Source organism: Myripristis murdjan, chromosome 15 (assembly GCF_902150065.1).
Source record: "Myripristis murdjan chromosome 15, fMyrMur1.1, whole genome shotgun sequence".
Lineage (NCBI taxonomy): Eukaryota > Metazoa > Chordata > Actinopteri > Holocentriformes > Holocentridae > Myripristis > Myripristis murdjan.
Window position 1 is genome coordinate 9,434,618 of NC_043994.1, and position 144,179 is coordinate 9,578,796.

The 144,179-nt window shown below is 42.6% G+C and overlaps 1 protein-coding gene across 1 annotated transcript; it reads left to right on the forward strand.

Moving 5' to 3' along the window:
• The first annotated feature begins 5,673 nt into the window (after nt 1–5,673).
• cdh11 (cadherin 11, type 2, OB-cadherin (osteoblast)) lies at nt 5,674–111,888 on the forward strand. The gene is made up of 16 exons (XM_030070858.1): nt 5,674–6,152; nt 52,623–52,682; nt 75,219–75,617; nt 76,334–76,473; nt 77,232–77,526; nt 79,605–79,724; nt 81,999–82,166; nt 88,201–88,388; nt 97,191–97,304; nt 97,567–97,706; nt 98,382–98,518; nt 101,903–102,024; nt 102,282–102,399; nt 106,867–107,118; nt 108,389–108,540; nt 109,258–111,888. The coding sequence occupies exons 3-16, from the start codon at nt 75,473–75,475 to the stop codon at nt 109,621–109,623; spliced, it is 2,457 nt and encodes an 818-aa protein (XP_029926718.1). The 5' UTR covers nt 5,674–6,152; nt 52,623–52,682; nt 75,219–75,472; the 3' UTR covers nt 109,624–111,888.
• The last annotated feature ends 32,291 nt before the right edge of the window (nt 111,889–144,179 follow it).

Consider the following 144,179-nt stretch of genomic DNA (forward strand, 5'->3'; position numbering starts at 1 on the left):
GGCCTCTCTCTGTTCTCTCTCTCCACATCTCTCGATGTCTCTTTAATTCTCTATCTTTGTGCCTTTCCCTCACTTAATTCTCCCGATCTCTCTTTCTCCCTATTTCCCTTTATTTCTCACCCCCCGCCACCATCTCCTCGCCCTAAATCTGTCTCTCTCTCTCTCTCTCTCCCTGCCTGCCCTCTCTATCTGCTTGAATTTTCCATTTGCCCCGAACCCATCACTTTTTTTCATCTCTCTCCTTTTCTCCTTCTCCCTCTTTCACCGCCTTCCACCTTCAGTGTCTGGCCCTGTCTCAATTTCTTTCGCCTTTCTCTGCTTCCCTGTCCGTCTCTCTCTGCCTGTACCACTCGCCAAATGAAACACCATCCCTCGCTGTCTCTTCGTCCTACCAGACGGGCCCGGCTCTTTCAGTGTCCCTCGCTGTTATTGTGCCCACAGCCCAAATTCAATTACTGCAAACAGTGATAATCCAAGGCCATTGATTGGTCGCTGCAGTCCCCTGTTAAAAGAACACAGCAGGGAGGACACAGGGAGGAAGAGGGAGAAAGATAAACAGGGAGCGAGGGATAATTCACTGAAAATGTTAGCATTGTAAAAAGCTTTGCAAAAGATCGGAGGAAGGAAGGAAGGAAGGAAGAAAGGAAGGAAAGAAGGAAGGAATGAAGGGGAAAGTCAAGATTTAGGTTAAAGAAATGGGGGAGGGGTTGGACTGTCCCACTGTTTTTATCTCCATAAGGCCCCTGGTATCCTCCAGGCTCAAGCTAAAACAAACAGCATTGCCCTTAAAAGCCCGGTCTGTAATCCCAATGTAATCACTTGGGTAGCCCCACCACCGATAACCAAAACAAGAGGCTGAAGACAGATAGATATGTTTTTGTTATTTTTTTAAATTAATTGCCTGGATTCCACAACAAAGAGCAACCTGTACATGAAGCTGAACATTAGTCATAAGTGTAGTTGCTTCTAAATCTTCTAAAGATGTATATGTGAAGAATTTGGAAAAAAATAAAGGAAAGCAGATCTGTTTTTTGAGTCATGGTAACTTAAGATGATTTCAAAATAGCATATTTCCCATCTCCTAGTCATACAGCTCAAATGTATTTGATAAAAACTCACTAAACTGGAGCTTCAAATGTGTTTTGTCAGTAAGTACACCTCAATGTCACCAGTGTCCTGCAGGAAATAGATGAAGCTGTGCATGGGAGAAATATTTAAGGCAGATTAATAAAGACATGAGTTGTGAGCTGACAGATTTTTATCACACAAACTGGAAAAATGGACAGACATCAAGAAATGAATCTGAAGAACCTATGCCACTTTATGCCACTAAACACCTTATAATATAAATGTCAGTTTCCATAAGTTGATGATGTAATGGTTATTCACAGTTCATACCATCAACTTTTTTGGCTTATGAAATTCTATTAGCCTCTTAGCTTAATATTTGTCTAAGATATACTTTGTTTTTCTTTCCTTGTATCCATTATTCATCACTTATGTAAATAAAGTGAAGTAAAACTACAGCAGCGCGTTCACATGATATTTCCGGCCTGCACAGAAACTTTTTTTTTTTTTTTGGAAGCCCTTAAATCACCGTCTCAAAGGGCTTCACAACACCCACATTATGAAAACAATAAATAAAAAGACCCCCAACCATAGACTCTCACGGGAATGAGGAAAACTCCCACCAAGAAAGAAAAAAAAAAGGAAAAAGAAGGACATTGCATCATTTCTGCTCCTCTCTGCACATCAAGTAACTCCAACCTCAGACCACAATGACAAAGGACGGTCTGTGGGACTTGAGGAAAAAAGGCTTTTTCAGCTGGTGATCTAATTGACACGCACAAATATAAATCCGCAACTGGGCGCCGTTATTGAACATGTAGGCCATCCATCAATTGTATTCCAATGACGCTCTCAATCAGCATCCATCATTTTCACGGGTCAATAGGTTACAAAGACCGCAGGATTTATGTCAGCGCTGCAATCCTGGAGTCATTCAAGGTTGCCTGCCAGTTCAACTAAAAGTCATTTGAGTATCTTCATATTTGCTTGTGCAAAGTTACATTCACCTGGGATTATTCATATGCTTACCTTCAGTCAGTTTAGAGGAGGTTTATAGAAAATCAAGCCATTTACAGCTTGACAATGTACATGATTTTTTTTTTTTTTTTTTTTTTTTTTTTTTTTTGGCATATACTGTCAGTCCATATGTGGATAAAAGACGGGAGTGGAAAAATACTTCCTCATTTTGGTCCTTGTCTGTGTCTGGCACCTTTTTTTTTTCTTTTGCGAATCAGCCTATGTGTGCTTTTCTCTCTGATCTCCAATGAATCACACTGTAAGATGGACAGAAACAGCCAAACTGAGGCTTAAATATCCCCTTAGTCATAATTTGTACCATATCCAAAATAGCTCTGCACACTAACAGGCACGAACACACGACAAATGTAGTTATGTGCACACACACATGCACTGACGCACGCACATGCATGCAAGCAAACGTTCACTTGCTTCATCTCGCTCATACAAACACATAGTTACACACACACTTGTCTAAAATAGTGCAGTATGCAGCATTCGTTGCCTTTGTGCCTGCAGTACAGGGTGTTAATAGTTTATAACTGAGCAGTGACATGACTGAGGCAGAGAGGAGGAAAGATCTCCCTCTCTCATTCTGTCACTTTCTTTGTATTCATGTCTTTCCAAAAAAAAAAAAATCGGTTAAGATTGATTCTAAGCTTGCTCTGTTTTTGTTGTTTTAAGTCTGCGTCCGTGTGTGTCTATAGCCAAATGTCTACAAAGGGATCCTTGTGTGGGTGTTTGAGTGCATGCATGTGTGTGTGTATGTGTGGCCAAGCAGACGGCGAATATTGCCTTACTGTTTGGGGTTTGTGGGTCAGGCTGTACAGCAAACCAGAATCATCTTTCGACTCTGTGCTACTTAGAACTGCTGCCTCAGCTGAACGGTTAAACATGAAGCTGCAGATTTTCACAGCGAGCACCAAGCACAGCTTCGCTTCTCCATCACATATTCTACAAACAGATAAACAGCGTTTCAACTTGGATGGGTCTTCATAACTTAGGCTTATGTAATCACCAAACCACCTGAGGGATGATGATCAACTGAAAGTTAAAAATGAATGAAGCTTCTTGAATCAGTCCTGTCAATCATTACAAATGGTTGAACTTTATTTTGAAGTGGAGATCCCAAGATTTCCAAAGATAACAAACAAGTCCTGCTATATTACAGAGAAATGTGTATGAAATGATGCACAAGGCATCTACATATTTTGTATACAATCTAATGGTGCAGCTATACAACAACAGCATCTTGGGTTTGAATATTTCACTCGGTATAAGTGTGAGTGTTGCAACCAGCAGATACAGAATACTGATGTGGCACTGTTGTGCAATATGAAAAAAAGCAAAAGCAAACAAACAAACAAACAAAAACAACTTTGAATCTACTTCAATGAAACTTTGCACCCAGCAGATACAGAACGTGTAAGTGACATTGCTGACATTCTCTATAATCAGAGTTCAACAGGTTAAAACATAAGCGACCATTTTTAACCTGGACTCTATTTTCCCATTATTTTCCATCATACCAATTGGTTTTGACTCATACCTCGTCAATTGCATTCAATATACTGCTTACTTCTTGCTTGCTCGGATGTACAACTCTTCAATACAGTGCTATAGTGCCAAAAATCCTCAAAGCACCAAAGTCCTGTCTCTTATAACATGTTGGTAAATGAAAATTATCAGAGACATTTATTAAACTGCTCCTTGGTATGTGTGAATGTAAAGGAAAATTTTACTGTAAAAGAGTCTGAATCATTATCAAAACCTCCCCAGATAAATAAAGGTTAAACAACTGAACGCTTCTGGTCCAAACTTTGTGCGAAGTAAAACATTTTGTGGAGCAGTTTTATCCCTTCCCAGCACCAGTGAGAAAGGTGAATGTTCTTATAAGCTTTAAAAAACCATGAAACTCTTCTGTCTTTGAAGAAGAAGGGGGAAAAGAATCAATTCCTCGATCCTCTTTTAGTTCTCAGCATTGCTTCGTTGTCCCTTGCACCTGCAGGCTTCCTGCAGCCCCGGAGTCTGGCAGGAAAGATAATCTTACCGCAAGATATACACAGCCTGGTGATGTTTAGGGCTTGTACACATCTGTACATCAGTGTACTCTGAGAATTTTAACCGTATGCAAAGAATGGCTCAGGCACTGAATTTCACTTTAATCTACAGAGCCTGAAAGGTGGCTGTGTACAAAGACGGCTGTGTGGCAAATGATATGGCCACGAATGCCCTCTAATTAAATGAGACAACCTTCATCTTAATGTAATTATATAATTTCACATCTAAAGCAACAAAAGCAACGTTAAATGTATCTGTTTAATGCCCTGCATTGTGGAGGTCCTGGATGTAGTATTATTCTTATTCTTACTGTTGCTATTATTATTATAATGTTAATATTATCCATATATGTCCACACTATACCATCCAATATGTATATGTATATGTATATGTATATATATATATATAGAGAGAGAGAGAGAGAGAGAGAGAGAGAGAAATATTTGTGTGCAAAAGGTGATTGAGGGTTCTGATTCACAGCATAGATCCAGTAAATAAATTAACAAAGTCTTTGTTTTGCTCCTCAGATGTGTTTTTCACTCAGAGTGGTGATGGTGAGATTTTTTTCCTCCTTTTTTTCATTGGCTGGGACCTATGGGACATATTTTAAATTGTGACTTTCATTCAGCCAATCCGCTTTTGGAAGGAAGGGTCTTCCAGGCCCAGCATCCGCCTCTTCTCCTCCTATTGGCTGGTGAGGAGACTCTAAATCTGCTCTGGCAGCGGTTGGAAGCTGCTCTCAGCCAATGAGAGGAGAGCAACTGTTGCATTGGTTTTTTCCTCTCCTGGGCTCCTTGTGCACAGAGGCTCTCAGACTGGTTTTCACTCTCAAACAGTGTGTGACACTCAACAAATCAAACACCTTTTTGCAAGAGGAAATATGTTTTTTTCTTGCCTCTCTTCCATAATTACAGATCATACTGGTGATATTACTCACCAGAAATTATTTTAAAGAGAACTAACATTTATGAATTCATAAAAACCTACTGGAAAATCACTATAATACTCCTATAGGGCCTTATAGCATCTGTAGCAGTCAACAGTGAACTTTGCATTGACCTTATAACCTTTAAGATGGGCTGTGTCTTATCTCCTGGTGTCACTATAGCCTCGAATATTCCAGTAGTGACTTTATAAATTCCTAGTGACATTTGTGTAGCGTCCTAACAAAAAAAAAGTGTTATATTGAATTCAAATAATTATTTTTGTAAGGTTATAGTCTGGTCGGATATAAATAAAATGAACATCTTGGTATGGTGGGAGAGGGAAAGAGAGAGAGAGAGAGAGAGAGAGAGAGAGAGAGAGAGAGAGAGAGAGAGAGAGAGAGAGTTACTCTAGTTTCCAACGCCCTCCATCGGCAGCGACATCACACACACACACACACACACACACACACACACACACACACGCTCTCTCTCTCTCTCCCTCTCTCTCTCTCTCTCTCTCTCTCACTGTCTCTCTCTCGCGCGCACTGCTGCCGCTGTGCGCTCGCTCCGGCTCCCTCACACCGCTTCCGAGGCTCTTGGAGGGAGGACGGATAAGCGACACAGACGGTCCCGGATTTCATACCTGGAGGAGGGAGGGATGCTACGGTGATTTCCCCTCTCCTTTCTCTCTCCTTTCCTCCCTCTACTCTTCATCACTCCATCTCGGAACCTTACCAAGGCGCACGATTCCTCTATCTTTCTTTTTTCTGTCTTTTCCCCCTCTTCTTTTTAACCAGCTTGGTTGGCCGCTTGGTTTCCCTCTGCGCTCCAACGGATAAAAAAGAGGAGAAAGAACATTTTGGGGATTGAGGGAGGACCGAATTGGCTCCGCTTTGCCTTTTTTTTCTCTTTGCCCCAACAGACAGAGAAAAACTGGGGTCCAAATCAGTGGATGTGTTGGCCATCTGAAAAATAAAAGAAATACTCATTACCAGAAGTCACCGTTTTCCGCTGGCTTGTATGTATTGGGGAAATTTCCTTGGAGAGAAAGGCTGCGCACGGAGTCTCTCGGGTTCCAAGGTAAGGACCATTTTGAGTTCTGTCTCGGATATCACGTTATCATCTCAGTAGATTCTCATTTATCCCGTTTAGCGCATTTCCTCAGCCCCTCTGTGCAGTTGTCTTGTGTGTTTTGCCCCTCTGTCCGTGCGTCTCTCTCTCTCTGCAGTGGGCTCACTGAGCGTAAAAAGGCGACAGCAGGGAAATGTTTCCGTAGCTACCTGGGACACTGCAGTCAGAAATTACAAAAAGAGGCATTTCTGAGGAAATTTTACACTCCGTTTTAATTCAGCGCGCAAGGAATAGGCTTGCAACATCCCATACAGCTTCAACGCATCAGCGGCGGTGACTAAATGTGAGGACACGGCTGTTATTTGTTGTGCTGGTGACTGTAACAGTGCCGACTTTCTTCCATCCTCTCTGACGGTTGGATTTACGCGGTTTACACATGACAGGCAGTATTTTTTCACGTTTCCAAAGCTGTGCGGCTTTATATGTGTGTGCGCGGCGTGCGCGTGTGCGTGCGCGCGTGTCTGGCCACGTATAGCGGCTAATCTCGTTGTATCGCTCGCTGCCTCCCGGCAGCTCCGCGCAACGGCGACGCACAACTTACTTTGGATCACCAGCAAGCCCTAGTGTGTGTGTGTGTGTGTGTGTGTGTGTATGTGTGTCGTGGTCAAAGTATATCATGCAATAACAAAATAAAATCGCGATGATCGCAGAGGGATGCACTGCCTTGCGAATATTTTTCAGTACTTTTTGGAGTCATAGAAAATTCCTATTTACTTGCATTTCTTCCAGAATTATGCTCCGTTTCCTCTCTCTGTCATCTTCCATTCCGTCTACTTTCAGGTTTATTCATCATTTTTTCTTGTATTTTTTTTTAATTTCTTTCTTTCGCCCCCCCACCCCGGTCATAACTACGTGTCTGCTCGGTCTCTGCCCGTTTTCCCAGAGCCGGGGCTTTTCTTTCCAGGCACTAACCCTTCATTATAAGCTTTTGGAATAAAGATCTTGGACCGTGAATCCCAGAGACTTTACAGGGTTTCATCATTATAAAACCTTTTGGATCCTAAAACCCAGAGATGCGTCGCCCCCCCCCCCCCCCCCCCTCTCCGTGTGCGCCAGGCGCTGAAACTGCATAAAAAATACATACGGATCAGTCGCCTTAGGGCTGATTCTACACTCAGTTATGTCCCCGCGTTCGACTTTTCGCTTCTCTAGGTCCAGATTGGATGTTTACTTATTCGTTTATTTATTTATCTTTTGCATCTCCATCCCACTGAAGCCGATTAGGCGTCCTTGCTGTTTGCGTCTGTTGGCGTTTTTTTTTTTTTTTTCTATAATGAATAATTCTGGACGAGTGAAGTGTAATTGCTGCTGTGTCGATGATTTGGAGAGAGAGTGAGATATCGGTAAAATTTGGGCAGCTGCAATTCCGCTGCGTTTTCAATGGGGAGAGAGAGAGAGAGAGAGAGAGAGAGAGAGAGAGAGAGAGAGAGAGAGAGGGACGCGTTGACTGTAGGCTATTCAGTCTTTGGTATTCATGGCACAGCACAAGATTGCTGCTTTCAAGCAGGCAATAATCTCTCTCCCTCTCCATCTCTCTCTCTCCTCTCTCTCTCCTTCTCCTCTCTCTCTCTCTCCCCCCCTCACACTGTTGCGCTATGAAAGGTTTCCCCCCCCTCTCTCCATTTTTCCTCCTTTTTTTCTTTTCACTCTCCATCTGCTCCTCTCTTCCTCTTCCTCACCTCCATCGCCCACCCTCTCCCTCTCCCTCTCTCTCTCTCTCTCTCTCTTTCCCTCTCTCTGTCTCTATATGTACTTCAGTCTTGTGGGAGCCATTGAGAAAATCATTTGCTGTTGTTGTGTTTTATCGAATAAGGGCCTCTACCAGCTGGGCTTTGGCTGCCTTGCCGGTTAGAGTTTCTTGCGCTGGCTAACACTTCAAAAAAAAAAGTCTATGGCCATCAAGGCAGAGAGGGAGACGGAGAGAATATCTTTTTAGATGCATCGTCTCCAAGTTTGCTCAGTGGAAATGGTCTCTACCTTGATGTGTTTCAGTCACAGGGGCAAAAAGTGATTCGGACACAAGTGTCGCATGTGCTCGTCCTCCACACTGCCCCGTTATGTGGCTGCTTTTCACACAGCCAAACCCCCTGATCCTGTCGTGGCACTTAGCCGTTTATTTTTTGCCCCTCGCATTTTGCTAATTAGCCCACAGAGCCGTCAGCATTGCAGAGAAGAGAAGTAAAATTTCCCCGTTCTATTCTGGTTGCAAGCATTTAATCGCCAGGCCACTTGCTCCCTAAGAAGAGAAACAAAACACATCGCAAGAAAGAAAAAAAAAAAATCCCCATTTATTCTTGCTTTTGCTGTTGTGTTGTTGCCTGTTGTGTTTGCTTTAAGATCAGAGTCTTGTCACAGCTTCTCCCCGCACGCTGTTTGATAATGGCTCCTCAGTATTCTGCGATTTATGTGTTTGGATCTTTGTTGAACTGGCTAATCCATTTTTCTAGTTATTTTGGTGGAGGTTTGTTGTTTAGTTTGTGTAGCACAGGAGAGGAGAGGAGCCAAGATTCTATCAGGCTCCTATCAGAAAAGGAGAGGCAGGAGCAGAGGAAATGAGGAGGGGTGGGGGGTGCGGAGAAAGAAGGAGAGGTGGAATAACAGAGGACAGGGGATCAGAGGAGCAGTGCGGAGGAGAAAAGGAGCATGACTCCCATCAGGAGACGGGAAGACGGCGGGGGAGGAGAGGAGGGCAGCGTGACTCCTATCAGCAGAGCATTTCGCCTCACTCCTTCACGAGAGCCGCTGCTGTGTCTGAGCCGACGGCTGAAACGAGACCCGCAGCCACAGAGTGCCCGACTTCACCGAGCCATCACAGGAGCAAACACAGCTGACTGCCTGCACACCACAAAACGACGCTTTTCCGTCTGGTCGTGCACGTTACAAGCAGAGCTCCCTTGCATCCACATCAGACGCTCCTGTTCTTTATCCTATAGGGTGTGAGCGATATAGGAACCAGGTTTGGATGACAGACGGAAGTGTGGGCGGACGAGGTGTCAGATTTTCCACTGATGTTCAGCCAAGAAATCACACAGACACTGACACACAACTCTCGTCAGATCCGGCGAATTCACTTCAGGGATTTCAGCCTCAGGGGGGGATGGAAACGTCCCGCTCCAAGGTTGACTTCCTTTTTTTGTATGTAAAGATGATTTAACCCATGAACGTGCAAACGCAGGCATAAAGATGCATGTGGGCCCGTGAGCGCTTCACGTGCTTGTGTAAAAGTCCAGCAGTAAGCAAGCCGCGAGCAAGGTTACAGACAAAGTTACATCTATCTCCACTTAACAAGTGCCCTTTTTTTTTTCTTTGAGTATGCAACAACAGCGCCACCTGCTCATGGCGTGGAATAGACAGACCAGCTGAATCCAGGTCAAAGCCATAATCCCTTATTGATTCCACCTTTTAAATCTACTTCACTCACACTCCCTCTTCGTCTCACTTTCTCTTCCTGCTCGTCTTTTGCTCCATTTTTTTTTTTTTTTTGGTCTCTCTCTCATTTATTTGGGTGCGTGCAGGCTCAAGGATTTTTAAGCCTCGAGGCAGTTTAGACCCAAACTGTACAAAAACAAGATGCAAAACAATACTGAAAGTCTGCCTCAGCACTCTTTACCCAACTTATATTTACCAGCCATAGAAGGACGAGTGTAATTGTATACACGGAGCCACTAATTCTGGTCTGGTGCCCGTGCACTTAAAGGGTCAAGCCGCTTTCAAGATTTTAGAGCAATTTTTTTTGTTTTTCTGTATATTTGAGATGTTCAGGAAATCTGTGTTTTGAACACTGAAGGAGACCATCTCGCCAACTGGAATGAGTTTAAAGGGAACTGAGTGCAAACACTGCTGATGTAGCTCACCAGGGGGAGAGAGAGAGAGTGAGAGAGAAAGACAGAGAGAGAGAGGGAGAGAGAGAGGGATTAATTTATTACACTGTAATCATTATATTTATATTTAATTAGGTGCCAGCTGCTCGTTCTCATATGGCCTGGCATTGTAAACTCCTTTCTTTGAAACTGCAAGAAAGAGTGTAAGAGGGAAGGAGAGAGAGAGAGAGGAATAGAAAGAGATGTAAGAGGAGATGAAGGGAGACAGAGTTCAATAGAAAGACGGAGAGAGAAAGAGGGAAATAGAGGAAAAAACAGAGAGAGAGGGGCACTGGAGCTTTTCTAGGTAACGATAGAGGGAGCTGTTGGGCTTTGCTGCAACAAAGACTGCTCTGTTCTACACCGCTCTCTCTCTCTCTCTCTCTCTTTTCCTCTCTCTCTTTCTCTCTCTCTCCCTCCCTCCCTCAGAGGGCCACTCAGAGAGATGGAGAGGTAGTCAGGCTCCTCAGGGACACGGGATTCAATCTACACACACCACACACACACACATGGAGAGCTATAGTCTGTGTGGATAAGCATGTCCACCATGACTGGCTTCTGTTACCTTCAGATTCACATTACCTCCCAGAGAAGGAGCGAGTGGGGAGAAGGGGGGCAAATGAGTTGCTTTCTCTTTTCTGCCCCCTTCCTCTGCACAGTTTTGTTTTTCTTTCCCCCCAGTCCGTCGTTCCAGTGGTTCCACAACAACAGAATTAGTCAGAGGGACTTTGTGTTCTCTTTCTGCCTCTTTTTTTTTGTTATTCCCCTCTTACAATCATAATCACAGTGGCCACATTACAGGGCCGGGTGATATTATTGTCTGGGATTTGGATATCATAATATAGTGTTATGACCTAAGTGTTGTCTTTTCCTGGCTACATTACAGTAAAGGCATGCAATTTCCTGACCTTAATAGGCCGCTGAAGCTGTTCTTTTATTTGCCTCTACCTGCTTGGTCATCATATCTACATTATTAATGATTGCTTATCAGAAATGTCTTGTATGTAGATATGAAAGTCAACAGTCATCCCACGGTATCACCACAACGAGAATATGAAGGCATTTGCTCAAAAATAGCATGATATTTGTATTTGTCCATGTGTTAGTAATACATGCGTGCCTGTGTTGCATAAGCACAAATATCAAGAGTGGACATGATGTATACAGTAATCACATGTGTAACTTAAGTATTTATATGCATACTTCATAACACAAAATAGCACACATAGGTTCAGTCCACATAATGTTTGTCTTATACACTTTTGGGTCAGAGATTATGACACTAATTTACAAGTTTTGCTCAGATTTTCTGCCCAGTACAGCTGAGAAATCCTCAAGTTGGGGGTATATACATCTCAGATGAAAGATACTTATACCAGCATAAAATTAGGCTCATCTTGACTTTCGTGAGTTTTTATGCTGACCATTTCAGTGGTGAAGTCATAGTATCTAGTTCAACATTGTGATGAGTACTTTCTTTTAAAATCCTCAACTATAACAAGCTGTTCAGCTGGGCCATGTGTTTCTTCAAGCCAAGTGTTTTGTTGTTTTCTGCATGGATATTGTTGGATAGACTTTTCCAGTCTAATCAGCCTTCGTTGGCAGTACCTCTTTGAATGTGCGGAGGAGCCACCGCTGGTGGCAGCGGGCACACTGGGCTATGTAGGTTAACTTGGCCTGTTATGTCTCTCCAGAATGTTATTTTGTGCCTCCTGCTTTGTTTTTCTTCCCTGTGTTTGCGTTTCATCATTTTGTTCTGTGATTGATTGTTGACGAGTAAGATCTACGTGGGCTCGTTCTCAGTAAAGTCTTTTGAGTCGAGCTCGTGATAAAGGGCTGTAGAAATAAATGAACTTCTTCCACACTCCAGTGTTTTTCTTTTTCCCGTTCCTCTTTATTTTTCTGCAGCCCTCTCCCTATCTGTTCAAGCCAAAAGTGTTAAGACAACATTATGGGAAGCTAGGTAGATGTTACACTGATGTATTATTTCCCGTGTCAGTAGGATTAGAGATCTAATCTCCGGCATCAAACAGATTACATGACAAAGGAAATAATTAGTGTGTTTGACCTCAAATCCTCTCATTTGCCCTGTAGAGGGAAAAGACAGAGGCTTTGTCCACATTTAACAAGGAGCAGGATTTGAAATATCAAGTATTTGAAAAGCACCAGGAGAGCGCAGGTGACTCAGTGGTTGATACTGTCAGCTCCCGAAACAAAATCCTGGCTGCAGCTCCTGTTCTTTGCATTTTCTGGGTGAAATGTGCACGTATGCTTTGGGTTTTCTTCGGCCTTGCAATATATTGGCAAGCTATCTAGGGTGTTTTCCAGCATCTAATGCATGCTGGGATAGCTCAGACTCAGAGAAGAGCTGGGAGGCCAGAGAAAATTATCGAATGTAAAAGATTGGTCAACAGACTGTAAAATGGAAAGATTCAGACCTTCTGTAATGGCAGCAGGCATAGAAACACACTCGTGGCAGGATGAGCCATGTGACGCTCTCATATGTGCTGTTCTCTCTTTTTATGGCTGACAATGTCCAGCAAACTCCATCATTTGGCAGTTCAGCACTGCCTCACTTATGGCAAACACTACCTGCATGTCATAAGACCTTTTCCTTTTTTTCCCTACTCCTCAGTATACATGCAGTCCACCATGCTGCACTTTTTTTTTTCATCCTTTATTGAAAGAGACAGTAAAGTAGCACAGCCATAAATTGGATGAACACACAAATGGGCTTGGAGACAGCAAACAGAATAACAAATAGCAGCAGCGACAACTGCTGAAAGCAGCTGAAACATAAATTTAGAAAATAAAACATACAGCAGCACAACAACACATCAATATCAATCAGGTTTCAATGTTTAAAGCTGATTTGCTCTGCCTGGTGTTGCCTTCCATGATGTATTTTTGTGGGGGGAAAAAAAGACCGGAGAGGAGCAGGTAAAGCAGGTGATCATAGATGTTGAGGACACATACAATCCAAAACCTCTAGGAGGGAAAGTGGAGCTGAAATGTATTTTTTTTTTTTTTTTTTCCATATCGGAGCTCTCCAGGAGCAGCTGAGTATTTTCATTCTGTTAGCATGACCTTTTCCTCCAAACACGTCGAGAACAGAGGCAGGCGGCGTGAATTTATTGCCGAGCGATGATTAGTGTTAGACGCCGTGGTGTAATTGTGATAACAGTGGAGCATGGATCAATGTTAATCCAGGATTAACGGGCGATTTCATTGATCCACCTATTGATGATCAGAACCCAGCCGTGACAGAATATCGATCAGATCGCAATGAGAATTGATCACTCCAAATAGAGATGGATTATCGATCACTGCACGTTGCATGTATGTTGTGTATGTGTATGTGTATGTGTGTGTGTGTGTGTGTGTGTGTGTGTGTGTGTGAGTGTGTGAGTGTGTGCCTGCCTGGGTTTTTTCAGCCATTTACACATGCCTGAAGGTATGTGCAAACTGGCAACGGTAATGTGAATGCATTAGTACATATGTTAAAGTTGTATATGCACGTTAATGTGTGTCAGGGTAGATATGTTTACTTGTGTGTGTGTGTGTGTGTGTGTGTGTGTGTGTGTGTGTGTGTGTGTATGAGCATGTCTGTGCAATTGAATGGGATTTGTTGTCTGTGACAGTCATTAAGACACAGTCAGGTGGTTTTTTTTTTGGTCTCAAGGTCTTATGACGCCGTCACATGATGGCCACAGATAGAGAGAAAAGCAATATTGTTTTTTTTCTCTTTTTTTACAGCCGATCTTAATGGCATTTCAGCTTTATTAGACAGTATTCAGCCGGGAGAGAAGGGAAGTATGGAGGGGGAGTGAGCAAGCGAAGCAGTGTGATATGTGATGAAGGTTGCGACCAAAGTGGAGTGAGTGGGAGAAAGAAAGAAAGGAAGAAAGATGTAAAGAGAGGCTAGTTACTGCGTATGGGTCAAGGAGAGATTTAATGAGTCGTTTGCTTCTCATTATTCAGAATAATAATTAACCGTGTGTCTGTGTGTATATGTGTGTGTGCTCTTTGTAGCTACCACCGACGCAGTCATTCGTTGCTGTCTGCCCTCGCTGTCTGTCTCTTTCTATTGTCTTTCTCCTGTCTGCCTCTTCCCGGTCTCTCTCCTCCTGCCTCTGTCTCTCTCATCTATTCCTGATTCTCTCCCGTTGTCTCCCTGTTTCTGTCTCTGTCTTTTCACTGCTATGCAACGCTCAGTCGCACACACACACACACACACACACACACACACACAAACGTGCGCACACAGATGCGTGCATGTTTGCAGACAGTGTGTTGATTACCATAATTAACACGGTTATGTTAATTGTAGTGAGTTAATTTTGCTGATGGAACACATTTGTAAAGGTGAACTCTATGGACAGACGGCTGGGGCCTGAAGGTACAGTGTGTTTATGTGTGTGTGCGTGTGTGTGTGTACGACTGTGTGTTCCTGTGCATGTTCTGTGTACGAGAGCGGGTGCGGTGTGTGAACGCGCGCTCATTTCTTGTGTTTTTCAGTCAGCGGTAGCGGCTGTCAGATCGGCCTCCGAGCATGGGTGTATAGCCTGTAAACAGAAGCCGTATCGCACAGCACGTGCTGATGACCCACACACACACACTCATGCTCAAACCAGAGGCTTAGCACCCGGTCATGAGGCCAAAATACAAACACACACACACACACACACACACGTACATGCATGCATGCACAGATAGCTGTAGCGGTCAGCCAAAACAGCAAATGCTGCATTGGGCTTATCTGATTATGAGCAGGGTTAGATAGAGGACTCTGCGCTGGATGGCTGGCAAGACGAGCGAATAAACGGACGCTTAGTTACAGAGCGGCTGACGAGAAAGACAGATGAAAGGAAGAGGGAGATGGAGGGTGGAAGTAGATCGCTGCATAGATACAAGTTGTTTTCCTGTGTTTAGAGTAAGAGAAGCCCTAAAAACATCAACATCAAAATTTTTTTTGCCTCAGAGTTTCCATTTCATTCCATTTGTCTTCTCCACGCTCAGATAGCTACAAGAAGCTGCTACCTGTAGCCCATCGTCAAGTGAAAAAGATTTCTTTAATCGGGTTCATAAATGCAGCATATCATACAGCGTTTATCAGCCGTCTTTGGAGGAGTATGAGGAGATGCTGCTTAGCCACACATATCCTCCTGTTTCAAAGTGTGTGTGTGTGTGTGTGTGTGTGTGTGTGTGTGTGTGTGTGTGTAGTGGTTTCCAGTCAGCAGCATTGGCAAGGCCTGTTCTTGATGTCAGCGTAACACTTTGATCACACGGGGACTTAACCAGCGCTGCTCGCCCTCCTCTCTCCTCCTCTCCTCCATTCTCTCTCTCCTCTCCTCAGTATCCCTCTCTTCTCCCTTCATGCCTCCTCTTCTCTTTTCCTTTATCCTCTCCTCTTCCTCTTTTCTTTTCCTCGATCCCGCTTCTCTTCTCTCAGCTTCTGGAGGCTGTTTTCAAAATTCACTGAGAAGTATCTCCACCTTCTTAAATATCTGAATGTGGCCTTTTTGGCGCTGTGTAGATCTGTATAGATATGACCCATGATCAGTTCATGGACAGATGTAGACGTAGGCCTACATGTTCTTGGTTTTGGTTGATATCAAGATACACAAGGTTGCAAGTGAGTTACAACCAAACTTGTGTAGTGCTGCAACTGCACTTGGCAATCAATATAAAAATACACCGATGAGCATAAATCACAAAGTTGGGCTGCAACATAAAGAGCGAGAGACTGATGAGAGTATAGACACCAAAACCATCCATGTGTCCTGGTAGATCATTCACTCTGGATGCTTCATGCTAACACGTTTACATACAGTACATGGTGTAGGCAGCTCACATTGTCTACAAAAGGAGAAACTTTCCACAGTTATAATGATAATTGCCAGATAATCTTTAATTATGCAGCTAAGTATTGTCGTCAGTATAGGAAACTGGTAGCAATTATATGAAATATGATACAAAAGCAGCATACTGTTTTGACATAGCAAGGACTATTTTTCCAGTTTTCTTACAAAATTAACTCGATGGGTGATTGTCAGCCCGGTTGCCAGGAAAAAAATGTTGCCGTTTTTTCCGTCGAAATGTCACATTTTCAAGTTTTGTGATGCAGTGTAAAGCGACTGAAAAGGGTTGGGTTAGGAAGTCGGGCACAAATGCAGGATTTTGCTTCTGCAGGCCGGAGTTTGAGTCCCATGACAAGCGAGAGCCGTGTTCGTTTTTTAGCAACTTCAGGAAAAGTGGCTTTTCTCCAGACCTTAACCAAGTGGATTTGGTGGCTAATGAAGCAAACAAAAGTGGTTTGTGATTATGGCATCTGTGCAGCTAAAAATACCTGTGTGCAGGATGTAGTTGCACACCTAAAATAACTCTCAAGTAACCCGCTCTACTTCAGCTTTATTGACTTTGGATTGACTTTGACATTGGATTTTATCGTTAAAAATTATAAATCAAGGCGGCATGTCATAACAAACACTATCAACTTGGCGTGCCATCTCACTTTGGTTAATGCTGGTTGCCCGGTATCACTCAACACAGTGATCATGGACATAGTGTCTACATGGAGGACTGGAGTGAGGAACACGGTGTTAACGAGTAAGTTTAACTAACGAGACACTTTTCCCAGATCTCCGTGTATTCCTTTAAGAAGGCAGCCTCCTTTGATTCACCGCTGCAGCTACGAATGTGCACTCTAAAAGATAATACCGTGTCTGCCCTCTGTGTCCGTTCACACTCTGTGTTGTCAGGAAAGAAGCCTTGAGGTTATATAACTGTCTTAGAGCTGCACACAATGCGTTTACACACACCAAAATACACACACACACGCAGAGTAAGAGTTTATAGGCTCTGATGTGGTAGCGTAATGGCAGATGATGCCTTACTCACATACACGCTCGCACACAGTGGCAAAGTCACACACACACACACACACACACACACAGCCTGTTCTTCTGTCTCTTTCTAAGAGACAGAGCATTACTGCAAGCTTGACCTCTTTACCATAATATCCTCTCACTCTCCATTCTCCTCTCTCTCCCCCCCCGACTCTCTGTGTCTCTCTGTGTTTGTTTCTCTGTTTTGGTGTGCATTTGGCCTCTCCGTCTCTCTCTCTCTCTCTCTCCTCTCTTGTATCACTCTCACTGCCCCTCTCGCTCCACCTGCCTTTCTTCCTCCCTTTCTTCTCTCTCTTTCATTGTCTCTCTCTCTCTCTTTCCCACCGCCTCTCTCCCCTTCTGCCTCCCCTCTCCCCTCCCTCTCCCTCTCTCTTTCCATGCTTCATTGACCGTGACACTTATATTCCCTCAATAACAGTGTAATGTGATTGAATACGACTGCTGCTTCTTCATCGGACAGTATTAATTTCACTTATTTCCATGTGAACGGTTTGACTCCATGATTTTTTTTTTTTTTTTACTCGCTCTGTGCCTTAATCCCTGACCAAGACCGAGACCCAGAGATTTATATAGGGGCACTGATATGAAGCGACCTCTATCTCACAGTGTCCATCTCTTTTTTCTCTTTAATTCACAGTTTTCCTTGTCTCTGCTTTCTTCTCTCTCTTTCTTCTGCCCCTCGTTTCTGGCTCCGTCCCGGATTTCTTTCCGTCTTCCTCCCTCTTCCCCTCGCTCGCTCTCCCTCTTATGCTGTCTTTTTAGGTTTCAGTTGCAGCCTTGACTGCGTTGACCTTTGCAGTGAAAGGGGATGCAGTGAACGACAGAGATAGCCTCCTCCAAGACGGGCTAATTGTTATTTTGCTATAGAAGGTTTCAGCTATATATAGGGAGGTGGAGGGATGGGGTATGGGAGCCGGATACAGATCCCACATATACTGTCCCAACACTGCAACTTGTATGTTGGGGCTTCTATTTGCCATGAACCCATTTTTTTTGAGAGAAAATTGCCACTTGAAATCAGCCAGCTGGTATTTCAAAAACACAGTACTTAAAGATCTTAAGATAGTGGCTCCTAACTTCAAAATAAAGCTATGATGTGCTGCCAGCAATCATTTTTTTAAGAACTGGTGTCAATTCTGGTGAATATCTCACTTTGGACTGAAGCTGCTGTCATAAATAAAGCATGCTGAATTGAGCCCAGTTGAACTGCCAGCTTGTATTTTTAATCAAAACCGACTCTGCTAAGCCACTTCTGTACAATGCTTACCATCATGCACTGGGAATTTACAGTGTACAAACGTGTTGCTGATTGTCTTGTGGCGCACCAGTGCTTGCCATCGCAATGCATTCGGCGATATATAGAGATAATCCTATCAGAGTTATTTTTGAATCCAGTGATTTAACAGTGGCTTTGAGCTATTTTCATATAGCCGAGTATATGTGTTTTGAGTGTTTATATGCAGTGACATCAGATTCGCCATGGTGATATTTATTGTTATTGTGATGTTATGAAAGCATGTGCCATCAACATTGTATATATTCAACTGGCAAGGTTGGACAAGCAAGGTCACTGCATGCATGTGTGTGTTTGTGTGTGTATGTGTGTGTGTGTGTGTGTGTGTGTACATGCTTGGGGTTAGGGTGAACAAGCAATGTCACTGTCTATGTGTGTTTGTGTTCAAGTGTGTGTGCGTGTGTGTGTGTATCCATGCCCATGCACACATGCATGCGGATGTGTTTACATGCTTAGTTTAAAGGCTGAACAAACACGGTCAGTGTGTGGGTGTGTGTTTGCGCGTGCACGCACCTACACATAGGTGTGTGTCCCTCGCTATACCAACAGAACAAGGTCATTTCAGGCTGTGTGTGTGTGTGTGTTTGTCTGTGTGTGTCACCTCATGGTTGCTTATGCAAGGTCACCCCGGGCTGTGTGAGAAGGATGAGCTCAAGTGGAAGACAAATCTTCCAAAATGAGAAGAAGATGCTCGTTTGATTGTCTAATTCTTAATATTAGAGTTAGAAATAGGATTCAGCTGAGTTTAGGTTTGGTGGTAAAGGTTAACCTTGGAAACAAAGGTAGTGAATGGTAAGTCCACACAAATATAGTAATACATGCATGTGTGTTTGTGTGTGTGTGTATGTACAGGCAAGCATGCTCAGGTAAATAGATCACCACTTGTCTAGACAGCTGTTTTGACCTTTTTATATAAGAAAATAGTCCTGATGTTTTATTCACTGAGCATGCTAATATTTTATTCAACAAGGCAATGCAGCAACCTTTAAGAGTGGTTTAGAGCAATGAGGGCTGTGTGTCGCCAGGTTTTAGTCACAGAGTAAAGAAGAAATCATCCACCAAACAAAATATATTGCTGTGACATGACAAAATTTGGAGGCGGGAGAGGCTCTCCCTGTCTCTCATTTCCATCTGTTTCCACTTTCCATTTTTAGTTTATACCTTAGAAATTTATCATGTGTTCTTATCTGAGGCGACTTCCAGTGAGTGAGCAGGAACATTCTTGGTGTCTCGCTCAAGGATGTTTCCACAACACTCTGCTGTTGGGTACCAAGCTGAAAAATATTAACTCTCACCGCAAACTTTAGTTTAATGTGATTTTGGAGAAAGACTCTACACCAGGAATGCATGACACCACTTTTTCAGCGTATGCAAAATGAGTACGAAACTTTAAGCGTTAACCATTGCCGATCTGGTCCATTACGTTTCTGCAACAGTGTAGGCTCGGGCCATTAGTGTGGGATCACTGGACACCATAATTGATAGGAAATGCTTCTTTTTACACAATTTCAGAGACACAGGCACCGGTGAGCCAAAAATGGAGAAAGTCGAGACAGTTTGCTTTCATGTATTTCTGATATGTTGCACATGTCTTTTGGTATTTGGTATAGGTCATGAATAAAATCTCAGACACCAGTACAAAATTTTAGCCCAGGATTGGTGCATCAGCATTCTGCTCCAGTGATCCTCACATATTTTCTTGTACCAGACCGCTCCAGTTATCCCCATTTTACAAGGTTCAGTCCCACTATGCGATGATTATTGTCGCTGTTGATTGAGGTTTGAATTATGGGTGTCCACACTCGTGTAGAGATAATAACGGTGAGAGTGAAAACTATGATTAGAATAGTCATAGTCCAGTCTCATCCTGTAATTGGGATAATTTCTTTTGAATTAAATAATTCTGGGGCTAAACTGCTCCTCGTTTTGCCGGGGACCCCTTGGAACACCCCTTGGATTCACTTTGCCCGACTTTGAGAGCCACCGCTCTGTACCACGGCCCCTCAAAGTGAAGCCTCAAGGGTACCAGCCGGCTTCCAAATAATATGACGGATGCCTTTCCTTTTCAGGCTGTTTCCCTCGCACATTGAAAATGGGCTTTGTGATCTCAGATGTCACTCTGCCCACTGTTGTGGCCCTAACTCTTGGCACTAACAAAGCATTCTGTGATCAATCAAATCTTACAGAAAAAAAAAAAAAAAAAAAAAATCATTTTTCCAGATGGCTGTCCTCAGTCGAACACACATCTATCTGGGAGGTCTTTGGCATGAGGAACAGTTTGGGGAGCCATTTTTGGAGGCTTGTTGAGTTATGTGACATATTTGGGGGGTTTTGGCAAAGAGGAACGTTCGGGAACCAACTTTGCAGGCTTGTTGAGATATTTGATCGTCGGCTTGGCCAAGAACAACAAGGAGCTCTCTGTGTCGACCTGGAGAGGGGAGGGAGATAGGAGGGAGGGGTTTGGCTTTAACAACCATGCAAGAGGGAGGAAGAGGGGGGCGCTATCAAGCACTCAGCATGTCCACGTATTGGATTGGACCAAGATGGAGGAGGAAAGGGGGAGGGAGATGAGAACTGAGGGGGAGAGCAGAGGAAGAGGAGGGGGCAGAGGAGATCATCTTGCACGGAGGATGTTTTCGCACAATGACCCTTGTGTCCTCCAGTTTGTCATTGAGCTGACTGTTTGTTGGGCTGGTTTAGGGGGTTGTAGGGTTAGTTGGAGGGGATAATTAGGGTCATTACACATGCATGGTTGATGTAATGGTCCGCAACATTGCTGATCAATTCCTCCATCCCACCTCCTCCTGCCTCCTCTCCTCCCACATCCCCATGGGCTCTATAACTTTTTCATCTTAAAAGTGCCATTTCACAATGCGATATCGACCATTTGAAAATGAGAACCAAAAAACTTTTTAAAAAAATGGTGAAATGGTACTCATTAGGGTACACTGTTCAAGTCACTGGCCATGAAGAAAATCACATGAATGATAGCAAAGTGCTGGATTGTGTGGAATGTGAGGTCATTTGTATTTTTTTTTTTTCAAGTTGTGCACCACAAGAGCCCAACTTTCCCATGTGGATCAATAACATTTTAAACTGAACACCTTCCAGCATTCATCTGGAGAAACGGGTTGGTCACGGTTATTAGAAACAGGACCAGAGGTCAAATCAATCAGGGTTGCAAGCATGGACTCTGCTGCAAAATTTGTATTTGTGGTTGACACTTAAATGGATAATGGAAATAAAACTTTGATTTTTTTTTTTTTCTTTTGTTTGATTTTGTTTTTGTTTCCAAAGATGTCCACCGAGGATAAAAACATTAATGAAATGATTGGCTATCTTGAGGATATAACTTGTGTTTGGGAACCAGATGTATGTGGATGTCATTGTTGTGTCAACAGAAAAAATGGCCCAAGTGTCAAACAAACTAATAACTTGTAGGTGAATAGATCATGACCTGCCTTTAAGGTGAAATGTTCAGCCCGTAAGGTCTCCATGGGCTAATCTGGTAGTAAAGTGTGTGTGTGTGTGTGTGTGTGTGTGTGTGTGTGTAGTAGGGAAGAGGGGCGCTGGCACATCCCGCAGTGAAGAGTGGTCTTAAAAGGCTTAGTAGCATCCAGTAAGACCTTGTGTTCTGCCCCTTGCTTCCTCAATAGAGCAAAACTAATCTGGGTGTGCTTAGGGCTTTTTACTTTCGTCTCTAGGGCTGTTGTCTCTCTCTCTCTCTCTCTCTCTCTCTCTCTCTCTCTCTCTCTCTCTCTCTCTCTCCCTCTGTATCGTAACTAGAGCGACTCACTGTCTCGCTCAAGGACACTTTGACTGGACACATGGTCGTGGATGCATACATATTGCAGGGCTATTGTGGTGGAAAGAACTGTTGACCTTTCGGCTGCACGTCAGTCTGTCTCACCACTTGGCCACTCTGCTGCCAGTCGCATTGTTCTCTGTCTCTCGCTGTCTCTCGGTCGCATTTTTGTCTGTCTCTCGGTCACGCTCTCTCCCCCTCCATCTTTATCTCATTACCAAATGGCCGGCTTTGCTCCCCCGTTTAAGGACTATGCAGGGTTTCTGGGATTGGCAGCTAAACGTCTTAAGTGACGAGGACACAGACACCAAAATCATCTATGCATCCCTGATCATTCACTCATTTAGTCTCATATTCAGTCTTAAAATCGGGTTTTTCATGAGACAAATGAAAAAATCTGCCAGTGGGATGAGATAATCCCACTTGTTTCCAGTGTTTCAGGATTTTCTCTGGGAACAAGTATAAATATGTTGAAACAAGACAGAATAAAGCAGATCAGCCCACTAGGATAAAAAAAAAAAAAAAAAAAAAAAAATGACAAGAAAATTCTGGACATAAGTTGACTAGCACTGGAAACAAGTGGTATTATCTCATCTAACTGGTGTTTTTTTTTTTTTCACTTATTTTAAGAAAAATATGATTTGAAGACACAATATGAGACTAAGTGTTAAAATGAAGATTTCTGTAGTGGAGAATTTGCCACATTGCACAGCGATACATAGCAAAGTGTTATCATGGATGGTCTAAGCAAAAGATCTACCGGTGACACTTGGATCATTTACCCTCTCATCACTTAAAAGCTCAACAGACCAAACTCAAAAAAGTATAAAGAGTGTATTCCTTTACCATGACATGTTGAGGTGAAACATTCGGAGCAAAGCCAGGATGTGCTTTTCTAATGAAAATGATGGACAGCAAAGGGCTTGTGTTGGAAAAGCTCAGGTAAATAGATGCAGTCCCCCTCTCCGTCTCTCTATCTCTTATTTCTCTCTCCCCTCTGTGGCTCCCGAGGGTCGTGGTGTCAGCTGTTGGACAATAGGACAGCTGTATCCAGATCAGCCAAAGAGCTACAAGCCCCCGGGGGTGGGATTAAGCCAATTAGTAGCTGTCAATCACCGTGACATATCACGGACAGCTAGATCAATACCGGGATGAATGGAGGGAGGGCGGGAGGGACGCACGAGCAGATGAGCGGGTGGAGGCAGGGAGTGAGGGAAGGCTTCATGCATGGCAGGCTGGGTGGAGGGATGGAGAGAGTGAAGCGGAAGGCAGGGAGGGTTGGGATGGATGGATCGGGGAAGGGACGGAGGACAGGAGGAGGGAAGGATGCAAATGTATGTCAAACGAGTGCAGATTTCTCCCCTCAGCGTGTCTTTCACCGGCGAATGAAATCGAAAAAGAGGCCGAGAGTCTGTCGGCATGCGTTGAGAGAGCGAGCGGGCCAGGCTCAAGGAAGACAAGAGACGTATTGTTTTATGCCAAACAAGTAACCGGATTGATTAAAGCAGCACAGTGAGGTGTAGATACGGGAGGGAGTGATGAGAAAGCAAGAGAAGTGCAAGAAGGACAAATAGAGAGAGAGAGAGAGAGACAAAGATAGATCCACAGAGATAAAGACCGGTGCCATAAAGAAGCATAGCCTCAGCTTGCAACCCGAGAGACATTAAAATGAATAGGTGTGCAAATCATCATCTCTCTCTTTCCTTTTTTCTCCCCCCATCCGTCTCTCCTGATCATCTCTCCCCTCCCTCTTCTGCATTTGTGTGTGTGTGTGTGTGTGTGTGTGTGTGTGTGTGTGTGTGTGTTGCATTCCGAGGCGTTTTGTGTGATTGATAGGATTTGCTTATCAGGTTTTGCGGACATCAGAAGTTCTCGTCTCGTCCTGACAGCTGAAAGGGAAGGAAGCCTCGATGTGAATCAATAGGTCTCAGAGAGAGAGAGAGAGAGAGAGAGAGAGAGAGAGGGAGGGAAGGGAGGGGGGTGAACGAAGAGAGAATGAAAGAGAGATAGAGAAGGGAGGGAGAGGATGAAAGGAAATAAATGACGCAAGAAACGATGAAGGGATGAGAGGGAATTGGGGAAAGGGTTGTAGATGGTTAAAGTAAAAATGTGCCTGTGTGAAATAAAAAAAGAAAGACGCAAAGAAAGAAAGAAAGAAAGAAAGAAATGGGGAGCAAATAAGGAGATGGTAAAGATGCGGAGGAGGCTGCATGTATACAGTCACAAGTCAGTGAATTTGAACATCTGAATGGGGGAAGGCCTGAAGAATGAAAATGAATGGGTAGAATTGTGGAAAGAGCAAGAGAAATAGGGTGGGAAGGAAGGAAGGATGAAGGGCTTATACACCAGGCTTGGCTTATAAATTCACCCTCAATTCCATCGAATCAAATCAGGAAATGGATTTCCTTCAAAACTCCCCACCTCCCAGAAAAAAACTTTGGCACATCTGTCGTATCCAGCCTATTAGGAAATAATCGCAACTGAAAGCGCCGTCATTAGCAAATAAGCCTCTGTTCCCTTTAAGTGTTCTGAGCTGATTGAACTAGAAGTGAATGGACTATAGATCTGCGGAGTATAGAACCACATAGAGAGCAAAGGGATGAGGAGGAAGGGAGCAAAGAATGGGACAGGAAATGAGGGGAGAGGAGACCGTTCGGAGAAGAAGGTTCGGGAAAAAAGAAAGGACGGGAAGAGGAGATGGTGCACGATTTGTTGCCATGCCAAAGAACGAAAGATGGAGGAGAAGGGAGAGGAGGAAGAGAGGGAGAGGACAGAAAGGGAGGAGTCGGAGAATGCCATCGGGAATGAAAAGAAAGGGAAGAAGAGCAAAATGGGAAAGGAGAGGAGAGAAAAATGAGACGGTATGAAAGCTGGGGAGATGAATGAAGGGGTGCAAGGGGAAACAGGGCGAAGGGAGAGGAAATAAGGAGAAAGGAGGCTCTGTGCGCTATGGATGTGAGAGGGGAAAAATGAATCAAAACGGATGAAAGAGGCAGGGATGGATGAGGAGAATGGAGGGGTGAGGAGACAAGGAGCACGAAGGGAGCTGTGCGAGGGCTCTTGGACCACCTGGAACATCTGGAGTCCCAAAGTTGACCTTTTGAATTGGGTGTGTTTGGGGTCGGGCTTGGATATGGGGGTACGGATCCTAATCACACACACACACACACACACACACACACACACACAGAGGGGCGGGTCAAAGGCAGTGATGCGCAAAGACGCACCAAACAGACCTGCCACAGTCACTTATATGCGCGTGGATGGAGAAAGAAAGGGAGACGGGTTGAGGGATTTGGGGAGAGGGATGGAGGGAGGAAAAGAGGGGGAGACTGATGGAGAGAGGGATGGAGGGAGGAAAAGAGGGGGAGACTGATGGAGAGAGGGATGGAGGGAGGAAAAGAGGGGGAGACTGATGGAGAGAGGGAAAGATAGAAGGAGGAGGAGGACAGATGGATTGATTCCCCTCACTTTCCTAGTCTGCTGAGTCATGTTATCATCACCATGAACCATGATTTTTTGCTGCATCACTTACGGAGGCATGTCTCCATAAGTGGCTTTGATCAATAATTATTACTACTACTAATAATAATGATAATGATAATAAATGTGAATATGCCTTGTGTATGCATGCTTACACTAATTTTGTTGTGTAACGCGTCTCTCTGAGTTCTGCGTCGCTTCATTTCACACAGTCACGCAGATTGTGAAACCCTAAATGACCCTTAGAAAATGAAAATAGTTGAGACTATATTATTATAACCTGTCCTGGATATTAGTTTGTGTCATAATTTATACACATCCAAATCATGGCCGCGGAAAATGCACACCTAAGTGTCAACCAGTGCGACGTCTTTGTTTCCAGTTTAGCACACACACATTGTTACTGTTCAGAAGGCGTTGACTAAATCATTTTCCTTGTCGATTTTTCTTTATTATTTTCTATTTTGAGCAAATTTTATTCTTCTTGATTTTGTTTTATCATCTCAGAATCTATGGAAATGTATTTTGTTCCCTGTTTTGTCTTTTTTGAACTCTTAACAAGTGTATTTCTTGCCTGTTTCAACTCATAAAGAGGCTTTGAATAATTCATGAGGTTTTGCGGCAACATGTTTTAAGTTTCGAAGGAAAAATATTTTCATTTTCATCTCTCTTCGAAACTACAAAAGTGTATTTTTTTTTGTTTTTTTCACTCTTGGCAAATGGGTTTTTCATTTTTAAAACTGTAATATTTGTATATTAGATCAATATTTTCAGAACCCCGAACAAGCAGTCTTTCTCTCACTCTTTTGCTTTGTCTTTCCTCTTGTACTTTGTCTCTTTTTAACTCTTTAAAAGTGTATTCTGTCTGTCCTTTGAGATCTTAACAAGCATATTTTCCGCCTGTTTTAACCCTTAAGGAGGTGCTGAATTATTCATCAGATTGTGCTCCCTCTAGCTTTGCTAATGGGCCAGTCACAAAGCCATACATTTGTAAATGAGGGTAATCCACCTTTATGGGTCCCTGTGCATTTGGGCATGACTGTGTGTGTGTGTGTGTGTGAGTGTGTGTGTGTGTGTGTTTCTGTGTGTGTTTAGGCGGGTCAGGGCCTCAGGTTTTAAGACAAGGAGCGTTTTGTCCAACAGGAATTCTGTTTTGTGTGTGAGTGTGTGTGTGTGTGTGTGTGTGTGTGTGTGTGTGTGTGTGTGTGTGTGTGTGTTTTAGCTGTCGAGAGCGGAGTGCTGCCAGGATTTGTAGCTGTGCTACCACAATGACCCTTTCATCCAAGACCCATCTGAGTGTGTGTGTGTGTGTGTGTGTGTGTGTGTGTGTGTGTGTGTACACGTATGTGCATGTATGCATGTGTGTGTGTGTGATTGTGTCCAGCCTCTTTTCAATGCGTCCAATCTCTTTATCTATCCACAACAATAAAAGATTGAAGCCTGGAGGCACAGACGCAACCACAGGGACAACAGACACAGAGAGACAGACAGGCAGGCTGATAAGAAGACAGACAGTGAGGCAGACAGACAGACAGAAACAGACAGAGCTGTATGATTCAGGTCACTGGCACTGCCCCAACACACACACACACACACACACACAATCCTCAATCACAATCGGTCAATACAAACCCAGCCCCAGTACCTGTCTGTCTGTCGTAGCAGTAAGACAGGCTCCTTGCCCTGTAAACACCAGAGTAAAGGGCTAATCCCACTAACATTTGAAGCCTCCGCTCTCCACTAGTTGGACCGCGCGTCTTGTTGAATGTCCTGAAGACAATTTGTTGGCCAAAGCGTGTGCTGCACTCTGCACCTTTTCACTGAAGAATTCAAACAACGGATCGATTGATGTTCAGATCTGTGTTTTACTCTTTAGGCATTGAGCTGTTGCTCACAGCAACTAGTAAGATTAAACTCCCACATGAGCAACATCACCACAGAGAAATACGGTAAGGGAACGGAGGTGTCTGAGCCACAGTGCCCTGACAAGGAAAGATGGAAGAAAAAAAAAAGAAGGGGGAGGAGAGAAATAAGAGGTAGAAGGGTTTTCTCAGCTTCAAGATAAGAGCGTATTAAAGGTGGGAGAAGAGAGGGGGGGGGGGGCTGAGTCACTTTATTACTTCTTGATGAGATGAGTTTTCAGCGCACAACAATAAATGGGTAATGGCTGCAGTTGTGGCTGGAGAGGAAAGGTCAGTCCACCACACTGCAAAGCCGGGGGGGGGAGGAGGAGGGAGGAGTTCAGGTGGAGAGACGATCAGGTCACCTGAGGGGAGGCGCAGGGACGCAAACTGTCCCATCTTCTGCATGCCCAAGTTGACTTTCATGAAGCTGCTGACCGCCATTTGTAGAGGATCTTTCCCTAAAGACACGAAAAGACATGAAAAGAAATATATATATGTGTGTGTGTGTGTGTGTACATATACATACATACATATCAAGTTCTACTGAATTAAATTATAGTGAAATATTATGAGGCTCTCTATGAAGATTTTGTTCTAAAGGTTAACCCTTAACGGACTCTTCTGACCCTTTAGGAGCTTGGTGGCCTGATCACTTCACACAACATGCAGTGAGAAGATCGACACCAAAATCTCCTCTGAGTCGACCACAAATAGACTGAAGCCTCTTCTTTTAGGGAAATGGCAACTTTAGGTCAAGATTTTTTTTATAACAGTCGTGAGTCAACATCCTGTTCATTGAACAGTTTTAAAAATGATGGAAAGATCGAAGGGAAGAAGGAGAAGAAGTGCAGAATAGTAACAAAAAGAGGAAGAAGAAGAAGAAAAAGAAGAAGGAGAAGTCGAAGAAGTTGGAAAGGGGGAAGGAAATGGGATAAAGAGAAGAAATGAGGCAAAGAGAGAAAAAAAAGAATGGAAAAACTAGTAGTGTTGGCCCTGCATGTTTGCTGTGGTCATGGGTTCCTACGTGTGTGTGTGTGTGTGTGTGTGTGTGTGTGTGTGTGTGTGGGGTGCCAATTCCTCAGCCGTGAATAGCTCTGTTGAGACAAACCTAGTCTGACAGCCAGTCCACCCCATGCGCACACACACACACACACACACGCACGCACACGCACACAATCACGCACTCTACTCCTTTCTATAGGGGATACTATTTTTTACTCTCTTTTTCTTTCTTTCTTTCTTTCTTTCTTTCTCCCTCTCCCCCCAGACTTGTTTTTTTTTTCCTTCTCAGACTCCAATTTGATGAGTTTTCCATAGCTGGGGCCCCCTGCTTCTGTGTGTGTGTGTGTGTGTGTGTGTGTGTGTGTGTGTGTGTGTGTGTATGTGTGTGTGCGTGCGTGCGTGTGGTTTTGGCCAAAGTATCAAACTATTTCTGGCATTCTTGATTGTTGGTGCATGCTATGCAAAGTCTGAGTTGGTTCCCCACCTCTCTCTTTCTCATATTGCACATTTTCTCTCCCTCTCTCCTTCTCCATCTCCCCAGTTTCCTTTCCAATACCTTCCTCCCTTCTTTCTTTCACTTTACTTATTTCTCTCTCTCTACCCATTTCTCTCTACTTTAAGCTTATGACAGTCCATAGCTCACTTTGATGCTATACTTTCTTCCCGGGTTGCTGTTCACTGTATGTAGTATAACAGTGTTTCTACCATTTTTTTTTTTTTTTAAATGACGCATTCTTTATTTGGCGCCACCAAATTGAAATAAATTATGTTATCTCATGTTTTGAATGATGATAACTCAATGTCTGCCCTTAGTTCAAAGAATACGATTATAAACTGGATTAGTGATATTTTAAAAGGTACTGACTGACACCAGATAAAGATTTTCCTCCCATAACAGATGGAAAGTGGAACCGAAATTACACTTTGTATGGTGATCTGGGAGCAAAATCGTTAAATCATCGATCACAGTCGCACTGACCCCCTTTTCTGTTGTACTGCATTCCTGTATTTAGCCGGGTTTATTTTCCCCGTCCGCTCAATAATATTTCCCATGCAGCGTTCACGCTCTGCATTCACCTCGGTTCCTCCGAGAATCACCTGTTTATCAAGAGCCGAGCCCGCGTGTCTCCCAGAAGCCTCGCTTTCGAGCACCGGCTTCTTTTTCAAGTTGTTATCAGTGGAAAGGTCACGCTGTTGTGCATTCACAGCAGGGAGAGAGGCGATGCATGTGCTCCAGCATTTAGAGCGAGCAACCAGAACCTCAAAATATTTAAGGTTTTAGCTGCAGGGCTGCACTTCAGTCTGATTGCCTTTGTTTTTTTCCCCCCTAAATAGCATAGCCTGATGTGTAAAAATGACACAGGATTAATTTAATGTACATAAATGTAGTTTATCTACATTGAATTAAAGATTAAAGATTAAATTTAAGGGCCATTGTAAAAAGGATATTAGTGTATGCTGTGAATTTTCTAGGGACGCACAGATGATTCTGGTGTCTGTGTCTCATCACTTTGCCAGGTAAGCAGACCCAGAGGCCAGTCTCCCAAAACCTGAGTGTCAACAAGAGGGGGAACAACTTTCTGGGAAGTGAAAGGTCACAGAGTCAGTAACCAGTGACAGTAGAGTGTGTGTGGTCCTGCGGAGGGTGGGACTATCGTTATGGAAACAGCAGTTGCCTCTTTACCATTTCATGGCAGTGGATGGGTGGATGTCAGGAACGCAACGATAGGGCTAGTAAAAAGTGTGCTGTGAGTGTGTGTGTGTGTGTGTGAGAGAGAGTGTGTGTGTGGTGGTGGGGGGTAGCTGTAATGTCACTCATTTACATAACACAACAGTCAACTGCTGTAAAAGGGACAATTATTTTAATGGTGTGTGTGTGTGTGTGTGTGTGTGTGTGTGTGTGTAGCTTCGTGCAGGACCCGCAAGGGAGGAACAGCAGGAAGTTAGACAATACATAACACACTCACTCACACTCACACACACACACACATTGTATATGGCTCACAAACGACTTGTGTGTGATGTAAATGGTGTTTGTTCCTGTCTGTCAGTGACGTTCCCACTGCTCTCGCTGCCAGTCAACCTTTTCACTCCAAACCTGAGGCCTTTCTAATGCATCAGGACACACAGGCACGTCCATCTAAATACAAATGGTTCCTTCTGTCTATTCTAATTCTGTGCTTGGAGTTTATGGAAAGGACACTTCCTGGTGAATTGCAGTACACACAGTGATGGCAGGTGCCGATCAATATCATCATAAACCAAGTTGGGATAATCCATTCCATCTATGCAAATTTTGCCTTGCCATAAATCAAAGAAACATTCAGTGGAATAGAGAGAAAAACTAGTGGTACTGGTGTTGGAACTCAAATGCAAATAAAGCACATAACTTAGCATTAATTATAAAAGGTTGCATACACAGTTAGAAAGATCAACAGATGCAATTTTGAATGGCCAGGCATTGCATATGGATGTCATCATGCTCACTTCACAGGTAATGACGCCTGTGTCTTTATCTTTGTCTGTGCGTGTGTGTGTGTGTGTGTGTGTGTGTGTGTAAGAGAGAGAGTGAAGCTCACACGCACACACACACACACACACAGGCAGCCACAGTAGCCTTTCGCTACTCATAAAATACATTTCAAAGAGTGTCTGCACACTCAACACAGAGGGGGAGGCTACAGGGAGGAGGGGCGGTGTGTGTGTGTGTGTGTGTGTGTGTGTGTGATGGGGAAGGAATGTGTGTGGGGGGATGTAGGGATATGGAAGGGGGGGCAAAGACAGAGACTTGGAGAGTTGAGTCATAACAAAACGCTGACATCTGTCATTACCGTGTCCTTGGAGAAGCCACTCTTTTGTCAGTCTTCCTTGCTGTTTCCTTTTATGTCTCTCTCTCTCTCTCTCTCTGTCTCTCTCTCTCTCAATGAATGCCTCACTCTCACTGAGGTAGTTTTAAACAGTAAACGGTTACATCCAAGCTATTGTGATCAGAATGATGCCACCACCAGTAGTAAAATCAGAAAAAAAAAGAAAAAAAAAAACATTGCTTTATGCTTTTTCCTCTTTAAATGTATAGGCTCACATCAGTTTGATATTATTTAAATTTAAGTTATAAAGATCTACAGTATATATCAGCCAAAAATGGAAAGTAAACTCTTTTCATCAAATTAAAGAGACAGGAAAAGTGAGTTTACAGGGAATTTCTTTCCACTAGATCCTGGATCTCACTCCGGCTCCCTGTCTGTCTCTCTCTCTCTCTCTCTCTCTCTCTCTCTTTCTCTCTCCCTACATGCTGGAAAACAAAGTCTCAACACAGGGCATTAGCTCCAGTTGTTGGCTATTATAGAGCTTACAAGCTGTCCGCTTGCTGGACTGATTAAACCGAAAGTGAGTTGCCCTCAGCTTTGGTCTACAAACTGTTCCTCGATGCAGCGAGCAAAAAGCAAAAACTGCTTCAGGGACTCAGACGCCGAGTTACTACCAACACCGAAATTGTTTAAAAAGAAAAAACGGAAAAGGTGCACTTGCCTGGGAAATTGTGTGGGCTTGTTCATTTTCATTCGTGAAAGTTTTCAGCGGCTATAAGATGAAAACTCATCTCCTGAAGAAATCCTTCGCCTCTCCCCTCTGAATCACATCCCCCTCTCGACAGGCTAGCGTGCTCTCGCCTGAAGATTGTAAATCTTTTCTCTCCCTCTCCTTTGCCTTTAATGGCTCATTTCATTTCTAAGCATCTTTCCGGCATTTCTCGATCTTTCATGACCAGGAGAATTGTAGAGTCACTGAATATTTTGTTGCATTTTTTTTTTTCAGGCACTATCTGCTATCCTGATCTAGCCTGATCGAGTGAATTTTTGAGAAATTTCTGAAATATGCAGATAGCGGGCCCCTGTGCATGAGAAGTGGGAGAAATATGTTTCCTCATTATGAAAGGGCACAGGCGGTAGTTTGACGCTGAAAAACTGCAGCATAAAGTACATTATAGTGCACAGAGGCTGCCATAACTTATGTGCACCATCTCCAAAAATGCCATCACATGCTCTGATGGGAGAACCTCCAACGCACCACTATAAAACACTCACGCCGTCAGCCTTAAGGGTGTGCAGATCAGGGTGGAAGACGGGTGCCGCCTATTTCTCAGCTTCCAAATCCATGTTCAGTGTGAAGGAGGTGATGTCACCGCCCATGGAGAACAACAGGTGGTGACATCACCTGCCACCAAAGACCAGGCACTCAGGGTTCAGTTGAGCTTTAAATGTTTGCTAATGCTGTCATGTAATTGTCCAAAAAAATCATGTTCCTGCTATTGTTACAGATATTAGGATTGTGATATGATACATGATTATTTTTGCATGTCAATTCTCATTTTCACTGGAAGAAAAAAAACAATTAATGTGATGTGATGTGATTTTTGATGGGATCTGCATACCAAGCAACCATGTTTTCTATAATTTGTAGGCCAGTGCATCTCTGTAACACCGCAATATTTTATTTATCATGACATTTTTTCACACATTTTCTCCTTACCAAGAAATTGCAGCTCCTGCGATTTGGATGTTGTGCTTGGACATGCGGCGATTTCGATGATATTTCAGCTGATTGCTCAGCGCCAAATGATTCCATTGTCATGTAATCCTAGAAATAATCTCCACATAATTTGCACTCTCAACATGTAATCTGAGAGTTTGTGCTCATTTCACAAAATGTGCTCATACTGTGCTGTAGCACTGGTTGCCTGCAGTGCCGGTGATGCAGCAGCTGAAGCTTATTTTACTTGGACTAAGTCGCTGTGGATAAGATCATAAGTTAAATGCCTAGGATGTGAAGTAAATAAATAAATAAATAAACACTTTGTAGCGTTGTACTCTGCAGTTTGTCCTTCACATGGGACTGAAAGGCCGACCATGTGCTCAAAGCCACCGATCGCCTCCCGATCTGGAGTTGCCAGGCCCCGTCCTCGTAGACTGAGATTAGCGGGGATGACAAATAAATCAAAGCATTATTTCCACTGTGCTCCTTCAACACGTCAGCCTGTGTCTTGCAGCTGACTGAGTCTGCGGCTGGAGTCTTCAGCTAGATTGCTTTGACCTCTGGTCATGTCTCTAATCAACCTCAAACACTTTGCCTCAATCGATGGCTGGAAGAGCTTCATTTCAAAAGGCTATAGATCGGCGCGGGCCGTCGGGGAGCTGGTGGGGTTCAGCTAACAGCCATAACCACGGCTACGGTGTCGCCGCAGAGTCTTAAGGCCTGGTGGCTTTACAAAGTTATTAGACCCTGCCAGTGAGCGTCACACCGGGCGAGCGGAAAGACAGAACAGCCTTTGAGATTTGATTTAGTGACACACTAAAAATAGGCGCTTTGCATGGAGACCTATAAGCGGGGGAACAGGTGTTTACCCTCCTAGTGTGTTTTGTCCTGCTTTTCTCTGTTCTCATCTGTAGCGCAAGACACACCCAGCATCACCCCCTCCGCCCACAACACCCCCCCCGACACACACACACAGACACACACACACTTTCCTGTCTCCCTCTCTCTCTCTCTCCCTTCATTTGATCCCCCGCGGCTGTTTAGAGGGGATCTGTGACAGATTCTGCTCCGTGTGTGTGTGGGCGTGTGTGTGGCGGTGGCAGTGTTAGGCAGATGGGGTTATTCATCACCGGCCAAGTCTCTGCAAGCATAGCAGCCACCCTCCCTCTCCAACTATTTGTCTATCTATCTAAATGATCTATCTGAATGATGGATAGACAGATAGATAATAGAAAACCCCTTGTACTTTGCTCCTAAGCGCAAAGAATTCATTTCTCTCTCTTCCTCCCTACATGATTTTCCTCAGGTCTCATCCGGCATGATGGCCCTGACCCTTGCTCTTCTTTCTGTTGCTTGCTAGTCATGTTGCTGATGCGGGGAGTGGAGCTCTCTCTGCCGTTGGAGGAGAGGAGAGGAAACTGTCAGCCACAGTCCCAAAATGTGAAAATGTAAATTGATTAGTCCATATGTGAAACCCATATGGGAAAAGATTAAAACCAATTACAGGCTCATTCGGGAGCTCACATATTGTATCCGTGCACATGCAAATTACCATTTTCTGCTTCACAGAAACACACGCACACACACACGCACGCACACACACACTCATGCACATGAACATACACACAGACAACGGTCTTATCAAATGGGTCAACTCTCTTTGACCGCTGCTATTCAGAGATCCATTTACACTTAGCTCCCTGAAGACTTAAGTGAGCCACACACACACACACACACACACACACACACACACACAGAGTGTGCGCACACATACATGCCCGGGGCTGCCAGGGCTCCATTATTTTTCTGAAGTGGCTTTGCAATTCCATGGCTGATGCTTGAGGGTTTGTGTGTGTGTGTGTGTGTGTGTGTGTGTGTTGTGTGATTTCATGGTATTGGATGGGTGGGGGGTACTTGACAAAGATTGGGACATAAACCATTTATAGTGCTGCCTTAGTGTGTGTGTGTGTGTGTGTGTGTGTGTGTGTGTGTGTGTGTGTGACTCTGATTGCTGTTGACTCTAAATGCTCTGTCCAGGCTCGTTTGGGTGCTCGACGTAGATAAACACACACACAACAATGAGCAGAATAAAGGAGAGGAGGAGCACACGGGGAGGAAGGAGAGGACAGAGAGGCAGGAGAACAGCAGCAAAGGGAGCAGTGGAAACTGTGATGAGCGTCGGGGGGGTGTGGGGGGGTTTGGGATGGGAATCCATTTCCCAGAAGTCTCCGCGGTTGGAAATATGTGCTTTTCCATGAATGCACACTTCTGTCTGCAGCTCACTTTCGGCCTCACCTGCCAAGCCCCGCTACACTAAAATAATTACCTGCCAAGAACAATCTTTAACAGCCAAAACAAGTCATACCCACTTTTCATAGTCCTCTTTAAAACGCTATCACTTTAGCAGAATCGGGCTGCTGTGTGCAAATATTAAATAAAGAAACAAGAGCTTCATTTAAAACGTGCTCACTCATTCATGAAAAGCCTCGCACCTGCTGTGATGCCACATGGGAGCAGCATTACGTCGCGGCTCGCACGAGGCTAGATAACCACGCAGGAGAAAAGTGCAGAGAGAGAAGTTGCGAGATTGCACGGCTTTGGCAGACGTGTCCGATGCATTTTCCGCTTGGAGGATGTTCATTTTGGACCCCGCTTCTAACCCCTACGTCTAGACGAAACGCAGAACAAGGGAATGCATGGAAAGTCAGTGGAAAGATGGGAGCGGAGGAGCGGCAAATGCATGCAGCCTTGCTCTGTATGGCACGTCAGCTGAGGCAAAGAGACGGAACAAAAGATGGAAAAAAGAATATTATTTTTTTACCAGTAGTACTAATCAGTAACATCTACACAAAAAAATCAAAGAAACAATCAAAATTCGTGAAGGATTATTCAGATGAGGATCATTTATACTCAAATGACACAAAGTTAAAGGAGTAGTTCCCCCAAATTGAAAAAAAAAAAATACCCTTTTCCTGGCAGACAGCATCTATCTGCTCCCAATTAATATGAACTTGCACTAGATAGATACATTTTAAAGTTGTTCTTCGGCAGTAAACAGTTCTTATTGGAACTCTTTGGAAATACCTGTATCTGTCAAGTTTTCCACATGTACATTTTTGACAGTTTGAGCCCCACAAAACAAAACAACACCCATCCAGCCTCATTAGCTCGGGGTGAAGGGAGACAGACTAAAAATGCCAAGAAATCACACAGAAATCATTTGGATAGGGAGATTCCACTCTATGGGTAAAGTGGGGGAAAAGTGTGTTTTGGGTGAACCGCTCCTTTAATGGTTGAGTTTATGGCCGGCCTTACTTGCGCCCAAATTGCGTGCGCATCCAGGGGGTGTTTATGTTTATGTGCCGAGTGTAAATGCTTCTTGTTTTCTCCGATTTCGATTATTGCAGCTTTACGAAAAGCCAGACCCTCTTTTCCTGTCTGGTTGGGTGGTGAGAGCGACGCGGACCTCATGGAGAGACTGAGAGGGAAAAGAGGCCGATGAGTTCAGGGGCTCAACGGTAACAGAGGACGCTTGACAGAGTGGGAAAAAGGTTGAAAAACAGGCGGCGAAAGAGTGAGACAGGAACGTGGGGAGAGTGAGAGGCGGCGGCAGACAACGGGCTTCTCCTGCAGCCGCTGTTGTTTTACCTCTCCAGCAGCGGTTAAGTGTCTAATTGATTGCAGTGACCCCTATTTTCTAAGTCCAGTCTCTTCATTGATCCAGTTACTGCTCCGCTGTCTCCAAGTGCCTCTCCTAGTCATTACTGGCTTTGCTAAGAAGAGGAGCAATTTTTCGAAAAACAACTTTAATGCAACACCTCTGGCAAGTAAAACAAGCCTGTGTATGGAATACCTTGAGTTAAAAGGATCTGCAGAAAGAGGTCTCTGGGTTGTTTTGAAGTCTAGAGTTAATGCAAAGTGGCTTTGTCACAAAATTAAAGTCATTTTGGAAGTTGCATCGAATTGATATATTTTTACCAACATACTTTTTTTTTTTTTTTTTTTTTTTAGCAAATAAGTAATAGGTATTAAATGGAGTGAGCAGCAAAAGACAGGTCTTCCTTTCATGAGGCCTGATTGTTTTGTAACCTAATTTTTAAGAGGTGGTTCTCCATCTTCTTCTTCTTCTTCTTATTCATCGACATCACAGAGTCAAATGCCCCTTGAAGTGCAGGAACTGCTTTGTAATGAGAGTGGCATAGCTGAAAAGATCACTGGAGTTTAGTGGTAATTATCTCAGTGAGGTTTGCCCACTGTGCCATAATGGAGTGAAACTGCAATTTGAAATGTTCTGTGGGCCTTTGACCTGATTTTTTCTGATTTCCTTCCTGACTCTCATTATCTATAATTACATCCAGGGAAATATAATTTTTGAAAATTATACAAAAAAAAAGGCATGAGGGCTTCTCCTTCCACTGTGGCAGCCCTGTTGCTTTGAAATGAGTTTCGCACCAGCGAAAGTGACAGACTGGGGACTCGGTTCTTTGTATGTGCATGTGTGTGTGTGTGTGTGCGCGGTGTGCACGTGTGTTTGTGCACGTGTGTCCTCCAGCAGAGGTCGTAACCTTTACCTGCTGACTGTGTCTCCTTTCCTAAATTAAATGACTGCATCGCATTACACACACACATACATACAAGGTACAGACACACACCAGGCACAGATACACACACACACACACACACACACCACATCGTATTACCTATATAAGGACAAAGCCATCGCAGCTCGTACAGAGAAACCCAATAGGCTTTTAACATTCATTTAGCCTGGACAGCAAGGCTGACTATAGCTATACCAACTAGATCTGATAGCACAGAGAGAGAGAGAGAGAGAGCAGAGATGGATGGAGGCTGACTTTAACATTGCCGCCTTGTGATAGCACTATAAGGGAGAGAGGGAGAGAAAGTGCTGAGAGGGGTTAAGAGAGATATAAAGCTGGGCAGAGAGGCAGAGGGAGAGAAAGAAGGAACGACAGAGAGAGAGATTAGATTGCCATTCATTTGGCTTCAGCGGTGTGGCTGACATTAGCATACTACCTGTGTCTGATACAAAACACTAGGAGAGAACGGGAGAGAGAGATGGCTGTGCAAATAATGGCTAAATATATAACAGCTGGGCAGGAACACGAGATACAGCCAGCTGAAAAAAGATAGTTGTGGGAGTGTAAGAGTAAAAGAGAAGTGTTCAATCTATCAAATATGATAGATTGTCTCTAAATTAGGGTCACTGTGACACTGGGCTATCTCGTCCTGAGGCTGGTTTATACCTCTCCTATGAACTGTAGCTACACAGTTTGCCCATGATGATGAGAGTATGCATAGAGTACTGCAACACTCAACAGCAGGGCCAAGGTTTTATGAATTTTGTACTCATGAAACACAATTAAAAACAGAGGCAAGTGTATTATCTGAAAGACCAGTCTGGGACATGATGGTGGCAGCATCCAAAATGGTCTTTTGGGGATATTTTTCCCTATAAATTTAGTCACACGTGCCAGTCTGAATAATTTGAGAATGAGGTGTTGAAAAATGAACATGTATGTAACCTCCTTCATATTGTATTTATTATCTGTAGAGCTAAATGTGTGAAGAAGTGGGTACCAAGCAGCCTAGTGGACCAATATTTGCAGTCTTGCATCGCCCCACTCGGACCTATATTTTTAAAGAGGTGCATGTGATTACGATGGAACCACAATTCCCAGTCATAAACAGCACAAATACACAAATGTACAAATGCAATCCATAGTTTACAGTTGCCAAAGTACACAGCCCTCGAGATGTCAGAGATTTTTTTTTTTTTTTTTTACCTTGTAATTTGTGCGCACCATTTACGCATTTCAAGCTCTCAATTTGCTCTCAGGAGCTCTCAAGTTTATGAAATTGTGCACACGTTTTGCATAATTTGCAATTTCACCTGAAGAATGCATGTGCGTCCTGGGAGGTGACAGGGCATACATGCACAGATTCGGAATAAATTACATGTTTTATTGAGAGCGCAAAAAAATGTCAATCATGTGCATGAATCAGGACTTTGTGGCTTCAATTTAGTATTTCATGGGCACAATTTAGGATTTTGTGCACGCAAAATAAAAATAAAAAGTTTCTATGGGCTTTCCGGGGCTCCATACCACAGGGCTGTTGCCCTCCAATATGGCTGCCAGTGGCTGTATTGCATCACCTCTATGAAAAGGGAGAGAGAAGGAAGAAAGAGTGAAGAAGATGAAAAAGTGAGAAGGAGAAGGAAAGGACAATGGGAGGAAGAGAAAGTGAGGCAAAAGATTGAAAGAAATAAAGTGGAAAAAAAAGGGAGAGTAATAGCCAGGGAGATAAATGACATCTATAAACACCCCCGCTCATCTGTGCAGCAGGGAGGGGCTGGATGATAAAACAAACATCCTCCTATTTAATGCCCCGCTCTCATTTCAGCTCCTGCACCAGATTAGGGGTGAACATAACTCAGAAATAGTGGTGTGTGTATGTGTGCGTGCATGTGTGTGTGTGTGTGTGTGTGTGTAGCATCTACTCTAGCTTGTCTTTAAATGGAAACTTAGTGAGTTTGAAGAGAGGAGATTAGAGGAGAGTGTCAGGAAATATTATAAACTGGAGCTGGAATGTTACAAACTGCATCTACTCTGCGGATGTAAGTCTGTGTGTGTGTGTGTGTGTGTGTAAGGCTGCAGCTGCGTCTTACAAAATGATATGTTATACGAATAGGCAGCAAATAGCTATGCACACACACACACACACACACACACATACATGCATACACACATACAAACACACATGCACATAATGGACAGCTATGTAAGCAGGGTAGAGGACGGGTGAAGAACGAATGGAGTGCGTGTAGAGTATAAATAGCCTTGAAGACCACGATGCCCGGCAACATTCAAATATAACATCATCTGTAGGGGGGGATCATGACTGATGTTTTGCCTGAAGAACATGTATATATATAAATGTATGTATGCAGTCATCACTGATGGAAAAATTACACATTCTCATGTTGCCTGCCTATCAAGTCACATTAGCAGCATTTTGTGAGTTTCCTGCTTCCTCAATTTGACTCATATCCTGTTGAAACAGGGCTTTTTCACAGCCGCCATTTTGACTTGAAATAGCAGGGTAAACAAAACTGTCGCCAATCACATTTATTAAGGTGGATGGAATGGAATGATGCCTTAATTAATGCCATCAGTAACGTCTGCGTTTACCTATGATTTAATTTCACAATTAAAACTGGCTGAAATACATTCTTGGTATCCCTGGATGCAGAAGAAACATAGTCATTTATATTAAAAAAAAATGCAAAACATTCAAAATGTATTAAACTCTTGACATTTATAGTTAAATAGAGTCCTTTTTCATTTCATTGTGACTTTAAAATGAAATACCCCACATCCAGACACTTCCAGGTTACAGTGAAGACGAGGCTGAGCTCCACTCTTGGTGTTAAAACGCCCGCGTCATTGTTTTTGACATACAGCATGGGGACTAATCCCTTCTTGCATTGATAAGAGTTAATACCTCCCACTGTTGCTCAGCTTTGCTATCCATTACCGAGACGTGCGGTGGATATTTTCTGCTGATTTATCATTGCTACAGGCCTCCAGTGCATCTTAAAATACGCCGTTAAGTCCCTGTAAGCTTAGAAAGTCACCACATGTACAGTAACTTTCATATCAAGCTGCTTATTAGGTATCCGTGTTTTTTCACTGTACCAATTTAGAACAGAAATCCTTTTCCTCCTTTGCCGCCGCTCTCCTCTCCTCTCCCTCTCACGCCTCCTGTCCTCTGCTTCCTCCCCTCTCCCTCGATGCCTTTTAGAGTTGTCATTGGAGAGTGACCTGTATTATCTATCTCTGAGTCTCTCTCCCCAGCTCTGTGTCTCTTTCCCTCTCTGAATGGAGATTTAGATAAGGGAGTCTGAGCTGCAAGAGAGCAGCCTCTGAATACCAAGAGACAGTCAGGAGGAAAGAAAGAAAGAGAGAGAGAGAGAGAGCGAGAGAGAGAGAGAATAGAGTGAAGAGTCAGTAAGAGCCAAGAGAAGAGAGAAGACAGGTCTTTCTATCACTGTGGCCTTTTCCATTGGAAGAGGTATTACTTTGTGGCATGAAAACAAGAGGTGGCTCACCCTGTGTGTGTGTGTGTGTGTGTGTGTGTGTGTGTGTGACAGAGAGAGAGAAATGGGAGATGTGCATGTGACAATATGTGTCAATCTCAAATGTTCTTGTCTTCTTCTGTTTGTGCATTCTTATTGCACACCTGCATTCCTGTGTGTGTGTGTGTGTATGTGTGCATAACAGCTAAATAGCACTGATTTCATCTGCCTGATGGTGCATTTCATACACACACACACACACACACACACACATCCACCATATAAAATGTCCTCGAGGTGATCGATGAGGCGGTGATGGAAATGTCATGTGGTGCTAACACATTTATCATCCCTCATCCAGAGCCATGAATCTCTCATTTTGGTTTTCAATCATTTTTGCTCTTTTACCATGAGCGCGTTTGAATGCGGTGACGCACACAGGACTGGCCGCGGCTTCCTCAGAGGTGGCAGATTGAGCGTGGAGGCATCCAAGCACTCCGACTGGACTCATTAATTTGCGGGCAGGACACCGTTGGCCTGTGTTTACATGTGGCCGTGTGATGTCGTGGTAAATTAAAATGTGGGCAAAGCCAGGATCCCCAGTCAGTCAGGCTGAGTCCAGTCCAGATCTATTTATACAGCACATTTCATACTGCGAGTATCACAGTGGGCTTTATTAAGAGGAGAATGAAAAGGAGACATGCTCTGCACAGTATATACAGACAAACCGTACATTATACATAAACATAAACACAGTACATATACAGTGTACCTTAAAATGTAATAAGTTACATTTCCAGAAAAAAAAGCCCATTAAAAGAGTGAATCCTCAAATTACTGACATCAGTTTAATACTACTTGTATATGAATTTATGTCATACAAATTTAAAGGATTCCTCTGGTGTTGGTGAAACACATTTTTAGGAATTTTCTATGGATATATTCCCTTCTATATAGAAGCTATTCAATCCCATTCATGATATTGCTCATTGTTTACTTTATCAAACCCAATGTGTGAAGTAACATATTCCATGAGGGAGATTTATGAATCAAAGATGAGAGCATAAAATAGGTGTATCAAAGCATACAATATACATTTTGTGAATGAAAAGTAGTTCCAAATAGCTTTTTCAAATCGTCGCAGGTAATCAGAGTTCTGGCCCTCAAACCTTTTACCTAAGAATTTGGCGTTTGTTCAGACTGAATTGCCATCGTAAAGTGATAGATTAGGCTTAGATTAGGGTGTCCTGACCCGAAACATTTTTTCAGCTTTGCATCGCTGCTCAAAATCGTGCCATTTTTCCCCCTCTGTGTCTGCTTCATTCATTTTGGAGCAGAGCACTCCTACAGGCCAAAGCTAGTAGGAGGTAGACAAATCAAACAACAGTTTCATCGGAGAGATATTGTAATAAAGGAAATGTTTAGGAATGCGGGTAAACTGCTTATAACTTATTGCTGCCGTGAGAAACAATCCTGATCCAGCCCACACAGCACCACTTACACAGAGCCACCACTGTATATCACTTGCTGCACTTTTTCTGGCCCAAATCTCTAAAAATAATCTCTTTCGCTGTTAAGTCGATGAGGAAGGCATGGCGGAGCAAGAATGTGACACTTTATTGATCCCTGTAGGGAAGTTCTCCGCTTTCTTGCCACGCTCCAAGGAGGCTGTTATGTGCTGCATCAGCTGGTCGGGCTTCACTGTTCGAGTCACACCCACCTACTCTAACGCAAAACCACCGCCAGCAGAGAGTGAAAACAAATGAGAGGCATCACCCGGTGGACGCTGACTATTCTGGGAATTAACCCTTCATTTAGACAGAACTTGGCGTCACATGTTGCTCCGTAGACTGGAAGCTCCTACTTCGAAGAATAGCTGCTTGCTTTTTTTTTTTTTGAACTTTTCCTCTAACTGGAGCTTAGAAAATAAAGGTATATTGCCAAGTCTGTGTCAACATTTGGCTGCGAGAAGCTGACACTTGAAAAGGGTTGTTAAGGTTGCATATATTTGTGTGTGTGTGTGTGTGTGTGTGTGTGTGTGCGCATCTAACTCCTGGCTGAACTGCTATTTGAGTAAGAGAGCGTGTCATACGATAACAAACTATCTAAATGAAAATCATCGACAAGTGAAGCAAGCGATAACTGCACACTGGCGCGCGCACACACACACACCCACACACACACACACACAGCTCAGCCGTGGAAAACAGAATATGTAAAAGTCGATTTATTTCTCTTGTTCCCTCTCTCTCTCTCCTCTACTTTTTTCTCTTTATTCATCATCCATCTCTTCCCTTCCCAATCTCTCTCTCTCTGTCTCTCTGTTTCTTCACCTCCCCCCGTCCTGTCAGTTGAAAGAGCGCTGCTCGTTTCTCTCTGTCTCTCTAAGTCAACATGTCAACTGTAATATTTCTCTTCCCTCAGTCACATTGTCTGTGGCACACTTGATTCATCACACCATATCATTATCTCTTTGTTTGAGCACTCGCTGTGCGTGCGTGTGTGTGTGTGTGTGCGTGCACGTTACAGTAAATTCAGTGTGTGAGCTCCAGCATCAGCCTCTACTTGTGTATGTGCATTTCAGCTGATTGTGCCTGTTTTTGATGATTGTGTGTTAGTGTGTGCACGGCCGTTTGTTTGTTATGTGCACGTTCATGGCTTTGAGCATGTATGCAGCTGCTGCGTGTGTGTGTGTGTGTGTGTGTGTGTGTTTTCGAAATGCTCTCTATTGTTTGTGGTTGCTTACTAATTCAGTTTGTTCCTCTCCATCAGTTTTTGAAGTTTGTCAGGACTCTGTACGGGTGTGTGCTTGTGTATTTGTGCATGTGTGTGTATGTGTGTGTGTGCGCGTGTGTGTTGGTATGTGTTTTTGAAAATAAAAAGAAAATGTGAGCCAGAGAAGTGTGCATTTAGCTTGGCATGGATACGTGTATAGGCGTATGGGCGTGCAAATGTTCACCACTGTCTGTAATGTGTGTGTGTGTGTGTGTGTGTGTGTGTGTGTGTGTGTGTGTGTGTTTGTGTCTTTCTCTCTCTCTCTTGTTGTTCCTGCCTGTCTTAGATGCTGTGCAGTTGCTCTAAAGTTTTCAGAGCGCACTCGTCTTTTAAAGTTCGTATACAGCAGACAGCGAGGCAGGCTGCTCCTTGGATGCAGGCACACATCTGCCTTTGTTCATCAGGGGGAAAAAAAGAAAGAAATGTTTTTAATGGGATGTGGGAAATAGCAATATAAAAGAAAAGCATGGGATTCATCAGAAACATTCTCAGCCAGTGGAAACAGGCTGCTCCACCAGTTTGGTGTGTTTTCACCCCCATGTCTCATCTGTGCCTCCATCTCAAAACCAGGCTACCATGTGTTCTACCTGGAAAGCAGAGCAGCTCCTTTCTCAAAACCCTTTGTTCTTTGACTCATGAGATAGAGAAGTTGAGTTTTTAGTTGGCTCATGTTATTTGCACACTGATAAACACAGACAAATATAGAAGTGCAGGAGAGAACAGCGACGGTGAAATAAGATGTTGGAGAAACGGAAGAAAAGATGCAAATTACTAGTTTGTGAGTCAAAACAAGGGAGAGAGATAAAGGGGAGGTAAAAAAAAAAAAGAAAAGAAAAGAAAAGAAAAAAAAAAAAACCTGTGGGGCTAATAACAGCATCTCACCCCAAAGCAATAAAGAGGCCTGTGGCCTTGGGAACGCTGAAGGTAAGGCCTCTCAGTCTTCTATGGCCTCAGTGATTTCAAAACGTGGGCGGCTCTTTGTACATGTGCAATATTGCCTTCAGCGGGGATGAGAATTAGAGCAAAATCAATGCGGGGAGCATAATGAGCTTCAAGGTATAAAGGTGTCATGAAAAAAAAAAAAAAAAAAGACTATCGGTCACAGTTTCTAGCCAAATTGCCCATCTATGTTGCCTTGAAAGTATTCCCCAGGTCTTCTGCTCCTAAGATGTAATTAAAAAGTCTAGACAGTAAAGTCAGATCACGCAGGCATCCTGCTGACTCAGTGGACTTTCCATGCCACAAACTCGACTCGCAGTGTCACCGTGATACCCTGCAATCTTGTGGGCCTCGGTGGGTCAGTGGGTAGCACTAAAACGCCAAGGTTTTGGAGGCTTCATTCCTTGTGGAGCTCAATGAGCTGAGCAGGGCATTAAAGGAGCAGTTCTCTCAAAAAAGAACTGTTAGTCATCTGCTCACCTCCCGTGCCAGTTGTAACACAAGTGTAGTGTTTTTCATTCAGCACACAGGGAGGTAGCTGGCACCGCTCCACTGTTGCCTTTGCTAAAAGTCAAATAGGTAATGCCTCATAGAGTTCAACACTGCAAAAACGCAAAATCTTACCAAGATTATTTGTCTTATTTCAAGTCAAAAATGTCTTATTTCTAGTCAAAATATCTCATTACACTTAAAATAAGACATGATCACCTCAGAAGTAAATTGTAAATTGAAATAAGACAAATAATCTTGGTAAGATTTTGAGTTTTTGCAGTGAAAAAGGGGAAAATGACAACAAAATTACTCTATACAGCTTGTGCTGCATGATCCAAGTCTTCTGAAGCCAAATGATCACATCCTCAGTGTTTAGTGCAAATCTTCACTATGACTTTTGATTTGTGCTCACACCTTGAAAAGCAGAGGGTGGATGTGCAAGGCTTGACATACATTATTATGAACTGTTCTGCTATCAAAGATACATTAAATATTGAAGATTTGCACTAAACAATCACACATCTTTTCCATTCAGGATGCGTCATTTGGCTCCAGGAGACTTGGGTCTTTCTGCACAAACTGCATGGAGTCATGTTGTCATGTTTTGCCCCTTGAACTCTACAAAATGCTACCCATGCATCGACTAGTTTCGGAGAAGGCTGCTACGGAGTTACTGTGTGGACCTGATTTCGCTGGAAGGTGGAGGATGAGATGATAATGACAAAATTTGCTAGTGTTGAGAAAAAAAAAAAAAAAAACAATTATAAACCAACCATGGCTTGCATTCCACTTGTCTTATTGGAGGAACAATGGTGATATACTCTATTATCAGCAGAGGCTATAATTTGCTGTTGTTTGGTACTGAAAGCCAAATTGGCAGACAGCGTGGACATCATTTAGGCGTGGAATATTCATAAGTAATAGTTTGTTATAAAAAAAAAAAAAGAGTTTTGTTTCATCAGATGCGCTGACGACCCGAGCAAATCATTCAAGGGTAGGGGGGGAAGTAAAGAGAAAAAAAACAGCTCTCTAACTACACAAGGTTCTCCGTCTTGCCAATATTGCTCAGATCAAACCCTCCATTAACAGACATACGGCGTCGCCATGTCTGCCTGCGACCTTACACCCACCCTCACCCTGCCTGCTGTTCACACATACAGCACGATTATTAAGAATATCGAGTTGTGCATTCCTCGTGGCTTTAGTTTACTTGCATTTAGTGTTTTCATCCTGTTTTATATTTTTTAACTGTGATCTATGTTGTTTAAAAAAAGTTTTCAAGTGGCTATTGCCTTATTCAATAAAGGTATGTATCTGCTTTAGTCACTCCAACATGTTAAGAGTAAAATTTTAGCAGTGTTACAGTGAAATGTTGACTTACACACTGCATTATGTGAAGGTGGAAAGGGGAAAACTTAATGGTACAGTTGTCACATCGAAAATAATGTGTTTGCGGCTTATTTTAGATGCATATTGTGGGTGTCTGGAGCTACAAGGTAGGGCAATTTAAACGCAGGACTCCAAATAAGGCAACCGATCGCACTGAAGTTGCCGAGGTTAGACAGGAAGTCATTGCGAGCCACCGGAGATGGGGAAAAAAAACACTACTGACTGCTATCTTTTCAGGCTTATCTAACCACATGGTGCTATTTCAGAAGCTCTAAGCGTGAATCAGGCATATATTTTCAGAGGAGGAAGTGGAACAACGCGGCTGGCTAGAGTGTTGGAGGTGTAGCACTGGTGTGGGCGTAGGACGTCTGAGCTCCAGGGTAGAAAATAGGCCCGTGTACACAAAGCCGTCCAAATTTACCTACCCACCGTTCCCCTGTAAATGAGCTGCCCGCTACCTTGCACCTGTATCTGCTGTGTAGCATTTTATTTTAGACTCAGCAATGAGTCAGAAAGGTGCGAAGAGGGGGAGGAGGGGGAGGAGGAGGAGGGTTGGAGGAGGATGTTCAGTTGAAGGGGGAATATATAGAGGAAACAGAGATCCAAAATAAGTTTAGAGAGGTGCTGATAAAGTGGAAGAGCGTGGACTACAAGATAAAGAACAGTCGCACAGGCTGTAGTTGGTGTTTATTTTCACAGACTGAGAGCAAATTTAGACGGGCCTTTTTAATTTCTGACCCCTGGCTTGGCTCTGTTCAAGTTGTCACTCTTTCTTTGACGCCTTCCAGTGTGCTTGCGGGTGTGGGTATTGTCCATGGGAATTTTGGCAGCCACACAATGTTTGTGTGTGTATGTGTATATGTGTTTGTGTGTGTGTGTGTGTGTGTGTATGAACCAGGAACAGTTTGTGTGCATTCATACAAGCAAATGTGCCTGTATATGTATGTGCATGAGAGTGTAAATGTATACCAGTGCATGGATCACACCAGCACAGCTGGCATCCACCAGTCTCTACCAGCCAGTGTGTGTGTGTGAGTGTGTGTGGATACCAGCTGCGCCCACAGTGCTGATCCTCAAAGCCGCTATCACATTCTGCCTGCATCATTTCACTGCAGTCACACTGAGAGCATCAAGTGCACGAACACATGCTCACAGTCACAAGCTCATGTTCAATCTCACATTTGTGCATATAATCACCTTCTCACACACACACACGCATCCAGCGAGATGTAGTGTCCTGAAAAACATGTTTTGGTTTTTTGAAAATCGAGACATTTTCGAGTGTCAGATTGAGTGAGATGCTGCATATTCAACTTCTGCAGTCAGGCAGCAAAGGGTTTATTGTCTGAGCCGGTGAGAGAGGCTGTGCTGAATGCCAAGTGCCTCCCAGTGACCATTTGTTAATGTCCAGGAGGTTTGCCAAGGCTCAAATGGTTCTTAAACTCCGGGTCAGGGACCAGTTCAGGGCCCTTAGATGTTGCCAAACTGCCCCTCTTAAGGTTATCTGTAATACGGCCCTATAAAGCCAAAGAGCAGCAACTGCACGAGTAGTCAAAGTAAGAAAAATGACTTCAAAGTTTATCTCTAGGCCTGATAAAATATTGTACAAAGGAAAGGGCAGAGAGGACTGTATGCCATATTGTAGCATGTATAATTTAAGTTCATATTACATATAAGCCTATTTGCGACATTAAACCTGTTAACTGGAGGAACATAGTTGTTGATTGCCTTTGTAGGACAATATAAAGTGCTAACATCTTTGTAGGTTACTTGCCTATGATAATTCAGGCCATGTTGAGCTTTTGAGTGGCTGCTATCATGGACTAAAACTTGGAGACTAGATTTAGAAAGCAGATCAACCAGCAGATTTTAATCCAAGAGAGCATAATGTGCCTGGATAGAGCTGAGCTAGAGGACTATAATCAGAATAATTATTCTGGTCTCACTCCAGCTTCAGGCCTTTTAGCTAATGACAGACTCGGCGCTCATGGCTAGGTTTCAAACTCTATTCACATATGTATGTGTGAGCGTGCGTGCATACGTGCGTGCATGTCTGTGTGTGTATGTGTGCGTGTGTGCATGCTTGCACATTGCTCGCAGGCCCGATCCAAAAAAAAAGGGCAAAACAAGTAGCAAAATTCAGATCATTCTCTGGCAGCTACGGCTCATATCATTTCAAAAGTGAACTTGCCATGTTTTGTTGCCAAACAGAGTAGAGGAGGACAGAATGAGATGCATTACGGCACATTACAATACAAGAGAGGTACTTGTCTGGCATTTTCAAATGAAAGCTGAGAACTATCCGCTGGTGTTTTGCTGTTTATGTATGTGCCCGTTGTAAAATGAGACGGAAGTGAATATAGCGGGGCGGCCTGATTTTTATAACAGGCAGCGCCACGAACGAAGGCGTAACGCGCGCATTTAAGGCACTAAACAGCCCCGGTAGGAAAGCGTCATGCACCAGACAATTATTACTGTTCGCTGTACATTCTTGACATTCTAACTTTTCACCACAACGTTTTCCCAAGGTTTCTCCGCAGTGTGTCTGAAGCACTGGTCATAAATTATTATTGGATCATTTAGCAGCTGAACAATACAGTAGCGTCTCAGGTCCCTGCCGTGTTCATTGTGAGCAAAATCGCGCTTAAAATATGAATGCAATAGATCAAAATAGATCAATAGAAAATATGATCACCCCGCGGAAGCCTGCGAGCGCACTGTGAAGCCAGTACGCAACGGAGCAGCTGGCAGCGGACGAGCAATCAATAGGCCTTTATTCATGCATTGCACATTTTACACAAGAAACAATTCAGACCGTGCTTTATAGTATTGACAATATTGTCTCGAGGTCTCTCGCAATACCACAACATAGTAAAATCCATTTTCCCTCACATAACGAGCTGTCATTTTCTGCTTGGAATGAGCTCAGTCCTCCCCGCATACAAAGCAGGCAGATTTAGCTGCGGCGTGATAATAATGTCGGCACAATAGTGATTGGTGTAATTCCAGTGATATTCCTCATATCGCACAATAATGATTAGCGCGCGCTCTCAAAAAAGGGGAAAAAAAGAATGCCATTTTACAAAACATCTGCAGTCGCAGTTAGGGATAACACGCATCTTTTGTGCCACCAGCGACATGTGCTGCGTCAGCACGTGTTGCTACAGATACTGTGATAAAAAATCCTTTTTTCTCCTCCCTCTCCTAACAAGTTGAAAGGAGCCCAATCTTCTCCGCATACAAAGTAAGCAGATTTAGCTGCAACGTGATAAAAATGATAGCATGATAATGACTGGTATTATACTGGGGGGGGATATTACCACCACTGAATAAAAATGAGTCGTTATTATGCGCTGGTGATGATGACGGTGTTTGTGGCAATTACAGCTACGCTGCAGACCATGATGATGTTGATGATGGTGTTGTAAATTTGATTGCACCGCTGCAATCATTCTCTTGTAACACAAACAAAGCATTGCATTCCTCTTTTTGATTAAAGATTTTAAGGGGAAATGGAGGGAAACACCACACTTTATGTCCCTCTTGATCAATCCTAAATCAGCCGCCATAAATTATTCAAAAAAAAAAAAGATGCTTTTAAACATTTTGCATTGACCCGGTATGATAATTCCTTGTCTTGTCAGCTGATATTTACACAGTATGAAATGCGGTGATTTCCTTTGTGCTCTAATTTTAAACACTGGCTGCAAACTGCTGTGACAGAGAAAAATGGCATAAGGTTGAAAACGAAATTACACACCGCATCTAACATCTTCTCTTTGCCGTACATGTCTGCTGAAAGTAACATCAGAGAACAAATTAAGTGCTTTCATTCAGACGGTGCCGCGGGCCATTGGATGTGTTCAACACCTACTTAGTTAATTAGACATCATAAGCACAGTCAAATTTGTGTGACACTGGGGCGCTGAAGTTTGGCATTGAAGTTTGGTTTAGTTCATTTTGGGATAGGTGCGTCGTAATTCCTTAATTCCTCCCTGGTTCTCGGTCTTATGAACATAGAAAGAGAGACTTTGACAACACACATTTAACTGCCTACCAAAACCCTGTGCTGCTAAAGCCAGTTCTGCTAATCTTAAGTTGTTATGTAAAAAAAAAAGAAAAGAAAAAGAAAAAAAAAGGGAAGGGAAGGTTAATCATCACAGGCTACAGATTGTGTGATCTTTCACTGCACATTTATAAAGATGTGGATAAAAGAAATATGGCACAGAAGATAACAGAGGAGGTTTTGGCCTTTGATATTTTGACGTTATAATATTCTAAAAGAAAAATCTCTCTCGCACAATATTTTTGTTCTTTTCGAAAATGGGCCATCACACCCACAAAATTGCTAGACGGAAAGGAGAAAATCATGTCCGTTCATTTTTTTTTTTTTTTTTTTTTTAATCTTTATTCACCCGAGGAAGCTTTCATTTTCTGCTTCCTCTCACCGGCGCAAACACGCGGCGCTAAAACCGGCCTCTGAGCAGCTGCGCCGGGACAGTCCAGGGTTAAGTACCTTGCTCAAGGGCTTCTCAGCGGTGCTCGCTGATGCGGGGCAGAGTGTTTCTCGTTCATTTCCCCCTGCCGAGATCACACCTCAGGTGATTTCGGAGCGTGCTGGCAACATTACACAGCGAGGAGCCCGAGTTGCAAATCTCTCCACAGTCATTTGGGGACCCGGTTTAATCCTCCATTGACCCCACTTTGAGCCCTGACCCAGACATTGAAAACTCATCGCTATCGGCTCGCTTGCTTTCGTCAGCCCTGCATTCATGCGCTGCTTTATCAACACCGGCTGTGTGGCCCTCATGCTGCGACATACGGCTGCACAGATTCAGCCTGTCATTCACTTTACGGTACCAACATTAACTGTTTAACTGAGAGACACTTTCATAGGCAAAAGGTCCCTGCAACAACCATATGTCCTACTGAAGTGTCCTTGAGCAAAGCACTGATGCCCCGCTCACACGATTAAAGGTTAATTAAAGATTTGCCCATAAAAACTGAAAACGCTGTTCCTTAATTTCCATCTTCCCATTTTCATATCAAAAGTCTTAATTGTGAGGCAGTGGCTTCAGGAACATCTGACCGATAGCCGTCCACATTTTAAAGGTGCACTCTGCAAAATTGCCTGGGGGGTCATTTTCAGTGAGGACCATGTAGACTCAACTGACAAAAAATGTCGAAAAAACACATAGTTTGATGGTTGAGTCTACGACACTGTTAAATTATGTGCTCTTCCAATTTATTTATTTATCTTTTTTTTTTTTTTTTTTTTTGTCAGTGGAGTTTGTGCTCCCTCAAATCAACCCTCGGCAATTTTTCATAGCGCACCTTTAAAACGCTATCAGTCATATTTGCCTGAAGCTGCTGGCGTATAATTAAGACTTTTGATATGTGAAAGTAGGAGGGAAAAAAGCATCAGGGATTCCCATATTCAATTTGTGTGAGGGCAATATGAATAAATCCTTAATTACAGCCCATCGCCGGCTTTGTTTATGGAGTGATCTATCGGAATTAAAAACCTATTTTTGCTTCTGAAATTCATTATCAGAGCTTAAGGTAGACGGATTGAGAGTATCTGACAGCTTTGTGTGGATTACTTACTTTTTTCTTTCCTCTTTCTCTTTCTTTCTGTCTTCGGCTCCAATCATTTTCTTTCACATAAGTATTCAGGATGTAAACAAGCCACCCGTCTCTCCTCTCATGCTCTCCCCTACGTAATTGCACACACAACGAAATGAAACGTACAGGATGAACTGCATCCGATAACCAGATTACATAATTGCATGATGAGTACACATGAAATATCATTACATAATTGCGTGCTAATTTGTGATGTATTTTAACTCCTCCAGTATGCATTAAGCTTTGCACTGAATCAGTTTTTTAATGTGATTCTCTCCCTCTCTCTCTCTCTCTCTCTCTCTCTCTCAGACAGATCAACGTGCAGAAGAGAAAACCCTCATTGTATCTGACGCCAGTAATGAGCTAAAGGTGTGTTCTGCCATTTCTTTTATTCCTGTGGTGTGTGTGTGTGTGTGTGTGTGGAATCAAAAGGCCTGTTATTGACGGGGGCACATCATGGCCCGCAAGCCTGCTTAACATTCTGTTCAACTCCCTCTCTTCACGGAAAGAAACAGAGAGAGAAAGATGGAGGAAAGCATTTGGTGTTCTCTGAGCGCTACACCTCCTCTCTCTCTCATCGGTTCCTTCCTTTATTATTTGATTTCATTTTTTTGTTTGTTTTTTCCCTCCTCCTTCCTTCTTTACCTTTAACGGTATTTTCCTCCATTTGACTCCGACCTTGTCGCTCTCCCTTTCTCTCACTTCCTCTGTCTTTCATGGACAAACGGAAATTATTCAACATTGTTTAGCCCATATTTCCCAGCAGCTTGTTGAAGAGGGCTGGTACAAAAATGTCTATTTAATATGATCCCATGCCTGAAAATGCAGCTCACAATGCATTTGCCCTCTGGGCACGTGTTCCCAAAGTCACCGTATCGCGCACCTCACATCTCCCATACTAAGCATTTTTCTGCACGCCTGGAAAAGTTGAATAGATTAAAGGCAGATCTAATCGATCCGGGGTGAGCTTATCAGTGGCTGGCAGGGCCGACGAGCCGATTTCAGAGCGGCACATTCTAATCCTTCAACTTGCAGTGCTGGGACACAGTGGAGGAAGATGGACAAACAGGTGGAAAGACGGGCAGACAGTGGGTCAGACGAGAAAAAAAAAAAATCTTTGAAGAGTTTGATTAAGTTTAAATTGATACAGATTTCTCTTTGAGTTTTCAACTGTGCTTTCTGGTGCTGGAGAGGCCAGACAAGACACGTTCAGCTTGGCACCGCAATCAAAAAGTTCCTTGAAGATTTTCATTAAACTGATTTTTCAACGACGTTTTTGATACGACGCTTTCTTTGCACTGCACTTTCCAGCGATCAGTTGTCAATCAAAGTGCGGGCAGGACTGCGGGACTTTTTCCTCGGATTCTTTGTTGATGAAGTTTCTGGTTTCTTTGTCTGTTCAGCCACGGCGGCTGTCGCTTGTCATGCCAGACGCCCAGTTCTTCCTCTTGTTTATTCCAAACGAGTCACCGTTGCTGCTGCTGGAATCATATAACGCATCACTTCCTTCATCACTTCATTTTGTCTGTCTGCCATGACAGCACTCTCCAGACCTTGAGTCATTACTGAGTTATGACAATCGGTAAAAGAGAGAGAAATTTATGCGTTTGAAAATGTTGCAGCTTTATACTTCAAATCCAGCAGCATCCGCACTTTTGTTATATTAACAGTAGCATCCTCAGTTTCTATGGAGAGTTTGGGCTAAATGATGTTTCAGAGGCTGTGAAGGATAAATTCTGGTGGAAACAATCAATGCTTTTAGTTATTTGACACTTGTTGGCATGAAAAGGAAATTTAAACCCAGAATGGCAGCTATTCCAGGCTGTAATCCATAAACAGTATTAGCGTTGGCCTTCAAAAAACCCGGTTTAGACCCCAGCTCCTCTTCATCTGGGCGAGGATGAATCCACACGTTCGGCTGCAAAATTTGAACTCATTGACATCCATTGATTTCGGTGATAACTTATTATGCTTCTTGGTTTGAAGGATTAGCCCGGCCGTGTGGTGATTGGCTGTTTAACCTTTTGACCTCGGGACCCCGAGCCAAGCACGGCTCATAATAGGAGGCATTCATGCAGCTCTGCACCCCAGGCCTCATGCAGATGACCTCCATTGTCACTGTGACAACTTAGCAGCAGGCAAATTGGAGGCAGAGATTCTGTGTGTGTGTGTGTGTGTGTGTGTGTGTGTGAGCAGCCTTTGCTCTGTACAGGAAGAGATAGAAAAGGAACAAAAGCTCTTATCTTAACCAGCCTCAGGTCACGTCATTTCTCTCTCTCCCTCTCTCTCCCTCTCTCTCTCTCTCTCTCTCTCCCTCTGTCACTGTCTCTGTATCTCAGCCCCTCTTTCTCTTTCTTTTGCGCTCAGATTAGTGTTCTCTCCTTTTGGCCTTGCTGTTGGAAGAAAGCAACAGATTTATCGTCCTATCTGTGTGTGACAGTGTGTGTGTGTGTGTGTATTCACTCTAGGTTATGCTTGTCAGTTGTTTCAGAACTCCCCTTTTTAACACACACACATACACTCTGCAACAGGACAGCCACATTAAAGCCCACTCTCTCTCTCGTCTTGTTTGTGCTGGGGAGACAATTTCTGAATCACGCTTTCCTGCAGCTTACAGGCGGTGCAGCCATGCAGGTTTGACGCTCGCTGGACTTAATCTTGTCTTGCAGCAGAGCGACAAAGTCTCGCACACACTCCTCAAAAGAATGTGCCACTTTGAACACCTCCTTCAGTGTTGCTCAGGACAGCACACACACTGAGCTGAGTTGCAGCACATTCGCTGCAGATGTAGTACGACATGTCGACTAAAGACAGCTGTGCGTAGTGTGTTGAATGTGTTTCTCGCTGATGGAAGTTCATTCCAAAAAAAAAAAAAAAAAAAAAAACTCTTAAAACAAGAAATCTGCCACTGCCAGTGTAGCTTCAAATGTTTCAGCAGTGTTTTTATTTATTTATTTATTTATTTTATTTTATTTTATTTTATTTTATTTTGTTTTATTTTATTTTATTGTTGTTCTTTTTATTTTTATTCTTTTAATTTTTATTTTTGCACTTTTTATTTATTTATTTATTTATTTAGTCATTTATTTATTTATTCATTTTTTATGTATGTATTTATTTTATTTGATCTGTATGAGCAAAAACAAGATTTTAACTCTGACTATGGGAGCAAATGTCTTGTTAAGATGTAGACTTTTTTTTTTTTTTTTTGCACATTGAGTGCCACTTTATTGGTTTGGCTTTGGTTTGCATGCACGTGTTGCATGCATTAGTATCCTGTGCTGATTATGTGCGAACTAAACCAAATGGTATTTTACTCCGCTGCCCCACTGCCAGTGTGCATTTTGTGGGACTCCTGAGCCTTGAAGTGCAAAACAGATGAGGAGAGCCACGGAGGTTTTCGCTGGATGTAATTTATCAATGCTGAAGGCTCATTATTATCTGCTGATTTTGTAGCTACTTAAGAACCAGAAGAGCTTAGTTTAGCCGAAATAGTAGCAGATTGGTGGCTGCTTTGCCAAAAATGGGCATGACGCCAGTCCCAGCAGAGAGATCACAGGTATTTTTGTAGCGTTGATTAGCTAAATTCATCAGCAACGCTTTGTTCTCAAAATAGATAACAAGCATTTCTTGAATGACACATTACATGCTGTCTTTTAAAAAAAAAAAAAAAAAAAAACAAGTTGTTTTTCAGTGCCAGAGGAATCTGACATTTGCAACACATGAGAAACTTTGGTGCAACGCTGAGTGTTAACGCAACAGAGAGGAAATGCAAAGTGCAGCAGTTTCCCATAGTGTTAACTCATAAAGGCAGCGGCGGGTGCGACACACAGCTCGTACACACACAGCTGTGCTGATAAGGCTTTTCTGAGTGTGTAAAGTAGGGTAGGAAAGTGCCGTTAAAACTCGTTAACTATCAGCCCCCTATATCTTTAAAAATGTGACATTGATGGGTGTCTGGGAAGATAGATAAGGGCTAGGAATTAGGGAGCAGGAGATTTTTTTTGGGAGGTGGGGGGGTTTACACACACACACACACACACACACACACACACACACACACACACACTGAGTTAGTTTTAATGCCCTCCACTGGTATTGATTACCCAGCAGTCTGTCTGATTGAGAGCCAGATATAGAAAAGCACACATCAATAAAATACTCCTGAAAACCTGTGGAGAGTTTTAAGACGTCACCATCTCCTAAACCACCAACTCTCTCTCTCTCTCTCTCTCTCTCTCTCACACACACACACACACTGCACAAAAGGCCATCATATACCAAAATCACTCCAACACAAAACAAAAACACAAAGCGCGCACACACACACACACACTCATCGGCAGAGACACAAATCAGGGAGATGTGTCTGGTGTGTGGCGCCTCACACACACCCTCACCCCTCCTTCCTCACCTCAGATTTGTTTGCCCGTAATTTCATATCTGGACCTAGTTCAGGACAAGTTTTATTTTGCAATGTTTTGCGAGCCGGCCCCGAAGTCATCCATCATCTGACGCTCTTTTTACCGGGACATCGGAGGTTAGAGTCCCACAACCCCCCTCCATCCCTCTGTTCCTCGCAGACAGCAGGTCAGCTTGTGGAGTTATAACTCCATATTGGATTACAGAACACGTCAAGGCCACCTGGACGCATATCAGAGCCACACTCCGACATAAAAGGCGTAGTATTGTAGTATTTATTATAGTATGAGTACAAGGCTCTTCTTGCTGGTCTATGCTCAAATAAAAACAGAACTTTTCAGTGCTGAGAAGAGGGATGTTTGTTTTGATCACAGTGGTACTCAACCTGGATGTTGAACCCCCTCCAGGAGGTCGAGATGTGACTTTGAGCCATCACAAGGAGGGATAAAGCATATTTTTCACACAGTTCTCATGCATTTGTGTAGATTAAATGTCTCCAAAAGTGTTGAAATCATTAATACGGTAACACACTTCACACATCTTTTGTGTGTATGAAACCTAAAGGATTAAAATCTTTTTTTACCTTCTCTCACTGTTATATCCAATCATCTGAGGGAAGCTGGAATATATTGCGGTGTCTGGTGACTGGGCACTGCGGCTTTGATTCTTACTCTCCTGTCTTTTTTTTTTTTTTTTTTTTTTTTTTTTTTGTGCTGTTTCCCGTCCAAGAGCTCCAAATGCTTATCTGCTGTTGTATGCAGCCATTTGCCACTCTGGATAAGAAAATCAGCCACACACCTAGAATTACTGAGAGTGATTTTTATCAGAATCGTTTTGGGACAGCTTGAGATCCATTATTTTTCAGCCGGAGATCCTTTTATTACTGCACATGAAACCTTCAGTGAAAGCCTCTGCGGTTTAAGAGAGCTGTTGGAGCCGTGTGTGTATTGAGGCATTTCTCAAAAGCTCCTATTTGAAATAATCGTAGTTTCATTCCATAAAAAATATCCAACAATGTCAATCTTTTCGACTCTTTGTTTTTTTTTTTTTTTCTGGGGAGGTTAAAAGTGGCATTAAATGAAAACCCACTTTTGAATGTCATTGGAATTGTTTGATGCTTCAGAGCTGCACTAGACAACATGATGGCGGCAACAAATGGCAGCAAATGGCAGCTGTTTGAACATTTTTGGACATTAAACTGCACACAGCACCCTCAGGTTGACCAGTCCAGCTGGTCTCTGGTCCCTTACCAGAGGACACCAAATACTAATTTCAATGTTCAACACCCAAAGGTAGAAAGAAAGCACACACACAGATATTCTTTTTTTTATAGTTTATTTTTTTCAATGATTGTTGACATATCTGCAGCTTAACTTCATGTCAAACACATTTTTTTTTTAAATAAAGAACACAAATAAACAATAACAACCATAAAACAAACAAAATTGCTCAAAACCAAATACAAAAAAAAAAAAAAAAAAAAAAAAACAATTCATATATACGCATGCATACATATATACATACCCATCAAAATACACACAGTATGTCTACCCATACAAATATACAGTATACAATACATACCACTTGCAGGGAGTGTCAATAGCGTGATAATCTCTTTGAAAATGAAAAAAACATAATATTGACCTTCTGATTCCTTTTGATGATGTAGTTATAATTTACGGTCATCTAAAATCCACCTTTTCTCAAACACATCTTTCATATTCCTTATTTGAACTTATGGAAAACATAAGATATTCAGGTCAAACTTCAGATATGCGTCTCATTTAATGTTGATGCGACGCAACACCATCCCAGGCTTGTGTGAAAAAACACACTTGTTTTAACGGGCTAAGTGAATGAAAAAATGGGGCTGAGACAATGAGCGTAACAAGTGCCACTTATTTTCCCGTGAAACGCTGCATGCTCCTAGCCTCATTGCATGCATTTCACGTCAAGCATGTGTGGGATTTATAAAATGTCTCCATCAAATTCAGTGTGTAAACCTGACGAATCAGAAGTATTAGTATATAAGTATTTAAGTATATACGTGTAACTGATTCTGTGGCCGCCTTTGGCAGATTGCACCCAATTGACTTGACTGTCTTTCTACATTTGAATGTGTGTTGTACATCAAAATTTTACAACCGATAGGCCTTTTTGACATGAATTAGCAGGGTAACACTGGTGTTAGTAGTGCATGAACAGCACTGGGACCCTGGCTTTGTTAGAGCTCAATGGATCCAAACCTTCATTAATGTCATTTAGTGATTCCTGTGTCCATCTGCTGTTCATGTCCAAATGGCTGCTGTGAAAAAGGTCCACTGTCTCTGCAAAATGATGATTGACACAGTAATTAATCCACCGATCTGTGCTTAGTATGGGCCACTAGGTGTCACTTCCTCTGACACTGTTGGTCCAACCAAGTGACACTGGTTCAATAATGAGAGTATTAGAGTTTTGTTGTTGTTGTTGTTGCTGCCGCTGTTTTCAGGTGTTTCACACTTGACAAGAACATATGAAAGCAAAAAGGTGTTGTTGGATAATTGTTTCTGCAGCGGCGTCCATCTTCAAACCCCGGCAGACATAGCAACAGTAACTAAGGAGGGGCGGGAGTTCACAGAAGTGTTGCACATGGTCAGCTTCTGTAAAATTTAGTGACAGCTAATTCTGTTAGTTTGAGTTTCAGAGGGAATGCGGCTATAAATAGACGAGACGGCGCTGGTTATGACCGCACCTTTCAACAATGAGGGCTGTCGTGATGGTGCTCTCTGCGCTCAAGTACTGACATGAGTCGTGTCGCGCACATCACAGCGACACAACCCCGGAGTCCGAGGCGTGAGCGATGAAATCAGGGAACAATGTCTAACACAAAAGCTTAAGGGATCTACTCGTAGGGGGAAAATGGCATTTTAGAACGGTGACAAATTGCTTTTTGGGGCTAAAAGGAGCCGAGATATGGAGTTATCCTCCAATATGAGATTACAGGCTTGATCAACCAAGCCCACAGCCACAAAGCCACCTGCACTAGATTTCCAAAAGAACTAGAAAAACAGACAGCGCCACTGTGTGTGACCCAAATGTGCTGTTTTTGTCACTCTTTGTCACACTTTTAAAACAACCCGTTGTATTAGCAATAGATAGATAGATAGATAGATAGATAGATAGATAGAGAACTTTTTATTGCTGCTTTAACATGGAAACGCCATCTAATGTGGGTCACATCAGGTTAAGTATCAGATTTTTAAAGATCATAAGAGATTTTTTTTTTGTTTGTTTCTTATTCCCGTGTGTAAGCCTTAGATGCATTTCATCTTTATTCTGCTCTGCTCCGCTTTGGCCTTTATCTGTTCTTCTTCATTTTTATGCATCGCTCTGTTTTGTTCCGTTCTGCCCTCCTCTGTTCTTCCTTCCCTATGCCGTTTCATACTCTGTTCTGGCATGCACAAATCAAATCTAAATATCCCACAAGGACTGCACTGTCACGCAGCTCAGAGCAATATCACTATCAGGCAAAAAAAAAAAAAAAAAAAAAAAAGAGGAAAAAAGAGAGGGATGTAAGAGAAAGACTGATGCAGATAAAGGTGTTTGCAGTAAGATTACCATGCTCCATAAACCCATAAACCCTGAAAGGAATGGGAAGGAAGGATGGAAGGGAAAGAGAGGAGAGGAAAAGGGGAAGAGATAGGGGATAGAGATAGAGGAAGAAGGGAATAAAAGGCAAGGACACGGGGGAAAAAAGAGAAGAGATGCAAATATCGATGATGGTTAACAGCAGAACGAGAGCTCGGAGAGTCGGAGAACGGAGAGAAAAAACAAGATCGAGAGGGAGAGAGCGTCAGGAGACAGAGAAAGAGAAATAGAGAGAGATAGAAAAAACAAATGTAAGCCCCTGAGGATTAACTCTCTCATTCCTCCGTGGGGAAGAATGGGAAAAAAAGAGGATTTCCACCTCCTATCCTCTCAGCCTCCCTTTGATATCTCCCTCTCTCTCTTTCTTTCTGTCTCATATTCTAATATCTTTATTCTCTATTCATCATGTTGGAACGGCCACACTCGCTAAAGCATGAGCACACGTGGCTAACCTATAGCCGGACACAAATCTATCTCTCTCTGTTGCTCTCTTTTTGCTCCCTCTCTCTCTCTCTCTTTCTGTACTGTCAGGATTCCCGTTGATCTCTGTATTTGTGCCTCTCCGACAGCATTGCCCGTTACCTGTTTCCTCATAATGATGCTTCTGTGATGTGGCCTTGAAGGAAACATAAATCCTTGTTTTTTTTTTTCCTCCCCTGCCTGTTTCTTTCTCTGCCTGTGTTGGTTTGGCAGCCGAGTGGTGGTGCTGCACGGTGTGCAGGGCCAATAAAGCAAAACAGCACTCATCATTGTTGTGGTCGATTTAACGAGCTCTGCTAATAAGATGAACGAGCTTCCCGCTGATCAGTTAAACGCACCTTCGCTGCTCTTCCACTGCGTAGCGATTTCCAGTATCTGCTTGCAGGCGACTGTTTGCGTGTATGGATCATACCGAAGGGTCACTCTGCATCCCTTATTCATGAGGCAACATTTCAGGAGACACACACAGCAGGCCTTCAGCCCCAGCTGGCTCTTATATGGATACCAACACAAGAACACACACTCACTTAATTATAATGGCTGTAAATAATAAGGCAATAGAGAAAATGATTTTTTGAACAGTTCAGAGGACGGGCACACATATTCAGTTTTTTTTTTTTTTTTTTCTCATGCTCCCGTCAGCACTCTAACTTTCAACGTAAAGAATCATGCTGGCCCTATTTCAACTGCTTGTCAACAAGCCAAGGCCAAATTAACCCAAGTCTTTTCCATGCATGTTGAAAAAAACATGAAAAACTGCTCAGTGAAAGACGCGTTAATACTTTATATTGTGCATTAACTAATACTGTTCCACGCACAAACCTTAGCAGTTTTGGGGTTTACTTGTTATTAACTTCCAAGTGTTTTGATCAGTAGTCAAGCTGCAGCTCGCTGCTCAGTTTGAGAAGAGTCTAGCTGTGGCCTTTCAGAGCCTACAAACGCCCGTTCAAAACACGCCCATGTGAAGTAGAAGAGCCAGAGGGTCAGCTTAGGGAGGGGTTGGGGTGGGTGGTGTGCAGAAAAACCACAAGACCCTAAAAGATGAGCCCCAGGTTTAATCCTCATTTCCAGCAAGCATGGCGCACTCACTTGAGTGTGCAGGTCGTCTCCCTTCACACACAAATTGCACATTCCTGGGACCCAGCGTCCGGGTTTTTATGCTTAAGCCTAACCTTTGTCCACCCACAAACCATATTTGGATGTCCTATAGACCATATTTGGAAGTTCAACTTCCTGCAACTGCAGTCCAATATAATTGCTTACTTGAGGTGTATGCCGGGCTGAAGACTTAGTGCTCCCTCTGTTTCTAGCCTGTGTGTAAGGAACGTGTTTCTGTTTTCAGTGATGCAACGTTCAGCCAATAGCTGACCTTCCAATACTTGAATTCTGCCCTTGCAGCTGTCAGTCACAACTAATCACAACAAAGCTACAGAGAGATGTTGAGTATAATTTGAACACGCTTGGAAAAAAAAATCTTTCAAGTGCGCAAATATTAACAGAGATACAATAATTTTAGTAAACGTACGCGCTGGCCGAGTATTCACAAGATACACTGTTTCATAGTGGAGTTTTTAACATGCGCTCATGATCGTTGACTAGACATCAAACTAGGGCCAGTTGGGCCCTTTAAGAGTGGTGTGTGTGTGTGTGTGCGTGTGTGCGTGGTGCACAATATTGATGCGGACAATGCCGTCTGGGCAGCATGAAAATCCTTTTTTTTTTCTTCTCTTTAATGCGTGCCGCTCCAAAAAGTCAACACTTAAAAAGTGAATGATTTTCCAGCAGATGCATAGGAAACACAATATTGATTTTTGTGCATTTGACAGTACGTTGGTTTGATTTGGTTCAGGGTTCGCCATTTCCTGCATGTGGGACATCATGTTCAGCTATCAGCAAACAAAGTCTGATCCTTCCACTGTGCCGCTCCTGCTGTTCAAATCTGTCAGAAAATAACCTGTTCAGCAGCTGTTGTGTGAAATAGGTGTTGAAGTGAATCTGAGGCCACTGCAGCTCAGTTTCACTTCTCTCTCCCCGGTCTCTTTCCTGCCCTCCTCCCCTCCTGTCCACCAAACCTCTCTTCGTTTTCTCCTGGTCATCCCTTCATCCAAGTCCTGCACACGGCTGTGCTTTTCCTCTTTTTCTTTCTCTTTCTCTTCTTTCTCCTGCGCTCTTTCATTCTGTTGTTCCCCTGACAGATTTTGTCATTCCCCCTTTCTTCCCTCTAAACTGTGATTTCTCCTGCAAGACTGCTTTCTTTCTTTGCTCTTCTTTTTGCAGTCCTTTTCCTTTGTTTTACTCCTCACTTCTCTACATCTGTTCATCTCTCTCTCTCTCTCTCTCTCTCTCTCTCTCTCTCTCCCTCTCCTTGCTTTCTTTGTGGTCGTTTGTCCCCGCTCCCCATGCCTTTAAGAATCCAAAGTATTTTATTTTTCCTTTAGCCTCAAATCAATTCCAGACGCCACCGTTTCCTGCCCCCCCATCTTTCTCTTTCTGTCCCTCCCTCAGGGGCTATAGACTGAAACCGCATACACACACGCACACACACACACACACACACACACACACACACTCATACAGGCACAAGCAGACAAGTGAGCAAGCACAAATGTGCACACACACGCACACACACACACATGCATGCTTAAGATACACACAGACTCACACACAGACAAATGGAGTGAGTAAGAGAGGAGTCTCAGGTTTTGCTTACTTTTGCATAGCATGGTAACTCCTAAATTCCTCAACTTCTCCTCTCCTCCCCAATTCCCATTCCTGGAATTGTGTGTGTGTGTTTGTGTGTTTATGTAAAGTGTGTTTCTGGAGTTGTGTCACCTCTTTCTTCCCCTCTTACTTTGTGTGTTTCTCTTTGCTCCTCTCCTGTCCTCCTCTAATCTGTGTCTGTCTCCTTTTCTCAGACAAAAGGAGTGTGTGTGTGTGTGTGTGTGTGTGAACCCTGAACTACTGCAGATCTTCAATGAATTGTTTCCTTTATCGAATCACTTTTTAATCTGCAGCCATTAGCAGTGTGCGTGTGCATGTGAGTGTGTGTGTGTAGATGTGTCACTGGCTGACTGATAGATTGGTTGTGTGATTGACTGGTTGGTTGACTGATTGATTTTCCTATTGTCAAGCATTTTACAATATAGCACAAGTAAGGGTCTCTTAGTCATGAACAATTTCTGACAAGTGGAAAAAAAAAAAAAATAGCACAGAAAAAAAATGTCCCATGATGCTCCTCAGCGCCAAATGACTGTCCAGGTTCATCTGAGTGCTTAGAGACTGACTCACCGATTGCTTGATTGATTGTTTCGTTGATTGATTGATTTTCCAGTTTTTTCCTCTCAGACATTTTACCTGGCAGCACACCCAGAAGTTTTTTTTTTTTTTTTTTTTTTTTTTTTTTTCTGGGTCACTGAGTCACAAGCCATTTTCCAAGTGTGGGATAAAAAAAAAAAAAAGCAATCCAGTTGCTGGAATAAAATGTTGCCACTGTATGTTTTTTTCTGCAAACCAACAAATAGGTTGAAATGAAATCACCAATCAACATTTAGACTTACAGCCTGCATCAGTGTCATATCGTAAACTACAACTGCCACTTTCATTTGCTGTGTGAACTTTTTTAGCCACCAAAACCACTTTGTTGAGATTAGAGAAAATCTGTGAATAAGATTAAGAAGAAACGTTCACCATCATGGTTAAGGTTAGGGAAACGTCATGGTTAAAGTCAGGAAAACAGTCATCATCATGGTTAAAGTTAGGAAAAGGTCATTGCTCTCACTTGACACGGGACTCAAACCCCAATCTGCAGAAGCAAAGATCTGCCCTGCCTCCTCACATGGCATTTTTCGCTCGCTTTACACGATATCACAAAACTTGAAAATGATAAATGAATGTATCCTTAATGCCAACATTTTTTCCCCAGTGATCCATGAGGGTGTGCACATTCATTTCTATTCCGCAGCACATTATAAAATTCTTCAGAAGCACTATTACACTGACATTCTAATAGTTTAATGCAAGAACATAATTGCTACTACTGCTCTATTGGAATGGGGGAAGAAAAAAAAAAAACAGCAAAAGGGGAGAGAGATGTGAAACATAATGAGGGAGAAATAGGCTAAGAAGAGAGGAGGCAGGAATGAGAGCGAGCAAGTGATAAAGAACACAGCAGATACACACCATGAATGTAAATAAATAAAAAGACAGTTCCAACACAGTTGTTAGTGCAAGACCTTCACAACGATGAGTGCCTCTTTTCCGAATTTCATGCTTTTAATTTTAGCATCGGGCTTTCGGGAGATAATCGCGCCTGTTGTAATTACCCATCTCCGCTGTAGAGTTTGGCTCTCGAGCTGTCAGCAGTGAAAGGCCTAATAGTTGCAGAGTTAAAGCCCATAAAGAGGGCATTCCCAGTCAAACCAGTCTACGGTGGTCAACAGGCTAATTAGAGCTGCATTGTTTTGCCCGGAAGCTTAACTGCATCTCATCAGCTCCTCTGTTGTTCCGCTGTCTGTTGCAGCTGCTTATTGGAAGGGAGAAAAAAAAAAAAAAAAAAAAAAGGAAAAGTGAACTGTGTGCAAAACGATGGAAGCTGACTGATTTGATCCGCGGCTTGTTTTTCGCCCCAGAGGTTTTCCCTGCTTATTTAAAAGTTCTAATCGGGAACTGCCGAGTGGCGCGCCCCGCTGAAACACTGAAACACATTCAGTTTCCCTGAATTGAAAACGTGTTTGTCGCTCCCAAACGTGTTGTCTGAGCTTTTTGGTACAAGATCGGACAGTAAGTCAGCAACGGTATTCATTTGTAGGGCATACCGGAGCGGAATAGGCCTTTAGTTTCAGCTATGACGGGCCGTAAAAGCTGCCAAAAGTGGTGTTTTCCCCGTTTGAGTCAGTAAGATTCTTCAAGCAGCTGTGTGAATATTTATTTGACCAAGTGAATTATGGATTGGTGCTTAAGCTTCAAATAATTTCGCCATCCAAAATCAACACCCACATTTGCCATATGGGAAATGTTGGTTGTGTATTACATAGTGGGAAAGCTGGACGAACTGCAGGACATCAAATGAGGAAGCAGCTGTCTATAGTTGTGGGCCACTGTCAACAGTGAAAAAAGAAACTGGAATAATATTGGCTCTAAAACCTATTTAATAGCCATACAACATATATATACTAAATATTTTTAGAAATCCATCTCTGTCTCATTACCAGAATTTTTGTGTAATTGCACATAACTTGCAGTCGTTTCCGCACAAGTTAGGTTGTCTGATTCCCGGTAATTGAGGTCCCTAATCAAAATGAGCAAACCCCAAATGTTCTCAAAATAAATACGCAAGCCAAGTTTATTCTCATGAAATAAATGACTTTTAATAGAATAATCTGGCTCTGAATGTGCATCTGAATTAGACATCCCAAGTAGGACAATGGCAGCGCTAATGAGGCACTAGTTAGTGGAATGCAACAAGTATAAGATTATGTGTGTTGTCAGCCCATTGTTTGTCTCCCCTCATTATGGGCCTTTTTTAAATTGAGTATATTTTAAAATAATATAATATGATGCGTAACATAGCATAACATAGAATAGCATAACAGAGCATAACATCACATAGAATGATATAACATAGCAAACATAACAAAACATAACATAGCACAATGTACCATGGCATAATGTAACATAACCTAACATAAAGAAACTAGTATAATATAACATAGCATAACAACATGACATAATGCAACATAGCATAGGATAATACAGCATAAAATAACACAGCATAACAGAAAAAAGCAAAACATAACATAAGAGAGCATAATGTGGCATAACATAACATAACATAATTCTGTAATGTACCCTACAAACCATTACAAACTGTCTTATTTCTTGTCTTTTTAGCAGCGGCCTCTTGTATTGAGGCTTATGCAAACAAAACGTGTGCAGAAAGCGTGATGGAGATTTCAGCGTTCTGGACATTAAACAGTTGTGAAACATTGATACTTAATTACTGTAAGTGTAAAGGGTTAGTAATGAGGTTTTAGTGAGGTTGATGAGAGATGATGGTACATGTACAAAATTGTATCTGTGCGTCTGCGTGTGTGTATGTGTGTGTGTGTGTGTGGGTACGGTGCGTTAAAACAGCAGACGCGGGGTCTTGTGGGTGGTAATTAGCACTTGAATTTCACTAATGGCTTAACAGGAATCAGCAACCTCTACACACACACGCCCACACACAAACACACACACTCAAACACACACACACACACAATCACACAATCACACAAACACACTATATTGGTGCTAATAGACACTTCAGGACACACACATAACACACTCACGCACACACAAACACATACTCGGCCTAACTCTGCAGTAACTGCCAATTTCCCCAGGGAGAAAGCGTGTATGTGTGTGTGTGTGTGTGTGTGTGTGTGTGTGTGTGCATCAGTCCTGCTAGCCTCTCATTAATACTTATTTCCGACATTGCTGAGAAAGCTTCACAGTTTTTTCTTTGTCATTGCTTCACCACACGCACACACACACACACACACACACATGCACACGCAGGCCTATTAATTCCTCTAATTGAAAGGCGATTAAGCTTCAGGTTTCACGGTGTGAGCTAAACGTTGGGTTTCTGTTTTCAGCACCGCTCTGTTTTTTAAGCTTTTAACAGACCACAAAGAGCCGGCCACCGAAACTAGACACCCAAAATGTACTTTAATACACTGTCTCCGTCTGTCTTAGTGTCTTTCCGTCTTCCACCTCTCTCTCTCTCTCTCTCTCTCTCTCTCTCTCTCTCCTCCGCTTTCAGCTGGTTTCAATCCAACTGTTTTATGTGAAATCATGATGCAGCAAATTAGAAAAAAAGGAGAAAATTAGAAAAAAAGGCATGGAAACTGAACAGTTCCCTCAGAAAAAAATGATTAAAGGTAAACGTCATGTGTGATGTGTATTTTTTCCTTTCTTTTTTCTTTTCTTTTTTTTTTTTTTTCTTTTTGATATGCAAAACATTCAATACATAGTAATGAAAATGTTCCAAATAATAGTTGGGACAGTAGAAAACAATGATACCTTGACCAATACCAATCAGTTCTTGAAGTAATCTTTTTTTTTTATTTCCTGGAAGTCTGTTTATTTGCTTCAACCCAGCTGAAGGAAACACCTTTAATTCAAAGTTGAATTTTTGCTGCATTTCAGACGTCTGCGTAAAATTTGCTTGACAGTTGGATGGAAACATGAGCGCTGTCTGTCTTTCCTTCTGTCGCTCTCTCCTCTGCAGTTTTTCCTAACTACCTCCCATCTCACACTCTCATTGATTCATTTGCTCTGTCCTTTCTCTTATTAAATCTCTTCTTGCAGACCATATAGCTTGGAGGAACCACATATTTTAATATATCTATCTATCTATCTATCTATCTATCTATCTACATAGATAGATAGATAGATAGATAGATAGATAGATAGATGTCCTCATAGGCCACCGCAGCTTTGCATCTACACCAGAGTAGCTGGGGGATTTGTTTTGGAGAGTAGGAGTGGATTTCCAAAGCAAAGGGAAAAAAATCTCATTTTAAACCTCACACGACCCCCTTTTTCATCCCAGTATAAACACAGAGGAAAATATAACATCTGGTTCAAATAGGGTGTAGGGTTGTAGAAGGGTCTAGTGGTTAGAGGAACTGCTGCATAAGGGAAAGGTTACAGGTTTGGTCCGGGCAACAGCCAGATCTTTGCGTGTCTGGGGCCACGTGTCCTGTTGGAGCATCCATGAGCAAGAGATTAAACCCCTACTGACTCTGTCATCATAAATCACTCTGAACAAGTGTGATTTAAGACGGGCTTAGAACACAAATGGCCTCGTTTACCATCATTTTCTGCTGTGCTGTCATCTTGGACCAAGCCAGCTTAGCTGAGATGGACTTTTCGTGGATTGGCAGAGCTGAGTGAAGGGTCTTGACTCGGATATCCAATATACCATCAAAATGGAACCAACAAACTGTTGTACAGTGGGAGCAAGAACACGGAAACACTAATGAACATCGGCTTCAGGCTGTAGCATCCAGCGACTCAGGATGCATCTATTTCAGTGTCAGCTCAGAGCAGAAACAACTGGGGCGTCAATAATATCCAATATTGAAAAATCAGCACCCCTAGAAACAACAACTGCATCTCATTTGCTAATAATGGAACATCTGCTGAACATCCACCAGACTTAACATGCCAAAAATCCTTTTGAGCATTTGAACTGGTGAACTTGTCTGCTCCCTGAATTGGCTGAAGTCAAAGAGATGCCAACCACAAGTTCCATATCTTCAGTCAGTGTGTTCACAGCAAAAATCAACACCGTGCTCGCTTTACAGTCCATACTGTAGATAATCTAAAAAGGACATACTCCACCTTTAAGTATCTCTGTAGGGAGCCACTTTGTGCATTAAAATTCGGCTAAACAGAGTAAAACAAGTAATTATCTATAAGACTCCTCCAGAAAATCAGCTGTTTTTTCCATTGTAAATTGCAGAAAATTATCAGGTAGATAATTGTAAGAGATAATGAGATACACATCTGCATAGATGAATAAAATCTGGAACCATATAGGGAAAAGGCGCCTCTGGTTATGCAACCAGTCAGCGTCACATTGCATAAATGCGAGTGTAAATCTTTTGAATGCGTTATAACTTTACAGTCGATTTCATGTTGGCATATAGTTATGTTTTCAAAATAAACACTGGGCCAAGTCACAATGACAGTAGTAGTCCAGTAATTTATAAATACGCATCAACTTATTATTGATCTGTCAGCTGGTCATTTTTTAGCATTTACATCCATTGAGCGCCATATTCCCTAATGGCCAAAAGAGTGAACTGCCCCTTTTTTCATCAGTGGTTTTTTTTGTCCCCTCAGTGCAGTCGGTGGCTGTGGTTCTGCTTTTTCCCTCTTTAAGGTTTTGGTCTACACCCATCCAAGTTAATTCCATCCTTTACATTGGTTTTGAAGACCCACCCCACCACCATGTCAGCTTTAGGACTGGATGAACAACGCTCCAATCAGCACGTGTCAATGGCGCTGAAAAATAAATGATCCAAGAACACTAGAAAATGTGCCATGTACCCGGCATGATGTTTAGCCAAAACTCATCATCATGTCTACTTTTCTCTGTCAGTCTGGATCCACGTTTGAAAGGCTCTTTTCTTCTCTCCTCTGTCTCTTGTATTGTACATAGAGTGCACACAAGCCAAGACCATTATTTGCCCACACGTCAATAGCACAGGCAATATGTGGAGGGAAAAAATGTATGAAAACACACACATTCACCTACACAGAGACTGACAAACACGCATACGCACACATACAAAGACAAACTCCAGGGCAGACGAGGATATATATCGTGCTCTTACATGAATGAATCACCTTTATTACTACTGACCCCGAGAGAGAGAGAGAAAGTTGGAGTAGAAGGAGAAACAGAGCAGAAGAGTCAGAAGAGTATCTTTTTCTCTTAATAGTTTCCAGGCATTTTCAGATGTCATTTTAATGGCCAGTGCTGAAGGTGAGGCTGACCATGAAGAGCAAGAAATAAAGACATAACGGAAAATGATAGAGCAAACGTTGAGAGGCACAGACAGAGAGACGGCGGGATAGTGAGAGCTGGTAAAATGTGTTCCTGTGTGTTTTGTTTGGGCTGCAGAGATAATCACTGTGATTGCGGCTGGGCAGCCATTACAGCTACAGCAGCTGAAGAGGCACAGCGAGAGCCAGACAGACGAAGGAACACAAGAGAGGGAGAACTGTCTGCAAGACGGGAAAAAATCACTTCAAAGAAACACATTTTCTACCTGGCTTCCATTTAATTTTCCCAGCAATGATTCACAGTACAACACCATTAAAAATGACTGTTTGCTATGGATTATGAAACCAAAGTAAAATGCTGTAGGAATCGTAAAAGCGGCAAAGGAGATTCACTATCAAAATGATATAAATCAATTTTTGAGAAATGTCACCCCTTGAAATCAGTCAGTATTATCAATTCAGCCTCATCAACAATTTAGCCTCCTGTTTGTAAAGCAAAATTATCATCATCCCAAAAATGAGAACTTGTAGCAGGTCTAATGTTATATGGTTAGTTATTTTATTATCATGTTTTTAAACCTTGGTAAAACAGACATAAAAAATGCACTTTCAGGCACAGATGATGCCTATTTCTGCAAGACACTGCAATCCTAGTAATTCTAAAGTTTGAAAAGATGACTATTTTTTCATTGTGGAAGTACAGTGGTGGAAAAAAGTTTTCGGACACCCCATGCATTTGTGAAATATTGCATTAACAAATCACTCTTAGGTGTTCAAGTGCAATTTCTTTTAGTACAGTCACAGCCAAAATACTAAACATATCCTAAAAAAAGCCATTAAAAACTTCAAATTGATTGGTTCCAGAAAAATACATAAGAAATTTTGAGTATTGGGTCGTTTTGGTACCAGTGATGAAGGTCGTTCTTTTAAAATTAAAAGACACAATTCATGTCTATATAAAGCCAGCACATTTGAAAGTTCTTCAGACACAAAAATGGCTAAAACAAGGAACCTAACGCAGAAAGATAAAGATTAAACTGTCAAGAATTTAGTTTTGTTAGTTTTTCTTGTAAACAATAAACAAAAAAATATAATTTGTATTTGTTTGTATCTGTCTAATGCAGCCACACCTTTTGAAACACAAAAAAGATTCTTCCACAAATATTTCATGATGATATTTGAGATTGTGAGATTGTGTAAAATTTTAAGGGTGTCCGAAAACTTTTTTCCACCACTGTAGATCGTTGCCTAAAATTGCTCAGCATACTGTATATGCTACAGCATCACCAAGGACACCAGCTACCGACCGGGCCAACAGTGATGATTTTGAGACACATCACCGCTCACACTTGTCCATAAATGTATGTTAACCAGGTGTGAACAGGATTTTAGTGACCGAAACGTGTGGGCCAAACATCTAAAAAGTTGGTTTAAGTCTGTGTACACTTACTTGTGACCCATTTCATACGACTATCTGATCAAATTAGTTTTTTTTTTAGCAAAATTAAATATATAATTTTAGACCCACTATATGACTATAAGACTTTTGCACTGTTTCACTGATTGTACTTGATATTGGAGGGTTCAAGTGTATCTTGCCATCTAAATAGTCCCACATGCATGAACAGACAAATAGACAGACATAGGCCTACACACACACATATGCAGACATATACACACACATATAGGCATGCACAAAAGAATAGTGTCAGTGTGTGTCGTGATTGGTCAGTCAGCGAGGGGATGTTGGCCATTAGTCTGCACTGTATCTACTTTTTTTAACTCCTCCACACTGACCTCTGGGTGATACTTGCACACACAGCGCACACAGTCGTCTAGCTCTCCTCTAATGTTGGCCAATGAATCACACTATTCTCGTCCAACACTTGACTCATGGATTCACAACATCAGTTTAAGCCCGGGGGATTGGTGCATGCGCACGCACACACATGGATACACATATGTGCTATTCACTATTATAATGTGACACTTGAGTCATGTATTCAGACAGAGGAAGTGGTCTGGCCAAGAGGCATCCTGGCCCTGGGGAGTCATTATCTCTGTCTGTTTCTCTGTTACAATCTGTCTCTCTCGCTGCCTCTGTGTGTGTGAAGCTCTCTCAATCATCGGGCATGACAGAATGGGTGAAAAAAAAGAAACGAGAAATAGACTCTAAGGAACAAAGAACGAAAGAAAGTATTAGCCAGGAGTCCCAGCCAGCCCTGTAAGTGTAAATAGTCGATGATGCTTTTGACATAGAGACACGTCTTCAAATTTGGGCTCTTAGCATCTATAAGAAGAACCAGCACGGACTGAACTTTTCATCGGTGTTTATTTCCCCCCTTTCTGTGTTAGAGGAAATCATTGTTTAGGGATTGTTTTATTTGATTTTGACAGCGGGGTCACTTCGCTGTCATCAAGCGAATCGCACATTGTCATATTCACAGTCACACTGAGTGTATCTGACCTGCCACTGTGCTCCGTATTTCTACCTCCCATCAATCTCTCTCGCTTTAATCTTTGATTTGACACGCAGGTGACAGATTTTGAGATGAAGAATGGATTACCACGAGCAGGATATCAGGATAGTGGTGAAAAGCAATATATTTTGGACCTGTTTTATTTTTACTTGTTAAATAAAACTGGCACTTAATTTGACACATAAGTGACAGTTGGCGCGCCAGTGAATAGATGCTGCGTAGCAGGTGTCAGCTCCATACACAGCGAGTGCACACCGGGGTTTGTAATTGTTTTGTTTTTGTTTTTAGGACTTGGAAGTTTTGGCTAATTTACTTTTCAAATTCTCTAATGATTTGACACGCAAGTGACAACTCATGGTTCCAGGAATAGATATTCTCCAGCTCTCCCTTTTTTGTTGTTTTTACTTGTTGTTAAGTTTTAGCCAGTTATTTAATGCTGTATTTTCTTCCTTGAATATGACACCAGGAAGGGAAAGGAATATATTTTCTGTAGCACAATATCAGCTCTTTACACAGCAGAAGAGTCTCGTTTTTTTTTTTTTTTTTTTCACTTTTGAAGTCAAGTTCTGGCCTATACTGTTTTGGATGGTTTGAGGAGGAACAAATTATACAAGCTTCTCTTCTCCTGACTTTGCTTTGCTTCTCCTCTCCTCTCTTCTCTTTTGTTTTGGCTTCTCATCAGTCCCTCGGTGGTTTCTCTTCAAGCCGTCACGTCTTTTCTTCAATGCAATTTCAGTTATTTTAAGTTTAGTCTAAGAAATTAAGCAACCACCTTGATGTTCTGGTTGAAATAGCTTAGACAGGGGTGCGTGCACTCGCATGCACACACACACATAGACACACACACACACACACAAACACACAAAGACAAGCGCTCATCATGCAACTCAAGGATAATTAGCCAGATGATGAGCCGGTATGGGATTAGCTGTCAACACTTCCTGGTTGGCTAGTCATGTGGTCAGCAGGAGCCAATGAGCCCTGAGGGAATTTTCTCATCTACTGAGCTGTTGAATATAATAATGAACACTCCCTCATACACACACACACTCGCACATGTAACATGCATTCATACGCACGATCCAGGCCAGCTGGTTGTTGCTAGAGTAATTTCTGGTTGTTTTGTGCACGCAATTATCGAGTCTCATTGTTTGAATTTTGGCAATTGTTATTGATTTGTGAATGCCATTAGCAATACTCCATATTTTTGTTATGATTTTAGACTGGTCTGGTCTAGAAGGAGCTAACTGAGAGAGATATATATGACATGTGGATGTCGGCAATTCAGTGACTTTAGGTAAAAGTGACCAGTCTGTAAGGTAATCTTGTATTGCACCTTTAACTTTAACCCATACTGCCTACAATTTGCTTAGTAAGTGTTAACAGCATCCAACTCAAACAATTGTTTATTTTTAAATAAAGGCGTGGCGACAACCAGTGTTGCTGAGGACCTCCAACATGGCCACCAGAGGGCATGTCACATGTCACGTGAGCTCCCTCTGGATCTTGGCTTCATGTGCCCCATCCCTCAATCTCTGTCATAGAAGAGGCAAATAATGGGCCGAGATTTTTCATGTATAATTAATTTAAGCCGTTTGATTGACACTCATCACTAAGAGGTAATGAGTAAGCAGTTTCTTGCTTGCGGATACTTTAACTGGACACGGCCGCTGATGGACACACTGACTTTTGCAGAGATCGAATTTGTGACCTTTTGGTTGTTGGAGTCTCACTTAACATTTGGCGCCGTGCCCATTCTTTCACTGTGGTGTCTGATTCATTACAGCACGCCTACAGTGACCTTGCACTGCTTTTTAAGGGCTTTTAATTCCAGAGATGATTGTAAATTAAAAAAAAAAAAAAAAAAAAAGAAACATCATTTTTCAGCCACCTAAAGGAGCTGACAGTGTTTGCTTTCACGCTTCCGCTTGTTTGCATCACACGACTTTAAGTGCGTTGGAAAGGCCTGTGTGTGTACAATCCAACACAATGACATGGTGGCGTACATGAGCTGCATACCTCCCACACGGTCTGTGTCTGACTAAATTAAGGCAATCAAGTTTACAAACAGCTCTCTCTGGGTAATTAGCGCAATGCACTAATCAACATGACAGCCATTTAATAAGTCAGATCTCAGACAGCAGTGAAAATCTCTTTCCATAAAGGAAGAAAAACTACAAAACTGTTCACGCCGTAACTATTATCGGTATTAAATTTTATTTTCTGGACTGAATGTTACTCTTAAGATTGTGATATGCAAACGGGTGTTGCTTCAGAAGTGAGAATTATTATTGTTTCCACTGACCCCGCTTCTTTCATCGCTTTGTTTCAGACTCTGTGACTGGCGGAGAGAGGGATAACAAAGAAGAAGAGTGTGGAGGAGAAGAAAGGCAGCGAAGAAGGAGAAGTCGGTGATGAGTAGCCGCGGCACCCGTCTCAGCTAACGAACCAGGAATCAGTCAGCGACGTTTTGCCAGCGAAACCGGGAGAGCACCTCAGTGGGGGGGGGCGGGGGCGGAGCTCCACTGAGAGGAACCAGGAAGCAGGGGGCGGAGTGAAGTGCGCGGTTTGCTGAGGTCGGGCAGGATGGTGACGCTGATCATGAAGCGGGAGGGGCTCGGGCTGCTGAGGGCCTTCCTGCTGTTCGTGGGTGTCTCTGCACTCTGTAGCGTGGTGGCTGGGGCCCGGAGCAGGAACGTGGAGCAGAAGGGCCACAGACACAGACATCCAGGTACGACAAAGCCTTCTTTTATATTTGATATAAAATCAACAATCTGACTTTAAAATGCTTCTCCAGTATACACACTGAAGCATGTAACTACCCAAATTTCTTTCTGATTGTTTGTGAGATATTGTACTTTTATATCCATTTACCTGATTGTGGATAGAAGGCGCATTGCATTCACGTTTTGTTGCTCACGTGGTCATTTGTGGACGTGCTTTGGGTGATTGGATCTTCCGTGTGCAGATGTGCACGCTGCAGTGCTGCCCAGTGCAACCACAGCTTTCTAATACTGGCCACTGGAGCAGCTCCACTGGAATAAATAGGGATTAAGTGTCATGCTAAAGGGCAAAAATAATTATCGAGGCATGCATCGTTCACATCCTCATCTCACATTTTCACAGCTGGGATATGAGCTTCTGACTGGATTACACCGGCCAGAAGCTGGACTCTTTTATCCATAATGTTCCCAGTTCCTGCCCACTTTTGAATTCAGTCAATCCAAAATGTACACAGAAACTTTATATTCATTCAACATCCTGTGACAGTAATGAGCCATCTTAATTTGCTCTCTAAGGATCCAGAAATTAGAATGAAAACTTAAGTATTTAAATATTTAACATATTTAAGTAAATAACATGTAAATATGTCCCGCCTCTAGATCCTCTATGGCTTCACAAAGACAGGTGAATATACTGATGTGTGTGTGTGTGTTTTGACCCCAGGTCACCTGTCGCTGCACAGACACAAAGAGAGGACAGGCAAGGAAGGACAGGTTCTGCACCGGTCCAAAAGAGGATGGGTGTGGAACCAGTTCTTTGTCATTGAGGAGTACACCGGACCTGACCCGGTTCTGGTGGGCAGGGTGAGTACAATACAGCAATTTAATCTATTCTATTTTAAAAACCTGTGCTCTTTGAAATCCTTCTCTTCTCTTCTCTTCTCTTCTCTTCTCTTCTCTTCTCTTCTCTTCTCTTCTCTTCTCGTCTCTTCTCCTCTCAGTGACTCCCAACACAGTAGTGACAGGACCCTACCTGAATAACAGCTTGCAATTTGACTTGCTGCTTAATTAATGAGAGCATTTCCCTCCAAAGACTGTCACGGTGAGGGCAAACGGGGTGACAGACAGGACTGTCACCAATTGGGACCAAAATTTACTTTCCTCATTCATTAAGGAGAGCGAAACAGAGAGAGAGAGAGAGCGAGAGAGAGAGAGAGAGAAAGGGAAAGAGGGAGAAAGGGAGGGAGAGGTCATTTCCACACTGAAGGATGAAGATGATTGGTGGTGCTCATCCACAAACAACAACATTAGTCATACCGGGCAGCGGCTTTCATAACAAGCAGCAAATGATGTTTACAATGCATCATATTTCACAGTTGAGGGGTTGTAAAAGAAGAACAAGACCTTAATTGAATGTTGAACATTCTACCTTTTTTCGATGACAGCAGTCTCTCGCGTATTATTGTTGGCCTCCCTGTCAGCCTGTCTCTGATTCTCCTCAGCTCTCACTTGTAGACTGGGGAAATGGGAAAAAGATCCAGGACTCGGCAGCATCAAACACGCCTGTCTCTTGCTTCACCAGCCTGTCTCACTCTCTGCTTGTCTCACCCTGCTCCGTTCAGCTCCACTCAGACGTAGACTCAGGCGACGGCAACATCAAGTACATCCTGTCCGGCGAAGGCGCGGGAACGATCTTCGTTATTGACGATAAGACGGGCAATATCCACGCCACCAAAACCCTGGACCGCGAGGAGCAGGCGCAGTACACTCTGACCGCCCAGGCCGTGGCCCGAGACACCAACAAACCTCTGGAGCCGCCGTCAGAGTTCATCGTCAAAGTTCAGGACATCAACGATAATCCTCCTGAGTTTCTACATGGGCCGTACTACGCCAGCGTGCCAGAGATGTCCAATGTTGGTGAGTAGTACAAGAAAGAGAGGTGTGAGGAAACGAGGGAATGTTTAGGTTAACGGTGTATAGTACAAAATGTAAACATATCAAGCTGGAAGTAGGAACTCTTCTCCAATAGTGTGTTTATTTCCATCTCACTCTTGTTGGAAATATTCTTTCTAGCATCTTCTGGCATGTTGGGTAGCTTGGCTGGCTTCATGGCTATAACTTTGACCGGCTACTGAAGCGAGTGGTGTTCCTAACTAAACTGCAATATGACAAGCAATTTCCTAACCCATGTGTGATTGATTGACAGCAGTACGATTGATGTGATGTGTCACAACATATCAGAAACCCTACTGGCTCAAGATGAACAGGTGGGAGTGACGCAGCACAATTTTAGCAATTATTTATTAGGTTATGTTGTGGACCTCATGGCCATGTTTTATGAAGCCCCAATCTGCAAAACAGACCAGAAGATCGATTTTCACTCTCACTGATTCAATTTGATGACAGCAATGATCCAGAGAAGATCATCCAATCGCGCCTCTTAACGCTGCAAAAGCCCCCGCTTTCATGTTGAGTGACATTTGTTAATGAAGTCACAGACCGAGTCCATCGCCAGTGTGATCATCTGCTAAACAGCCTGTTTCATACATTATTAATTAACACCGAAACCTGAACACAGGAAGCGTGACAGGGAAGTGGATGCCGGTGCTGAGAGACCACCATTAGCTGACATTTTCAAATCATAAAAAAGTTGTTTTTTTTTTCTCTTTTCTTCTTTCGCTGGGGACCTAAAAGAAAAAAAATAATAATAAGTCCAACCGCAGAGTAGAAAATGGAAAAAACTTTGTAGTATCTTGGCATGGGCTCGTAACTCTTAGTATCTCTTTAGTGTCTTGTTGCTTAGGGCTTCTGAATGGATCATGATAGATTTTATTTTAAAATGTTGTGTGATCCTGGAGAGTATTCAACCGCTCCGAGCTGACCTGAAACGAACCACACTGGCAGTGCTACCGCCTGAACCTCTAAAAGCCAGAGAAATCCCTCCTTTGAATGGATTGGGCTTTCAAAGAAAGAACTTCTGAAAGGACTTCTGAATGAGTTCTGTTCAGGCTTTTTCCAGCCATCCTCTCTAAAGCTGAAACCTGAATACAGGAAGTCTGGCAAGGAGGGGCTGGCGGTTACCATGACAGCGCTGTCAGCCTCAACTACAGAACCGGAGTAGATAGAAAAGCTGTAATATGACTAAACGGGGCTGGACTCCCTCAAGGAGCTCAGAATTAGAGCAGATAGAGAGGGCAATCCCCCTCAAATTAACATTCTTGAATGGTAATTTAGCTGGTACACTTAAGAGGGCTCAGCCACAGTGAGGCCAGGGCTGATTGAAATTTGATTACAGGAATTATCTCTCATGGGTTTTTTATATGGAACAGGATGGAGGAGCTAACATGGCTGCCATAAGAAACTAAAATGGCCTAACTGTCTATCTGGGTTAGAGTGGAAAAGGATGGTGCAAAGTTTGTTGCATAAACAGGGAAATGCCAACAGATATTCAGTGTAAATTAATAGAATTTAATTCAGCGTATTTAATCTGGCCTGTTTGCTCGAGTTTAGTCAGGCTTAGCTGAGTCAAGTTCAGTTAAAGGAGCTTGTGCTGGAAGTAATTTGCTGTTTTTGGGTGAAACCATTGTACCTCCCAAATGTCAGCTTGATTTACTCTAGGAGCTAAATTAAAGTCTTTTGTTTAACCTGATAACCATGCATTTTTTTTAGTCTATCCAGTGAGTTTTTTAGCTGCTTTTTAGACCCAAGGGTTGTAGAACTGTCTCATCCCACAGAGGACCATGTTATCCTTCCATTTCAGCTTAACGTGAAAATGAACAAAACTGTAGTTTGGATAATTTCACCCTCCAATAATGAAATGTGGATAAATGGTGGCAGAGAGACCAGCCTCATTCAAGAGCAGTGTAGTTGTAATGTTTGAGGGAAGGGCAAAGTGCAGCAAGTGCAGGCATGTGAATCGTCAAATTGAACCGTTGGATCGATACCTCCTGGTGAAGTCGTCTCCTGACTTGTCTGTATGTGTGTCTGTCTTGCAGGTACGTCCGTGATGCAGGTGACAGCTACAGACGCCGATGACCCCACCTATGGCAACAGTGCCAGGCTGGTGTACAGCATACTTCAAGGACAACCGTATTTTTCTGTGGAGCCCCAGACAGGTACGCCTGAGAACTGAACCCCATCCTCAGACCTGCACCACGCGCACATTTATCTTAGTCGTAGGAGTTCCAGACTGCAGTGAAATTCTTACCTGCTATCAGGAAAGAAAGGTGTAAAATCAGGCCTCTTGTTGTAAAGAGAATCATTAAAACCCATTTCTTCTCGCTAAAAGTTTAAACATTTTCACCTTGTTCCACAAAGCGCTAAAAGCAAGCTAAGAACTCACCGCCATAGGGATCGTGTAACACCACATCCTTCCTACTGAAAATGTGAGGAAAAAGAAGCCACAGTTGTAAAGGGAGTTTCCCAGAAGACACAAAGCCCAGTCTCTGCAGAGCTTAGGCCCAATATTTGGGTTAGGCTTAAAAGTGAGAGACTGGATGTAAGGAGAGAGGTTAGAGCCGAGAAAGAGATATGCTGGGCTAAAAACAGCGAGGACGAACAGGAAGAGATCGGTCAGGGTAGAGGAAGAGAGAGAAATTGGGTTAGAAAGAGAGTGAGTTGATGGAAAGAGAGCGCTTAGGGCAGAGGGAGCGTGAGAGGGAGAGCGAGCGATTTGGGCAGAGTAAATCTGGCTAATCAAACCAGCGTTGGGTATTTGACTGGCTCAAATCCATAGCTCACATTTCTAATTGGTTTGGAGATTATCAGCTTTTCATGCTGTCACACACACACTCGCGCACACTTGGCATAATATGACAGCAGAAAGCCTGTACTCCCTGTCGCCGCAGCTTGATATGCCGAGAAAGACAGAGGGAGATGGAGGGAGAGCGGCGGGTGATGGATTCAACAGAAAGAAGAGATTATTTGAGCTTGAAATGAAGGGGAAAAAAAGTCTACGCACATGTTTAAATCGAGTTCAGATTCATATGAATGATGATGTGTTTTTTCCCCAAATGGGATATCAGCTATTTAAAAACAGCGACGCCTGCTCTTGTAAAAGGGCCTGGAAGTTACAAGTCATTTTCAGAGTTCTGTATAAACAATAGTTATGTTTTTAAATATACACACATCTTTGTCATCTTCTGTGTTCTGGAAGTATTGATTTATCAGTTTCAGGTGTTAGAATTTTCTCAAAATGAATATGAATCCCTTTTATATAGACAGGCGATGAGAAATACATTGACTTGTACAGAGACATAGAGGCATACAGTCACATAAAAACACAGATACATGCACGCAAGTGTGCATGCGCGTGCAACCACACATACACACATACTGATATATGAATGATCACACACACACACACACACTCACACACTCACACACACACTCACACACTCACACACTCACAGTGGCCTGAGGTGTTGTGAGCTGACTTGCCATCATGACAACCTGTGAGTGATAATTAGTCTGTTAATGGCAGAGTTGGTGATTAGAGTGACAGTTGTCAGTTGGTGTGTGTGTGTGTGTGTGTGTGTGTGTGTGTGAGTGTGTGCCTGTGTGTGTTAGATATCGTCACAGACTAAGAATTTCAGATTGAAGGCACTAGCCATGATTACCATATACTCTTTCATATACACTAGTAGTTGATGACATAAAAAGCAAAATATATTTTGTGACCATCTAAACACACCTTCAGTGAGGACATGAGGGAGCTGCAGCACAAAGCGTAGCCGGCACTTTAAAACGCTGTCTGCTGAAACACTGCTGCAGCACTGACTGAATGAGCACTTTGAAAACACGCATCAGAGAGAAGGTCAGGACGCGCCCTGAGCCTTTTCACTAGCACTGACCTTGAGCGATCTGTTGCTTTCTATGCCTCAAGTGATGTTATTTTCCTTTCCTGGCTGTTTTTACAAAGCAAAAAATATATCTATATCTATCTATATCTATATCTATAGCTATATCTATCTATCTCTCTATCTCTCTATCTATCCATCTATCTATCTATCTTTATATATACATATATATATATATATACATGCATATATAGATAGATAGATAGATAGATAGATCTATATCTATCTACATATAGATATATCTATCTACAGATATAGATATAGATAGATATAGATATATATCACTTTACACGTTTCAGAAATCATTTGAAAGTAATATCTGAAAGAAAAAACAATTGTTCCCAGCCAGAATGGTGTTCATGCACTGACCAGATGTCACTGCTTCTACCTGCAACCATTCAGCATCCCTCACTTCTTAGCATTCAGTTTAACTGCAATGGGGATGCAAAATGGTGCTGGAAAAATCACCATAATGACCCAGATTTGATGATGATTTTTCTCTCTCTCTTCCGTGTCTGTCTGTCTCTCCAGGTATAATTCGTACAGCCCTGCCGAACATGGACCGTGAGGCCCGTCAGGAGTACGATGTGGTCATCCAGGCCAAAGACATGGGGGGCCACATGGGCGGACTGTCAGGGACCACCGAGGTCAAAATCACGCTCACAGACGTCAACGACAACCCTCCCAAGTTTCCACAGAGTGAGCATCTGTCCATCCGTCTTTCTGTCTCGCCTGTAATTTTGCTCTGTTGTGAGATTTCCTGACAGGGTGTGAAAGTGTGAGCCCTTTCACCAAAGCTTCCTACCCTCTCCTACATTGTTCACACAGTATGTTTGCACTTGTGTGCGTAGGTGTGTGTCCTCATGAGCATACATATGTACATATATTAATACTTGTGCCTGTGAGTGTGTCTAACCTAGAAAATACCTAACAACACAGAAACCAGAGAAGTCCCTGTAGGAGACACATAAAAATAACTGATGATCTATTAAATGTGTATAGCTCGCTGTTATTACCACCTCAGAAAATCAGTTTGCAGATGATAGTTTTCTGCTTTATGCTTGACTTTTATAACCAAGCCATATCCATCGAACAGTGTAATCTTTTCTTCTTCTTTATTCATTCAAGCTCCATATGCCTCCTTACCAAAAACTAAAGATTCATGTGACAAGCTACTGGTAAATCATTCCTATCTGTGTGTTTTTAATAATAATACGTCTCATGATGAAGTGCTTGACATTAGCACCTTTAAGTAAATACACCCAGAAAGCTACCTAAAAATTGTTTGCCTTCAGCCTTTTTGGCCCATCCATTAGAGAGGCACGGACAAATTGAAAGTTAAGCACAGATTTCTATCAGCAGTGTATCATTTCCACTGGTGTACCACCCATGGCTATGTCTAGCCTCCCTTTTCTGTCTCTGCTGTTCTGTTTCTCCACCTCTGCCACCCTCTCTCTTTGTCTCCTAGACTTTCTTTCTGCCTCGTTCTCATTTTTTTTTGTCTCCCTCCCTCCCCTCCTCTGGCTCTCTGCAGAGGGACCCCTGGCAAAGATTCAGCAGACTAGCTGCAGGAATGGAGGGAGAGAAGAAGAGAGCAGAGGAGAAAGAGAGGAGGGCCGGGGGATTTAGCCTGTGGAGAGGCTGAATAGGCGAGAGAGGAGATAGACGGAGGGAGGGGGATGCAGAAGACAGAAAAGAGATGCAGAAAGAGAGAGAGAAAGAGACTGTCATAACCATCACTCCAGTTCCTGTGTGTTGCAGCGAGCTGACTGCGCTTCATTGTGCTCTGATGCTAAGCTAAAATCTGATTCTGTGGGCCATGATGGACAGGCAACATTTAGAGGGACTGCAGATAGACTTTTATGTTTTTCTTTCTTTTTTTTTTGCCCACCAGATTTACTCTTACAAACTGATGGCTCAAAGTTCAAGCACATTATTACCAAAGATAATGCAGAAACACACCTTGCATATTGTCTGCGTTATCTTTTGCTTTATTTTATGGGATTAAACTTAGGGTGTCATGTTTTTTGACACCCTAAATCTGGCGCAGTATACAATAATTGAGCAGGTTGGGGTTCAACATCTTGCTCGAGGGCACATCAACAGGAATCATGGCTGTTGAAGGGGGAAAAAAGCTGTTTTTATGACAGAACATTATCGGTCGCAAATGTTTGCCCACCTGCATCGCGTCTAAACGTCGGCTGTGCATCACCGGCTTTACATCTGTGATACAAGACAACACAACTATTAGCAATATGTTGTGGCTGTGGCTGCCTTTGGAAGAAATAAAAAAAGAAAAAGGGGGTGGAGAAAAGGCACCTGCAAAAAATGAGTGTCCCAGATGGTGTGAATGAGGACAGTGATTACTTATTTATTAGTCAGACAGAAAGAAAGAGAGAGAGACACGGAGAGGGGGAGAGGGAGAGAAATGAGGATAGAGATAAGTTCAGAGAAATAGAGAGAAAAAGACAAAAACGCAGATACAGAGAGACAAAGACACAACAAGAGGCAGAGATACGGAGCAAGAGAGATAAAGACAGAGGCAGAAAAATACGAGATAGTGGCACAATTTGACTTCCTCTCATATTGCAGCAGCTTTTCACTTTTTTTTTTTCAAGTTAAATTTTTCCTTTCACCCCAAGCTTCCCGTCTCTCTTTCGCTCTCTGTCTTCTCTCACTCATCTCATCATCAAGCATCCTTCATTTGCCTTTCTCCTTCCAAAAATCCATCACGCACACACACAAAAGCAGGAGCAGAACGTAACGCAAATAAGAAAAAAAAAAAAAAAAAAAAAGCTTAAGGTTGTTTTTTCTTTATGCTGGTTTTGACTTCAGTCTTTGTTGGAGCTACATGACAGTGATGTTGGAGTTAAATACTGTTAAAATATGTCAGGCGCAGTTCCTCACAGCTAGCTGTCTCTCTTTGTCGTCTCCCGGTTCTTGTTTAAATACGAACAAAGCAGGATAGAACGGATAATAAAGGGCATTTGAAGTTGTGAAAGCTAATCTCTTGGCTGATATCTGTCTGCCATATTCACACCTATCATTTACCTCCCGTGTCTTGTATGATTGCTATTATGGAACGATCTCTTCTTGACACCAAAAACAAACCCTAATATAACAATAATAAAAATTCCTGTCATCACTTAACAAAAAAGGCTGCGCTTTCATGATTGCCGTTATGAGATAGCTCTCTGCAGGATTGCTCCCTGTCTTCAAAGTTTTATTTGAAGATTTTTCTTTTCAAGTTGAGACGGAAATATAAGAGTGATGCTGAAACCTAAAAAAAAAAGAAAAAAAAAAAAAGAAAAAAACATTTTATGGCAATTAAGATATCTAGCATACTGAAAGACAGAGCCTACCAGTAAGTGTACAGACAACATATCTCTCATGATAGGCCTGTATGTCTCCTTGCACCTTTTCAGTGGAAAGGACTGGCTATCTTAACATTTTTTTTTTTTTTTTTTTTTTTTTTTTTTATGTTTAGGCTTTGTTTTTTAGTATTTATGCTGAGAACAAATAACATCCACAAAATTGAAAAAAAAAAAAAAAGTAATAGTAGTAGTAATAATAATATTGGTAATAAATTGTTAGTCCTCTTAGTTTAGGCAATACTAGTTGATCACTCAGCATACACAATACTAAAGTGTTAGTATGGGGCCTTGGAGCAAACAATCATGGATTGAGGATGATTTTACAGTCAGTGGTGTCATCACTGGACAGTTAAATTGACCAACTGGCCAAACTCCCAAAAATCAGTGTGAAACATTTCAACTTTTGTCAAAAGACAGCCTCCCCGAGGAGGAAATGATAAGTTCTTACATTTGAATGAAAGTCTATGGAAGAAAAGCCTTGGCACATTAAAAACAAACAGCTTATTTTTGAGAAAATGATTCATGGCATAATAAAACTGACCTTGTTGCTCCTCATGGCCAGCTTGTTCCCCATGACAGGATGATTTCAAAGAGAGCCATGACTCTCTTAAGAAAAAAAAAAAAAATGTTGTTTTGTTGTTTTGCGAAAGGCAGCTGAGCCTACGTTCACGGCCACTGTCGAGAAATTCAAGAGACGGCTTGATGACGTCAAGGACTGATACGACTGACACTCTTGCCAATGCTGAAACCCAAAAGTCTCCTATCTCATCCCTATAGACAATCTCTGGCTGTGCTTTCAATAGCTTTAAATGTACGCTATTTCAAACTACCTCTGCAGTGTTTTGTGTTCGTCTAATTCATAGTTTGGCAACACAGTATGTTATTAGCACAGCCTTCATCAGTGCCAAATAACTGTAATGCACCTCCATTTTCAGGAGGACTGAGTGAAAACAGGCATACGCAAACAATAATCAAATAGGCTACATCAGAAGATCATCATAAGTTGTGTCGATTTAGAACATTTCGACATATCCGTTTAGACATCGACGCGGCTGTGATGAACTTTTGATGCACGTGATTACCGATTGCTGTTTTCACTCAGTCATTGCCTGAGTGCAACCCTTTGTTATAGGAAATTCTCTTTAAATAGGTTTTGCATTGTTGCCTTGGTAACAGGAACCATAATCAGCACCTTTCCCCCCCAAAAAAATCTGTTTGGCGCTACTAAAAAACAAAGCTCAATCATCACCGTTCATGAAACTGTGAGCCTGCAAAAATCAACACAATGCCGGTGTTTGTGTGAGTCCAGAGTTAATTTAACACTTTGCATAGTTTTGAACAGCCGCCCCAGACCAGTATCAGCTTTTTTAGCCAACAGACACTCCAATCAACTTGTCAACGGCGAATAATTTCCACTGAAATATCCGCACTAATTAACACTGGATCATTTGCTGTGGCCACAGGACCTATGTGCCGTCCCACACTATACTAATTGATGTATTGAAAATTATACACCCTTCTTAAAGCTGCTTCAGCCAGTATGCCCGCTTCTATTTAGTGAAGTCCATTGTAGCCTGCAGCCTGCAGCCAGGTATCCCAGGCTGCCTGCATGCTCTGTCATACAGTGTTTGACTCAGTTGGCAGAGCCCTCTAGAGTTAAGCTACTTAGGAGGAGCGAGAATGGACAGACGGGAGGAGGGAGAGACGGGGGGGAGAGGAGAAGGGCAAGGGGAGGGCAGGGACGAAAGGGGCTTTTAGAGAGAATCGGCAGGAGATAGGCGAGGAGGAGGAGGAGAAGGGGCAAGACAGACATGAGAGAAACGGCAGGGAGAGGAGGAGGAGGAGAGGCGAGGATGAACGGAGGGATTTGCAAGGATAGAGCGGGAAGGGGAGAAGGGAAAGAAAGATGGAGAGGGAGGGAAGAAGTTAGCAAAGGAGAGATTGAGGAGTATGGGGAGGAGGTTTGAAAGCAGGGATTTGAGGGGGCGAGGGGAGAAGGATGAGGAGGGAGGACGCGGAGATGGAGAGGAGGGTTGGGAACGAGCGGCTCGGCGAGGATGGACGACGATGTGGAGGAGAAACGGAGCAGAAGCAAATGGGAGGAGAGAGCAGCGGGCTGCAGGGATGGATGGAGGGATTTGGGTTGGACGGATCGAGTCACATGAATCGGGCATTTTCATTTCCAGGCATGTTTGCTCGGAAACCACATGGCTGAGAAAATTTCATGATTCACGGGGCTGGTTACAGGCGGGCCAGCTAGATAAACACAGGGTAACGGTGTCTAACCCATAAAACGTTGAGACCACTCACAGATGAAGGGGGAGGAGAAGGAGAAGGAAGGAGGAAATGAGGGATTTGGGAGGAAGAGGCAAGAGTGGGAGAGAGGAGGAGAGGATCGGAAGGGAGGAGGAGAGAAAAGGACAAAGCGAGGGACTTTAGGATGATAAAACGCACAGGGAGACACGGCAGATGACATGAAATGGGAAGAGCGGCTCAGGGAGGAGAGTGGAGATAGATGGAGAGTAGATGAAAGACGGGAGGGCGTGTAGCTGGACTGGGTTGGGGGGAAGAAGAGAGGAGGAGAGAGGAGACATATGGTCCTACCGCTCCCATTCTGCAAGCCAGGTGTCTACTCCCTTAGACACACACACACACACACACACACACTCACTTACACACACCTGACACTCTATAGGGGATATTAATATCCTTTGTGTCATATGAGACAGATGGTATTGTTCATTTTAATCCTTCTCTCCAGTGTCTGCACTACAAAACTGACCCTGCATCAGATAGTAAACATGACGGCAGCCATCCAGGAAGAGTGTAAAGACAGTTCAGAGGGTTGAACGCCACGGCTAGTGGGGAGACAAACAATAACAACAACAAAAATTTAGTTCTGCCAAATTTTTGACACTTATCATTTGAGACATTTATCATTTGTATATTAAAATTTGCAAGTTGGTTGTGTGATAATTCCAGTAATTGGAACTATTCTATTCTATTCTATTCTATTCTGTTCTATTCTATTCTGTATATGGGGTAATGTTGAACCATATGGTCATTATCATAAAATAATCTCTGCCATGGTGGTCAGGACCTCCAATGCAAAACACAAGGATCTTCTATGGATTTTATTTTGTAATAATGACCATCTGGCTGCACATTATCCCACTTATTATGAGGTTACTGATGAAATACAGAGATCAATAAAATGTAAAAAAAAAAAAAAAAAGAAAGAAAAAAAAAAAAGCTGATTTAATCTACTCTATTGTAATCCCAGTTGTCCTATGGCAGAACAAAGTTCCCATAAAAACAAGACCGAAATAAACAAATCTTTGTCTTTGGTATTCTCCCAGGCGTGTACGCCATGTCCGTGTCCGAGGACAAAGTCCCAGGAGAGGAGGTGGGCCGCCTCAAGGCCAAAGACCCCGACATCGGAGAGAACGGGCTGGTCAACTACCGCTTGACGGAGGGCGATGGAATGGGCTTGTTCGAGCTCACCACCGACTCCCAGACCAGAGAGGCCGTCGTTAAGCTCAAGAAGGTAAAAGGAAGAAAGAAAGACAGAGAGAAAGAGGCGACCTCACGCACTACACCAGGTGTCTGTGCCAGCAAAAAAAAAAAAAAGGTCAACTTTTAGTGGCGACCTCATATCGTTTTTGCTTTTTGGTGAACCACGAGGGTAGAGCCGGGGTCTGACACCTCACAGACAGCAGGCAGTGAGTCAGGATGGAGAATACATGTCTGTGTCGTGTGAATTTCCGGAAAAGGAAGTTGTGCATGAGCACTGTTTGCTACTGCAGCTCTAGTCCTTATGGAAATTCAATGTGTTACAACCTGCTTTTTCACAGAAATGCAGAGGAGAAGTCATTAGACAAGAAAAAAGAGAGCCATCTTGAAGGAAAATGACAAGAGAGGCAGAAATTAAAGTGCTGGATACTGAGAAAAGATGGTAAAATAATGTGAGGTAAACAGGTAGAGGGCAAAATGAGGCAAAGAAATAGAAAAGGAAGAGGAAGGTGGAGAGGATGGACAGGTGGAGGTGGAGGAAAGGTTTTCTGAGTTCCTCTCCCTAATCGCCCTCACAGCGGTTTATTGTGGCTGAGATGAACATTGTCTTTTATGGTTGTGTGAATTTGTGTGTGTGTGTGTGTGTGTGTGTGTGTGTGTGAGAGAGAGAGAGCGAGAGAGAGAGAGAGAGGGAGAGAAGGAGAGAGCAAGCATTAACTTTCATGCTTCCTTGGGCCAGAGAGCTCATCCTCTGCACTGTGACTGTAACCCAGATGTGCACACAGCACATAGCACACACACACACACACACACACACACGCACACTCACAGGCACACTAACACACAGCACCACACACAGCACCACACTGCTTTCTTGATCCGCTACCTGCCAAGCTTTATAAAGAATCCTGGCCTTTACTGGGCTCTACAATGCTAGATATTGTTAATTTATCTCTTAGTACTGGCATTGTGCCCAGCAGCTTTAAGACAGCTGTGGTCAGACCGCTTTTAAAGAAACCACATCTTGATTCTAGTTCTTTAAATAGCTATCGCCCAGTTTCCAATCTCCCGTTCATGTCTAAAGTGCTCGAGAGAGTTGTCTTTCAACAACTCGCCACCCATTTGGCAGTGAATCAGCTGTATGAGCCTTTCCAATCAGCTTTCAGGGCCTGTCACTCCACTGAGACAGCACTTACTAGAGTTGCCAACGATCTTCTGTTGGCTATTGATGCAGACTCTACCTCTGTGCTTTTATTACTGGACCTCAGTGCAGCCTTTGATACTGTTGATCATTCCATTTTATTAGAGAGACTAACTGAGAATTTTGGTGTCACGGGCCTGGCTCGTGCATGGCTTAACTCATACTTATCTGAAAGAACACAGTCTGTCATGTACAATAATACTAGATCCAAATTCTCCAATGTTAAATGCGGGGTACCTCAGGGCTCAGTCCTGGGTCCTCTTCTCTTTTCCCTGTACATCTCGCCACTTGGACAAATTATACGTAGCCATGGTATTAATTTCCATTGTTATGCTGATGATACTCAGCTATATTTGCCCATAAAGGCTGATGATCCCACAGAGATCAATAGATTAGAGGTCTGTCTGGCTGCGGTAAAGAATTGGATGTCACTAAATTTCCTGCTATTAAACTCAGATAAAACTGAGATGTTAGTAGTCGGCCCTCCCAGACATAGACACTGTTTTGAACAGTTAACAGTTCTACTTGACAACTGTGTGATTTCACAAAGTGTGGCAGCCAAAAATCTCGGTGTTACTTTTGATCCCTGCTTATCCTTTGACAGGCACATTAAGGATATCACCAAGACTGCCTATTTTCATTTACGTAATATAGCACAAATTCGGTCTTCCCTGTCCATGGCTGACGCAGAGACCTTAATTCATGCATTTGTTTCAGCCAGACTTGATTACTGCAATGTCCTGTTTTCAGGTCTCCCACAGGCCAGCACCAAAAGTCTCCAGATGGTTCAAAATGCTGCAGCTAGGGTCTTAACTAGAACTAGAAAATTTGATCATATTACTCCAATTCTGGCCTCCCTTCATTGGCTTCCTGTGCATATTAGATCTGACTTTAAGGTGCTTCTGTTAACCTACAAAATCTTAAATGGGTTTGCCCCATCTTACCTTTCGGATCTCCTTAAACCCTACATTCCATCGCGGGCTCTCCGCTCTCAAAATGCGGGGCTGCTTTGCTTACCTAGGATTAAGAAGAAGTCAGCAGGTGGCCGGGCCTTTTCCTATCGTGCCCCGCTGCTGTGGAATAACCTCCCTGCTGACGTCAGGCAATCTGAATCTGTTGATTCTTTCAAATCTAGATTAAAAACTCATCTCTTCGGCCTAACTTATGGCTGACAGTTAGTGGTACGGTGGGCTGGTTCTCTGTCTCAGTGAAGTAACCCAAGCACTCACCTGCCGACGAGATTATGAAATTATTGCTCTCACGGAGCTAATTATCAATTAGTCTTCTCCAGATAATTAATGTTCCACCTTTGTCTCTGTGTGAGTGTGTGTGAATGGTTGATGTGTGTTTGTCCGAGTGCGTGCTGTCTATTTTAGATCCAGGTCGTCGTGGTGTAGGTGGCTGTGTGGCCCGGGTCCCTGGCTGCTCTGGTGCATCCAGCTTGCCTTGGCGTCATCATCCCTCATCCACCACCTATCTATTCCCATACATTTATTGTTTGTTATCTGTGTTTACAACATCTATTGCACGTCTGTCCGTCCTGGGGAGGGATCCCTCCTCTGTTGCTCCCCTGAGGTTTCTTCCTATTTTTCTCCCTGTTAAAGGGGTTTTTTAGGGAGTTGTTCCTCATCCGATGTGAGGGTCTAAGGACAGAGGATGTTGTATTTTTCTGTAAAGCCCTTTGAGACAAATTTGTATTTGTGATTCTGGGCTATACAAATAAATAAAATTGAATTGAATTGAATTGAATTGAACTATAGCTTCCAGTGATCCAGCTCAGCACAGACAATTACTTTCACTCTCTCTCCCTCTCTCTCTCTCTCTCTCTCTCTCTCTCTCTCTCTCTCTCACACACACACACACACACACACACACACACACACACACACACACAAGGCTGTTATCATCTCAAATACACATAAACCTATTCCTTCTCTCTCTCTGTCTGTCTCAAACACACACATGCACACACACAGTTTCTTATTCTCTCAAATATACAGAGACTGAGTCATTTTTTCTTTCCTGCTCCGTCTTTTACACACACACACACACACACACACACACACACACACACACACACACACGCACACACAAACAGTTGTGCATGTTGCCTCAGGTCAGGATTATGAACCGATTCCTCCAGTGAGCAGCGGTAGCCTGTGCTGCCCTCTTTGGACATCCGACTTCTGAATCTCTCAATTAAAAAACAGCAACATCTCGTCAAACAACATTCAGCGTGTGGGAAAAAATAAGAGTCAGCTTTCAGTTTCTGAAAATGCCTTTCTTCTCCTTTTTTAGTTTGCAATCTATGAGCTAAGGAAGGCATTTTGAGCGATGCGAAGACAATCTGAGCATAATTACTCTTTCACAGCATAGCTATAGCGACCACAGGAACCCACCGAGGCGGAAGGCTGCATGGGACAAACAAGCTAAATGACTACATGCCACAACACCCACTCCTTTTTCAAATTTCAAACCATAGCCTTATTTGGTGAAGATTCTAACGTTGAAATATGTAATTATATGTTTCAAAGTGTGACTTCATGGCAAGTTGCACGGGATGTTCCTCAGAAAAGCAACCGGCCTGAAGCCTCCGTTACACTGTACTGATGCTGTGGGGCAGCCTCGGTCTAAATCGGTCCATAAAGCATTTTTATTTCTTTTTTTTTTTTTTGTCACAACTCTCTGTGCAAATAGTTCTGCGTTCCCTCAGTGCATAAATATGGCATTGACAGCCGCTGCATTTACATGGACTCAAATATGAAGCCAACCAAAACTAAAACCACTGGAAAAGTTTGAGGGCTGCGTGTTGCAGGGCTAAAAGTCAAAATGACAAAAATGGCTCCAACCCAGCCAGTTTTCATTTTTACAGCTTTATGGACGACCTGATAGGACAGCAACCAATAGTCGAGTTGTAAAAAAAATTCAGGGGGGATGGCCAATTTTTTTTCACTTGATGAAAAGGGAGGATGACAGTTTAACAGGGTGGATGATTTTGACCGTTTTTATTTCAGGAGGGATGCCATCCGCCCTCATTCCCCCTCAACTCGAGTGCTGACAGAGACCATTGCCGAATATGACTAAGTCTATATTATATTTATATTTCCGGGAGATTAGATGCTTCCCCAGCAGGTGGAAACAGTTTGTGCGTGTCAAAAAAGTTATATTCTGATTAAATGCTTCTCTAACCGGAATGATTTAATTCGGGTTGAAGGTGGGACGGCGGTACTGGGCTGCTGCTAGTTTGGAATTCGTAAAAAAAAAAAAAAAAAGAAAGAAAAAAATAATTATGAATTACAAACATGAAGCAGGATGGTAGTAAAAATGTGTAGTTTTTGAGGATGGGCCTTCGCAAAAAAGTTGTTCGAAGCCACTGGCTGAATGTGTTGATGAGCAAAACAGGACAGCCTAATCAAAGTAATGAGAGCGACTGATTAGACTCAAGTGGGGCAGTGTGTGTGTGTGTGTGTGTGTGTGTGTGTGTGTGTGTGTGAATGTCTGTAGGGGTATTGCTGTAAGCCAGCCAAATGTAGAAAGCCGTGCTTGAGACGCGTTAAATGTGCGTGTAAACATCTCAGTCTCAACTCAACACTGCCGAGATTAGACAGGACTGGTGACCTCATTATACAGAGTCTGAAACAGGAACGTGTACACACACACACACACACACACACACACCGACAGTTGGATGGAGACACGTATGCAAGCTGACAGTCTTGCAGCCATGAAGGAACACACACTTTCTCCTTCACACAGTGTGTGAGTGAGTGTAAGATAAATGATGATGTCTTAGGTGAGGAATTGGATCATTAGGAAATTACAGTGTGATGCTGATTTGAAGAGAGAGCCAGCGCATGTGTGTGTGTGTGTGTGTGTGTGTGTGTTAGGCCATCAGCTGTCATTTGACAACCATTCATCATGAATTCCTTCTTCTCTTAGTGAAATAAAAGCTTAATAGCTTGATTTGAAATGTGTATCTATGTGAGTGAGAGACAATACACATCTCTCTTGTGCCCCCGCTCAATATGATAACAGTGTCTTTATTCAGATTTTGAACTGTACAGTAAGGATGTGTGTGTGTGTGTGTGTGTGTGTGTGTGTGTGTGTGTGTGTGTGTGTGTGTGTGAGGGAGAGAGAGACATAATTGTGTCTTGATGCCTCTCAGGGGAAATCAACACCTTTTTCCCCCTCTAGACACTTCTTGCAAAATTAAAGGCGGAGCACAGGCACACACACACACACACACACACACACACACACACACACTCGCACTAACACACACACACATACAAACGTTGAAATCAGCATCAGGAGTAGCCCTCACTAATCTCTATTCTCTCCCGCTCTCTCACTCTCTCTGCCTCTCTTTTTCTCACAAACACTCTCACACACACACACACACACACACACACACACACACACACACACGGGGATGAGCTTTAATCAGCTATTCTCTTTCAACTGTGTCCTGACGAAAGCAGTCCGCAGAATATTAAGGAGCTGCATGTGTGTGTGTGTCTGTATGTGTGTAAAAGAGAGAGAGAGAGAGTAAGAGAAGCAGGCAAGGAGGACATTATTGTGAGTATTATTATCAAGCACTGATTACACAGAAAGAGAGAGAGAGAGAGAGAGAGAGAGAGAGAGAGAGAGAGAGAGATCTGTAGAGTAGGAGTTGTAGAGAGAGAGGATGGGCGAGAGATAGAGAAAGACAGTGACATAGAGAGAGAGAGAGAGAGAGAGAGAGAGAGAAGGAGACCCAGACTGTGAGGGGAGTGACAAGAAAGAGAGAGAGAAAGAAAGAACTAGGTCACATCCATCCTATTAGCATCGTACCTGTCTTCGGCACGTTAAACACCTACGCTGATGTCACCGAGTCAGATGGCGCTCTGACTGAATGAATGTGGAGCGGCCCATTGAGAGGCAGCGGCTCTCCTGCCTCGAGTCACGTGCCACGGTGCACAGTCACAATCTGATTGGTTTAAGAGCCGCTCAGTGTATCAGGACTGGCTGCCATTATGGAAAAGTGACAGAAAAAGGAAAATATACAGTATGTTATTGCCACTTCCTCTCTGGTCTCCCCTGCACTATCATCTTAGGGACCAGTATTGTTGTGTCATTGATCAGTGCTGCTGTTCTGTGGGTGGCCAGTAACCTGAACTAAGTCTAATAAACCATTTTCATCAGATTCTACACACAATTAACCCTATAAAGCCATTTGTATCATATATGATACACGTTATCAAATAACACACTCAGTTTTCAGTTTAATCAATACTTGACCAAAGTACTGTCACCCTGGACCATACCATTGGCACTTCAAGTACATATCATATATCATACACCAGAAAAACTATATGTAATAACATATTTTTTGAAAAATCTTTTTTTTTTTTTTTTTTTTACATTTTATTATCGGACTAAATAAAGGGTTCAGTTTCAAAAAAATTGGAATTTTCTGCCAATTCTTTCATAGTTCAGGCTTTATAGGGTTAATAATGACTTGATGCAAACACTGAATACTTGTTTTGTTGGCAAGAAAATAGTCAAACTTGAAGTTATTCAATATATGTACAAGCACAAAATCACCAACTTGAGTCCAAAAATATATTTAGTTAAAAATCAAATTCCACCCAATCAGTGTTGTTTATCATCACAGTTTTATTTGATTGCATATTTACTATATAATTGATCATAACTGACTAATTGTCTGTGGGAAGGCATTAGCCTGACCTGATTCGAATGCAACAGTTTGATCAGATTCCACACACGTATCCATGTTGTATTTTTGCAATTATTGTTTAATCATGGGAGCGTTTTTGTGTTGCATGGCGCAAAAAACTGTTTCAGAGGCTTTTACTTCGGAACAGTCAAAGAGTACTGATATTTTTTTGGCATGAAAATAGGTAGATTTGTGGATAGTGAACCTCGGCTCCAAAATGTGGCAGCTTCAATCCCAGCATTTGGGTAGCAAATAGAATCCATATTGGCTGAACCCCTGTATAAATGCCTCACGAGAAACTAGCGATGCAGCACTGAGAAAAAGGTGATAATGTTAGATTCTTCTGGTAGCATGATTCTCCTAATCCCTCCTGGTTAACTTTCTGTGTCAAGCTCTTAACTTTGCTGCAGCTCCACAGTTGCACACGTTGCTTTTAACTGAACTTCTCACATTCCTCAAGTGATGTTAGCCTGGTAATGAGGAAACTGAGCTTGTTGCTGGGAGTTTGCCATCTGGAAAGAACGGGAAAAAAAAAAAGAAACGGAGGGGAAAGTGGTCATCATCTGGGTATATAAAATAGCAGTGATATGTGAGTAGGCGTTATTTACTGTGATTATGGGTACGACAGAGCCGCGGATGAGAACAAGTTGCAGCCAAGCAATGTTGGCAGCACAAAAAGTCCCCACAATCGCCGTAAAGAACATCTCTGGGCTATTACAGCCATTATTCAGTGATTGCCAAGGCATGTATTGAGTGGAAAGTTTTCCACAAATTAGTGTGCATACATCAGGATGATACAACAGCAAAGACAGCAAGAGAGAGAGAGACTGGACCCGATCGGGCTGCTCGGCCAAAGCTAGCTGCTGATGTGTCGCTGCTTTGCGGCGGTGTGGTGATTTAATTGAACTGTGATAGGATGGGATGCGAATGTGTCATTTCTTTGCTTTTGAAATGAAGCAGTATATCTTTAAACTCCCATAGTGGACAATCCTGTTCAATATTAGGCCACATCAATGAGGTTCCCACTAATATAGAGGTGGTGAATTGACGCTGAGTCCAATATGAGTGAATTTAACCTCCGGGGGCTTACGCCGGCCTCTCTGTCATAATGAAAACCCCGACCAGTGGCTTTAAACGAGAATTGTGTTCTTAATTTACCTGTCCGCCTTAATGACCGGGGGAATAAATGAAAAATGAAATCAAGTGGAAATGAAAAATTAAAAGCAGTGTAACTGTCAGCAGAGCTTCTTTAGTTTTTGTTGCCTGGGTCTTAATGTAATCTCTCACACTGTGACCCGGACTCATTAAAACATTCAGCTCTGGGAACCCAAACCGAGCCCAGCCCATTAAAATATACTGGTACTGCTGCCGTTTAGGGATCCACCAGATCTGCAATCGTCCATTTTCATCTTAAAACACTGAATAAGAAACCAATTAATCAGCCATATAGTATATATTTCAAAATAAGAATTGAAGTCTGAGTTATGCCAGGTGTTGGTGGTCTGTATCAGCAGTAGTAATAGTTGTGGTCTCAGTGTCAGGAATGGTGATAATATCCCTGTTTGATTTTTTTTTTTTTTCCGTGTAGCAACAGCTCCCCCTAGCAGGAGACAGGTGTACTGCATTGCTCATTCACTGCATTTCTCCTGAACGAGCCCAGATTCTGCAGGGGGGATACACACTGCACTTTGTTAAACACACACATGCCATGACACTGCAAAGAGACAATACACATATCTGGTGCTTATTTTAACCTTTGTTTTATGTGCAAAATCATACGAAATGGATGAATTTTGATTGGAGCTGTATTAATGAACGTCTCTCTCTCTCTCTCCCTCTCTCTCTCTCTCTCTCTCCTTCTCCCTCTCTCTCTTTCTCTCCCTCTCTCTTCCTCCCTCTCTCTCCCTCTGTCTCAGACGGTGGACTTTGAAACTAAGCGAGTGTACACGTTGAGAGTAGAGGCCTCCAACCCTATTGTTGACTCTCGATTCCTCGCCTGGGGGCCGTATAAGGATGAAGCTACTATAAAGGTAAAATTTGTCTGTGTGTGTGTGTGTGTGTGTGTGTGTGTGTGTATGCGCATATCTGTGTGGGTGGGTGTGTAAGTGCAGGCATGCATGTGTGCATATGAGTGTGCTGTTGGTGTGTATGTGCAACTGATAGCCAGAGTGTGTGAGCGAGTGTGTGTATTTGACTAAACTCCTCCTGTAAGAGTGCCATAATGCTTTCTCTCTGTGTTTCTGTGTGTGTGTGTGTGTGTGTGTGTGTGTGTGTGTGTGTGTGTACGTGTAGATAATGGTAGAGGATGCAGATGAGCCTCCAGTGTTTGTAGCCCCCAGTTATAGTTTTGAGGTGGAAGAGAACGCGCCTGAAGGCACCCTGGTGGGACGAGTCCATGCCAAGGACACCGACGTTGCCAATAATGCCGTCAGGTAACACACACACACACACACACACACACACACACACTAAAAATGTACACAGTTAACTTGTCAGTCACGAGAAATAGCCATTAATGACATGTATACACACAGTGAGGGCACACATACCCAAACTAAACATAGTTATGAAAAAACATATCACATGTCACATAACTCTGACACATGAATGTAGGCACATATACAAGCATGCATACAGTAGACAAACACTCAAAGATATGAAAAAGTCACAGACACTGTAAAACACACACAGACAGACACATGCACACACTGCAGACATTCGAGTATCCACATTATAAACCAAATGCATAAATTGACAGAAGCATACACACCCACTGAATATAAACTGAGACAATATGCAAAAATGTATCATTGCTGTGTGCCCACAAATTAAACCTTGATCCTAAATCCTGTAGAACCCTACAGTATATACATTGTGGAAATGTGTTGTAATGCACATTTACATATATTTTCTAATAGTTGTAATATTCTAGTATTAGAGATACTGAATGATTATTTAAAATAAACTAAATTTGATTTCATTGTGATTATTTTGTCACCCAAACATGTATGTGATTTTGATAGGGTATGCCATCGCAAAACAAAACTCTGCTGTATACTGTATTTTTAATTTTTTAATGCTGATGTTTGTGTTTGTTTGCTGTGCAGGTACATGATTCCTCGGTACACAGATGTAGAGCAATTTTTCAGGATCAACACGGACGACGGGATGATCACCACGACCAGACCGCTGGACAGAGAAACACAGGCCTGGCATAATATATCTGTGTCAGCCACCGAGATAGGTACTGACATACACACACACACACACACACACACACACACAAACATGCAGTCTTCCAAATCCAAACCGAGGTGCTTTTATCGCATTGTGAGAAGTGGTGGTGGATCTATTGTGTGTGGGTGTGTGATTCTCTCTCTCTCTCTTTCTCTCTCTCACTCCTTCTTTCACACACACACACACACACACACACACCCGCAGAAGCACCCACAGACACACATACACACATTGACATACGGATACACACTAGTATCGGCAGCTGAAATAGGTATACCTACACACAAATGCACACACACCCTTCCAAATCCAAATTGAGACAGAGACAGACATATAAAGGGACGGGGCTGACATATTATATATGTGTAACAGCTACTGAACTTTACACACACACACACACACACACACATACACACACACGCAATAAGCTCAAAACGTATTTGGACAGTGACACATTAATGTTTTGGCTCCATACTCAGTCCTATTATATTTTATATGTGAAGTGACATAAAGGCTATGAGGCTGTCAGTGCTAATTTGAGGACATTTTCAGCCATTTGAGATGAACAATTAAAGAGCTACAACCTTTCATCTTAGCGACTGTGTGATTTCTACGAGCGTAGCGTTGCTGACATGCGACTGAGAGACCGAGAGATGAAAATATAGAGACAAAGACAAAGATGAAGAGACAGATGGAGAAATCGCAGCGAGCCACCAGGCCGTACAGTGACTGACATGCACAGCCCTCTCTGGCGTTCTGCCGCGCTGGATTCACTCCATGTCATCTTTGATACTCGTTTCAAGTGAGGTCAGGCTGCTGCCTCTAATTTTTTTTTTTTTTTTTTTTCCTCGGGTGGAACTAAAGTTAGCATTTTTGCTGTGGGTGTCAGAGTAGCACAGCCCGAGCCTTGGTAAACTAATTACATGTTTAGCTTTAGCCAAGAGGGATTGGTTTTGTGCTGACTGCGTCGCAGCCGGTGCCTGGTGGTATTATTTTCGTTGATTGTAGCCAGCTGTTTGCCTTGTTAGCTTTCAGTGCCTGGTATCTAAGGCCATGTCACTGCTGCTTATGTCACATTCGTGGGCTTCAGGAGTCAAATCAAACATGAAACTGATGAATATCTCTGAGTTTGTAGTCGGTGTTGAATTTAGGTAGATTGGTGACAAACAGAGGCTAGAAATGTTGTTGTCTGTGAGTCATTCCAGTGTTCCCAGGTCCCAGAGTTATATGATACACACTGGGAACATGACAAAGGGTCCTATGTTCCCCAGTTCTACATGTGTGTTCTCCCAGGTTTCTATGTTTCCATGGTCCTATGTTTCCAGGGTCCTATGTTTCCAGGGTTCTATGTTCCCAGGTTCCTGTGTTCCCAGGGTCCTATGTTCCCAGGGTCCTATGTTTCCAGGGTCCTATGTTTCCAGGGTCCTATTTTCAGGTTCCTGTGTTCCCAGGGTCCTATGTTCCCAGGGTCCTATGTTCCCGGGGTCCTATGTTCCCAGGGTCCTATGTTCCCAGGGTCCTATGTTTCCAGGGTCCTATTTTCAGGTTCCTGTGTTCCCAGGGTCCTATGTTTCCAGGGTCCTATTTTCTGGTTCCTGTGTTCCCAGGGTCCTATGTGCCCAATGTGGGTTAGGGTTAGAGTTAATTAAAAGGTTAGAGTTAATGCGTGTTACAAACTATTTAACTGGAGAACATTGGACCTTGGGAACTTATGACCCTGAGAACTAATGACCCTGGGAACACTTATGACCTTGGAAACACATGAGTTTGGGGACATATAGGACCATGTGAAATTAAGAGCCAGGGGCATAGAAACCTGGGATCATAGATTTGCTCCATTGCTGTTTGTCATGTTAGTTAAGGCGGCTACATCCTCATAAGTTTCCCTTTAAGAATTACAGGTTCCGACTGTTTTTGCACAACCAGGGCCACATTCAAATGTTAGGCTACTTTTTCAGGGGAAAGTTTTAGGCCTACAGTGTATCTAATAATCCTCACAGCATCTGAATACACCAATTGTTACCTGGTTAGTTAGTGTTGCTTAAGAAAAACCCGCCTGTGAGACACAAAAAACAGTTATCGAAACAGAAAGGGGACACAAAGAGCAAAGTAAAGCAGTTTGAAGCTGTAGAGATGATAGGCAGTTTGAATGTAGCCTTTGTTAAAGTGCTAGTTAGTTGGTTACTGAGGGTTAGTGTTACGCATAAAAGCAGTTGGCAACATGGGAAGAAGAGGTGGAGATGGGAGGAGGAGACCGAGGGGGAAAAAAATCAAATTATCCAGTGTGGTGAAAAGAAAGTCCAAGGCCAAAGTCAGTAAAAAGTTGAGGCACCGCTAAGATTTTAACTATTCATCTCCCCCACAACTCTCTTCCTAGCTTTGCAGACACAGAGTTAAGGAACACATCGTGCTCTCTCTCCCTCCCCGGCTTCAACCCCCACAAAGCGTCCAGCCAGCGAGCCACAGTGGCCCCACCCTGGTATTCTGTGGTCGGGGCTCAAACTCGCGGAGCGCCGCGTGGTTACCCTGTGGCTCGCTAGACGCCAGACGGCCAGATGGTAATGGGCCCGCCGCCCGCCAAGCTAGGACGGTTGCAGGCTATGCTAACCGCTAACGGGCCCTGGGAAGCTAAATGAATGCCTGGTAATGACAGGGTAGTGGAAAAATTCTACAGGCTAGAATGGCAAATATGCAAGGCAGTGCAGTGCAGTTTTTTTTTTTTTTTTTTTTTTTTTTTCTTAAGTTTGAGATGAGGAACTTTTTTTTTTTTTTTAGATAGATGGGTGGATAGAAAAAAAAGAGACACTGCCTCTCCTTTCCTGTCTCCCTGAGTTCGTATTCTGAATTTATGAGGCCTCTCTCTCCATCTCTTACTCTATCAGTTTGTGTTTGCCGCATATCTTAGTGTATTTTGGTTGTTGAGACATCATTCAGTCTGTATCACACTATTTTTTCCCCTTCATTTTAGTCTCCAGCAGGCATGACTTGACATTTGTCATTTTTGCACATCAATATGGTTTGGGTAAAATGCATGAAGGCTGGCTGACTGCCTGACTGGGTATTTTGATGTCTCACAAATTCGTGTCTGTAATTTTTACAAATCAAAATAACAAATAACTGGCTGAGTGGCTGAGTGACTGACAGGCCGGCTCACTGCGAAATATTCGCAGTCGGCCGTGTGTTCAGTTGATGCAAAGCACGGATCAGAATGCACACATGCACATCACACACACATTCATGCACAAACACGTACGCACACAGACATCGTGTCGCAGTTTGTGACTCTCCTTCTGTCTTAACACTGACATGCAGTGAATATTTGTATGCAATAGAATGCCAATGACTGTGTGTGTGTGTGTGTGTGTGTGTGTGTGTGTGTGTGTGTGTGTAGGAGGCCACCACCAGGACACCAAAGTGCGTGTTAACATCAAAGTGAAAGATGTGAACGACAACGCCCCAGAGTTCGCCACCAACAACGAAGTCCTCATGTGTGAATCTGTCACACCGGGGAAGGTATGTTTTGTGTGAGTGTTTGTGTCTGTGTGTAGGTGTGTGTGACTGTTTGTGTGTGTTTGTGTCTGTGTGTAGGTGTGTGTGACTGTTTGTGTGAGTGTGTGGGTGTGTGTTTGGTTGAATGTCATACCAACTAAAATGTGAGCCACAAATCCACACAGTACAGCACTGTACACTGAAGTATTTTTTGTGTGTGTTTCTCTTTCTTTCTATGTGTGTGTGTGTGTGTGTGTGTGTGTGTGTGTGTGTGTGTGTAGATTATTGAGACAGTAAGTGCGGTGGACAAAGATGAGATGGCCCACCGGCAACATTTCACGTTCAGCCTCGCTCCTGAAGTCGCCCACAATCACAACTTCTCCCTTAAAGACAATAGAGGTGGGTGATTCTTTCTTTCTTTCTTTCTTTCTTTCTTTCTTTCTTTCTTTCTTCCTTTCTTTCTTTCTTCCTTGGGTCTGGCTCTATTTAGCTATTGCACCTCTTTCTGTTTTCTCATTTGTGGGTCTCTCCATCTCTCTCTCCCCTTCTCTCACTCGGATTAGATCAAAGCATAACCAGATGGAAGCTTACAGTACCTTGTAGAAAGCAGCAGGTGCTGGGAATCACACACACACACACACACACACACACACACACACACATACCCATATCCTGCAGGCTGTATTAATTGCAGTGGGGTCTCTGTCCGTCTGTCCATGTATCTTAGGAGGCCAGCTGATTGAATTAAGACTCTGGACTTCTGGGACAGAGACAAAAAGAAAGAAAGAGGGAGAAAAACAGACAAAGACAAGGAGAGAGCGAGTGTATGATGAAAGACCAAAGGATGGGGTTGAAGAGGGGGAGAGGTGGAAAAAAAAAGCTTTGGTGGAAGAGAACAAGAAAGACAGACACAGCAGGGAAGAAGAGGGTAAAGGAATGGAGGAATAGAAACTGGTGAAGGAGAGGAAGAAGGAGAGGAAGGAGGAGTAGAGGGACTGAGAGATGAGGAGCAGAGAATGTGAATCACCTTACTGCCAAGAACTGTGAGTCAGCAGAGATTTCTGTGGGTGACACTGGTGAAGAAATCTAAGTTGATACAGGCACATGTGGTAGAGGAAAACAGGTAATCTGTTCAAATAAAAACACAGTATATTATTACAGCAGTGTGTTATCACTAGCTCTGTCAAGTGAATTTGAAGCAAACTTTTCAACTGCCACCAAAGGTAGAATGCATTGATTAATTGGTTGATTGATTATTATTATTATTATTTTTTTAAAAATCAAAGTATCATGCACCGAAGTGTCCAGCCCATAAAGGGTTACAAGACAGTCAAATTACAATTTGTACATCTATGTACAAACTGATTCCTAGTGTACATAGACCACAAAGTGTCACATTAACATAGACATACACATCACAATGCATCTTTATACATAAAAAATATAATCCCCCAAAAATTATAAGCTCACAATTTTCCACTTTACCAATAATACATAAACATCCCCTTATAGGAGTATATATTGGCCTATTTACTGTACATCGAGACAAGCAATACAGTATGTAAACAAAGTAAACGTTGCATCATTCAGTGCGGGGCGTTGTTATTGCAAATGTGACGGGCTTCCATCAAATAGCTAGAAGCAAATACATTCTGAATGTTAATGAATGCACATAAATGAGGAAAAAAGAAATAATCTTTTAAAAATTGATTAGCATTGAGATAGTTTTGTTTGTTTCATGCTTTTTTCCACAGATGCCAACAAAGAAATGCACTTGGTGGTTTTCAGATTCACCACGTACCGGCCACACAGCTATGATGACCTTATACATGGTCGTTATAGTGTGCATAACATCGTGGCAGGGAGATATTGTACAGGCGTATGTTTTAGAGCACCCAAAAGACACTTTTTGACTGTTGATCAATGAGACTGAAGGAAAACTACATCATTATAGTATTTATACTTTTTTTCTCTTGTATCATTTCTTTATAAAAAATAAAATCCACCTCAAGCAAGCCAGCACAAGAACCAGTTGTCATATTAATGTAAAACTTTGTGACATTTTTGCCAATTGATGTGGTAGAATAGTGATTCAATCTGAGGCCATAAAATATACCCCAGCAGCCCCCGAGCGCCTGTCAACAACTATTATGGTAAAAATAAAAAGAAACTGTTTTCATTATGTTAAAAAAATAACATATGGCGCACATCATGTTAGTGTCTGTATTTTCGGAGCCAATATTATTATAAAAATAAAACAAATATTAAAAAAAAAAAAAAAAAAAAATCTTTCCTGGCCTATAGTTTTCTTCGGGGCTGGTGGAATGGGAGAAAACAGATACAGCCCTGTTACTAAGATGAACATGTATTCACAATTGATGTAATATTTGTTGCTCTGTTTGAGATACTGATTTAATTTTTTTTTTTTTTAAAAAAGGAAGGAATGCTTGCTCTCTCCATCTTCACAGTGCAGTTGTGTAACAGTCTGAGTGGAGAGGGCAGGTGGGCTTTTGTAGTTGTCAAATGATGGAGTACCTTGGACAGCTCCCGCGATCACGGCCATCTCAGGATCAGCGCCTCGACAGCTGGCTGTGACGTTTCATAGTTTGTAATGTTAAAAAGATCCGACAGCTTGAAATTACCGCTACTCAGTACATTTAACTCCATGATCTGTGTCCAAAGTGGTCTGTTAAATTTCACTTTGCGTTTCAAATAATGAGTGAAAGACAGATGAAAGATGTTAAACCTCACCTGCTCTGTGCTGCAGGAAAGGGGCTCACCCAGGGTTAGCTGCAGGGGGCCTCACAGCGCTGATTCTATCTATATCCAGGTTTAAGTTGGTGCCTCAGCTGTTCTTAATGCCGGCGTTAAAACATTTTATATTTCTGCTTAGCACCAAAAAAAATATCATGAAAAAAAAAGGGTTTCTATGTGCATTCAGGCAGCTGCAGAAGGTGAAGGTGAGAGTCCAGCGGTGCACTGGACCAGTGCACCCACAGGCATGTTATTACTGAGGATGAAAGCGCAAAATAAGATGCAAGCGGAATAAAAGCGGCAGAAGTAGCGAGGTGCAGAGGGAGGAGAGGAGACGGGAGTAATCAGGAGGAAGGGGAAAAAGAGGAGGCGCACCTCTCCACCTGGCTAATTCTTCTCTGGGGCCTCGGTGCAGAAGAGTGGATGGATAGATAAACAGACACGTGGATGGATGGAGGGATGGGAGGAGGGAGAGAGGGAGGGAGGGAGGGGAGTGACTCATTCCATCTGTCCAGATACTCCCAGTCCCTGCACAACCACACATACACACACACACCCACACACATACACACAGACATATACAGACATATGCTGATGTGCACACACACTCACACATCTGTCAGGGAGTACCTATGCTGGCAGGAAGCTGATAGCAACAGATGAATTTCTCCATCAGCAGCAGGGGACACGGGGAGATAACGCTGTGTTTGTCATCTTGATTTTTTTTTTTTTTTAAAGGGTGAAAAGTTTTAATCAGGCATTCGGCGTTTAACTTGCCCTTAAGTGTTTTCCCAGCAGCTCCTGCTCTATTTCACTTCAGTTGGCACCTTTCATGTTGAGAAATCCTCATGTCACAAATTTTTCAATGCAGTAAGGAACAATGTAAATTTTCATCTGAAGTTAAAATGTGTGTGTGTGTGTGTGAGATAGACAGAGAGAGAGAGAGAGAGTGTGTATGTGTGTGTGTGTGTGTGTTTCAGCTGGATCCAAGCAGTGACTCTCGCACCTGGCTATCACAGAGAGATAGGCGGAGAGGGCAGGATGAGGAGAGGAAGAGGAAGGGGGAGATTGAGTAGGAAGTAAAGGAGTTGTGATGAAGAAAAAGTGAGCGGCGAAGAGAGAGGAAGAGAGATGAGGAGTGGAGGAGAGGAAGGTGGACTGGGGAGGAAGGGAGGGGGCAGGCGATGACTAAGCTACTAAGCACCTAAATGAACTCACTCCATCTCTGCTAAGACTGCAACCTTGTGCCTTGGGACAGAGACTGTGATTGTGTAGAGATTGTGTGTGTGTGTGTGTGTGTCTGTATTCTAGGACTGCTACGTGAGGACATTTTTGAGAGGAAGGAATTAGGAATGTGTTTATATTAGAGCTAAAGAGGAAGCAAAGTCCTCACAAGTATAGCAGTATAATTTGTATGAATATGTAATATGTAAATTGAAATTTCTGTTCATCTGACAAGCTTGGGGTTTCAGACTCTTTCCTTTACATCACACTAAATGCTGTGCTATCTATCATCAGATAGATAGATAGATAGATAGCTAGATAGATAGATAGATAGATATAGATTGACAGTGGAAAAGAACAACTGAGACAGAGGAACAGAGGCAGAGAGAGAGTATGAAGTGTGTGTGTGTGTGTGTGTGTCTTCTGTAGTGGCACTGCGTTTAGTAGCTCATGTTATAACATCAGTAGCAGCAGCAGCCTTTGATTACATTTCCTCCTCACCTGATGAATGGACCCACTATTAAACAGGAATTTAATATCAAACAAGTCACACATCATTGCCTCTTCTTCGTGAGGTGTGTGTGCATGTGTATCTATGTGTGTGAGTGTGTGTGTGTGACTTTGGGTGTGTGTGAAGTCAGAGAGGTAGGATAATAAAGAATGGCATTGTAAGTGTGTGTGTGTGTATGCGTGTGCGTCTGTGTGTTTGAGTGAAATGAGCTCCCAGAATGGGGTAAAATTCCAATCTGGGAGTTTGTTAAGTTATGTGCAAACTCAGCAGTAGGTACTTTTTCTCATGTAGTCTCCCAAGTAGCTCTTGGATGATTTGAAGACACTCATCTATCTATCTATCTATCTATCTATCTATCTATCTATCTGTCTCCACAGACAGTACAGCCAGTATCCACGTGCTCCGTAAAGGCTTCAGCCGTCTGACGCAGGAGGTTTACTACCTCCCCATTGAGATAAACGACAACGGCTTCCCGGCCCTGAGCAGCACCAACGTCCTGACCATCAGAGTCTGCTCCTGCGACAGCAAAGACACCATTCTCTCCTGCAATGTCGAGCCCTACGTCCTGCAAGCCGGCCTCAGCACCGGAGCTCTGATCGCCATCCTGGCCTGTATCGTCATTCTCTTAGGTAAGGAGCTGGAGCTCCGCTCACAACTCAATGCTTCTGAGCTTCCCTTAGGCTGGGGACACAGTAGAGGATTACTGATTTACAGCAGCTTTGCCCCGACAAGGGAAATCCCAATTGGGTGCTTTGCCGGCGCCGATAGTTGGCAAAGATTATCTGGTAGTGTGAGGGGTTTACAGATACAATCTTAACTACCTCAGCCGACTCGCAGGCTGATCTGAGCCGCCCCAATAACATCAAACATGTTTGATATGTACGACTCAACATTTGCAAGGGCTCTGAGTAAATCCGGGTTTACGGAGGGGTGAGATGAGGTGAGCTGAGTCAAGCTGTCCGCCTAAACTGTTGTTATGATTGGATTCACTTTGGATCGCATGAGTTCCTTTTAGATTACAGGACCTGACGTCAGTGATGTGTCAGCAGTCGGCAGGATAATCTCAGTCATATTAAGTGTGCCATGCCTCATGCCTGCATAATTGTCTTGTGTGAACATATGAGTGACTAAAACATCCATCATTATATGTGTGATGCCATGAATTTTTAAAAACAGGAAGGATTTGTAAAGTCATCCAGTATATTCCTGCTGTTCCTTCCTCAAGGTGCACTGAGTCACCCACATTGATATTCACATTGATATTGCCCTGCTGTCAGGCTCCGTTGGTTTAAAATGAAACCGCACTGTTGCCCTGATATGTTACCCATGTGTCCTCACCGCGGGTAACATATCATGGAATTTAAAATGCTTTTTAGCCAAACACAAAGAACCAAAGACAAAGAACTCTGCCTTTGAGATCAGTGGTTTGATACTGATGCCCTGGTCAAATGTGTTGTTTTTTGTAAATCTCCTGTTGGTTTAGCCAGGTTAATGAAGGCTTTTCAGTTACTGGACAGTCCTTACTTCTCTTATTTTCACTTCACTGCTGCCTTGAATATCAGTGGGGTTCACCTTTTTCCTACTTTTCCATTGTTCTACAAGCCCATGTCACACAAAACTCATTTCTCATTAGAAAACCCTGTGCTTTTCCTTTTTTTTTCCCTATGTTGCTAAGCACCTCTGATTAAAATGACACAACGTGTTTAAAACACAATGCAGTAACGATATTTATTAAACTGTCCAAGGTCTAATTATCTCCCACAGTACGTACTAATTATCTAATCCTCGCCTTTCTCCCTTTTCATGGAGATTGTAGTAAAATAGTCAAACAATCGCTGAACACAGACCAATTACTGAACTGTCATTGTGTGTGTTTGTGTGTGTGCTTCCCTTTGGCAGCAATAGTGGTGTTATTTGTGGCTCTGAGGCGTCAGAAGAAGGAGCCTCTGATAGTGTTTGAGGAGGAGGACATTAGAGAGAACATCATCACCTACGATGACGAGGGAGGCGGCGAGGAGGACACAGAGGCCTTTGACATCGCTACGCTTCAGGTATGGAGAGGGGCAGCGTGGCAATAAAGATATGTACCAGTTTTGTTATGGAAGAAGGAGACAAGGATGTCTACCAGTATCGTTAAAAATGGAGGAATATGAGTTAGAGAGGGGGATGAGGAGGGAGAGGCATAACTTAAGGCAGACCAGATGCTTTTTTGATGATAGCATCAATTTTTAAAAGCAAAAGACCTAAAATCAAGTAGAAAACAAACTAATAATTTTGATTACCATTATCAAATGCAAAACTTTATCTAAATGATTAGTGCCAAGTACCAATCCTTTGCTTTCACTGAAAAGTGTTTTGGGGTCATTGGACAAAATAACAGAGATAGAATTCTTTCTTTTTTACCATTTTAGCCAAAAAATTAGGAAATCAAGATATTCCTGACATGTTACTCAGTGATTGTAGTATTAGATATTCATCTTGGGTAAAATCCAATACTTCATTTTATTGTTATCAGTGCATCCCTGATATTTGGAACAAGAGGAATATCATCCTCCAAGAGAAAATTAGATATCCTTGAATTCTTACTCTTCATTTATTCTCAGACTCCTCTTCCACTTCTGCTTCTCCTTCTCCTAATTTCTACCTTTTATATTTGCATTCTCCCCCTTATTGAACCCTGAAATTTTTATTCATCAAACAGTTTACCACCTTATGTGGCTGATTTAAAAACCTCTCTAAATCCAAGTGTTTCCCTTCCCTCTCTGCAGAACCCAGATGGTGCCAACGGCTTCCTGCCGAGAAAGGACATCAAACCAGAACTCCAGTACCCCATCAGGCCCGGCATCGGGCGCCCTGCGGCCAACAGCGTTGACGTTGATGACTTCATCAAGACTCGAATCGCCGAGGCTGACAGCGACCCCACTGCTCCTCCCTACGACTCCATCCAGATCTACGGTTATGAAGGCAGAGGATCGGTGGCCGGCTCACTGAGCTCCCTTGAGTCTGTGACGACCGAGTCTGACTTGGATTATGACTATCTGCAGAGTTGGGGGCCGAGGTTTAAGAAGCTGGCAGACTTGTACGGGACCAAAGACTGCCCCATTAACGATGGTGATGACGGTGAAGACTCTTAACAGTGGTCTAAGTGAGTGGACGCCCCCCGATTCTTGATTGATTGGTTCCACGAGGATTTGTTAACCGAGGTTAACCCTCCCTGATTCCCAACTGCTACCGACTTGTTGACACGAGTTAACAAGCAACCCTTCCTAATCAATTCATGCCAATTTGTTAACTAACGTTAACGACGCTCCCTCCCAAAGCGCCTCCCCCCGGTCCTCCAAGACGATTTGTTAATGAACACGTAATGAATGCTTGGACTCTCGCCCCTCCCAGTTTTCCCTGAACCCTTCCTTACTCCTCTCTGCCTCTCTCCCTCTCTCTCTCCATAGACTTGAGCATTGTAGGGCTGGGAGCTGTTAATGTCACCAGTTTGTCTGTTTGAAAGTAAATTGTTGGGACAAAATTTTGCTGTATGACCAAGATAACTTGCTCATAGCAAACTCTGTTGTTTAGTTTATTAGAGGTTCTGTATACTTTATGTGGACTGGATTCACTTATTCCCTTAATGGTTCCTGTGGGGGATTTTACTCCTTATAACAGGTTCCTTGGTGGGTTATTATTCCCTTAATGGCTTTCTTAGTGGTGTGTGTAAAGGATACAGAGAGAGAGAAAGAGAGAGATACTAACAAACAAAAGGTAAAAAGAAAAGTGGGATCCAGCAACTGCTCGAAGTTTCTGAAGACAAAATGAAAGGTGACGGCAATTTGGCAGGACGGTTAAAAGAAAACGCTATTTCACATCTGTCGTTGTGTGTGTAGGTTTCAACAGGCACTGTGGTTTAGACGGACGGACAGACTCTGGGTTGTTGATACTGTGAAGACGCTCACAGACAACTGTAGTCATGGTGGCCTTATAATAAATAAACAACAACTCCAGGGGTAAACAACAATAACAACAGCAACAGCGTGGCAGTAGAGCGAGACTGCTAGCTTGCTATACACAGACAAATGAACACACCAGGACAGAGTATCTGCGAAAATGCTACTCTAATACCCTTTTTTTCTATTCCCAAAAAGAGATGGATTCAACATGGATTCACGTTTAAAAAAAGAAAAACAAACAAACAAACACAACAAAAAACTGTGGATGATTTTCGTTTCCGTTCTGCACCATTCCAGACGACGTCAAAGAGAAGCCGCCCCGTCCACTTCCTGCGCCCCCCCCACGTCCACCCATGAGCAATCACCCCCCCCCCCCCTCCCCCCTCCATATCAAGTTCACCAATGAATGATCACCTCCGTGTTCCGAGTCCACCAATGATGATCAATCACAATGAGTAAAAAACCTGTGAGCTCTAAAAATCGCCTTAAACTTAACGGACACTCTTGCAACGCAGTGCATTCTCTTTTTTTCTCCTTTTGTTTCTTTTTTGTAACTTGAAAAGTATATTCGGAAAGCAAACTACTATCCATTGTTAGGTATGTACAGAGCAATGTGCAGATATGTGATATATCTCTTCGAGGATCCAACTTGCGTCTAGTGCACTCTCTCAAAAGCGGACGTGCGGTTTTCAACACATCTGGAGCCGGAGCTGGAGAACGGCGCGCGGCTCGCGTCGGTTCCCCGGCACCGCTCGCGCCGGCAGCGCCATCTGTTGCATCAACATGTGTCGCCACGGAAGCGCCTCCCAAACGCGCGTGCTGGGAAAAATGGCACGAGGCGCGTGTTGTTCTGACGCACGTGCAGATAGGTTAAAAACAGCCCATCCTTTTGAAGCGTGTAGGTTCTTGTTCAATCTCTTTTTTATTGTTATGATATTATTATGATTATTATTGCTGTTTTTTATTATTATTATTAATATTATTATTATGACAATAATTGTTCTTTTATTTGGCTGCAGTTACACAGGAACAGGGGCTGGTGTTTAACTCTTCGTGGCCCAGATTTGATCGTCTCATGGCCGTTTGAACAGGAAGCCACAATCCGCTTTTCCTGTTTCGACGGTTATGAGAAGAACGGATCGGTGCCGCAAAAAGTTAAATATCACCTCTGTCGCTCTTCTGTGTGAATCCAAGCGCTCTCATTTCTTCTCCTTTTTTTTATTTTTATTTTTATTTTTTTGTTTTAATTTGGCGTTTCTTCGTTCTTTCTCCCTGGTCAAGAGAAAAACTAGCAATCTGTGTTTGTCGCAGTGAGAGAACGCCTCGTTTTTATTCTCTGTCGAGTTTTATGGTACCGATTTGTACAATTTTAAAAGTTCTTATTTTAGTATACATGCAGAATATTCCAGTATTACAACGAAAAACATGTTAAGAAGATAAGATTAAAAAAAAAAAAAATGTTACAGCATCACACTTATATTTTCTGAACATTGTACTGTTGCTTTACTATGTGCTTCAATCTCCGAAGCGAAAAAAACCTTTGAAATAAATGCTCTTTTTATAAAATGATACTGAACTGTGTGTGGGAGTCCAGTGTGTGCTGGTTTTGTGAATGAGGCTGTTTATATGGTTTGTCTAAGGATTGCTGGAGTTTGCGTATCTGTATTTCAGTGCATGAGCAGTGATAGGCTAGACTGCACATAAAACACACCAGTAATTGTGTTTTATGGGGGCCAGAGAGGAGAGGGCTTTATTTTAGGGGAGTGGGCGGACCCTCTTGTGTTCCCTGCTAATCAGGGCAGCAGCTCTTTCTTGCTGCTTGAAAAGCCACTCAAAGCAACCTGCAATTTTCTTAGTATATGAAACATGTATTATTTTTCATCAGTTTAATGTGAAAATATTCAACAGGTGTATTCACTAAAACTGCAGAAAAAAGCAAACAGTAACCTGCATAAGAAAAAAGCACTTTAGGCAATAGGCTGATAAAAAAAAAAATAAATAAAAAAAATAAAAAATAAAAAATAAACTTTTCTGTTTAAATGGTATAGTCTAATTTACCATAGCAGTTCAGGGAACACACACACACACACACACACATTGTAGACTTTGAGTTAAAATTGTCTCTGTTCACTTCAGCCTTAAAGCCCCAGTCCAGAATATTAAGTAGATTATCACCCACACACACACATACACATTCATCATGGCATAAAGCTATAGCACTACAATCAAACAAAAAGTGCCAGAGCCAGGGGTTGGCTGGTGGTAGCCAACCCACCACATCACTGATTTTTTTTTTTTTTTTTTTCCTGTGCAGAGCCATTCCTGCACTGCCACAGCAACACTGCTGGGCGCTTCAGCTACACACACATCCCCTCATAGTTATACCTGTTCCCCACCTGTCCACCACTGTGCAGCCTGAGAGAACACTATGGCACGCAGCAGACTGTCTGCGATGGAGAAAAAAGCCACATAATTATAGGTAAGTTTATGCAATCAGAAAGACGGTTGACTATTAAAGTGTATTTTAGTGTATGTATCATGCCAGAGGAGACAACTTTGGGCATCTGCAGGTATCTTAGGTTGTTGCTACGGGGAGTATTTTGCTCCAAATTAAGACAACATTTAATCAGCCAATTTTATAAACAAGCGTGTCACTTTTATGCCTCTTTATTCTGTCCTGTCCTTGATAATATTCTGAGTAAAACACTTGATAACAGTGAGTAAGTTTGTGAGTATTCAATTTGAAGAGCTGTCCCTTTCAGAGGGCTAGATTATTGATGCAGTAACAGCTAAAATGTAATTTAATTTTGGCACTAACTGAACTGGTGATTCAGGTAGTGCCATTCCTAACCACTCGTACACTACACGGGCAGTTTAAATCCCTAACATGCATCATAGTTGACAAGTCTGACACAATATGTATGTCTTAAACTGCGTAGTGTATATTAAAAACGTGTCCTCATTTCAAGCCTGTCAGTGATTGTTTTATCTATTGATGGTAATATAAAAAATCATAGCCCATTATGACTCCTAATGGTCCACTAAGCTCGGTGCTCATGTAGCAGATTAAGTGAATTAAAGGGAGAGTGACCTGATGTAGTGACAATTCAGCTTATGTCGCTGTGCAATGCAGAAAAAAAAAAGACACTTGACAAAACATTAATTTCTGTGCCACCCCATTTTCTTTCTGACACACACACACACACACACACACACACAAATGCATGAATGCAATCACACCCTCTACAGTGCGTACTCACCCTCAGCACACGGAAAGGTCATCTGCGCGCACAAACACATGCATTCACCAAAACACACACACACGCGCGCGCACACACACACACAGATTTCATTCACTATCTCCAGGAGAAACAACAGCCAGAAAGGTCAGCATGGTCTTTGGATAAAATACAAAGAAGGATGGTCAGAAGAGAAAGAGAAAGAAAAAAAGAGGAGCAGGGATTAGGGAGAGAGAAGACACCTGAGAGAGGGAGGACAGGATGAGACACTAAACTGCTGCACTCTGATGACTGAGAGCAGATCAGAGGAGAGGAGAGGAGAGGAGAGGAGAGGAGAGGAGAGGAGAGGAGAGGAGGAAGGAAGGAGCTTACATTCACCTAGTTTATAAAAACTTGGGAGGAAAATTCAAAACAGGCTGTTATGAGCATGCTGTGTACAGTTTACTGACTTCATGATACACTGACTCCCAGGTATTATTAGACTGAACTAAGCTCTAGGTATTACTAAACGTAACATTTTTCAAATAGTATCTTGCTGCCATTCAGCAACATGTAAAGTTGCCTCGTGCACATGTAACTGCGGTGCGTTAAAGCTCCACCATAAGCAACTTTGCTCTTTAGTGGCGGCAGTGGCGGTGGGAGATAACCGGGCTGTTCTGCACTTTTGAATTCCACAGGCACATCCATTGGGTAAAGTCATTTCAACAGTTTTCCCGAAACAACTGACGAGGCCAAAATAATTTCATGTGATTCTAAAGCCAGGCCACACTACAGGACTTTTAAAAATCCTAACCGATTTTGAAGTCAGACTGCATCGCGCAAATGAGCAGAAACTTCACAGGCGTTCCTCTCTCTAACTCAAACATAGTGAGTGCTTTAGGAATGGTTTGCAGTGAGGAAAAAAAAAAAATAAAAGCAGGGGGCTACACGAGTCTGGATGAAAACGTTGTCTGGGTGATGCAGTCAACGCTGGTCTGGTCTTCGGTGAGAACTGGAAGTGAGATTTTACCAGTTTTAGGGCCCTATCTTAGCCCCACCAAGCATGACGCAAGTGTCTCGCTAGTCTCCAACCGGCACAGCAGCAATTTTCCTGTCCAGCGCTCACATTGTGTAAACAGTGAGTGCCCACAGGTGTGCTGGTCTTAAAACGCGGTGTGCATTGTTGTCCCATTGCTATCTTGGAGCAGTTGAAAGTGACTGACCGACAAAAAGCAGGTCTGAAGTCAGTGCTGCAGTTTTTAATGGTCGCCTACAAGGGTGAGTGCCAACGTGCCTCCACTGTGGTTGTTCCACACAGAGGGACGCCTGCTTCACCTCAGGGAACGTCGATACATACACACGGCATAGTGTCATCAGCGGGTCATAGTTGGGGCGCGGAGTCACCTGGGTGGAAAACATTGGTTTGCTCTCATTGATTCCCATGCATTCAGCGCGATTTTTTAATCCAATTTTCTAATAAAATAGAGATTTTCAAATTGATTGATTGATTGAAACCTTCATTTATTCTCAGAAGACAGTTGAGGTTTCCCTCTTTTACAATGCCGCCGAGATTACACTTTAAAATACGTCAACAACAAATATACCTCATACATTATAATGACAGGAAATACACATAATAAACAGAAAGTAAAGGAAATACACATAATACACCGTTAATAAAGTTATAAAACTGGCATATGCAGAATAAGGAATGCACCTGGACTTCAATTAAAACAGTTACAAGTAGAAAAACAGTGGCTAGTGATAATAGAGTTAAATTCAGCATAGGAGGATAGACTTTCCAGTTTTAAAGTGCTTTGGAGAGCATTCCAGGATTTTGGGCCATCATGAGAAAAAGCAGTCTTCCCCAGTTCTGAGCTAGCCCGCGGGACTCTAAGAAACATTAAGTCATTGGAACGGGTCAGGTGAGGACCTGTTTTCCATTCCAGTAAGGATGTGATGTAGAGAGGTTGCTTACAAATTGAGGCTTTAAAAATAAACTGAAACCAATGTTTGTTGCACCTTTCGTCAAGCGACGGCCAACAGACTGCATCATAAAGAATGCAGTGGTGAGTATCATATTTTGCACCAGTGATAAATCTAAGAGCAGAGTGATAGACTGCATTTAAAGGCTTAAGGGTGGAAGGAGAAGCACCTCTGTAGACCACAACTCCATAATCTAAAATGGACAGAAAGACTGCCTCCACCACCCTCTTTCTGCGAATCATTGGGAAGCTGGTTTTGTTCCTATATAAGAACCCAAGTTTTTGCCTCAGTTTACTCACTAGATTTTCTAAAAGTGAATTTGTCATCAAGCCAGATTCCAAGATATTTCTATTCTGTGACTCTTTCAGTGCTAAATCCATTTTTAGTTGATAAAGAAAGGTTGTTGTGAGCTATACCTCTGGCCCGAGAGAACAACATTAATTTTGTTTTGTTAGCATTTAGTACCAATTTAAGATCAATAGGACTGTAAGACGTTAAATGAGAGCTGCAGGATCTCAACAGCTAGCTGTGTGGAATCTGTAATGCAGTAGATAATAGTATCATCTGCATAGAGATGAGCTTGACAATCACTCAGAGATAAAACAATGTCATTAATAAAAATTGTAAATAAAATAGGGCCCAAGATAGATCCTTGTGGAATACCTTTAGTTAGAGGTAGTAACTCTGAGCGATCTCTCCCAACTTTCACACACTGCTGTCTCCCCGACTAGTAGCTCATGAACCATCTGCATGCATTTCCATCAAGACCAATACTATGTAATCTGTTCAATAGTAAGGAGTGGTCAACTGTATCAAATGTGGGACATAATCAATGGCTTACATTGATTCTTTATTGCCAGCCGACAAAGAACGTTACCTGTCAAAGTTGACCAAAATCGGAATCGATTGTTGTCCGTATCTTATGAAGGACCGGGCAGATGATCCAACGCAATGGCGTCCGGTCGCGTACGGAGATACCTAAAACTATCTGATTGAGTCGCCTGGTAAGAGACACTATTACATTTTCTACAGCTGTGTTCAATTAAACTTACCTTAATATCAAACAGCAAGAGCCAGTAATGAATTAATCATGTTTATGGAGCTCATTTGAGTGAATTACAGGTAGTTGTTTTGACACATGAGCTGACCAATACAGATGTTTGCCAATGACCACCTCTTGGTCAGTTTTTTCTTCTAAGACTCATGTCTCAATTAGTTTTACCGGTTAAATAAAGGTTATAATAATGAATATATAAATGTGAGCTATTTGTTATCATGCAGGGATTCCACAGACGGACAGATTTATCCTCTCGGCGGATGGCTTGCAACCACTATGTCCTTCTAATGGGCTGTGTGTTTATATTTGGCAAACATATAAACTTTAATTCCGGATTTTTAGCAAAATTTGATGTGCAAAACGTAACACAGCAGCTCTTAACCATTGTCCGCTCATTGTTTTCAATGGTTGCTAAGGCTTTGTTTTCCACCCAGGCTAAAACCGGATGTGACGTTTGTGGGCGTTCCTGTCTAGCTCCGTGTGTATGTATGGAGTCCTGCTGATCAAGTGCACGAGCAGATCTGTTTCCTCTTTAAGAAGGTCTTCCTTCTTAGCTGGCAAAACACACCCATGACTAAGTACAACCCTTTTGAACCATGCGTCTGATGCAACGACTCTTTCTTTCTGCATTAAAACAGCAAAAGTGGACTTGGACACACCCTGAATACACTTGCGCCATGTTCTTCAGACTGTGAGCCGAGATCGTTAATCTAGAGTCCTTAATATCAATCAACAGTAATATGCTAGTTCACATTAACTGGAATGCTTGAGAATGGTAGACTTTCTCTCATTGCCTATTGTGGTCCCACTCAGAAAGCAGTGATGTAATGATTCAGATTTTAAATCCTAAATATATATAGCTATAACTATATAATACTATATAGGAAAATAATGTTTGAAATTATCAGGGTGACCCCCGATGAGTCTGCGAGCAGTTGGGTGGTTTAAGATTGGATCTGTAAACCCCTCACTTTACAAGGTAATCTGGACCTGACATCGGTGCAGACCAAAGTCCAAGACCAGATTTCTCCTTGATTATCAAACATGTCAGATCTCACAGGCCTAAGTTTGTGTTTGGGAAATCTTTTCTTTAAACGCATTTCTTTGTAGGGTGGAGAAAATCTTCATCTTCTGTTGCTTCTTCGTTAACATTGCCAGGCGTTGTTTTCAAGGAACCCGTGTATGCTTCACTAAAAATCAGCCAAAAGAAGGTATCTTAAAAGGAAGCTTCCTATGTGTTCTACCTCAACGAGAACGTCCTGCAACCTAAAAAAAAAATCGACTTCCTATCTATCGGAATGCCACCTAAATAGGAAGCCTCCCCCATTTTCATTCACCACTTTCTGTGGAAGATTTCTCACTCCTGACCATACCTGACAAATGAAGTTAATAAATCTACAGGGCCTCAATTAATTCAGACGAGACAGTCTTCTTCTCTGCAGCCCCAATTTGATTTAAACTACAATGGGTGTATTTTTACATCTCATTTTTTACATCTTAAAACTTGCACAGTGCAGCTGTAATTGTCAAAATGAACAAGGGAGGAGGATGCTTCGTGAAATGAAAATGGTGGGACTGCAGTAGGCAGTGGGATATTACAAAAGGGAAGAGGAGAAGAGGTGTACTCTGACTTTTGGCCTCTGAGTGATGTTTAGCCTGTAGAGGTAGAGGGAGAGAGGGATAAATAACACAATGCACCTGAATTACTGAAAGATGTGGGCAGGAAGGGGAGAGGGGGAAGAGATAAAGAGGGGAGGAGGAATAAGAGAAGTTAAGTTATGCTCCTCCTGCTGACCGCGGTCCCGATGGGAAGGAGAGAAAAGGTGGGAAGGAGGAGAGGTGAACTTTTGCACCTGGCTGGAGCTTTCTTGTTGCATCCCGCTGGGAGAGAGAGGGCAGAAACAGAGGGAGGAAGGAAGAGAGGCAAGAAGGACAAGAAAGTCTGTGTGTGCCAGCTGGAAGACAGAGAGCATGGAAGAGAGAAGGAGGAAGGGAGGAGGATGAGTAAAAGTGGAGAGGAGGTATGTAGAAGAGGATGTGCAAGGAACTTAAACAAGTGAGGGAACAAAAAGGGAAGAGGGGAGGTGAACTTTTGCACCTGTTTATGCAAGCTTAGCCTCTCCCACTGGGAGAGAGACAGACGCAAACACAAGGACAATCAACTTGGGCTGCTTTTATGAGGCAAAAGAGAAAAAAAAAACAAAAAAAACATCATGCCTCAAAGCCCAAATGTGATTTTCTTACCACATGGAATCTGTACCCCAATGAGTTAAAACAAATTCACTTCCATTTCTCCCTCCTTATTTCTTTCTCCTTCTTCCCTCCGTGTGTGTGTGTGTGTGTGTGTGTGTGTCTCCATCCCTTCTGACCTTGCGTGTCCCATCCTCGTTATTTAAATCCTTAAATACCTAAACCCCATGAGTCCCCTGGGAGCCAGACTCCATTCTGCTCTACAAAATCTCATCAGTGGACACTGAGAGAGAAAGTGTGTGTGTCTGTGTGTGTGAGAGAACAGAATGGCTGTGTGTGTGGGTGGGAGTGTTTTGGAATGAGTGTGGGGAGAGACAGTATGTGTGTATATGCGTGTTTTAACGTGTATCCGAGTTTGCTGTGTGTTTCTAAGTGTGTATCTTTGCTGCTCGCAAGTGTGCATATGTGAGAGAGTGACCATGCCCTCTCTAGAGTTCAATAGCAAGAGTTTGAGTGTATCTATCTATATCTATCTATCTATCTATCTTTCTATCTATATATATACACACATACATACATACATATATATGCACTTAAGATTTCACGCAGACTTTGCCTTGTATCTATGTGCTGCTGCCTCTTCCCAGTCTCATCATTACTATTCAAGTCAAAAGTTTCCTATGCAGCAGTTCTCACACGGTCAGCTTAATCTCTAGTTCACACCCTGTCTGTTCCGCCTCACCTGGAGGCACAGGATGCCTCGCTGTTTTGTCTCTGCATGGTAATTCCACTGTGTGTGTGTGTGTGTGTGTGTGTGTGTGTGTGTGTGTGTGTGTGTGTGTACATGTGTATGTGTGTTTATGCGCTATTTCATAGCACTTTTCAATTTTCACAGAGGAACTGGATGTTATGTGCATGTGTCTATATATAGCCTATTAAATACAAATTAAATAGGTCTATATAAATAAAGTTTAGTGCTGCTGTTTCCATATCTTAATCCATATGCACACACACACACACACACACACACACACACAGTCCAAGGTGCTGGTCCATTTTGATGAATGTACGTTTTCCCAGAGCTTGTCTGAATCAATATGAATGTTTACTGCTGGCACATAAATGTGTCTCTTGCAATCATGTTATATGGGGCTAGCTAGCTATCAGCGTGGATAATGTGAGCCTTTGTTGTACAGATGATATGTGTTACACAGAGAATGAAGGGGCAGCAGACACTCATTTGTTTTGTAGTACCTGTTGCACGTCACGTCCCGCTCAATGACAACTTTGTGTGTGATATCAAAAATGACGATTTCAGTTTCAATCCTGTCTTATCAGATTTAAGTTGGACTGTCCGGAAACTGAATCGCACCCCATCTTTCAGTTTGGTTGTATCATAGCTAGTTGTCATACTCTCAGTTGGCACAAATAGTAATCGTGCTAACTGCCAAGAGCAGAGCGGTTTCCCACTACTCTGATTTTTGTTTGAGCAAACAGAAAGACCGCTGGAAGTCAGCGTATTTGGTTCCTCTGTTCTTTCACACAGAATCACACGAGCTCGGCTGTTATTGCTGTTGACATATTTTGATTCACGGCGGATGAATTGTGAAGGAGCCATTATCAGTTTTCCAAGGGCAACAGAAAAGTAATGTGACTAGTTGTGAAATATTACAGCTCTCAGGGATTAATAATTACTGCACGTTTTTTGATTAAGTCCAATACTCCATGGTATTGGGCCTTTTAAGTATCAGTGCAGAAGCTGCTCTGTAATACCTTGTACACTTGAGCATACTGGGGGGAAAAAGGCCCGATTCAGCAGATTGAAAGAAGGCAGAGTGGAACAAATAGAAGCCATTTGGAGTTGTACTTTTCAGCCTTTCTAGGTGCAAGGTAAGCGGGACAAATTTGTTTTCCTCCTCCCTCCGCTTTCCACTTTCCTCACTTCTAGCTTCCCAGTCAGAGTATCCTTGAACTTTTTCCCAGCTCGTGGCCCAAATGAGTAGATTTACTTCCACCCAGGGGCCTGTTAAAATGCACTGGTACCCACCGGAAACAAGCTTGCATCCCACTATGAGTCTCCGGCCGTGGTTTAGGAGCCCTGCCAAACAGACAGCTGCGATCTCACTTCTGCTAACACCCAAACTAATATACAACCGCCTTGCCTAAGCACTGCTGCAGCCAAGGAGAGAAGGTAATATGTGTTATCCATTACTGAATTAACAGCTATTAACAGAAGCAGCTGTGTGCCCTCTTTCCCCATCTTCCTCCCTCTCCCTTTCATAATCTGTCGGTATCTTTTATCGCTCTTGCTGTATCTCTGTCTTCCCTTTCCCTATTTTCCTCCGACTTCACCTCGCTCTTCCCTCTTTCTCTCTCTCACCCTTGCTCTCGCTCTTTCCATGTCTCTCTGCCTCCTGCTTTCTCCCTGTCAAGATAATTACAGTTCATTCTGTGTCAGTGTGTAGGGGGATCCCAGGTTGGCTGAAGCCTGATTAGTTTTTAATCATGAAGTGGCACTTGAGTAAACAGGGAAATATTCCTCCTGTCACTCCAGAGAGGAGAGATGTGTGTGTGTGTGTGTGTGTGTGTGTGTGTGTGTGTGTGCATGCGTATGTGTGAAATAGTTTGTGTACAAGCTGGATGGATGTCCTTGGGTGCACTACAAACAGACAGACAGTAAGTTAATTAATCAGTCAGGCAGCCAGTCAGTCAGTAATGTAGTTATTCATTCAGTCTGCCAGCGAGTCAGTAAGTTGGTTAGATGCGTGCGGAATGTGTTTCTGTATTGGCTGGATGTCCTTGAATGCACTACAAAAAGATACGCAGCACGCAACCACTCACATAGTAAATTAATCCATCAGTCGGTAAGTTAAAGGATGATTCAGGTTATTTTCACCATGGGCCTTCTTTTCCCTAGTTTTTTTTTACCTTCACACATACATGGATACAGGATACACAGCGTGATCTTCACCAAAAAATGATTAAAACATTCTTTTAGCAAAATAACACATCATCCATTGCCTGGAACGGGCAGTATTTGTAAGCAATAACGCACGACTTGCATTATCGCTTACATATCGCCTCTGATGGACTTTTTCTCCAACGCTGTCCGTCAGTTCCCTAGAGGCCTATCAGCAAACCTTGGAATGCATTATTCCGCTTTTACCATGGCCGCTTGCCAACAATTTAAAAGAGAGACAGAGTTAATTAAAGCTTATGTAGATAGCTTTTCTCTTCATAATTTTGACAAATCACCATTATACACAGAGGGTCTGAGCCAAACTAAATGCACTGAGAAAAAAAAGCCAGTTTTTCATTCTGCTTCTGGGGCTGTAATTTTACTTGTTATAATCCATCACCACCCACCACCACCAACCACCAAATTAATGCCCAGTCTGTAAATTTGTTTAAGTGTAAGCAGGGGTTTCCACAGATCAAGGTGCCGATAAACATAGCTGGATGCATTTATCAGCAGGAATGTAAAACAAACAAAAAAAAAACAATCCACTGAATAGATTTTGATAGATTTTGAGATATGTCACTCTGCTGACCGTTCAACAGACCAACCAGAGTGGTGCCATATAAGCTCCCATTTCCCAATGAGGCAAAAATATTTATCCAAGCCAGAATCCCTTCTGCATTAAAAACTATGGTATCATCAATGAATGTGATCAGTTCAGATATTTATTTAGGATATCTATTTGAGAATAAACTCATTCACTTGGGGGGTAGATTTAATATGAACATAGTCTGAGCTGAATCTCCACATTTTTTTTTTTTTTTTTTTTAATGGTAGCTAGGCCTGCCAGCTGTCTCGTCATGTATTCAGTCTTCAGGAGAATTTTTTTCTTAAAAACTGCATGTAAATTGAATACTGGGAAATGTCCCCATCATAAAATGAGGATTTGCAAACCAAAGCTGCTCTCTGTCAATCCAGAAACAGGATTGTAACCCACATTCTGCAAGTACAGGCTTCAAGTTTCTTTTACAAATACGCTCGCAGCCCAAGCCTTCACCACTGCAGCCATAAACATGAGTATGCTAATGTTCTCCATCCCAAAAAGTGAACAAATGTCATGACAAATCAACTTTTGGCCATATTTATTTACAGTGCAATTGCTGAAATGGTATGTTATTATATTTCAAAGGCCTTGCTCATAATAACCTTGATAATGGATTTGACTTCATGGGTTCAAAGTTGTGTTTTTCTCTTTTTTTTTCTCTAACATTTTAAGTGTGTAATTCATCAGCCTGGCTATAAATCCTGCTTTTGCCATTGTAGTTGAACGATAGCCAGTGAGGACGGAGCTATTTATTACAGTGGTTTGAATTTGGTCCCGTTTTAGTTGATTCATTCAGGCAACAGAGCTTTAGTTTGGCCCAATAAGAGGTCAGACGGGTTTAGTTTGGCCCTGTCAAGAATTAGAAATAGTTAGTTTGTCCACTCAGACATTATGGGGATCGAATGATTTCCTGGATCCAGAACAACAAACCGCTCATGTTTATTTCTATATCTGCACATTTACTGTATGACTATTTGAATTTCACCATTCGTGGAAATCTAGTGGTTTTCTCTGAGGAGGCATGAACCACAAAATTCAAATGGTTACATTCAGATTCAGTGGTGGCATTTATTAAGCACCAGATTTCATCCTTTCATTGTGTTTTTGTGTCTGAATCGAGTCTCCTTGGATTGTTCTGTCATGTTGCTGAAGTTTTGTCATTTATATTTCCTTCCCGTACACAAAGAGAAAAAAATGCTTTTTTATATAATGATGTTGATAGCTGACACTATGAGGCATGCCCTCAGGTGGGAAACCGCTTTTTGTTTTGTTTTGTTATATTTTTTTTTTCCCAGGGATTAACACAGCAGCCATCTCTGGCCCAAATATTGCATCAGTTAAATCTCAACTATGTGGCGCACCTGCTGCATATCCTGGGGAAATGTGAGGGGGAAAAAAAAGAAGTGCCTTTTCATGCAATTTCAGAGAAATTGAAGGTTGTGTCTGCAATTAGTTGTTTTAAAAGCTTTGCACTGTTTGAAGCCACCAGCTGGACTATTATTTGTCAAAGTCTGGGTCGGTACCCAAAGCTGTGTTATGGGAAGATTAAAGCGGGTCCCCAAATGATTCAGGAGGAATTTGTATTCAACGCCAGTAGTTTCATTATTGTGAGAACTCCAAAGTCTTGCAGTGATGGTCGGCTGGCAAAGGTATCTGCAGATTATCCTGTAAAAACAAAGGCAGGGTTGTCACAAATGTGAAGTCAGAAAATGTGAAAATCCAGGAGTGGAACCCAGGACAAATAGACTGGAAAATCCATAGGAATCAGTGTCATGTTGGCGGCTATATGAGTGATGAGCTGCAGCTACAGAAGGGGCTGTTGACGAACAAGAGCAGGGTCAGATCTACAGGGAGGAGCATTCACTCCGTCTTTCTCTACCCCCAGAACATTTACCATGTCAGAGGAGTGAAAAGAATATCGAAACACTTCTCAGATGTTTGACTGAGTACCCTCTCTCTCTCTCTCTCTCTCTCTCTCCCTCCCTCTCTATCAGATATATAGTGTTATGACTGATGCTTTATGTGGAAAATGAAAAGCCTCATTGGTGTCTTTTTCTTGCTGTAACCTCTTGGACAGATCCACATCTGAGGGTCAATATGTTTCACAGACAATACACACACACGCATAGACAGATGCATCTTTTGTGTATGTGGAGTCAATATGTCACGGTCGTGTCAGCTTGCCAAGCAGGTACACGAGCACACACACACACACAGACACATACACAAAATCATATGCGCATACACACAAACAGAAGTGTATACCCATAAATGCACACATACACACACACACACACAGACAAGGCAAAGGCAGGCTGTCTGATGAAGTATTGACCTCTGGGGTCTGATGAATCAAATGGCAGCTCTCTGGGCTTGTGTACATGTCTGCAATTTGGTGTGTTTGTGTGTGTGTGAGGCTGAGCTAACAAAGGAGAGGTGAGGGAGAGGGCACTTTTACACAGGAGAGACAACAGACAGAGGAATGAGACTAGAAGAGTAAAGAAGAGCACCTACGTGTGTGTGTGTGTGTGTGTGTGTGTGTGTGTGTGTGTCTGCGAGAGTGAGGGAGAGAGCGAGCCCGTGCATCAGTGAGCGAAGGTTATGTCAAAGCAATCAGTGGCCTGTTTAATCTTTCAGAGGGAGAGCTAGCTCATTTCCATAATCACCGTCTCTCTTTCCCTGATCCCCCACATTGCTTTGCAGCGGGGCCAGCAGTCCAGGACAGTGAAACAAGACTGTCAGAGATCTGGAGAGAAACCACCTCTTCTCCTCATCTACCCTTTACTCCCCTCTCCTGATCTCACCCTGTAATCCGTCTTGTCAAGCCTCCTGCTCTTTCTTTGCTCTTCCCTTGTCGTCTCTTACACCCTCATCTCATCACACAGGTTGTAATGTTCCCCTGCTCTGCAATTCGCCGTCGCCTCCGCCGCTGAAAAATAGATCAGTATTCGGTCAGGTCGTCACTAGTCGTTCTCAGCCGTCGAAAACGGTGCACCTTGTAAAACTGAGGGTTGACTAAAGTCAGGACCATTTGGCCTCAACTGACAAAAAGCAAACAAACACGGAATAAGCATGTTATTTATCAGTGAGTCACTCCGAGGAACCATGTAGCTCCTACTGTCGAATTCTGTGTTTATTCCATGTTTTTTGCCAGTTGAGTCTAAGCCATTTTACACAGGACACCTATAAAGCCTTACACCAAAATGTCAAATGTACTCAAATAAACTGTGCAGACTGTTTGTATGTCCTAATGTTTCCTAAAGTCCTTGTTTAACACTGGGCTCCATATTGTTGTGTGTGTGTGTACATCGTTTACTTATTCACTATGGGTAGCCGAAGTCAGGCTGCGGGACAGTGGGTGGAGAGCGGATAGTATTTTCCATCTTGTCTTACAGGAATGTCTCAGACCACTATCTACTGCTCTGAAAAGAAAGTAAAAAAACAAACAAAAATAAATAAATAAATAAATGTTGCTGGGCAAAAATGTACAATTCTGAAATCCCACTGTCCAAGTTTCAGTGAACACATCTCAGCTGTCTGAGTTCAAGTGAAAGCAGCATTAGATGACATAACAGCTGTGCAGCCCGGCCGGCGGCAGCAGCAGCAGGTGGGGTGTGCACCAAACTCAGCCGTCAGTGGATTATTTCAAGAGTGATGGGACCGAGCGGGGAGTTTTCCGTTGTCAGAAAGGACTTTGTCGAGGTTGTAATGGCTGAAAACCAGTGGCTGCTTGACTGTGGGGAGGAAAACAGTGAGCAAGAAGCTGCAGAAAACTTCGATAGTTTCTAGTCAGTGTGTTGGACATTTACCTGCTCGGCTGTCCCTGTTGGGAAGGAGGAGAGCAGTCTGCCACACCCTCAACAACAAGGAAGAGACTAAATTTATTCCCAGAAACAGTAAAAAGCAAACCAAAACAGCTGAAAACAGATTTATCACAGCCCAAACTTTGAAATTGTCAGCTTGTAAATTTGAGCTTGTAAATCTGAACTATCTGTAACACTATTTCCAAGTACAGTTTGTCTCTAGCGTTTTGTTTTTATATTTGGGTATAAAGTTGGGATTTTATTCTACTAAAGATTCCTCCTTCCTCTCCCTATCAGCTTTGCATTTTGGGGGGGGATTATGTATGTATTTATTTATTTATTTTTCTCATTAGGGCTCAGGTTAGGGCCAGAGAGTCATCGTCCTATTTTGTTTCCTGTAAACCGTGGGCCTGTAACACCCTTTGAGACTGTAAACAGTGATTTGGAGCTCAAAATAAATTTGAACTAAATTGCTAATGCTCCAGAACTAGAAATAGCTCCTCTTTTAATGAAATACAAATAAAAGATAATCAGTGGCCTGGCATGTTCTAAAACAGCAATAGTTTATTAGCTCATTAGTCATGTACCCCTGGAGCGCCGTCACATGCCTTGACTCAATCCTTGAATCTGAGCCTGAGAGAATATTCAGAGAAAGGACAAAGGGGGGGACATGTCCAGCTTTACAGGTTACAGTTTAATCAGGACATTTTTAGTTCCTGGCTGGTTTTTTGTGTTTGTCAGTAACAAATATTGTGTTAGATATCTGCTGGAGTCGGTTTGTGTGTGACAGTGTCTGAGCCCTCACAGGAGGCTGTTAGGACAGTGACTGGGCTTTTGGGTTTGAGCAGAACAGGCAAATAAGGGGCAGTAATCTGTATAGCTTATAGTTGAGTATTCATACAGTAATGCAGTAATGCCAAAAACATTTTCTCTCTCTTTCTTTCAAAGATGATGGAGCAATGCGACCCCCACCCCATCCACCCCTTTGCCACCCCGTGTGCAAACCTCTAGATCCTCCACTGCTGGTATGCATGACTCTTATTTTTATCTTATCTTCTGGTATTGCCTTTGTATTGTGTTTGTATATATTACTGTACCCAGTTTATCTATTGTTAAACAATTATCCCTGCTAGTTGGGTATGACATGAGACCTGCTATACTCACCTCAGTGTGTCTTTTGCAAACATCAAACCACCGTGGGCCAAGGAGAAGTCGCTGCTGCATACTGTGCAGCAAGCAAAAGTGTCATTATTAATACTTTTTTTATATATATATATAATTGTCTAGTAACTCTCTCTCTCTCTCACTTCATTTGTGTATTTATTTTCCAGGTCGATTTTCTTGTAACCTTTTACTTCTCATGTTTCTGAAAGAAATCAAGCCAATTTGCTCAGGTTTCAAAGGGTTAAACGCTTGTGAAAGACGTCTGAATGCAGCATTTAAACACACAAGAAATCTGCTGCCCATCCAGGTTTCAAATTGTTTCAAAGGGTTAAAAACAGCATTTTCCTTTTGTTGTGTTGGCTGGTATAAACAGTACAATTTTCATAATGCAGACGTCACCACCAGCACTTTGCTTCTTTGCACAAGAGACCCTGACGTCATACAGCAGACTGCAGATGTTCCCTGCTATTTTCAACAATTTGTATTCATTTGTAACTTTCAGAAGGAGCTGTACCTTATTTCCCGTCTAAATAAATGACTTGTCCTTGTTTTGTTTGGTTTTTTTACACATTATTATGACATCAAAAAACTGCTTCAGTCATTCCTCAACTTCTTTGCACGTGTTCACATAGTAGAAACTTATGCATGAATTCTTGTGTGCGCAAAGATATTTTGGAAAACGCTCCCACATGGACATTTTTTTTTTCCCACAGAGAAATAATGCTGTTTTTCCCAAAATATCTGTATCCATGTAGACGTGGCCTAAATGTTTTCACCAGCAGAGCAAGAGTGCAGTGTGCAGGAGTTTGAGAAATGCTGTGGAAGGCTTTGACCTCATTGTCTCCCACTGGCACCTGCACAAAGATAAGAATAGGTACACAAACGGATTGTCTCACATTCCTCACAAGTTAACAGAATCCAGCCCACAAATTACCTCCCTGTCTCCTGAAGGAGCGGGACGACAACCAGCCGGCCAGGCAGCCTGATAGAAAGAAAAAAAAAATGGTATCATTATTGGCTCTGTTTTCTTTGCTTGGCATACAACATCTGCACCACGGCTGCATTACCCTTCAGTTCATGCTCCGTCCCTCCATTCTGAATCCACCACCGTGACCTGCTTGCTTTTGCCTTTTTTTTGTTATCCATGTGATAATTTGAATTCACAATTCACTGGACTGGCATGGCGCTCCCTCTGGCACCTGCACACTGATAGGAAAAGGTGTGTAAAGGCCTTGTCTCACAGCCCTCACATACAGAATCCAGCCCATAAATTGCCTCCCTGCCTCCCTGGGAAACCACTGCCAGGTCCATGAATCCTGAAACTCAAACAGGCTGGAGTTACACTTTTCATTTCAGTGTGGCTTTTTATCATCCAATCACGCTGGGTTGCATTAAGTGACAGGTCTGGATGCACAAAAATTGGATTTTGGCTCCCATCGCTATTGGATGTTCAAAACCAGATATGGAAGTGGTCAGGTTTGCATTGTGATCAGACGTGTCGGCACTGTAGTCTGGACACGGCGCAGCCACAGTGTGCATAGGGGCAATGTCGAGATGGAGAGGGATAGACGGAAAAAAGAACTCAGACACAGACTTAAATAAAGTATTTTCAGGTAGTGTGTGGACAAACAGTGACAATCTCATAAAATCCAGTCCTTACAATGAGATCTTAAAAAAAGTACATTGAAAACACAGGTGTTGCCATGGTAAAATGGCGCACATAAGTGAGACTGACAATGGGGAATTCATGCGGCTGGAGCCAGACTTTCTGTTTTTATTCCACTAATATTTTCCTGGACAAACAAAGTCCCTCTCATGCCTGGCTGCATCAAATTAGACCCCTCTGATGTCAAATTGAACCTCCGACAACTATTTTGCCAAATTAAAAACTCTCTGATGTTTGATTGGGCCAAACTCTTACCGCTCTGATCTCTGATTGGACCGAACTTAAATCTCTGTTATCTGACTGAATCAACTAAAAGCTCTCCAATTGCCTGACCGGGCCAAAGGCAAACACCTGTGATCAGCGACTGAGTCCAAAGAAAGCTCTCTGATGTGCGGCTGGACAAACTGAAAGGACGACTCGGCGCCATCACGCTCACACGCAACGCCGATTCTGACATAAAGAAAGATAATATAGCCGTTTGAGTCGAGATGCTGTAGAGATGGAAAGGGGGAGGAGGAAAGGGAATATGAGAAGGGGGGGTTGGGGGCACAGTCTAGATTAATCTCTTTCCCCCCTCTTCCATTTAGCATCAACTGAACCCGCTCATATTTAATGCATTTTTAATGAACTGATCTTTCATTGCGAATCTAAAGCTAATTTGGTGTGTTATGAATCCTCTTTGCTGGTTAGCCAACGTGCTAAAGCTGACGGCTGCTGTGAAGCGTGTGTGTGTGTGTGTGTGTGTGTGTGTGTGTGTGTGTGTGTGAGTGAGAGAGAGAGAAAGAACGAGCGACTGGTGCAGTGATTTGTGTACGTGCTGCCGGGTGTCTTTGTGTCCGCGCGGCGGTTTGTGTGTACACCAGTTGTTATGGTATGTGTATTGGTAAGAGCTCTGTTCTGTGGGTGTGTTTGTGTGTGGCTCACAGATGGGCTGGATATGCAGAGTGGGCACAGAGGGGCTGGCTGAGCTACAAGCCATATCAGCCAATGGCATCATTACTCACAATTAGACCCTAAACAGATTAAAGAATAGGGCGACAACCAGCCAGCCAGCCAGCCAGTCAGATAGAAAGGGAAAGCAAGAAATGGTATCATTATTGGCTCTGCTTTCAGCATTGGCTGGCTGGCGTACAATATTTGCACCAAGGCTGAAACATCCTTCAATGCACATGCACTGTTTTTCCATTCTGAATCCGGCACCGTGAACCACTTGTTTGTACTTTGTTTTCTTCTTGTAATCCATGTGATAATTTCCATTCACAATTCACTGGACTGGCAAAGCTCTCTTTAGGGCCGCTCTCCTGAATTTGTCTTCACCCACACCACTGGGTTGTTTTTGTTCATGTGCTTGGATGTAAACACAGACGATAGGCCTCTCTGGACGGCCGCAGAATTAGCAGAGGAGGTTGGTGTTTCAGTTTTGTCCGTGCATATAGGTAATTTCAGCCACTCATCCAGATGGTAAAGTAATTTACTGATGGAGCATGGTACATACCGCTGCAAAACACCAGTCACAGCACAGCTAAACAGGCAAAATCCCTTCAAGTGGCTCCGTGTTATTGTAAAGAGTGATGCTGCGCTGCCCTGCCACTGGTTATACGGCCCTGGTAATGGAGCTGCCAGATGCACGGGTCGGTAATTATGTGAAACACCAGATGTCGACGTGGACAAGATCAAAATTACCCGCGGACGTCAGCATTAAGTTGAAATACAGTAGGTAATTTCAAATGTACTTTTCACCAGGAATGCACTGAGGGGTGGAGGGAATCCATGCACACGCAGAGTCAATGTAAGGAAGCAAACAGAGTGAGACTGACGCAACCATGTTCTCAAGTTGCCCAAGCCGAGGTGAAAAATTTCAACTGGAGTGAGAAATGTGCCCACTGTAGTAAAGCAAATGCCAATCAGCTTCAGGCCGGATTCAGTCCAGATGCCTGTAAATTTCTCCCCCTGCCGGGTATTTACTTTGACTTTAGTATTTCCAAGGGAGACTGCTCACTCTGACTGCCTTTCAGGGGAAACCACTGCCAGACTGGCAAAATTCAAATGATGTCATGAATGCAAACAAAAAGGACTGTTGGGGTTTGGTCCAAGGATACTCTTTTGTTGTGCCACCACTGAACCGATTTTATGTAGCACCCACAAAGGCCACAGAGGTTTTGCAGGTAGAAAATCTCACCTCTGTGCTGTAATTGCAGAGTGCTCTGTTTGTCTGGTCATGTTTCGAACGCATTAACAAGGCGGCCCACTCGTCCGACCTGCGATTAGGAGTGTAATGGCTCAACAAAGCTGCAGTTCGGTTTGCACTGTTATTTTTTGGGTCACAATTTCAGTTTCGGATCAGTTTGCTGTCAGTTCCAGTTCAAAATATAATGAGCGCTCACGGTCAGGTAACTCTCAGTCTATTGTATGAAACGCCTATCATTCCATGTTATGTGCTCTCATTTATTTTACTGTGTCACAAATCATTTCGCTATTATGGCATTTCATTTTTTGTAATTTGGACAATGCTTAACATTCCTCTGCGCAGCCCACATGAACGTAGGCAACCTAAACTGCATAACTTAACCAAAAACACAACTCAGGTTCGGGTTGTATTGCATTTTTTGGCCACCAAAAATATCAGATTTATTCATATTCTCCATCAGGAGGCCTGCAAATATGAGCAGGAGGAGAAGTTTTCCACATTCAGTTGTATTTATGTTAAATCCAAGAAGCCATAAATCTGGCAGTGGCAGACTCAGAAATCAAAATATAGCTTCTTTTTGTACTAATGACTGAGAAATTGTTATTGAATATATTGGATATATTTGAATTCTTAGGGAGTTGGTCCTTATAGCTGCAGTGTTTTCTCTGTAATAGTTCATAGTTCCTTTTCCAAAGTATGGTTCTAGGTTTCCAATGCGCAAAAAAAAAAAAAAAAAAAAAAAAATCACACATTCTTTCTATTCGATTCATTTCACAGTAATAACCACTGAATAAACACAGAAGAGACACTCTGCTGTCATATCCAGCCTATTAAGAAATGAATGGGACTGAACCCTATTATTGGAAAATCACTTGTAGTCTCTTTGTCCAGCAGGCTAGGGCTTAGCTGAAGGGTTTCAGTCCAAAAGGCTGTCAAACCATTTTGTAGAAAAAAAAAAAAATGCTACTTTCAGTTTTAGTTTTCAGTTAGTCAGTATCTCACAGAAACAGATGGATCTTCCTGCAAAACAGGAATAATTTGGAAATGGAAGGTTTCTGTAAGTTAAAGCCGTGGTTCAAAATACCTGTGCTGTAGCCTGATGCCAGTAAATGTTTAACAAGAGTAGATGTCTATTTTTTTCATCTCATTTTGGATCAAGTTTTGTAGCATGACTTGGTTGGTTTGAGTTGAACCTCATGCCATCTCTTATACCCGTGGCACTTTTTTCCTCTCCCTTTGCAGCTGCTTTGTTTTCCCTGATTCCACCATGGAGACAATTTGTTGTCTGTGTGCTCTGAGCTGCAGTCCACAATCCCCCCAGGTGGGACAAAATGATAATGTTCAAATTCCCTTCTACTCCCTCTCTCTCCCCTCTCCTTCTGGTCACTCCATTATTCTTTAAAACCAAGCAAAAAAGACAGAAAAAAAGAAAAAGAACTTGTTCCTTTCAGTTTGGGGGATTACTTGAACACGTGGCGACGTCTCCAGAGGTTTTTGGTGTGACAGGTTAATTTGAGGTGCTTAATTGAAGCTTCAGGCGCAGAGTAACAACACTTAACACATCACTAATTGATTTGTCACACAAAGCAACTTCACAATGAATTGAAAATACGGTCAGCATGGGGAAATCTGGCTTGGGATTGCCGTATGTATAGACGTGAGCTCTTGTTTGGAAGTTGTTTGGTTATGGTTTGATTTTAGTGTCACACCCAGTCAACATGGGGTTAGAGTTTAGAGAAATGTGTCACATGGCAGCTTGTGTTACGCATTGCTGTTTTTCCCCAGGCTTTTACTGAAAGCTTGCATCATCCTGTATTTAAAATCCCCTGTTTGACAGACAGAATACACATTTTTCATTCTTAAAATGATTGATTGGCTGTTTTACCCTATATTTGCTGTTGCTGATGTTAGAATCTAATATTGTAATTTCTCTAAACGAAAGGCATTATTTTTTCAAAGATGAGTTTTTTGGCATCTCATCACAGCCACAGTAGAGACAGACAGGAAAGGCAGGGGAGAGAGGGGGGATGACATGCAGCAAATAGCCTGAGGTTGGAGTTGAACCCAGGATGCTGCGATCAGGACTCAGCCCCAACAAGTGGGGCAACAAGTGGGGCGCCCCCCAAAAGGCACTATTTAATAACTTCACTGGTATCTGTACCGATTTTCACTTTCATGCCAGCAATCATTTTGTTGAAGTGGGAGTAATGTAGTCTATTTTTGCAGTGTTAGGGTTAGTGCTTGAAATATAGACCTAAATTATATAAAGTGTATGAGTCGTGAATATTTGAGTTTCAACAAGTTAAGAAAATCACAAAAATATCTTCCACAGTGGTTTCAAGAACCTATGTGAGCATACATAAATGTAAATGGCCAAATAAATTCAGGATTGTGACTTTCCAACCAGGCCAATGGATCTGGGGATCTTCGAGAAGACTGACAGGCCATAAATTTGAGGAATAAATATAAGTATAGCTGCTGTGTCCCTGTGTGATTTTGGAAATCTAACAAAACAGTTTGCACAGAAAGAGGGAAAGTCACAGTGACATTTTGAATGCAGAAACATTTCAGCTCTAAAATTCAAAACTTCAGTCGGTCGACAGCGGCTTTGCCTTCCCTCTCTAGCGCTCGGAGTGACTTTGAGACTGTGATATGTATGGAAATGACTTGCTGTTTAGAAGTTAGTTAGCATTTCAGTCAGGGCTCCTAAGATGCAGATAAACAGTTTAGTCAGACGTTTGGGATCCAGATTAGGCACTGTTTAGCTTACCTTGTTTGATGACAGATTTTCCATAACACCTTGAGAGCTCTGTAATTCATTTGTCATCATAACAGTGCGCCTGGCACAAATCTGCTATGCCGAAAGAGGAACAGAGCGCCTCGGTTCCGATATCTGACAACGAATAAAGCTGTGTACGAGGCTTATCTGTGGTCGGTGCACCTATAAAATGAAAATTGCGAATGAATTTAAGTTTAATAGCAGGTGAATGTGCTTTGATATTAGTTCACCAGCTAGACACTGTCCTATAATTAAAGCCAGGGCAGCTGGAGATGAATTATTTCTATTGTATTGTATTTTAATGTATTGCATTTATTTGTTTGCTTCTTTCTTTATTTCTTCAATTGTTCATTATTATTATTATTATTATTATTATTATTATTATCATCATCATCATTAACATCATATCGTTGTTGTTGTTGGTCGTAGTAGTAATAGTAGTATTAGTATTTGTTTTTATTTATATTATTTTTTAAGGCTTGTTTTGGCCAGGTGAAATAGTAAAGTATTTAACCGCTCTCTTATTCATGTAAAAACTGGTGAGTTGATATTGAAGCTTGTTTCCTTAATGCCTCAGTATAGTGATTTGTATATTATTAATAACTGGCCGCTTCAAATTCTATAATAAGCATGTTCCTTTAATGTTAAACTCATTGTGAGGATGAATAAATTCAGGCAACTGCTAATGAATTAAAATAACTGATGCAGAAACATCAACCTGATGTACAGTTTTTCATGTTCATGATTTTTGGACATAATAATAGAATTTTGTCTTTGGGTTGGAAACATATTTGAGATGCCAATGCAGCCTCAGAGTGAATTTTTACCATGTTCACTCTTGGTAGCAGGCTAAACCATTTTTAATCACCTAATTGTACCTGTGTGCGTTTGTCTCTGTGTGTGCACGTGTGTGTGTGTGTGTGTGTGTGTGTGTGTGTGTGTGTGCCCTATCACCTAAAGAGTAATAATTATACCTTAAGAGGATGGGGCTAGAGGATGAGATGACTTAATTTCCCTGTTTCCTCTCCTCATCCTTTTTGCCTTTACATTCGTTTTCCCTCCTGTATTTCCCTCCCTCCTCTCCTCGCCTTCCTCTCTCCGATTCGCTATCAACCCTCCTCACATTTTCTGTCTCCTCATTTTCTCCTCTCCTGTATTTCATCTGTCTCCCCTCCTTCCCTCGCTTCCTCCTCTCCTCTCCTCCATTGTCTGTCCTCTGCATTTTCTCCTCTCCTCTCCTCATTCTGTCCTCTCCCTCTCCTCCTCCTCCTCCTCCTCCTCTCCTGACAGAGCTATGAATAACAATTAGAGGATATACAAGTCACAGAGAAACCGTTTAAAAGTTTGAAATCACTTCTCCGTAAAGTATCGGCCTGTTTCAGCCCGAGGACGGAGTGAAGGGGGGCGGGGGATAATGGCTAAAACTGAGTCCTCTACTGAGGAGACTGGGAGAAAAGGGAGATGTTATTATTTCTGCTCCGTCCTGCTGATGCCATTTCTCAGTAAAGAGGAGATTATTTATCAGACGTTCCTGTCTGGTGCCCAGAGAGTTCTAGTTATCATGTGAGAGGCACTCGAACAGCAACAAAGAAACCTCTCTGATTGTTGTCGTCATGCTGCTGTGGCTTTAATAACAAGACGGTAACAAAGAAACGTCTTCGGCTTGTTGCTTAATAAACAAGCTGCTTTGACAACGTGCGTCAAGCCGAGGTGTTGGCACTCTTATTTCATTTCAGGACAGGATCTGTTGAGCGGTGGCATACCTCCCGACAAGTGAGGAGAATAAATTAGCTTTAGCAAAGCTTGGAAAGCAATGTGTTATTGGCAGGGCGGGGCGGGTTTCATTTAAAATGTAATCTGATGGAGATTACTGACTGCTCATAAACAGCGACCTAATCCAGTGGATTACTCAACAGCATCTAATTAGGGTCTCAGTGACATTTGGAATCCTTTTCCTTTGGATAGAAGGTTAAAGAAAACTACTAGCATTCATTTATAGACGCTGCATTTGCATTAAATGAATAGCTTTATACCATCTCCACCCGGTATTTCGTTATGTGCAAAATGTCCATATCCATTATCATGTATAATCGCTTCAAAAAGTTTCCCTCAAACTTCACTTACCCAACAAATAATCTGATTATTTTTGGAGTCAAACTGAAACCAATTTATTTTGTAATCATATTTTTGAGATCTCATTAAATGTAATCTGCTCAGCTGTTCAGCTCTGGTTACTGGGCTGAAAAGTCAACAAAAAGCTGCGCAGACATGGCACTCTCCTGGATTGACATCACCGCCGCTCCCACAATGCAACACGTCAGCAAGCTTTCAGAGGAAGTTTTCGGCGACTGCACCCGGGTGGGAATTGATGACGCTGAACCAGGAAAGTGCCAGAATGTATACACCGCGGCATATTTTAGCCCTTTGGTAGAGAGGAGGCTTGAACCGAACATAGAATAGATTAGATTAGAACCGTTCACAGGAGAAGACAGTAGACCAGAGCAGAACAGACAGGAACAGAATGCAACAAAATAGTCAGAATAAGCAAGGTTTCGTAGAGTGTGCTGCTGCCCGCTCACACACACACACACACACACACACATCCCATCCCTATATTTGAACCCCTCTCTGCCAACCAATTTCCACCACAGTCACCTATGTCCCCAGTACTGCCTGGAGCTGGCTAATTGAAATTGGCACATTTAATTTAGCCCCACAGCCAGCTTCATTCCAGTGATGGATGGCCGTGGATGAGTGTAATTGAACTTTGGAGAAAAGAGGAAGGAAGCAGAGGAGGAGACATCAATTAGCATAACCTGACTGGCCACTTCATTTATCAGCAGGGACTGAGGGCTCTGGCTAGAATAGAATAGAATAGAATAGAATAGAATAGAATAGAATAGAATAGAATAGAAATACAATGCAATACTGTAGAATAGAAGGAGATATCAAAGTCCATGACCTGACTTGCCACTTTATTTATCAGCAGGGCCTGGGAGCCTGGAATAGAGTAGAATAGAATAGACTAGAATAGAATAGAAAGAGAAAAATGCCATAACCTTGTGAAAGAAAAATCATAAACGAAAGCAAGGTGTGAAAAAAATATCTTTGTTGACTGAAGTGATAATAAAAAACCAATAGTGTCCTGGAGTAGAATAGAAGGAGAGCATATCCAGCTCATTTTTCCAGATAGTAGAATACAATAGAAAACAGTACAATGTAATATAAAGCTGACATTACTTAATATAGCCCCACTTTTCTTTTCTTTTCTTTTCTTTTCAGAGAGACGGGGAGGCCATGCAGTACCCGTCTTGCTGGTGTTTAGTATGTCATTGCTTTCTTTTGCATTAATTCTTATTTTCCGTGCGCCGATTCCTGTCAAGCCTGTGACTCACTGATGCCTCCATCTATTTGCTGCTCTCATAACGTCTCGTTTTCCTTTTTTTTCCCCACTCCTTTTTACTTTACAAGCGTTCACTGCCATCAGATTGCACTGTGACACCGTTGTTTATATATTTTTTTCGTGCTTTCATAACACCTCATATTCTTTTTTTACAATTTATTTTTCAAGACTGTATTCCCAGCATGCGCCTCTCCAATGTTTCCTCAGCCTTCAATATTTCCCAGAGTCGGGCTGATATTGTTTCATAACTGGCAGCAGGCTCTATTCTACCTGTCAGCTCTGGTTAGACTGCACTAACAACACATACAGGCCTCGGTATAGGTGTGTGTGTGTGTGTGTTTGTGTGTGTGTGTGTGTGTGTGTGTGTGTGTGTTTCTCACTCCGCAGTCTTCCAGTAATCCTCACTTCACCTTATAGTTCCATTCCCAACATGTCACTTTGTGTGTAGCTTCATCTGCTAGTTTGGTTGACTCAGAATCAGGATTAAAACAACTGCAGGATTCACTTCAGCTCACAAACACATGAGGGCTTCATTTCTAAACAGGCCTACAAAACCTTTGGCACCGGCTTTCACAGGGAATTCAAATATAAGACCTCATGTTCACCAATGGGTGTAGAAAACATCAGGAAACTGTGAGAGTCTTTTCTATGCAGAGAGAAGCCTGCAATGTATTTCTCCTACGTCAATCAATCACTTTTGCTGCGGATTAAAGTAGGAATGGAGAGATCTATGATGGTGTACTAGTGTCACTGTAGGGAGAGAAAAAAAAATTATGGAGCTGAGGGAGGAGCGTAATATTCCAAGAAAAAAACCTCACAAATTTACGAGAAAAAAGCTGGAAAAATACTTTCTTATGTATATCTTTCTCATACTTTTAAAAGAACCACATGGCTTCACTTTGCCAGCTTGGATCAACCACACACTGCAGACGCTGCCGCTTGCCGTGTATCACACCAATGCAATACAATCAGCATCAATATGTTGTTTTTTTATTATTATTTCTTTCTTTATATAATCTCAGAATTTTTTTTTCTCATAATTTGTGAGTTATTTTCCCAGAAATTTACCACTTTAATCTCAGACAATATCCCTTTTTTTTCTCAGAATATTACCCGCTTCCCCCTGATCTGTATTTTTTTTTCTCCCTACACTGACCCTAGAAGATCCAATGCAAGCATGACCTCAGTTTTTATTCGTCCCGCCCCTGTTTGAATGACTCTTCAACTCCACCTCTTCCCGTCCCGTGGTTAGTACAGCATGCTGATTTTTGGTACTGAACATTATTTTACAAATCTAACGTTATATCAGATGTAAACAATGCACATCAATCTAATATGGATCTTAGCAAGCAATGTGTCAGTCATGGACCTTCACACATCAGCTCTACTACTATAAACCTCCAGAGGTTTTAGCAGATAGACTAAAAAAAAAAAAAAAAAAAAAAAATTGCTTACATATTGTTGCAGCACTATAAGAGCCATTGCTGTTCAATTTCCAACTCTATTTTCACTTTGCTGGACAGTTGGTCTTGTCAGGGTACAGACAATATTGTTACCCTACAAGGGGAACTAAAGTCCTCCCAGCCTGCTGCAATGGATTACTGCAGAAAATGCAGTTCGTATGATTCAATTTTATCACAGTTATTGACTTTCAGGAATTCTGGCGAATGATGAAGATACTCAAGGATAACACTAACTACGAGAATCCCTTTCTTAACTGGCATTACCATCCCTTTAATATGAATTCTTTTTGCTCATACGTGATGATTTTTACCTGTGTTGTACTGCTGATTTTTTTTTTTTTTTTTTCACTCTGACTGACTGATGGTGCTCGTGACTCATGGACCAGCAAACACAAACACCCACTTTTAACATGATTATGAGGTAACACAGGAGACGTAGCCTATATATGAGTTTCACACACACACACACACACACACACACAGCCTGTGTAGCATGAACAGCATGCAGAGAAAGTTGCAGAGACACAGGAACTGCTACAACAAAGCGTGTTTGAAGAGTGTTTACAAAGCTTCCAGGCAAAACACGACTTCCACCTGACTCGCCTGCGTCTCTGCCTCGCTGTCTGTCTCTTCCTCGGCGCTCATCTGTCTCTCTCCTTCACTCTTTCTCTCTCTGGCCCGCCGTTCTCATTTCCTTCCCTCTTTCCTTCCTCCCTGCCTTCCCGTCTCCTTCCCTCCCTCCCTACCGTCCTCCATCCTCTCTCCTCTCCTCCTCCGACTCTGTCTATCCTCCAGCTAATTAGATCAAGACATATAGTGGCTGTGTGACAGTATTCTCCGTAGAGCGGAGGGGCCATATGAATAATTGAGAAGCTATTATCCCCTGCTATTACACCCCGAACAGAGCCATGGGCTTGGCTGACACGGATAATTCCACAACAACTACCGTCGTTTGTCATCGTTTGTGTCCGCTGCTAATGAAGAAGACGACATCTGTTTCTCTTTTTTTTTCTGTTTTTAATTACATTATTAAATTAATTCAATTATTCATATTGTTATTACTAGCATCACAATCAGTGTTAGCATCGTTTTATGATAGTGCTATAATATCTGCCTGTGGACAAGCCACTGGAGAGCGGTTAAGCTAATTGTGCTCATGTTACCGTCAGGTTAGCATCAATTGGCTGTAAGAGCTGAGTGCCCCCTGTAGGCTGATATACTTATAATTTCAAGTTTTTTTTTGTTTTTTTTTTCTCTCGTCTTGCTTCCTAATGTTAGCCACCAGGAGAGATGGCAGAAATTTCGTCTCGCATGATAAAAGAAAACAACTTTATTTTCTGTCAGGTTAGCCGTCAAAGTCGTCGTTTGGCTAATGCTAACTAGCGCATTTTGTCACTCAGTTGGCTTAATTGGACTAAAAGGTGCAAACGAACCTACCCATATGAATGTACGTCGCTGGTTCAGCTGTTAGCCGGCTGCATAATGGTGAGAATTTATATCTGTGTTGCTAACAGACATAAAAATGAGACAGGAAGCACTGCTAACCACGCTATTGCTATGAGTTGTAGGCAGATATACACTATATTACCAAAAGTATTCGCTCACCCATTCAAATGATCAGAATCAGGTGTCCTAATCACTTGGCCTGGCCACAGGTGTATAAAATCAAGCACTCAGGCATGCAGACTGTGAAACAAGACATTTGTGAAAGAATGGGCCGCTCTCAGGAGCTCAGTGAATTCCAGCGTGGAACTGTCATAGGATGCCACCTGTGCAACAAATCCAGTCGTGAAATTTCCTCGCTCCTAAATATTCCACAGTCAACTGTCAGCTCTATTATAACAAAATGGAAGCGTTTGGGAACAACAGCAACTCAGCCACGAAGTGGTAGGCCACGTAAAGTGACGGAGAGGGGTCAGCGGATGCTGAAGCGCATAGTGCAAAGAGGTCGCCGACTTTCTGCACAGTCAATTGCTACAGAGCTACAAACTTCATGTGACCTTCAGATTAGCCCAAGTACAGTACGCAGAGAGCTTCATGGAATGGGTTTCCATGGCCGAGCAGCTGCAGCCAAGCCACACATCACCAAGTGCAATGCAAAGCGTCGGATGCAATGGTGTAAAGCACGCCGCCACTGGCCTCTAGAGCAGTGGAGACGCGTTCTCTGGAGTGATGAATCACGCTTTTCCATCTGGCAATCTGATGGACGAGTCTGGGTTTGGTGGTTGCCAGGAGAACGGTACATTTCAGACTGCATTGTGCCGACTGTGAAATTTGGTGGAGGAGGAATTATGGTGTGGGGTTGTTTTTCAGGAGCTGGGCTTGGCCCCTTAGTTCCAGTGAAAGGAACTTTGAATGCTTCAGGATACCAAAACATTTTGGACAATTCCATGCTCCCAACCTTGTGGGAACAGTTTGGAGCGGGCCCCTTCCTCTTCCAACATGACTGTGCACCAGTGCACAAAGCAAGGTCCATAAAGACATGGATGACAGAGTCTGGTGTGGATGAACTTGACTGGCCTGCACAGAGTCCTGACCTGAACCCGATAGAACACCTTTGGGATGAATTAGAGCGGAGACTGAGAGCCAGGCCTTCTCGACCAACATCAGTGTGTGACCTCACCAATGCGCTTTTGGAAGAATGGTCAAAAATTCCTATAAACACTCTCCTCAACCTTGTGGACAGTCTTCCCAGAAGAATTGAAGCTGTAATAGCTGCAAAAGGTGGACCGACATCATATTGAACTCTATGGGTTAGGAATGGGATGGCACTTCAGTTCATAGTATGAGTAAAGGCAGGTGAGCGAATACTTTTGGTAATATAGTGTATTTACCTTCAACAGGGCTGGTGGCTGATGTTGTAGGTTACAATTTATCATGTACGAATGCTGCGTTCAAGACAGCTTGTAACATGGGAGAAATCAGCTCCATGTTATTAAAAAAGAATTGAAATTACAGGTTGAAATCCAGGTGTTTTTTCAGCGCTCTGATCTATCAAACATGGCGGCGTTCATCGTTAATTGTGAGAATACAGTCACAGTTTTTTAATTAGCCCTTTAACATTACTGACCGTCTCTGCCAAACTTCCCTTTGATATCCACGGTTTCCTGCACATTAACCTGCAGCGTGAATGCAATGATGTCAGAAGTCAAAAATCTACAGGTTGGAGTTCTAATTTCCGAGTCATTGTGAATGCAGCGCTGGACTCAGGGTGCAGTGGCCATTGTGGAGACGTCAGCTTTTACAAATATTCTCGCGTCTCCTGTGATGATAAATAATAGCACATGGAGAGGACGTTAGAATGGATTATTTTTTTGTGCTCACCTTGTAGAACAGTTCCCTTCTCATGCTATGAAGTTATCTATTTTGAGTCAGTTTCATTTTCAAAATAAATTTCAAAACCTCACCTGAACCTACTTGTGTTTTAGCTTCATAGTCAATACTAATATTCAACTTAGCATCAACTTTGTATCAGTTTTACAGTAGAGACTTTAACATACAGTACAGGCCAAAAGTTTGGACACACCTTCTCATTCAATGCGTTTTCTTTATTTTCATGACTATTTACATTGTAGATTCTCACTGAAGGCATCAAAACTATGAATGAACACATGTGGAGTTATGTACTTAACAAAAAAAGGTGAAATAACTGAAAACATGTTTTATATTCTAGTTTCTTCAAAATAGCCACCCTTTGTTCTGATTACTGCTTTGCACACTCTTGGCATTCTCTCCATGAGCTTCAAGAGGTAGTCACCTGAAATGGTTTTCCAACAGTCTTGAAGGAGTTCCCAGAGGTGTTTAGCACTTGTTGGCCTCTTTGCCTTCACTCTGCGGTCCAGCTCACCTCAAACCATCTCGATTGGGTTCAGGTCCGGTGACTGTGGAGGCCAGGTCATCTGCCACAGCACTCCATCACTCTCCTTCTTGGTCAAATAGCCCTTACACAGCCTGGAGGTGTGTTTGGGGTCATTGTCCTGTTGAAAAATAAATGATGGTCCAACTAAACGCAAACCGGATGGGATGGCATGTCGCTGCAGGATGCTGTGGTAGCCATGCTGGTTCAGTGTGCCTTCAATTTTGAATAAATCCCCAACAGTGTCACCAGCAAAACACCCCCACACCATCACACCTCCTCCTCCATGCTTCACAGTGGGAACCAGGCATGTGGAATCCATCCGTTCACCTTTTCTGCGTCTCACAAAGACACGGCGGTTGGAACCAAAGATCTCAAATTTGGACTCATCAGACCAAAGCACAGATTTCCACTGGTCTAATGTCCATTCCTTGTGTTTCTTGGCCCAAACAAATCTCTTCTGCTTGTTGCCTCTCCTTAGCAGTGGTTTCCTAGCAGCTATTTGACCATGAAGGCCTGATTGGCACAGTCTCCTCTTAACAGTTGTTCTAGAGATGGGTCTGCTGCTAGAACTCTGTGTGGCATTTATCTGGTCTCTGATTTGAGCTGCTGTTAACTTGCGATTTCTGAGGCTGGTGACTCAGATGAACTTGTCCTCAGAAGCAGAGGTGACTCTTGGTCTTCCTTTCCTGGGTCGGTCCTCATGTGTGCCAGTTTCGTTGTAGCACTTGATGGTTTTTGCGACTCCACTTGGGGACACATTTAAAGTTTTTGCAATTTTCCGGACTGACTGACCTTCATTTCTTAAAGTAATGATGGCCACTCGTTTTTCTTTAGTTAGCTGATTGGTTCTTGCCATAATATGAATTTTAACAGTTGTCCAATAGGGCTGTCGGCTGTGTAGTAACCTGACTTCTGCACAACACAACTGATGGTCCCAACCCCATTGATAAAGCAAGAAATTCTACTAATTAACCCTGATAAGGCACACCTGTGAAGTGAAAACCATTTCAGGTGACTACCTCTTGAAGCTCATGGAGAGAATGCCAAGAGTGTGCAAAGCAGTAATCAGAGCAAAGGGTGGCTATTTTGAAGAAACTAGAATATAAAACATGTTTTCAGTTATTTCACCTTTTTTTGTTAAGTACATAACTCCACATGTGTTCATTCATAGTTTTGATTCCTTCAGTGAGAATCTACAATGTAAATAGTCATGAAAATAAAGAAAACACATTGAATGAGAAGGTGTGTCCAAACTTTTGGCTTGTACTGTAGATACAATTTGTATAATGACAGAAAGGAGCATTCCTGCCATTAGACCTTTTCACGGCAGCCATAGAAAATCACAGGTAAACTCAGAAGTTACTAATTATCTTAATTAAGATTCAGTTCCATTTAAGTGCAGCACAGTCT

Coding starts and splice junctions, on each gene's coding strand:
- cdh11 (XM_030070858.1), top strand. CDS start 75,473: ATGGTGACGCTGATCATGAAGCGGGAGGGGCTCGGGCTGCTGAGGGCC. Junction 76,474..77,231: donor ACCCGGTTCTGGTGGGCAGG/GTGAGTACAATA, acceptor TGCTCCGTTCAG/CTCCACTCAGACGTAGACTC. Junction 107,119..108,388: donor CTGTATCGTCATTCTCTTAG/GTAAGGAGCTGG, acceptor TCCCTTTGGCAG/CAATAGTGGTGTTATTTGTG.